A 144,179-nucleotide genomic window follows, 5' to 3' on the forward strand; every position below is an offset into this window, starting at 1 on the left:
AGAAGAAAAATCAGAGCTGCTGTAGCTGTCGCCTCCATCGCTGACAGAAAATGTTTCCAAAGACCCTCTGTGAGGCTTTTTATAACAGGGGTGAATTTTTATTTATTTATTTATTGTATACCTCATTTATTTGTGTGATGACTCAGGTGTTGTATCACACTCTGGACGTACTGTAATCTTCATTTCTATAATAATATTGCTTCACTAATGGGCTTCCTAGCATCACTTTACCAATGTAATCTTAATTACTTTAATTACTGAGTGATTCAGCCTGTGTGTTTTTGTCATAGGTGTGAAGAAACAAGTGTTGTCTAAGCTCAGCGGTGAAGAGGACAGTGACTAATGATGGCGACACCAGACAGAGCAGTCAGAAGGCACAGGACACTGAGGTCATGGAAATTACAGTGCTCCCATCCTAATCAACCAAAACACTGGAAATAAATACCAGTAAAATAAAATAAACAATATAAAACTATTTAAGGGATAATTTTCTCTGACTGGGTCATTATTGTGAAATAAACCCTGACAGGGTGTTGCAGGATTTGACTTGGACTCTTGAATCACTCTGAAAGGGATTATGTTGGAATAATGACCCACTCACTTTATGTTATCCTGCTTATAACACAGATTTAAAATATCATTAATTTGATTTAATATATTCATTTTAAAATATGTGATTATTTTAAAATGATTTTATTGTTCCTGAGAGTCTATGATCAAACTTTGTTCATAGAAACTGTCTGTACTTCAAAGCAACGATCTCATACTCAGAACATATCCACAAATGACTGAGTATTTAATAAAGCCACATAATAAATTCTTGTAATAAATTAAATTTTTGTTCTCCTTCTTGTTCCATAAATTATTTTTGTGTAACCTCTAGTACAGTTTTGAGGTATTTTCATTTTTTTTAGTGTAATTTTATGTTACTTTAACCTTCTAATACACTTCACTTCAGAAAGAAATATTTTTTTTTCTACAACCATAGCTACTAGTTTGCAGATAAAGGTTTTATATATCTTCACTACAGCTTTTGTATGGTCTTTCATACACTGATAACTGGGTAAAACTGGTCTCTGTCTCAGTGTTTGATATGTCACACCGTTTAATGAATGGGTTTTTCTTGCCCTTTAAATAACTGAACCCTCTTGTCTGCTGATCAGCCACGTATCGCCACGTCTGCGCGCATGCGCAGTGCCCTCACAGTTGTTCCGGGGTCGATCAGACAGTTGTACACAGTGTAAAAAAAATCATCATTGTGTATCTTTTTTCCTTTTCTGTTCACGGTGTTGTTGCACAGACCATTAAAGGGGGAGTCTGAGGGTTTTTCAGAAGGAGAGGCGTTTTGAATCTGGCACCGAGAGGACGTCCGTGAAGATGAACTTCTTCAGAGGAGTGATGGGTGGGCAGACAGCCGGGCCGCAGCCGTCTGGAGCGGAGACGGTAGGAGACCAGCCCGGCTAGCTGCGGCTAGCTGCGGTTAGCTTAGATTTACACCCCCGTCTACCTGTCAAACGGAGACCACACACACCTCATCGCCAAAAACTGTGATTTTACGCGGTGTGTTTTAATTTTATCTAAAAAAAACACCTAGAAGGATATGTTAAAAGACCGGGGCCTCCTTTAATTAGAACAACGAGCTAGTCATAAAGCTAATTAGCTAACGTAGCATACCTGTCAGTCAGCAGCAGGGCTGTCATGACACATATACCGTGTTACATACGTGTAGCTGTAATGAATGGGAAAATAAATGAAAGAAAACGGACAGCAACACATGTTATGAGAATCAGCTGTCAGCCCCTTAATCAACATATTTCCGCAATATGTTTATTTTAAAATAAAATTTAGTAATACATAGATTAAATGTATCAATGTCGTGAATAAAAGGTCGTCAAAGGAAAGGTGGTTCTAGTACCAGTTAAAACATAGGCCCTTTTGTTGCTGTGCACTGTCAGCTACTTTCATTATCGATTAGCCTGCTGCATTTTTTCAATTGATTGCTTAGTCCAATAAAATGTCACAAAATAGTAAAAAAAAATTCTTACGACTTGCCAGAGAACAAGGTGACTTCTTCAAGTTGCTTATGTTGTTCAGCACCTTAAAAGCAGAATATGCAGGATTGGTCAGTTGCTGTTTACTGTTACTGGAAACACACCAAAAAGGTAGACTGACTGTTGAGTCTTATTCCCAGAATGTCAAATGTGTGGACCCCAGAAGAGAAGTTGCTGTCTTGGGAGTGGCTAATGGGAATCCAAACAAACATCCTGGGTGCAACATAATAATGAGAAAATAAGAAAATACAGGCAGAGGGACAGAAGGTCTCTGCAGATACAGTCAACGCTGCACATTTATAGTGGGTCATAGGAGATGATTGAGAGGGATTATGTTTTTAATATGAGACTCTACATTGGTTTCAGTAAAATCCTACAAAGTATGCATTTAAGTTATACAATTTGTAGTGATTATTAAGTAAAAGTAGTAAATTGGCTCACTATGAGGTATAATCCTGGCTTTAAACAATCAGTATCTTAATGCATGCTTGAGATGTATGTTGAGTATTGTATGCAGAACTATTCCGCTTGGAAATTGCTCCTGCTGGCATTGCAGGGGCCACATAATCAGATCTTTGTCATTCCTGTTTTGGCTATTCAGTGATACTGCTTGTTCCTCCTGCAGAATGCACAAGACAGTATGTGAAATATTCATGTCAGTTCTGTCTTTACCACTACTGGTATTTAAAGAGTAACTACATTCACACAGTTTTTTGAGTTAGTCAGTAGTAATTATTTTCTGTATAATCAATTGATTATTGTCTCATTCTACAGTATAGTCTTCATTGCAGTGGTTGTTTCTTGCCCTTTTGCAGAGAAAATTTTAGTAATGTTGTTCTCTAGACCACTGGTTCCCAATCTTTTTTGGCTTTAGACTTCTTAAAATAAAGCTATTGTGTTCTTACTGAACCTTTCAGCAGTTTGTACATGTCTCTCCCTCTCAAAGATTGTTTAATTTGCATACTTTTAGAGGCCAGAGGAGGTACAATTATACAATAATTAATAAGGCAATTGATAGAGGAAATTCTCAAAAAATAAATAAATAAATAAACTCAATATTGCACAGCAGAAATTATTATTTGTGTTCTGCTTTACTATTTTTTTCCCCATCTTTTTCACCCCAAAGATGTAGGCCTGGAGGGTCCTGACTTCCCTCTTAATTTGAAGCAGTGTTGTCTATCTTATCTGTTGCATATCTCCACTGGTTGTGACTATGTATACTAAAGAATATCTGTTTTTCTCTTTGTTTTTTTATTTTTTATTTTATTTTATTTTTTTTTTCTGAATAAGTCAGTTCATCTAATAATTAACAAAGATTGAAGGGAAAGAATTAAAACATATGTATTTCTTTCTGTAACCCCTGTCAAGTCATATAAATACAGAAATCTTCTCTTGGCTGAATAATAATTAGGCAGAAGAACAAGCAAAATAAATGATGATTCTTCTATTGACAGATCCAGAAGTTGTGTGACCGGGTGGCCTCCTCGACGCTCCTAGAAGACCGCAGAGATGCTGTTCGTGCTCTTAAGTCCCTCTCTAAGGTAAATAATTAAGACTAAGTTATTGGAAACAGGTGCAGTAGTAATACTTCCAGTTGCCACCAGTTTAAGTACATCTAACTGAAACTAATGTAGTTTAATACAATAATAGATCCTCTCTCAATGAAGTTTGCAATGTTCAGTTTTTGCCTAAGTTTGTAGTTGTGCTCAATTGTGTTGGGTTTTACTGAGAGTGTTTCTGATAATTCCTTTCTAAAGGTTGGAATTTATTGCAGGGCTGTTGTATTGGATTACTTTTTTATCAAGATAGACACAATAAGTTGACAACTGAGTGAATGTATGATGGGGTTTGTGGGTAAAGGTTTGTTTTAATCAACATTAGTGATGCTTCCAGTACTTTGTTTTATCCAGCAGGGGTTTAGTGTATTAACCTTTTTAGTTTACAGCAGTACGTGACAAGTAGAATTAAATCCCTGTTCTCCTGCATTAATGTCATGTAAATGAATGGGAACATATAAATATTTTCTCCTCTGTCACACTCTCAAACTCTCCTTTGTCAAACGCTGTTGATTATAATGAACTAATCAGTGACACGAGCTTCTACAAAGCTAGTTGTGTTCGTGGACAGTTTTGTTACTGGCTGCTCCATCAACCGTGAGTAATGAGTTGATCAGGCATGAATAAGGGGTTTAGGAGGCGCAGGGTTACACATTAACACACAGTGGTGTCAGCGCTGGTCACAAACACAGACATGGATGTGCACACTTCCTGTATTTTATAAGAAATACAGTACAAAGAAAGATTGACATTCCTTTATTTTTACAGCCTCTGGGCATTTGGATTGAAATAGGAAAAATGCATATATGGTATCAAAGTTGTGGATCTCATTAAGCGTCCACAAAAATCTGAATGAAAATAAAAATGCATAACTATTAAAAAAAAAACTAATTCCAAAATTCAAAAAAATTAAGACCATTTCTCAAGACTGTGCAGATGAGGCGGATCATGTTTTTATTGACATCTCCCTCACAGTACTGGCACAGAAGCTAAGCAATAAAAAAAACTTCTGTGGACATGGTCAGCAGCAAAATATATTCTGCCGAAGTCACCATCTATTCTCTCTTCAAGGCCACCAGAGTCCTTTGACAAAAATAGTAATTTTACATCACAGAGCACAGAAGTTACTTGTCTACTGCTGCCTTGATCTTCTAGTTTGTTTTTGTTGTTTTTTGACTTTGTATTTTTAACACGTTAGCTCGGATCTGAACTAACATCACTTGCAGAAGATCAAGGCAGTGATAGACCAGCAGCTCCTTTGTTCTGTGAGTTAAAATCACTGTTTTTGTCAAAGGACTCTGAGGCAATGTAATTGCTTCAGCTCCCTGTTGTTGAGTTGTCTCAGACTCAACTAGGCAGATTAAACAGAGAGGTTTTATTGCATTTGCAGGGGAACTTGGCACATTTCACTTGGGTCCCACCTACATAATCAGCTTTGCTGCTCATCCCACAAATGCAGGATCTTTACAAATGGGACATCATTGTAAAGGGAAATGAACAGGCTTTCCAGTGATACAAGATACACTGGTAATAATACAGTGACAACAGAGATATGATCGACCAAACACAAATTTCCAAATATTTTCTGAAGAGTTTAGTCAGAGGGCTCTGGTGGATTTGGGTTTCCAGTGGCTTTAAATGTCTGTATAATTATATAGTATCGTATTATTATTATTATTATGATACTACTACATCTGAATGGTTTTGGGCAGAAAAACATGTCTGATGTGCATCTGCTGTGTAGAATAGCAAAAAAAAAAAAATCAAGACTTAAAAGTTTTGTCTTTACCAGTGTCTTGTAGTACCTTAAATTTGTATGTGTTATATATTGTTTAATATCTTTCACTACTCTATAACTTTTATTCTCATGTTTTATCAATTAAATGCTTATATGCAGCACCTTAATGACGTTGTTATTAAAAAAACTCTTGCCTTCCTTATTATTTTTTGTAGAAATATCGCATGGAAGTTGGCACACAGGCAATGGATCACTTGATTAACATACTGCAAACTGACAGGTATGTTGATGTAGTATTCGTGTTCTTGTTTGGTCTGGTGGTATCTTCCATGTTGTCCTGAAAAGTGTGTTGTGTTTCGTTTGTCTCAGGTTCTCTTAACAATGAAACCTGTGTTTTGTTAACACTTGGCTTTTTCCTGCCAACTGAACAGGTCTGACTCTGAAATCCTTGGCTACGCTTTGGACACACTGTACAACCTCATCTGCAACGATGAGGAGGAAGAGCAAGGTATTAATCCCCCCACAATTATTACAAATAATGAATTTCACCATTATATTAGTTATCATTCGAAGATAATTCCTTCTGATTGTGTGGCAACTGTTGACTGACTGAGCCATTGTTTTGTTTGCATGTGTAAATGAGTTCAATTCATGTCAACTGGACATCAGTCAATTTGCATTCCCCTCTTCTGTACACTGTTAATGACTGCTTTACATAAAAGATTGTCGTCTCTCTTCTCTTCCATGTTTTAACCCTACAGATGAATCAGAAGGTAAAACTCTTTGACTGTGCATGATGCCAAACCCCCCTAACCTCCAGCAGCACTTACAAATCATAGGTTTCTTTGGTTGGGTTGTGGAAAAAGAGCACATTAATAATCTTGTCGACGCCTCCTGCAGTGCACAGATTGTAAACAGCTGATTAAATTAGAGGCTGTGTTTTGGTTGCTGTTGTGGCATGTCTTCTCAAGAATCAGTCAGTGATTCTTCAGAGCGATTGATGAATGCTAGCTTTTTGGTGAGGCTTTAAACTTACTCTTGCCCCCCCCCCTACTCTCGCAGACGCAGTAACCCCTCTCCCTGTCTCAGGGAAGCATAAGAATGTTTCCATGCCTGGTCAGTACCGAAGCCAAGCACTCCGTGCAGTAGTTATAGTACTGCTAGTTAACTAACTTCACTAAACTCAGTTGGCGCTGAAAACGTGACTAGAAGGTGTTCGGGTGGTAACAAGACTGCTTCACTAATACCATCACATCCCTGATCACTTTTGTGTCTGTTAGTATATCTGTCATGTCTCGTTGCTCCTTTGTTTCCCTCACATTTTAATAGCTGGTTGTTTTTGTACTGTTGTGGTGACATTATTCTGTTTAATTTTGTTTGAAGTGTGTTTTTTTTCATCATCAGTTCACCCAGATTACACAAAAACACCCTAACCCTCCCCCTCCTCTCATGGCAGCTAGAGTTTTGTTATGAGCTATGTGGATTGTTGGTAACAGGGACGCAGTTTCATAAAAGACGGATTGCTTTTTCCAACCTATATTAATTGAGTTTGTTTTGGCCACATTATAGGGTCAGCATGACAAACAAAGAGTTTCCTATTTGCACATCTAACACACTCTAAATTTGAAGTTGTGTTTGTGGCCACCTGGCAGATGTAATGATTCGTGTCCACAGGATCTGTCATTACCACACTTCCCATTCATTGTCTACGTAAGCATGGTGCATTTCGAGAGATGGCGTGTCCGCCCCTCATTTGCATAAAGTTGAGGTCGAGGCTACTTTATGCAAACCAGTGGCATCCTGCACGGCTCACTGCCTCGAGAAAACATCCCAAAAAACTGTTATCAGTCTAAAATGGAGACAGATTCAGCAACTGAATGGTTTAATTTCTCACCTGAAATGTTTTCAGAAATACATTTCAGTGAATTATTTTCACTACATAATAGACTTTCCACATTAGCCGCCATGTTGGTCAGGTTTGAAATCTGGGAGCAGACAGCCAGTGAGCGTGAACCAAAATCATAAAGGTGCAGGTGGGAAAACCAAAACGAAGCTGAAAGAAATAAAACAGAGGGAAACTCTAGTCCGGTGAAACTTCTGTGTGTTTTCATTACTTCACATTACACACATATGTTGCAGCTTTTAATATAATTTTCCAATGCTATGACCATTATCTTCTTGTTTTGGGGAGAAAGCAGAAATCTTAGGGATGGATATATCAAAACATGAGAAAATGCATCTAAAACTATCAGCATTACAAGATACTAATTAAGTTTAAGTACCTTTCTAAATCAGATTACTAGGTGGGGTACACACCTGTTCTCAGTTCAGTGGTGTTGCTAACCAGCTTGTCACACTTGGCCTGTCATGATAACTACTTTTTGTTGGATGATATATCGTCCCAGAAATAACTGTGATGAACATATTATTTTTTTGAAAGACCATTTTGGACTTTTTCTCTTCCAGACTTTTTAAGCTAGGCAATGAGAGGACAGAATCAGCACAACAAGTAATGACAGCTGAATGTCTCAGCATAGTTTTTCTCTGTTAATTTGGGTTAAACGCTGTGCAGAAACGCTGTGCCCAAGTCTTGTAAGGGTGCTGTTTATTCCAGCATCGTATGGGCAAAAACACTGATGGCATTCTTACGCAAACAGACACACATGTCAACTGAATAAATAAAATCATACGATATATGTGAACATGAACACAATAATAATTTTTGCAGACCTTGATAAGTTAATAATGCAATTATCATGACAGGCCAAGTCACACTAAAGCTCCCAGCTCATCCCACATTAAATGTTTATTCACAGTAGAATCACTTTTACTGTAACCCCCCCTGAGCTCACCCTGTTCACCCTCCCATCCAACTGCCCCCCCTCATCTGTGTGTCACCCTTTGTTTCCAGAAGGTGTGTTCATAAGTATCACCCTGAGCATGTACACAGTTCTTTAATATGTTTATGAAATCTCTGTAACATGATTGTTCAGTAGCAGAAAACCACCTTTGATTAACATTCAGGGAAAGTTGTATTTTTTCCGGTAATTTTTGCTTTCTAACTCGGGCTGATTGCTATGAACAAACCAACTGGCTCCCTTACTGCTGAGGTTTCTGTTGTAGTTTTCATTGGAGCCTTTGCTAATTTCAGCCTTCAATCTCCTTCACAGATGAGAACGCTCAGAAACAGGCAGATGATCTGGGAGCTCAGTTCACAGACACGTTCATTCAGGACCCCGAACATGTGACCCTGCTTCTCACTCTGCTGGAGGTACTGAGCTGTTATTACTGTCTGTATTATTATATTTGTCTAAAAGCAACTGCCTAACTGATGTGTTCATGCTTTGATGTGATTTTTAGGAGTTTGACTTCCATGTGCGTTGGCCCGGAGTGAAGCTATTGACCGCTCTTCTGAAGAACCAGGGTCCGCAGGTCCAGGGTGTCATTCTGGTCAGCCCCATGGGTGAGTTTAATGCCACAATTTCATTCAGGATCTGCAATGTTACATCAGTATCTCTGTATCTCTTTACGGAGGCCACCTGTTAGCTCTAAAAAAAAAAAAAGACATTTCAATCAAAAATAGGAATGAATTTGTTAATATATTTTTAAAAGCAAAATGTCTTGTTGGTTTTTTTTCAGTAACTTCAACTAGTGTTTAATAGCCCTTTAATATCTTTATTTAATAGCTTTATCTTTATGTGTCTGTCCACAGGTGTCTCCAGGTTGATGGACCTGTTGGCAGACTCAAGAGAAGTAATTCGCAATGATGTGAGTACTTGTCCATGCTGCTTAAACTCACATTTTGTATCAGACCACCTGCAAATGCCTCTGAAACTAACGTCACATTCAGGCCGACTTTATCTCTGTGTGAAAAATCGCAGCCCTCTCATTTATTTTAATGAGTTCAGTCTGTCGATGCAGCAGCATTACCAGCACAGAGGGCTCAGACAAAATAAAACACAGTATGTGCAGCTAAATCTTTACCTAAAATTGAAGTGTAAAACTACATTTTTCTGAATCCTCTTTTAAATTGGTCTTACAAACATATTTTTATGAGTGTCACAAGGTTTATGGTCTGAATTCACTTTTTTCTAAAAACAAACTTTTATACAAAGGCATTCTCTCTTTTTTTATTAATCATAGATTATTTTATATTGTTTATTTTACTCTTTGTTTTAAGAGGTATCCCCTTTTGCTCAGTGTTTTTATTCTATTTTTAAATTGTTTTTTTTATCATTTTACCATTTTAAATTTGTTTTGTAAAATACTTTGTAACCTTGTTTTGTTATGTATAAATAAAGTTTATTATAAATAACATTTATTATGACATAATCTGTACAGATGATGGTGTTGCCGGTGGTTGGTGGATTATTTTGCAACGTTAAACCGTATTTATGTTGAATACCACACAATAGTTGTGCTAAATAAATAAAATAAAAATAAATGCAGCCGTGATAACTTTCCAGTGTTGTAAAATCTTCTGAGAACCCTTTAAAGTCACAGATCTGTTACTCAAACTGGACCTCTGGATTGTATTTCTGTCTCACTGGTACCTTTACCAACACATCCCCACCAGTACAACTCCTTGCAATGTTTTAATGCAAGAAGGGGGCTGATTTTGTTCTGAAAGTCTGTTTAGTGTTAAATACAGGTCTTTTTATTATGACAATTAACTATAAATGTAATACTACAACATTTAAATTTTCAGCAGATATATGACGACATGTTTTTCACTTCGATCAGGGCTTGCTGCTGCTTCAACAACTGACCAAAAGCAATGCTGCCATTCAGAAAATTGTGGCATTTGAAAATGCATTTGAGCGTCTTCTAGATATCATCACAGAAGAGGGCAGCAGTGATGGAGGTAAAAGAATTTTGAGATTTAATACAGAATTTTCTCCAAAGATTTATTTATTAATTATTGTTTTCTTGTGATATAACGTACTGTCCATCCTTTCTCCTCGCTGCAGGTATCGTGGTGGAGGACTGTTTGCTGCTGCTGCTCAACCTGCTGAAGAACAACAGCTCCAACCAGAACTTCTTTAAAGAGGGTTCCTACATTCAGAGGATGAAACCCTGGTTTGAGGTTGGTGATGATAACTCCGGCTGGTCTGCGCAGAAGGTCACCAATCTCCACCTCATGCTGCAGGTAACACTGGACAGTCATGTTTAATCAAATAAACAAGCGGAACAGTGGGATGCTGTTTTGTTGAAAGGTTGCACAATGTTCTGTTCTCAGTTGGTGCGAGTCATGGTGTCTCCTGTGAACTCTCCTGGAGCTACAGCCAGCTGTCAGAAGTCCATGTACCAGTGTGGTCTGCTGCAGCAGCTGTGTACCATCCTCATGGCCACTGGTGTGCCTGCTGACATCCTCACTGAGGTAACGACTGCAGCAGTCAGAAAGTATTAAACAATACAGAGAAGAATAGTTGATTGCACAGAAGGTTTGGCTCCTTTGAGACTTACTGCATTCGAGCTTGTGATCCGGCCTGTTTCTTTCAGACCATCAACACTGTATCAGAGGTCATCCGAGGCTCACAGGTCAACCAGGACTACTTTGCATCTGTAAACGCTCCTTCAAACCCACCAAGGTAAGATGCAACTAATGAACCTGCAGCTTGTTGCACCAGGTGTGTGTAGGTTCAAACTTCACCTAACTATAAGGCAAATTATTATTAAAGCCCCCTTTATACTGGACAAAACACTCACTAATATCTGGCCTTTGTTTTTAATGAGAAATTGATGAATTGGCGTTCATTGCCAGGTCAAATTACGCCGCAGTAGTTACGGGTACTTATTGGCTCCACCTCTGATCGGCTTGTTGGAGACCCGGTGGAGGCTATGGAGGCTTGTCACCTCCACCAGTAACTTCTGCAACTCTTTGTCATCACAGCCATAAAAACGATCCGTCTCCATTTAAGCAGTGCTCAAACATAATTTCAGATTAGTCAGTGTTGAGTTTAAGAGAAAGACTGAAGTAAAGGATAGAAAAAAGTCGTGCCATCGCAACATTGTCAGAGGCCTCCATGCTGCTTCCTCCTGTTTATTTTTACACTTTTTTTCCAACACGTTTGTGACACCGAAAGTGATACATCAGGAGAACAAACAAAAATGCAAACTCAGCTACTGGTAATTGGAAAGGAGTCAATCGCTTAGTTTTCACATTTAAAACATTTAAAAAATACAGCATGTAGGAGCTGATTTTGGTGTAAAGGTGGGATAAGTTGTGATTTATGTGTTACTAAACAAAAAGCGGTTGCGCCACATCGATAAATTACAACATAATTTTTACATAACTAATTAATTACACATGCATCTAGAGTAGGTGTGAATAAGAAAATGTCACAGATATATCCTCACTAATGGTTAAAGGGCAGTTTTTCTGCCAGACAACAGAATTTTTTCCAATAATTGCAGCCATTATATGATGGAGAAATCCAGTGGAGTTTGAAGTTATTGATTTACTTTAGTGTATATTTAGCCCACTACAATGTGCTACGATGCCAAGTAACTCATTGAAGTCATAAGTTAATGAGCACAGTAACTATGATGATTAATGACCAAACCAGTTAGGTTATGCCCTAAGTAATTGTGGTGCATCCAATTATAGTGGCTTATTTAGTTACAAACTAGCGGTTAGTAAGCCTCAAGTGTCGACTCTATACCCTAACTTACATATAGCTGGTGAAAACCACTGTTGATATTAAATCTCCCACATCTATCTGATAGTTAATTCTGTCCTGACTCTGAGTTTGCCTCTGATCTGTCTTCCTCATCTGTCCACAGACCAGCCATCGTGGTGCTGCTCATGTCCATGGTGAACGAGAGACAACCATTTGTGCTCCGCTGTGCAGTCCTTTACTGTTTCCAGTGTTTCCTCTACAAAAACCAGAAGGGTCAGGGCGAGATTGTGGCTACACTGCTGCCCTCCACGATTGATGGTCAGTTACATCAATTGGAGAACTTACTAGTGGCATCATCAGTTGTTGTGCTATGATTTGTAAGAGTTTGTAGACGTCACTAATCCAGTAGGTTTATATTTCAGTATGAATGCAGTGTCTCAAAACAGCTTTCTATACAGCATCTTTTCAGTGTGATTAGTGCTAAAGATGCTAAAGACCTACGTTAGTGCAAAACTTAAGTCATTTTTAAAGTAACTTGCCCCCACCTTCAACAAAAATTAGACGTACCACTTGGAGAATATTGGCATATCTACTTTACAACAGTTACAACTGAGAAAAAACAAACCTTTTTTGTAAGTATTCTTTGGATTCAACACATTTAAAACACTGTCTGGCTGATATATAGTTCAATGCGGGAAAAAACTAAACACTTTCTGGAAAATAACATCACTTGTGGGTGTAGGAGAAGCATCTGTCTCACACAGGGTGGCTAAAAATAAATTGTCAGGACACAAATCCAGGGAATCCATCAGTATCTTTTTTTTTTTTTTTTTATAATTTTCATTGGTGAAAAAATATTATAATGTTTTCTTCCTGTAAAACAAAGTATGCCCTGCCTGCTCATCCTGTTTCACTTGGAAATACGTCACAATATGGGACCTAGATCCAGATGAAAATGGTGTTTCATCTGTTCTTTAACTGTAATTCTAAAAAAACTTGTCTTTTGTCGAATGGGAGTAGTTTGAACCTCTTGTAAAAGATATGATAAAATGGGATTTTTGAGTTTTGACTGGAGTTGAATGGGGTTTAGGCTTTCATATTGTTCAATGCATGATGCAGATTACCACCCTTAGAGATGGATGGACTCTTGTTTATTCTGCCTGATAACCTTTAGCTTTATTTATACGTATTTATTCACTGACTCACTCGCTTTTTCCCCACAGCAAATTCGATCTCAGCAGGCCAGTTGCTGTGCGGAGGCCTGTTCTCAGTAGACTCACTGTCCAACTGGTGTGCCGCTGTGGCATTGGCTCACGCCCTGCAGGACAACCTCACCCAGAAGGAGCAGCTGCTGAGGGTTCAACTGGCCACCAGCCTGGGGAAGCCCCCCGTGTCCCTGCTGCAGCAGTGCACCAACATCCTCTCACAGGTAGGACGCTAACAGTTAGCAGATAGCACTTAGCTGTTGGAATGATTACAGGTCATGTGTGTCAGGTATAGACTGCATAAGAGAAGTGCACATAGCCTCCATGTTTGAAAAGAGAAGCCTGCATTCTTGTTAATGGCCAGCAGGTAACACCAATGGTTGCAAAAGCAGTCAGATTGTTTGAAAGTCTATGAGAAAATGACCCTATTTCTCACTTGATTTATTACATCAGTAAACAGTTTCCTAATGAGTTTATGGTCTCAGTCACTGGTTTCAGGTCTTCCTCAATGCAGCGTGATGTTCACTGATTAAACTGACCCTTCACTTAGTTCACCCTCCTTAGTTACTGTTGCTATGCCTATCAAGTTTTCCATTCTCACTCTGCTGTTTACAGTGGTATCAGTGGCAGATTTGCCATCAAAATAGACAGTAATTTTTGAAACACTAGGGCATCGATTACAAGCATTGGTCAGACGGTAAAATACCACATATCTATGTGTACGATAAATGACAGAAATACACTCATTAATGTGGGATAAGGAAGCGCAGGTACTTGATTAGTGCAGGGAACCTTGAGACAGTCACCAAGCTGCACTGCGATTGCCCCCAGAAATTGCGATTGCCCTGCAGAGATAAGAACTAAACTAACCCAGCTCAGACCTAAGAGAGTGTGCCAGACAAAGATGTGTGGGTGGTGGCCCACTTTCATTCTGCGCCAGCCCATATCCTCCACCTTCAACCTCCGTCAAATAACAAATCCCAGTTTGACCCCTGATGAGAATAAGCCACGAGTTTGGCAAAGGCAGTGGTATCTAACACAAGTTTCAAAGTACTGTAGGTAGGTATTTAGGGTAAAAAAGATGAAAAAGCAGGAGTATATTGTGATTGACAAGTAACTACCACACTGACCTCCCCAGCTCCACCCTTGCATCCAAATATGCCAAACCTGAGGCCACAAACCGATGAGTGACGCCACGGTGGCTACATCCACTTCTCTTATACAGTCTCTGTCGTTTGGGTAGGAAGGACTGTGTAACAACAGAGGCATATTTTTGGCAAATAAACAAAGGTTAATACTGAAGTGTCAACAATAGTGAATAGAACAATGTCACATTATTGTGGTTTTGCAGGGAGATAAGATCGTCCGGCGGGTGAGTAATGTGTGTGTACTGTGTCTCTGTGTGTGTTTTGAGTGTTTGGGTGGCACTTATGTTGGTTATTTGGCTTTGCATCTGTAGTAGGGGTCTTGTTGGCCCACGTGTTGGGGATCTTGCTGCCCTTTAACTCTTAACCACCACCTCTTGCCCGTAATGTAAAGCTACAACCCAGTTCTTCCTCATCAGGGTGGCACACAGCTGCACTCCTCCCTGCAGGTTTGGAAGCTCCTAGTGTCTCTCACTGTGTTCACCAGTGGAGTGTGGGGGAGTACACAAGTGTGCACTCGACAGAGGTTCAGAGAAAAGGGACACAGCAGATGTTTTTAGTTGTTTTATCTCAGATGACGTCCTCCTAACACCTACTCTGAGCTGTGACCTTGGACATTCACTGTGCTGCAAGGGCCCTTATCTGTGTGTTCAGGAAGTAAATGTGTGCTGCTGCAGCTTTTGGGCCTTTTCCTGTCAGAATGAGATCTAGTTTGTCCTGCTCTCTTATTTACATGTACCTGCTTACCGATGCACAGTGCAAATATGTATGAGGTGTATGAGGATTGTTCACTTTTCACTGGATTCATATGGTTCAGAAATAGGTTTAAGAGTTTTAGTTTTAGTGTTGAGATGAATGTTGCAATTATTCACCCATACTTAACCGGGTTTTCCAGGGTTTACATTACCCCTTGTAGATTCTGCATTGGGTGTCTGGCCTTGGCAGTCGGATAAAATGCATGAACTCTTGTGCACCTTCCTGGTGAAATGCCTTGCTATCGCCTGACAAACTCTTTACTTTCTGCTAGCTTGATCTCAAGTGAGGTGACCAAGTCAGGATCAGGGAAACTGGGTCCTTATCCTGTGCACCCGACCCTAATGAGGGGGCCAGCGCCAAGGCTTGATTCAGGGGTCTTGTGCATCGCCAGTTAAGATGAGGGAAAAGTAGAGGTCTTTGCAAACTCGCCCCTGGTGATGAAAACAGGCTTGTGGGGATGTGAAATGTCACTTTCTGGTAATGAAGGAGTCTGAGTAAGTGCAGGAGGTTGATTTGTACAAACTAGGTCAGGGGTCAGCGAAATGTGCTATCAGAAGAAACATTTTTGGCCTGAAAAGAAAAAAGCAGCCACAGCTATTAAATTCTGTATGGTGCGCTTCTTTTTTTGGGTATGTCCTCCAGGAAAGGAAGGAAGGAAAAGGTGCTGAGCTGTTAGACGCAGGCTATGAGGCACATTTTAATTGATAACTTTTTTTTTAATTCAGTACATGGACTGCACATTTCTACAATTGGATAATGCAAGAATCAACAATGAATGGTAAAGAACTATCCTTAATTTCCATATAATTTTTTGTCAAAGCCACAGGGAGCCACTAGAGAGGGGCAAAAGAGCTGCATGGGGCTCTGGGGCCGCAGTTTGCTGCCCCCTGAACTAGACAGCTCATCTCTATGCAAAGCATCATCTTTCAGGATAGAGGAATGAGTAGCATGATCAGATGTGCAGCTGTTTGTTTGGACACTCAGATGCAGAAAAGAACAGAGCTGCCAACTGATGAACACCTCATAGTGAGTTGATTTTGTAGTCGAGGAAGCTGCTGGACAGAACTGGTAAACTCAAATGTACAGTGAGGCTGGTAAAGAGCCTCTGGCTCCAATTAAAAAACAATTGTGTGTTCCAATTGTTGTGGACTGGGATGAGAGTCAGCACTCTAAGGCTGTGGTACTCTACCTTTTGTGAGGAGCAAGTCCCTGCCCCATGTGAGGGAATTTAAAGCATATTAGGGTCTTGTTAAAGTAAGATGGAGCGAGAAATTGACAGTAGGATTTTACAGCCTGCACTTCTCCGGATGCCACACCAGTGACCACCATCACTTAAGTGCAGGAGCACCGAGGCTGACATGAATGTGGTCAGTTATCTCTGAGAGTTAAAGTTAATGTGCTGATGTTCTGTCTAGATGGCTCGCTTAATTTTAATGGTGGTTTTCAGTTTTGAAGGAAAAGAAGTGCCTTTATTTTTTTACATGAAGTTAATTTGAAAGGTTTCAGTGATTAGATGGAGTCTTTGATTTTAACTGTGAGGTTGTAGTTTTAACCACAATCACCCACACAAACACAAACTCAGTGTATGATTTTTTTTTTTTTTTTTTTTTGCTGAGGCGATTGTGTGTTCAAATATTACTTGTGGTCATTTTTCCTGTCTTTTGTTTTCCTCCTCATTTTTGCATTTCGTCACATTTGGAGACTAAATCTGAAAAGGTGATTTCGTAAGTTTTTGTAGTCTGGAATGCTGATAAGTTCTTTACACACACCTTCATTGCTCAGATCTCCATGTTTATTCAACTTTGGCATCATTTATTTCACCAGATCAAAGAGGTTTGCTCTTCTTAAAGCATGACGTGCATTATTAAGTGTCAATGCACCTGCTTATTAGCAGCCGTGAGCTACGATGTAGAGTTCATATTTTCTATTTGCCTCTGCACCTTTTTTTAAATCGTTATTAATCATCTTCCAACTCCATGAAAATCATCCTGTCTTTTTCTGCAGCTGATTTAGATAGATAATTTGAAATTGCATAATTACTGAGACTAAGTTACTGGACGTTTCCTAGAAATGTGTGTCCATTGGAAGCAGACTGTAAAGAGCAAAGAAGATCCATCTGGACGTCTGTTGTAGATCTTAAATCTGTTACCTGCTTCTCAAAGCTGTTTTCATGGAAATGCATGATAATTTTTATATCATCTTTTTATTATTACAGTTCATTTTTCATCCTTCAAAAGCACTTTTAGCAGGTTTTGCTTTGCATGTGCTGCTGATAGCTGGAAATACACTAAATTTGATGGTACTTGAGTTGAAAATCAAACTAAATGAAAATTGTGAACTCATGGAATACCTGATTGCTGGAGGTAAAGACGGTGGTAAATGATTTTTTTAGGCTTTAAGCACATTTGATTTATTTGTACAGGTTAAAGCAGTTTGCTCTGGTCAACATAACCTCATTTAAATACTAAATATATTAATTCTGACTGTGTTCCAGCTTTTTTGTTTGTTTTAACCTTATTAACTACTAATAGTTGATGTTATCGAAGTGCTACCAATTAAGCACTGATGGATTTACTTAACCTTTTCCCTGTTTTGTTGATTAAAATGCAGTGTTTTACTTCCAACATGTCAGGATGGGATGAAAATTGTTAGAAATGTCACATGTCAACAAAATTAATGCTCATTTTAACTCCAACTCATATTCAAGCACTTCTGTTGCCATTTATTAGCCCTCTTTTCGCTTCCTTTTTCCTGTTTGAATTGAATACATTGGCAATAATTTTGTTGGATTTCTTAACTTTGTCTTTATGTCATACTCAGCAAATGCAAATTACAACTGGCTCTTTAAAGAGATTATCTTAAAATCAATGACCAGGATTAAGATTCTAATTAAATGTAATAATGGTTACCATTCTGATTCCGGTCATAATCACATGCCATGATGTAGATAACCTTTCGACCAGATGTTAAACACATCTGGTTCTCCATCAAAATCTTTTAATATCTCTTGAATATTACATATTAGGTCTACATTTGACATTTTTACTGTCATTCCAGAAGCATGTGTTGACATTTCTTGTGCTTTCTCTTGTGCTCTGCAGGGCAGTAAAGTGCAGACCAGGGTTGGCCTCCTCATGCTGTTGTGTACGTGGATCAGCAACTGTCCGATAGCTGTCACACACTTCCTACACAACCAGGAAAACGTTCCTTTTGTATCCTTGAAGCAGCTTGAAGCCAAACACCAGTTGCATTACAATAAACGTCTGTTTTAAGTCTTAGTTTTGTTAACAAACTCTCATCTTGCTTTACTTCTTTCAGACGGACCTCGTATTTTAATTTTGAAGTAATAATTCTTTAGGAATTCTGTCACTCAACGTAAAATGATTATGAATGAGATTGCGACCATCATATTCCACTCTGTAGTTAAAAATGGGTTTAGGAGTGTGAAACTGACTGGTGGTGAATGAATCCTTGACTCCGTGACTCCTGCAGCTGACAGCACAGATCTCAGAGAACCTGGGAGAGGATGAACGGCTGGTTCAGGGCCTGTGCGCGCTGCTTCTCGGCATCTGCATCTATTATAACGACAACTCGCTGGAAAACTACACCAAGTAAGACTCCGGTTACATACCTTGAAAATAACTAGTAATCTATTATCTAAAAATTATTAGAGAACAAATTAATCAAATTTTGTGGCACAAGAATGTACACAGAAAATCAGTAAAATACATTGTGGTGAAATTATGCTGCTATAAAGAATAAGAATTATTAATAAAGAAACATAATATGCTCTTTTTTTCCAAACTCTCAGCCCTGTCAACCAGTGATATGGCTCTGATTTGCCTGCTTTTGGAAACTCCACCCTCTTTATTTCCTTTATGATGCCACAAATGTCAGTATGTGGCTCTATCTAGCAAGTGAAGAGCAGGGAAGTCAGTCCTCCATTTTATCTGCTTACCAAAGCATCTCGTCAGGTCTGTGTTTGACCCAGATTTGCATGTGTGTCCATGTGAATCTGGCATCTTCTTGTTGAGGATCTGACAGTTAAAAGTCTCCGGAGACGTAGCAGCTGCACTTTTTTTTTGCCTTTTTTTTGTCTTACCATAAACTTTGTGGGCTTTTGAATTTTTGTATGTGTTGGAACTAAAGTGAACTGTTGGGAACACTTCCTTGTTTTGAGTTTTGTTGCGGAATTACTGGAAAATCCTGAAATGGAGTGCTTTTGTTGAAGGAACTGAACTGAATTGAACTGAGGGGAATCCCAAAGTGGAATATTTTTGTAACCTGAACTAAAACGTATGGAACTGGACTGGCCTCAAAAGAACAACGTTTCCTTCACCTTTTGCTGTAATATATCCCATAAACAAGTCTTCAGGGACTTTTAATGGTTGGATCATGGACAGCTTGACATATTTCCGGAAGGTTCACAAAGACAGACACACACATCTGGGTACAACATGGACTTAAAATGAGGCAAATGCCTTGGTAGACTGACGAAGTTGAGGGCTAATTTCTCTTCACCACTTACGTTATCCCAAGTTCTATAAATACAGTAACTTGATGAGGCAAATTAGGTTTCTTTGAAAATCCTGAAGAGATCTGATTATTAAAATATTGCCAACACAGTGACAGAGACCTTTAGAAGCAGATTACAGATTTATGGCACAACTTCTAAGATGCATGGAAAAGGGGACAAATTGAAGATGTTAAAACTCTAGAAACACTTAGACACAATATAAAGAACACCCCAGTTTGTTTCAGCTTGCGGCCATAATCAGGGTTATCCTGCAATTACCTACGATGTCCTCTCTGTCCTCAGAGAGAAGCTAAAGCAGCTCATTGAGAAGCGGATCGGCAAGGAAAACTTTGTAGAGAAACTGGGCTTCATCACCAAACATGAGCTGTACTCGCGGGCGGCTCAGAAACCGCAGCCGGTCTTCCCGTCTCCAGAGCAGATGCTGTTCGACCACGAGTTCACCAAGCTGGTGAAAGAGCTGGAGGGTCAGTCAGAGACGGTTCTTAACAACAAGTGATCATTAATTCATCATTACCAGCTGCGATGTTTCATCTGGGTTTAACTGATTCTTTCTTGACAGGTATGATCACTAAAGCAGTTCACAAATCCAGTGAGGAGGAGAAGAAGGAGGAGGAGGTGAAGAAGACGTTAGAGCAACATGACAACATTGTAACCCAGTATAAAGAGCTGATCAGAGAGCAGGTAAACGCAGCCGAGTGGTACTGTTTTGTGAGTATTTGATGTTATTCATATTTGACGTTCTCTCCTGTTGACTGTTTTATTTTGATTGTGCGACCTTCAGGATGCTCAGATCCAGGAGCTGAAGGAGCAGGTCTCGTCCATGTCATCACAGAACGAGCAGCTGCAGATGACAGTCACCCAGCAGCTGTCTCAGATCCAGCAGCACAAAGACCAGTACAACATCCTCAAGCTAAAACTGGGTGGGTTCACGTCACTGGTTTAACTGGTAACGCACCGTCCCTGTGGATTATTAATGTTTTACTGCTTCGTTGTTGAGATAAAGGAGAGACAGTGATATGCAGCGACATTGCAAGATACACTTTTACGACAGTGTGCTCAGGACAACTATGTGCATCATCAGAGAGATTTTAAAGGAGTAGTTCAACATTATTCACTTTCTTTTACAAACACAGTGTGAAAATGACAGTTTCTTGGCAAGCAACAGGAAGGTGTAGGGATCTCCAAGTTTGGTGCCATCATAGAAGAATGTACTTGTAAACATTCTTCGTTATGTTGATGATATTTTTTTGCTGTCAGAAAATGAGGAGGATTTACAAACAATACACACTTCTGTTGCTGACTATGCATTTTCAGAAACTAGGTAGAGAAAGTAATCCTTTTCAAAAAAATTTGGTGAGAATCAACTTCAGTTTACAGATAGATATAAGAATATTTTTTTCTTGATGAAAGTGTGCCTTTTTCTTGTGGTGTATCAGTTCTAATAGACCCAGTGAGTAGGAATTAGGAGGTGTTAAACTAAAATGTTGAGTTATGTGTTATTCCACGTATTCCAAACTGTATCTACCTGCTCTGAAACGTCTATGAAAACCTGTTCTCCCGGACCATATGTGGTGAGCCTTTCTAAGGCTTGAGACTCTACTGAAAATACTTGGCTCATCATGTAGCTCTCCCTAACAGCTCTCTAACAAATTATTTTTACATATTGTTTAATTACGGATTAAACAAACATCATACAACAGCCTTAATGGTGCTTTTAAGCATTTTTCAAAGTACTTATTCGGGCCTTAAAATTTACTTAAGTTTTGATACCTTAAACAATCTTAGTCCAAACTCCAGCACCGCACCTAATGCATAAAAGTGGTATCAGTTTCATCTAACTCTATGAAGACAGCTAACATTGTGTTAAATCTTTTATTTAAGAAGTAAAACTGAGAGTACACTAGAATTATCCATCAGACTACAGTAAAGACAACAGCTCAGACTTAAACCATGGAGGAGTGGTTTTGACAAGATGTTGAAAAAAGACAATTTGAGTTGTCGTTTTCCTGTGAATAAGTACTGAAGAGAATGTGGTTAAACTGGACGTGTCTGACAGCTTGTATGGTTTCCTTGTTTCTCTGTAGTAATGCTGAGTACAGCAGAGTCCACAAACCCTTATCTAAAGAATTTAGATAGTGATTAAAACTATATAAGTAAAACCCAGGTTGTAAAGACACTTGGCTCTATAGAGGCTCATAAACAGGCTAAATCTATTCTAAAGTCTTCCTTTAGTGTGGTTATTTACTATAGAGCAGAGCAGGGCTGCAACTAATGATTATTTTCAATAAATTAATCTGTTGAATATTTTCTCGATCAATAGTTTTTGTTTTAAAATGTCAGAAAATGCTCAAATGTCTTGTTTTGTGCGTAACCCAAAGACAGTCAGTTAACTGTCAGATAGGAGTCAAGAAACCAAAAAGTATTTCCATTTAAGAAGTTAAAAAATTACTCAAACCAAGTAATCGATCATCAAAATAGGTGACTAATTTAATTGTTACAGCTCTAGGTGAGAGCAGCACATCTGGGTACTTTGCCCTTGCATCATGCGCCGGCCCTTTTTTTGGGCGTAAGCAGCTCCTCCTATTAAACTGGCAGTAAATGGAAATTCTGAGGTCTTTGCTAATGTGTGAATGTGACATTTTTAATTGTCGTCATATCTTCAGGTAAGGAGAACCAGGGTCAGTCGAACAGCCAGGGAGACGCCTCACAGGTGAACGGGCTGCAGACGGAGGAGCTCACACAGCTCAGAGAGGAGGTGGAAGACCTCCGCAAGCAGCACACACTCCTCCAGACACAACTCGGTGACAAAGACGCACTCATCAACACCCTGGTTAGTAGATGTCCATGTACGCTGTCTACGTGTGTGTGCTCGGAGGTCATGTCTCATTGGGGGTTCCGTCAGATAAAACCAGCGAAGAATGAAGAACAGTGTTGTTTCAGGGCTGAGCTGTTGTCAGGGGGTGCAGACTTTATCACCACATCTGTGTGCGTTTGTGTTTGTTTGTGTAAGATTCAAGTGGAGGCAGAAGAGCTGTGCACGCAAAACACACTACTCCTCCAGACACAGCTCGGTGACACCCTGGGGAGTGTTTCCCAAATAGCAACAGTGGTCTCTGGTCAACCACCTGAACATGACTGATTATAGACAAACCAAGTCATCACTGTTGCCTAAAAACAGTTGAGATCATCACACAAACCGTGTTTAGTTTTCTCTGGTCAGACACAACATCTGAACATCAGGCAGACTTTGTATAATAAATGTCATGTCCTGAACTTCAAACCATACCTTCGCTGTTGTGGTAACAGTCAGACAACATTACAGTGACGGATGCCAACAACTTAAAACAACAAACACATTGTTACAACAGGACTTGATACCATATTTGTTCCCCAGGGAGGTGTTTCACACAAGAAACGTAATGGTTCTTGTGTGAAACACCTCCCTGGGGGGTAGAAGTTCGTGCATTTGTAAGTCAGAGAGAGAAAATGAACAGTCAATTATTTTCTTAGGAGTCCAAGCAGCATTGCTTGTTTTTGTTCTGTTTAATACTTCTTTCTTATTTTTCTCTGCTTAAAGTGTTTTTGCAGCAAAACCATAAGACAGACAGGCAGGTGGTTTGCACATTTCACCCACTACTCAAGCAAAAAGACGCTCATTAGCCTCAAGGTGTTGCTGCAACAAACAACTTTACATTTTTGTAATTTCCTTAAACATCTTGATGTAGACTCAAAATTATTTCACTATTTTAATTGTTTACTTTACCTGCATCTTCTGCTGTGAAAATGTCAACTTTTATGACTTTTTCCTCAGTATTATCAAAATCCTTTTTTCATGAACTTGTGTTAGACGTTTAGGCCAATCAATGGGAAGATGAGTCAGGACTTCACTGATCTAAACTTATCAAAGGAATTTTGATCTGTCAGTCTTTTTTGATTCAACAGTTTGTATCAAAATGTTTAATTTTCTAAAATTTGCAATAACTCATGAACACAGTGAAATCTCAGTGTGAAAACAGACAAACATGTTCAGGAGTGTTCGAATCCTCAGGTGGACAAGTCCTGCTTTCTTCACGTGTGTGTGTGTGTGTGTGTGTGTGTGTGTGTTGTGTATATCTTGTCAGTGCATCCAAAAGTCTGCAGTCTGCTTGCACCCTGTTAATTTCCACTCTGTGTTTTAATAGATTATATCTTAATATATATTTTATGTAGGGTTTCTTTCCTTTTTCCACAACACAGAGAACAAAAATGGACAAAAACACATGACAAAATAGAACAAAATAAAACGAACACACTGCCAGCTCATGAAAAGATGCTATTTCTTTTTTTAAACTTTATTGAAATTATTAAAAGTTCATCATTCCAGACAATTGTTTCTTTTGTGCACATTGTAATTTTTTGTATAAATTAAAGGACAAAAATTAAATGGCACAAACTCAACCCAACAACCACAAAAAGGTAACAATAATAGAAATATAAGAAAAGGTGCATATATGCTTGTCAGCATAACTGACTTAAATATGCACAAGTGGATTGAGGTTCAGAAATAGAGGGAGAGAGAGGCCCAAAATATTGATATTAAGATTTATTAAGATATTATTATTGATATTAAGAAACTCGGGGAAGGCGTTGGACAGAGTATACCGTTTTTCTCTAAGAAACAGATAATTCTTTACTTTTTAAGCAAAAACTCCAAACATTTACTAGTTCTGGCTTCTTCAGTGTGATGATTGCCTGCGTTTCTTTGCTTCTTATCATTGAAAACTGAATATATTTGCGTTTTGGACTGTCGAGCCCAAAGTAACATTTTCAAATGTTTTGTCTTGTCAGATCAAGGAAACTGGGACTGACTCTTTTCACATTTTTCTGACATTTTACAGACTAAATATGGGCCTTTTTCCTACCCTACCCTCGAGAGTGTAGTCTTTCAATTTGAGAGTATGACTCATTGATTTCATGTTCAGATTTTATAATGCTTTCCCTCAAAGCCCTGTCCTTGCACTCAAATAGCCTCTATTTGCACTTAGATATGCTCCACTTCTGCTCAAACTTGCACTCAGGTATGTTGTTGCTCGCCCAGATTTCCTGTGCTGCAGTTTCAGCCCATCTCCTCACACTCTTCTGAGCTCTAGCAAAATGTCTGGTGTCAGATTTTTGTGCAATAATGCTTTAAAATGTGATGTCGACCAATGAAATAATACCCGCCTTGTTGCGGGCAGCCTTGGAGGCCGAGAGTGAATGATCACAGACCGTAGACAGGGTTGTTGCAAGAGCAGATAAAGAGCCAGAGAGCAGAGCAGAAATGTGAGAGCAGAGATTTCACAAGCACACAGGAGCCACCGGAGTGCGAGGATAGGGTCCGAAGCTGGAGAAGGAAATCTGTGCAAGCAAGTCATCAGAGTGCAAGCACACAGTTTGAGCAGAAGCAGAGCAAATCGAAGCACAGAGAACATAATCAGCAGATAAACTGATAATGAAAACAGTTGTTAGTTGCAGCTCTATTCTGAATATGAATCTTACAGCTGTATGTGGAGTTTTGCTTTTATCCTGTCTCAGTGGTCATGACGTTATAGTGTATCACTAACGTATTTTGTTTTTTCACTGAATGTGACCGCAGAGGTTGGAGACGTCACAGACAGCAGAAGGTTCAGCAGGAGGATCAGACAACACAGAACTGCACAAGGTTTGTATTCATCACTTAACGCTTCATCTTTCTCTAAAGAATAAGGCTGGTATTGTTTCATAGTTTTGTTATTGCCAAATCCCAACAAATCCCATGAAAAGACAAAAGCAAACAAAATTAATCTGCAGCCTCGTACTTTTTGACCACATCTTTATCAGAGTAATAGCATGAGTCATATATGTGTTTTAATGGAAGAATGGCAGTCCATGGGACAAAGAATATGGCTCTACCCAAGGATGGGTATTGTTATGATTTTATTGATGCTGCTTATTGATACTGATATTTAACAAAACTCTTATTGATACTACTCACCATAACCCTGGTGGGAAAAATAAAGACATGACATGAAAAGATGTAAAAAGATTCAAAAGTTGTTTTTGTTTTTTTCAGAAATAATGTGTTAAATTGTTTCCTGTGTTGCATTTAGCTACATTTTTGTCAAATGAGGCCAAACATTCTTGAATGTTTTTTCCTCTCAGCTGTTTATTTAAAATTACATAAATATGGATAGGAGTGTTGTTTGTCCAGGAGCTCATCGATATTTTGGTACCAAACAGTCGGGAAGTGGAACCGCTTTCATACCAGATCACGATACTCATCCCTCGCTCTATCCAGACCAATTCAGGTGTTGCAGTGAAAACACCAGTGCTCTCATTCATGTGAATGGGTGGTGCATTTAGGCTGTGGTATTAGGAAATGTTGTGGATGCTGTGGAGGAAAAAAAAACACAGCAGCCCTGTGGCAAAAGGTTGAAACAAAAGTTAACTTTCTGAGAAACGCAAACTGATATCACACTGCAGTGGCCAATCAGCGATTAGACTGCTTCACAGCCAGTCTGAAATATAACTGAAATTGGACGCTATCGAAGTGGAGTTCATGGACCAAACGGTGATATATGGTTTATTTCGTGTACCCAGCTTTGATGTCTGCATCTGGCTTGTTGTTTATGCTTCAAAAGGGCGATGCCAGGAAGCCTCCTTCAGTTTGTGTTGATGTGTTTGAGAGCGAGAAAGCTCAGCACTGAGAGAGAGGTAGAGAGTTAATGAAGAGAGAGGGCAGTGGTAGCAAGAACACCAGTGAATCAGAGAAATAAAGCCTTATTTTCTGATTGTTTACAAGACTATATCTGTCCTTTGACTACACAGGCAATAGTTGACGATAACAGAAATATAGAATATTACCAGGCTTATCCTTAAAACTTCAATCCAGAGTATTTTTCTTGTTTCAGATTTATGTATTACATATATTTTTGCACTAAGTTTTGGCTGACTTTATTTGTTTTAGGAGCTGGAGGCTCTGAGGAGTCAGGTACAGTCCCAGGCGGCAGAAATCAACCAGATGAAGACAGAGAGACAAGAGCTGCTGAGAAGAGCTGAAGCTGGGGTAAATATCTTGCAAATATGACATTTTGTACCAAATCTGTCGCAGATGCTGAATTAATGAACCTTGCACTGGTTTCCCTCAGTCCTCAGACGCAGTCCCGAGCAGTGACGGCTCATTAGACGCTGCCAAGTTGTCAGAACTGGAAAGCAGACTCGCAGCACAGACGACTGAGTCAGAGAGACTCAAGGTGTGTTTAACAAAATGCCCGTATGATGACTGTGATCTGTGAAGCATCACAAATGTACTTTCAATCTCTGACCTCTTTGAAATTATTTATTTGTCTATACCCCCCACCTGTTACTGTCCCTTTCCCCACATCTTTCCTTTCCTTCTTCTTTGTTGGTTCAGGAGGAGGCAAAGAGCTTTTCGGATAGCCGGGCGGAGCTGGAGCAGCAGCTGGCTTCAGCCACCAGCACGGTGGCCATCCTGCAGACAGAAAAATCAAAGCTGCAGACGGAGGTGCAGGAGTCAAAGAAGGAGCAGGACGACCTGCTGATGCTGCTGGCAGACCAGGACCAGAAGATCCACAGCCTCAAACAAAGACTCAAAGACCTCGGAGAGACGGTAAAACAACTATCCGTGTTATGTTCTTTTTCTAAAGTAAAATACAAATGCAGAAAATATGAAATACCATTTGAGACAACCCAGTTTTCAGTTCAGATCTGTTTTTAATGTGTTGCAAGACATTTCAGGAGCTAAATAAGCAGTAAATATCAGGTCTGAGCATTTCTTGGTTTGAATGAGAAGGGGCTGTCTCCAAAAAAACAGTTTCAGTCAGGCTGGGTATATGACGTCATAAACCTAAGGAACCAATCCCGTTCATCGAGGGGGTAGCACTACACATGTCATTATCAGTGATGCCCAGCCCACAAGAGAAGCTGGATGCAGCTAGTTACTGCGATTCGTTGGCAAAAACAGAGGAGCAGTGGAGGGGTGGAGGTGGAGGTTAGGTGGTGTGGGTGTGTGTGGAGAGAGTGGGGGCTATTTGCATATACATGAATCCTTGAATACTAGATGAAGGCTAGTTGTAGAGCTGTATGTAAGCCATTTTAACAAGGTAATTGAATTTATCTTGTAAAAACAAAAACATCAGACACAGTTTATTACTTCTTGCATTGTTTAAAACATGACTGGAGGTGTGCTTCAAATTATTTCAATAGATTATGTGTGCAATCCAATCAATTCTGTTGACATTTAAAATATTAATAATTAATAAAAAAAAAATGTCAGAAATTGATTCAGCATCCTCAATAACCCCCAAAACCACTCTAATATTGTCCAAAGCGACTGAGCAGTTGATGAAATATTTCCCATATAGATGATTATGCTAATTGATGCTATGCTAATTGTGCAATTTGCAGCCCATTACCCTGTGAGGGGACTCACAATTGGGCATTATTGGAGATAACAAAGGCAAGTACCACAACAAAGTAGAATAATATGACTATGGCTAAATAATATTTTCAAAAAAGAGAGAAGGGAGTATAATACAAAGCTAATTATGCTAATTGTGCAACATTGCAGGTTAGCATGCAGCAGTTTCTAAATGCTGGCGACCCATTCTGTACATTTCTATCATAAAACTTTGGGGAATTCAACATTTCCAGGCTCATTATAAGGCTCTATAAGGCTGGCACATAGACTATTAGTCAGTCCCTAGTCTTCGCAGCTCCCAGTGTGACCAGTTAACTGTGATTTTAGTTTGTAGCAGCAGCGAAGTAGTGACTAGTGAGCTTTATGTCAGAGCAACAACCTCAAACACTCAGCTGTGTTTTGTGTGTTTGCTCTAGTTAGACTGTGACACTTTCCTTGCAGGTGGACGATGAAGACGACCTCGACGCCAGGGACCAAACAGACGATGATGACGAAGAAGAGGAGGAGGACGAAGATGAGGACTAGAGGGGAAAATAAAACACTGAAAGAATAAGAAAAAGGAGAGAGATGGGAGTTTTGTCTGCCAGCAGGCAAGAAAAGACTTGACAGAAACACACATGAGAAACTGAAGCACAGGACTAATATACTGACTCAGTTTCTCTCTCAGCTGCCATGCTACCTACACTTTCTTTACCCTCTGTGTCACATCACATGTTCATGTTAGTTATCTGGACATTTCTTTGTTCAACATGTGGTTCCTCAGTTTTCAGTGACAGCTGAAACATGTCAGTGCATTCATCTCGGCCACGTTCACCATCAGTTCATGATGGATTTCTACCAGTCTTGTGTTTATTGTAACGTGTTGTCGTCACATATTATTAGGTTACTTTAACACACACAAGTCATCTGGTTAATTTAGAGAGGAGGATTTAAAATGTAGCAAAGACGCAAACAGATTTGATATTATTATTCTCATTTTATCATAAACATGCTGTTGAAGCTCTCCAGGCTTTTTTCCCATCCTGCTCTGCTGCTCCCACCAGATGCACCTGCAGCATTATTCGCATCATCACCTGCAACGTGTCACTGTGCTGAATTCATCTTCACACCCCGATCAGTTCAGTTCAGCGTGTTACAGTATTTCAACACTTGTTCCATTTCACTTTGAGGACACAACCTAACCGCTCTACAATATGCTGCAAAACACTGACAGAAAAGATGTAAAGACAAAAAAGATATTTTTGCAACTTTTTGTCCAGTTCTGGCATCCAGCTTCTGTATGATATTGTGTAACTTATCAATTTATGAGCCACATTGAAATGAATAAAGAATCTATCAGTCTGTATGCTTGTATGGAGGAATAATTGTAGATAAAATAAATTTTACTAAATCCACAGTTGGACTTTTGTATTTGACTGTTCAGGATTATTTTTGTCTGAAAGTAAAGCTGGTTAACTTTTTCCCAACCTGGGGATTCGCCAAAACTTCACAGGGGTTGTAGATGCCCCGTTCTTGATTTTAATGAGTGTAGGAGAGCTCTAAAAATATATTAGTACGATAAGAAAATATAAACTTTATTGATCCCACAGCAGGGAAATTCACATTACAGCAGCTCAAAGAAGTACAGGTAGAAAAAGGAGTGAGTGACAGATAAATAAAGATAAAATAAAAATACAAAATTATTAAAAATATTGAATTTGACAAACTGTAAACTCAGACTATATACACCTTTCACTTATGCAGATACATGGAGACATGGAATAACATACACTACAAAATGTATTATTTTTAGTTTATTAAATAATTATCTAAAATGTCACAGGATAAGGGCACAGTGAAGACCAAATACTTTGACAGAACCTTCATTCGTCCTGCATAAGTAAAGTATGTATCTAAACAACCAAAGAGTTAGTGGAACAAGGGCTGATTTTCAAGAGACAAAACACTAGATTTTTCAAAAAAAAAAAAAAAAAAGCCTAGTAAGTATGTATGATTGTTTAAAATAAAAATAATGCATTCATTCACCATTCAGACAGTGTTTGCTAAAAAGTTCCTGTTCACAGGAAATTATCTGCTCAAAATTCATCCAAATCGCTCGTTTCTTGCAGTTATTACATTTACTGTTTGTGTCAACTGTACACTTTATCAGTTGTGTACTGGGTACTGTTACTGTGACTCATTCAATATAAGATTAAATTTCTATAAAATATGTTTCTTTATATTAGAAAGAATGTAGTTTGGTAGATTCTACTGCAGAAAGAAAATACTTCCTACACAAAACTGCTCACAACATTGTCTTTGGATTTTCGTGGAAAACCCACATCATGATTTTTGGAAAGAGACACTGGTTTTAAATTTTCAAAATGTATTTTTTTGGAACACTGAGCCCCACAGAACTTGTCCCATTTAGTCCAAACTTAGTGTTTAAAAGCTTGAAACAAAAAGGTTTTGCAAGATTGAAACTAAATCTTGAAGCCTTGTGTAATGTTTTGATAGGAAGAAAAAAAAATCAAATCTCTGCAAACATTTTGTGTTTGTGTTTCTGTTCTTCACAACCTCAGCACTGTTTTTACAGTGTTTCTCCAACAAGTTTTCAGAGTTTCAAATCTTCTCTGTGTGTTAGTTTGCTTTCCAAGTTTGAAACCTTGTTAATGGTGATCTGAAAACTGGTGCACATATGTTGGGGGAAAAAAAAAAGTTTTGAAATGTTGAAACTTGAGTTGCTAATGGGTGAATCTTTATTTTGAAACTTTTGCAGATGTACATTTGCACTCGCACTGCAGACTCTTCTTTCAGAGTTGAGTTTACAACACCCACGTTTTAGAGATCTGCCCACACAGTTGTGAGCTCGCTAGTCGTGATTTCTGGCAGCGTTGGCACACAGCTTACAAAACATTCTTCATCAGATTTCTTGACATTCATCCCAATGACATCTGGATAATATAGACGTCAACACTGTAAACCAGAAATACAGTAAACTCACATCTTCCCCAGTCTCTCATTTCCACACAAACATAAATATAAGAGGTGCAGACAAAAATAGAAAGTGGGTTTTGTAGAAATAAAGACATAAAAACAATTCGGAGAGAAGCTTCATCGCATTCTTCCACTTAAGGATTATACAAGAAACAAACAAGCCAACATTTGACGAAATATTAAACACTTAAAATATGACACTTTAATATGCAGCCATTTTCTCCAAACTCAGTCACTTGAAGTTAAAAAGGAGGCCTCCAGTTTCTGACAACAATTAGCCATCTAGTTGAGAAAAGACTTGTGACATCCACAATATAAGAATGAATCTTCTGCCAGAGTCATTGGATTTTGGTCACAGTGCACGTGTAAGTGTACCCTCCTCTCCCCCACAGCTCCAAACTTAACCTTAAAGGAAGGGACCAATTTAAAATTTTAGATTTTATCAGCCTTCCCTTGAATCTATCGACATTAATTAATGTTGCTGCAGATATCATCTCATCAAATGTTCATCAAATGAGATAAATTACCAAATGAAACTGACATGATGACTACAGGTTGACAAAATTACTCAAAGAGGCTTTTCACGAAACCGCTTTGCTGAACTGTGCTGTACTTTGTGCAAAATTATGAGCAGGTACTGATTGACTGTCATTTGCATGATTGCCGTTTCTAACTGAAGTTTCTTGCTCCTTCTCTCAATAAAATTCTCCTCTGAGAAAATTTCATGCACATGTGGAGGCTGCATGAACAAACACGACGACTGTTTTACACTCCAGGACGAATTCAAAAATCTAACAACTTGTCCGAGCAGTTCAACTATTCAACCGCCGAGCCTCTGGGGCACGAACAGACCACTGACATAGTTCACACTTGTTTTTTTTGTTATTGTTTTTTGTAGTTCAACCACGCCTAAAAGCACTGGAAGCAGTCTGAAGACTTAAAAAACATGTTGTTTGCCATGTTTCCACACAGCCCTGCCCAGATGACGAGCAGCACTCCTGGATCTGCTCTCCTTCAGCCTGCAGCAGTCTGAGTCTCGAGTCTGCTCAGGAGGAAATCTCACAGAAGCCCTGAGAGGCAAATGAGGGAAAAAAAACTGGTTAAATGCAGGGAAAAAAGGAAATTTTGTTTTAACCTGGATAACCTTTTGAAGTTCCACAAGTTAAAGAAAAAAAAAGTTTTTCTAAGTTACTTTTTTCATCAGTGAAAGCAGGTGAAAAACTGTATCTTGTACCAGACGTGTCCTGGCGGCTCAGTTGGTACAACATGCGCCTCATGTACCGAGGTTGAGTCCCCTGCAGCCCTTTGTTTGCTCACTCGTCTCTCAGGGCTCCTTCACTCTGGTTTTACACACTGTGTGAAAAAAAAACATGGATTTCAAGATTCATCAGTGTATTATTCACCCGATTTAAAATCTCAGGTCTCAGTCCAAATCAAGGGAGGAAGCTGACCAGTTGACCAGTGATGTGATCACAGACATGATGTGGAGGTTTTCTAGGAAGGAGGTGCAGAGTTTTTATGAAACCTGAAATGAAGGAAATTCAGTGACACTCTCATCTTATTTGACACAACTGGATCAATGCTGTTATTTTGTCATTTTACATTATTGTAATTATTCCTTGATAACAAGTAAAATAATTGACTTTAAGTGTTAGTGAGACTTGTAAAGGGCATGTGTGGTCGATCTTTGCATTAGTAATGCTTGCTACTTTTACTACTTTAAGTATGTTTTCCTGATATTCGAGGAACATTTTCACTGCAGGACTTTTACTTGAAACAGAGTATTTTTACAGTGTGGTATTAATACTTTCACTAAAGTACAGGATCCTTCCTCCATCACTGACAGGAGCTGTGTTTCATCTCAGGGTGGCCCCTGTTTTCATGGACCCTCTTGTTGTGATGGCTGCATTTCAACACTAGAGGGCGACAGACGCCCTCAAATAGAGATGTGCACCAGACGTCACTCACAAAATGACAAACTTTGTGTTCTTTCACACATTATCTGAGGACTGCATGAGGAATTAAGATGAGATTGAGTTATAATTGTTCAAAAGATACTTAAAACATAATTTGATGTGACTTTTTAAAAAAAAAACATCTGTCTCTGTTAGTGTTCAACTAGTCAGTATTTAACCCCCTACAGTACAGTGTTGTATTTTGGCCCTTTATGTTCACACAATACATCCTCAGTAATACTCAGTAAAGTGTCAGGGCCCTAAAGAATCTAAGAGCAGTGTTTTAATTTGTTTTTCATTTTCTTGTTTCATTACTTACCATTATTTTATGGTGTTGCTTTAAGTTAATGCATGCTACAGTTTACCCCCATTTTTTTATTTCTTCAAATTATGTTTACTTGGTATATTTTCTGACAAAAACCACAACTTATTTTGGCATCATAATGTGCACCACAGGTGGCTTTTCTCACCTGAGAGCTGAGGATCAACATTTGATTATCTAAACGTGATCCAAATCTTGTGTAGACTGAATGCTGTGTATATCTTCCATTTAGTTAAGGATCTCCTCAGTCAAAGCAGCTGCCCCCCCCCCCCCCCCCCCCACACACACACAGAATCAACACCGTAAGGAATCCATGCAAATACTGTATGTATTGTGCAGTGAGTGTGCGCTCGGTACTGACCACATTTCAGCAGTAACACCCGCCTCAGAGCCCCGAGGCCAAACTGATCTGCGAGCCTCTTCTTCTCTGTGTGTCTGTGCTGCTTTGTGTACGTTTTTCTCTTCCTGTACCCATCAAACACAGCTCACACACGAGGCGACACGTGACAGCTCCGGTGCTCCACAAAGGTTTGCTGTGTGTCAATTAGATCAAAACCTTTTCATGGATATAAACAAATTTTGCACCAGTGTCAACTGAAATTATGAAGATCCTGAGGAACTGTGAAATGTCTGGGAGACATACAAACATATCCCAAACATCTCACAGGAGCTACCTTTCTTTCAAATACGAAAATCTTTCTTATTTGGTTGAAAATAACACATTTCTTAAAGTCCTACAGAGCATATTGAAGAAACACTATAGTTTCTGCTGTTTTATGATATAAAATGTATTTTAATTCCATAACTTATACATTATATCTATAAAAGTATTAATTATTTAGTTAGAGGAAATCCATTAAGGCTTTTGGCCTTTTTAAAATTCTTCCTGCACACAGATTACGTTTGTTATTTTAATACCAGTTATTCGTTTTTATGTAGACAAGGAAATTCTATTTATAGGGATGTAACAGTGTATTAACTGCTGCAATAAAAATGTCTTGATACTGTACCGAACTGTGACAATATATCTGACAAGATATTACATGGTTGATTATTGTATTTTCTAAAAGCACTGCTGACTGCTGCATTGATTTTGTAGTTTTATTACAGAAGGAAAACAGATGCACTTTTTGAAACATTGTCATTGTCATGTCAGTTTTTTGTCACATTTAATTACAGTGAAGTCAATGTGATTTACATTAAAGTACAAACAGCAACAAGCTACATGAAATTATCACAAATAAGATACTAGAGCAAACAACACTGACAACTACCCACCCTCCAAAATACAAGCTGCAAAACAAAACAAACAATTTTAACATGTGAAAGTAAACAAAACCTGTATTAAAAATATATTTACAACGTACATAACTTACTTACAAAAAGGAGAAAAGGATTAAAAAGTAAAAATAAGGTAAAATGCAATAAAACAATAAACGTGTAAACAACATGAAACACAACAAATATGCAAACATGAGTCAAATTAACATTATTTTGCAGTGAACTCTGGTGAAGTCACTCCACCTGTGAACCTGAATGAGTTTATTTTTGCACTTCATCTATTTAAATAACAGTCACACTTGTAACTATCATTTTTGCTGTTTTGTACATTTTTTCATGTCTTATTGTGTTTTCTCTACTTTTCTATTCATGCTATTTTAACTGACAGTACTTGTCTTAATCTTAAGTTTATATTTCTAGTACTATGTTTGTTGTTATGCACCAACATGTCACAGCAAATTCCTCGTAAGTGAAAACCTACTTGGCAATAAAACAGTTTGTGATTCTGATTCTGATTTTGTTTGTTTACCTTGATAACAGATGTGAAAATACTGATTTGTGGTTCACAGGAAACTAGAGAGAACTTGTCTGACAGCTTGTTTGAAGGCTTCCACGCAGCTGACATGAGAAATACATGCAAATACAAGAAATAAATGGTGCTGGCACCTCTGTGCAAGCTTTGTTTAAAAAGGATGATTCACCCCAAAACTAAAAATATATATTTTTCCCTGGCCTGTAGTATCTAGATACTTTTTTTTTAGTTATTGCCTGTAGATATATCTGCCTTCTCTCCAACATAACGGGACTAAATGGCACTGGGGTTGTGGTGTCAAAGCACCAAAAAAATACATCTGAAAAACTCAAAACCAGCATCTCTTTCCAAGAATCACGACCTGGTTGCTCAAGATAATCCACAGACCTTGTTGTGAGCAGTTTCATGTGGGAGCTATTTTCTTTCTAGTAGAAAGGAAAGTAGATTCTATTGCAGAGACAAAGTATTTTCAAAATGAAACAGCTCGCAACAAAGTCTATGGATTATTCTGAGGAACGGGGTCATGATTTTTGGAGAGAGACGCTGCTGTTGAGTTTTGTAAGTGTGTTCTGTAAGTGAGTGTCATTTAGTCCTGTTATACTGCAGAGAGGGCAGACATCTCTGCAGCTGATATCTCCACAGCTCACACCCAAAAACTCTAGATAGATAAAATCAGAATTTGAAATCAGATGAATGAACCTGTTTACATTGTCACAGTCAAGGAGTCTACTTAAAAAAAAAAAAAGCAGAAGTGGATTTTTATTTAGATAATTTTGTTTATATTTTGTGATGATTATGGTGGAGACATTGCAAAAACTTTAATAAATCGATGAGTTTATGTAAGAAATTATCTACAGCTTAATTTCTGCAGGGGATAAGAATCGGGTCTCAAGTGGTTTAACTTTAATTGCATGTTGGGAAGTCAACTTTTAAAGGCACAGTTCACCACAAAATCAAGATTGCTGAGTTTTGGAGACGTCAGCTGTAGAGATGTCTGGACGGCACTCAGCTTGCTGTGCTCAAAACACCAAAAACTAATAAATACATTTTAAAAAGTAGTTATATAATAAGATAGATAATAATAGACTTTGTTGTGAGCAGTTTCATGTGGGAACTACTTTCTTTCTAGGTGTAGAAAGGGGAAGGGGAAAATATGTATTTTGGATTTAGGGGTGAACTGTCCCTTTAAAAACAAGCAATTAAGGGGAAATTTATGCAAGGAGGACAAGAGTTTATGTAAGATATTTTATTTGGCCTCATTTCTGCCGGGAATAAAGTCGGTTTTGAAGGGGTTTAACTATCATCTCATGTCAGGAAATCAGTTTTTACAGCCTCTAGTTGCACTTTAAAGACACAATATGTTTGACATCAACCTGCCTCGCCCCTCCCTTCCTCCACCCTCCTCCTCCTCTCTCGTCGCATCCTGTACTCGCATCTCTCCTCCTCCTCCTCCTCCTGCTGCTCCTCTGGGTCTTGTTTTCCTTTTTTTCCTCCTCCCCTCATGGTGTCCGCTGTGTGCACAGGAGGGACCTGCTCTGTCTGTGAGCTTTTCTTTCCTTCTTTTTCGGGGACTCTGAAGGTCGCGCCGGGCATCATGACTTCTAAATGACCACCATGCAACAACCACCGCTGTTATAACGCGACTCGTCTCCACCCGGCGGCTCCACCGGCTCCAGCTCCACCGACTCCTCTCTTCAGGGAAAACTACCACCACCTGCCGACGCATCTCCGCCATATGACCGTCTCAAAGGTGAGTTTCGTCCGGTCTGAAGTCCTGCAGCAGCGGCGCCGCTCTCTGCTCTTCGTGCTCGGTGCGTGTGGCTGCAGGATAAACGGATTTGTAGCGCTGACAGGTTTATTTTCGGCGGTGTGGCTCTCAGCAGCAGCAGCAGCAGCAGCAGCAGCAGCAGCGTGGTGCTCTGGTGCAGCTCTGCCATGAGGCTCCTCTCACTCCTCTGACCGGTGTGTCCAGGACAGGCAGGGAAACACAACTCAGCTCTGTGAGAGTGTGACAGTGAAGTTGATTCTTGAGCTGCAGCATGTAGATGTTTAACATGACAGACCCGTGAGCCTCTTTGACCCTGTTTTTTTTTTTTTTTTTAACAGATTCAGTTTGTTGTTTTATGATCTGCTACAGAGGTGCACAGCTGTTTCCACTCAAACTCCTCAAAATCACATTTCTAATGATGTTTTCCTCATTGACGTAACTTCAAAATGAGATGATCAACGAGAAATAAAACCAATGATGATCTGATTAAGTGTTTTGGCTGTAAACTGACCGCCATTATTCTTCATTATTCATTTGACAGTTGTTTTCTCAATGAATCGATTATTGTTGGTTCCATAAAAAGTCAGAAAATTATTACAAATGTTGATCACTGTTTCCCAAAGTCCAAGGTGATGTCCTCAAATGTCTTGTTTTGTCCACAATTCAAATGTCAGAGAGAGGTAAAAAAAAAACAAACAAAAAAAAAAACAGTCAGTGATTCATTTTATAGTCAGTCAATAATTGTTGAATTCATGAAGTTAGAGCCTAATCAATACAGGATTTTTGGTGCTGATACACAATATGTAGTGAAGAATTCCAATATCAATACATCAGCTGACATCCTTCATACAGAATATAAAATGTGTGCATAAACACACACTTTTTGAAATGGAGGCAGGATATTTTACAGTTTAACACTAAACTTTATGAAAAGTTTTTGCAACACTGTCTTAAATGACATCAGGGCACTGAAACAGTAAACTTTTACTGGTATATTTTATTGTAAATACCTATAAAGAATAGAAAGTTTACCAGCGCTTGAGCTGTGTTCCCACCTTTTTTTGAAAAACCAGGAAGTGAGACAGGGGTCCTTATGGTATAGCTAAACGTTTTTATGCCTGATTAAATCCTGTTTCTTTAAAAAGCTGATGGAGCTGACGGAAATCTGGAACTTCAAAGGGCCAACTTTTTCATAAAAAACAAACAAACAGACAAACAAAAAATATATATAATAGCACATTTTACACATGTTATCAGTAGGTATTGTTAGTTTTAGATTTCTAAGATTTTTGACACATTTTTAAATAGTTTGAAGTTGTGACTTCTTGTCAGGGACAAGGGTGTTTTCTGACACAGAGCAAGTTTAGAAATGAAATAAATTCAAGCTCCAGAACGTTTTGTATATTACATATATTTCATTTATATAAATCCTTAAAGAATACATTTTAACCAAAAGATTTGAATTAGCGTGTTAATAATTTGACTAATTTTTAAAGTCATTTATGAATAAAATACTATCTTTAAAACTGAAAATACAATCTGGGACAATAATATCAGTCAGTCCAAAAAGTCAAAAATATCTAGTTTACTATCATGTAAGATGAAGAAAAGCACCAAATCCCCAGCAAATTGGTATTTTTGTTGGTAAAAATGAGTGATACGATAAATGTTTCAACCTTAGATAAAACCATGACCTGTTCTTTATTTTGTGTGGAGGACGTCTGAAGCTTTTCCACATTTCATGTTAGAAACCACTGAAACTCAGATTATTTTTAGAGAAACGTCACACACAGTTGTAAAGTGTAAAATTTTAAAACTACATAAAGATTTGTACTGTATGTAGCATTGATACGATTCAGAGTTGATGAGTTCATAACTTGATTGAAAGAAAATAAATCTCTTTCTCTTTTTGGTTTGGACAAAACAAACTAGGGCTGCAGCTAATGATTATTTTTATTGATGAATCTCCCATTTATTTTCTGGATTAAACAGTTTAGATATCCAAGGTAGGAAATGTTAAATATAGCCAGTATTTAAAAAAATAACAAAATATTAAGTTTGCTGTACAGTACATGTCAAAGAATAGCATCAAATCTGTTTCATGTTTGCTGATTTTCAGTTGACTCATGAAGTAATTGGCAAAATTATTTCAACAGTTGTTTATTTTGTACCTGAGGCGTCCACACTTTCAATTTAGAAACCTCTGATCCTAATTATTTAAAACATTTTTTTTAATCATAAACTCTTTAAAAATGTAATTTTCTCAAAGCTACAAACACCCATATGTAGAGCTGAATCAATTTGCTAAATGATGAGTCATTAATACCAAAGAACACCTGCTAATTGATTTATTATTTTCCCTGTGTTTCCTTCCTGTAATGGTCATCTTTCATTGTGTTTTTTCCAGATCCTATGCAGGAAACAATCTAAAAAAATTAATGGTTATTTGTCGGGTGCAGCTCCTGATTCACACGTCCCCTCAGCCACAGTATCTCCACATACTGTGTTGTACCCGTTCAGTTAATGTCACCTTCATGTTGGCAAACACGTCCATTAGTTACAAGTGAAATCTATTATTTTGCCTCCGTGGGTGGCTGCGTTCAGTCCATCCACCAGTTCAGCAGATGGTTTGGATCCATTGTTTTTAGTCACTCTCGTCTGGAAGGACGTAAACAAACTTAAGACAAAAGAAAAGCAGTTTGAGAACTCTGTGTTTAATGACCCGAGTCTAATGTTCCCCACATGTGGAACAGTGGGAGAAATTTAGGACTTTGTGCCAACTGGCTCCTCCATTGTGGCACAGGGGGCAAGTCCCGGGCATGCAATCTGTTTGGACCGGAGTGCAGTTTAATGTCGATACGGCCGATAATTTAATATCACTTTTAATGTATATGACAATATTGGAAAATATTATTTTTTTCAATCATGTTCTCCAACTTCAGTTTTTAGCATTAGCTCAAACTGAGCCTACAGGCCTGGCAAACTGCAGTGACCACACCAAAATGAAGAATTATATGCTTGCCTATATATTAACTGTAATTTTAGAGATTTTTATGACAAGAGCATGTGTGCAAGCTTAAATTTTTTTTTTTTTTGTCAGAAATGTCCTCTTTCTGTAGGCCTAATCCAAAAATGCTTAACACAGATAATAGTAAGGTTAAATACCACAACTGGCATAAAGAAAGCTGTGTAGTTCTGTGGTAGTTCAGATAAGAGAGCTCAACATTTTGGGAAATACAGTTATTTGTTTTTTTATCCTTTTATGAAAGTTCAGTGAGAAGATTGATACCACTCTCATGTCTGTGCGTGACAGAGCTGAAGCCGGGAGACGATTAGCTTAGCTTAGCTTAGCTTAAAGACTGGAAACATGGGACATATAGCTAGCTTAGCTCAACTCCAGAGTAGATATGACTACACAAGCAGGGAGAAACAGTAAGTTTCCACAGGACATATTTCCACTTAAAATGACAAATTCTCCCTTTTACATTGCAGCATGTGTATGAATTAAACAAACATGAGACAACATGTTTTTTTTAGCTAACTTTAGAGGTGATTGAACTATGAACAGAGCCAGGCTAGCTGTTTTTCACTGCTCGCAAGCTAATGGCCTTCTGGCTCTAACTCAAAATTTAACACACAGACATGAGAATAGTATCGATCTGCTCATCTAACCCTCAGTAAGAAGGCAGATTATCACATTCCCGAAAAAGTTAAACTGTTCCCTGAGAGGTCAAAGGTCATGTCCAGGCTATATAATCCACATTAGGGATGATATCTGTGTTTCCAGGGTTCTATATGCTCCTAAGGTAATGTTCCCCAGCTCAGCATTAATATGACACATTTGGGACACCAATGAGTTTTATGTTCTCAGTAATGTTAATTCCCCAGGTCAAATGTTTAATGTATGTTTCTTTGGGTTGGTATGTTGAAATCTTTTGCAGGCAAGACATTTTTTTTTGGAGGAGAGATTTTGACATCTATCTCCACAGTGGCTGAACGGATTTTTACCGTTCAAACTGCATTTGAAACGTCCATCTCCCTTTGTTCTTCTTCATTTTGAACTGCAAAGATAGCTCTCACCAGTCTCTTACAATGTTAGTTTATATCAAGACACATTAGACTCTCTGTCCCAGCTCTGTCATCAGGGCAGAGCATTAACAGAAAGGTCGGTTGCTACACTTTTGTAGGACAGTGCAGACATATTTGATAAGGTTACATGGACTAAAACTTATCAAGTGTTGGTCTGTGGTGTCATGCAAATTCATATAGGCGTGTGTGGGTACAGCATGTTCACCAGCTTTTCATTCACAAGCCTGACCGGTGTTTCAGAACGCGACAGGCAGTAATGTGCTGAGTTCAGGTGTGACACAAGAGTCATGACTTGAGGTAGTTGTGTGGAAGTGTCATGCCAGCACTAGATCTGTCTAAGTAGGTCTGTCATCTGCCCAGTGGAAACCTCCTGCCAAAATGAACATTAGACTAATGAGTCTGCAACACACCTTTGCTTGTGGGAAACGGAAAACTCCCAGCACAAAATACACCTCACCCCTTTTTGTAGCTGTCTGTAAAACCGGGGTGAAACAACGCATCTTCACGCTTTAGACCAGTGACGATCAACTTGCTTTGCCTGGGAGCCACTTTTGCAAAATGACAGGAGCGCAGGGGCCAGTTAACATGAATACTATTTATAAGAATCCTTTGCTTCCAAATTCACTGACTTATTAGTTTAACTTTAACTAAATTAACTTGGTACAAGGATTGACACTAGGTCTATATGAATGACAGATATTTCAGATATTTTATTGCATTTGTTGGATTCAACTCAATTTTTGTTGTAAATGTTTAGGTGACATTTGAAAGAGTTGTATAACATTTAGAGCCCTGTGGATACTGGATTTTTGGGACTGATCCCAGTACACCTTGTGAAGGCGCTGGATTTGAATCCATCTTGTCAGGCTTCAAGTTATCAGTTTGCTTCCCCAAAAGTGATGCAGCCAGTCAGCATCCCAGGAGGGACTACTGACAGCTGCAGGCATGGTTTTAGGTGTGACGACAGCGAGAAGCGTCTAATGAAACGCTTCATCTCCAACAAGCAATGGCAGCTCCTGAAAAGGTCAGCGTAGATACTGTGATAGCCTCAGTTATGTCAGAACTGAAGAGTGTTTAAGTTGAGTAAAGGCTGACACTGAAGGCTTTTCTCCTTGGAAAAGATGTTTTCGCTTAAAGTTTAATCTGATTGGTGGAAGTTATCCCATGTTAGACATGATAGACAGATGGTTCATCCAATCACTGCTTTTCCAAATAATTTCTAAGGACGACCTCCCAGATGGTTGCGCATGACAAACCATCTGGCATGTCAGGTTAGCCAGTGTAAGGCTGGAAAAAATCTGATTTTTCTGATTGATATATTGGCTGATATTCTTTATTTATATTGCAGTATCTCACATTTAAGAATGTTTATTGCAACAGCAGAACATAGTCAGAGTTTGGCATCCATGCTGTGACCTCATCCCTCCTCACAGATTATGTTTACATAGAGATATTGAGGAGTGATGAACAAATATCTTGGACGCCCCGTCAGAGCCTGCAGGTGGACGCTGCGGCGGTGGTGAGGCTGAATGAACAGGAAGTGAGGCCGATGCAAGGCAGCGATGGCATTGACAGGCGGAGAGAGACAGATGGGAGGTTTAAGCAGTTCAAATAGACCTCCAGTTAGGAAGGGTGCGTTTGATATGTACTACAGAGAGTGAGGCGCGTCACGTGTGATTGTGGTGCAGCTCGAGTTGACTGCCTGAACTACCTCACAGGCGTTGGTACATAAGTGAAATCCAAAATGACTGAAACAGCAAACCTTCGCTGGTAGTTTTAATAATTTGTAAATGACTATAAATAAAAACATAAACATAACTTGAATAATGTAAAGGGATCAAACATGCTAAAAATGCTTCCTATAGCAATAAAAGGAATCTGCATTATTTTCTCTAAAACAAAACAAAACAAAACAAAAAGGACAATGTAAACACTGATATTGATATAAACCAGTATATCTGTAAGAAGCCAATGTCCGGCTGATAATGTTGTCCGACTAATATATCTGTCTGGCTCTGATAACATTAGACATAGCTTCAAACCTCTTCTATCATCCTTAAATATTAGATTAAAAAAATGCTCCTGCCAGGGACGAATAGCATATTTAAACTCTTTTAGTGTATGTAGGTTAATGTGCAACTACCCAGTATAAACAAACCAAATAAAAATTGGCATCACTGTTTATTATCATTGTGAATTAGAAAATGATCGAGAGCCACCCTGCGCCCTATCAGGGGCCAGATTTGGCCCACGTGCTGCAGGTTGAGTATCACAGTCTCTAGGTGTTCTTTAATGAGGAATTTATTGTGCTCGTTTCTGTTTATTTCTACTCTGTCACTAAGGAAATCTGTTGTGCACATTCATGTTATAAAAGCCTACCTGTTATCTCTGGCGTGTTATCACTCAGACTGTTAACACATACCTGAGATTCTCCCTCTGTGTCCAACCTGTGACTTGGACAGTTGGTATGTAGAAGCTCAGTTATTCAGATTCTCAGAAGCAGATTGTTTTTCTACTGATCTGCTTCCCGTGAAACAACAGAAAACAGTTATTTTTTTGTTTATCTGGTACTATATCTCGCTGTGCCGCCGACATCGAAACGATAGCCAGATCATGTTTCTGAGATGATACACAAACCTGCTGCTGCTGGTGGCAGGTATCAAAGTCCTACCTGCTGTAATAACTGCTGTGAATTGAAGGCGTGCGTTTGAGCAAACAGGCCCTTGAACCTGAGCGAGCGCCTTATTTTCCTCCAGGCAATATGTCACTGACATGCTGTTTATGAGCTATGAAGTAATTTTCCAAATATCGGGAGGTGTAACCTGTTTTCTAGACAAACAGTTTGTGCTGATTACCTCAGAAGCCTGTTGATATTTACTTTAAGACTACACTGTATGGACGACCGTAACTGGCAATATCAAAAAGAAATAACTTTGAATGACAGCCTCCTTATCAATATAATGAGGTAGAAATGCAGAGAGAAATGTAGAAATCAAAATACAGAAATATGAATTTATTTATTGAGTCATTTATTACTTCATTTCTTTGTTTATAAGTTTTTGCAGCTCTGTTCCTCCACAGCACCATGAGTGTAGCGTTTTTAATCTCATGAGAAAATGAGACAAAATGAGCCAGCCATGTTGGACTAGAGCAATTAATTGATCAGCCAAAAGATCGTAATCAAAAATACTGCAAATTAATTCATTTAACAGTGTCAATTTAACAGCTGATTATGGAGCTTTTAATCACATTACATGATCTCCATTACAAGATGGGGTTCAGGGGTTTGCAAAGGAGAAGATTTGATCACTGAGAATACTTGATCTGCTAATGAAGATCACGTAAAATAATAACAGAAAGCTACTAAACAGCTACTAAATGGACCTTGAGATGAGATTGTTTTGTCAAGGTCAAGAATTATGAGGAACTCAGGAGCATTTGGTCAGACAAAACAAAACACACAGACTATTTTCCGACAAACAATTCACTAAAAAGATATCCAGATGAAGTGAGAATGTACATAATTATTAGTTGCAGTCTTATATGGTTTAGACATGTTTTCACTTTAATGCAAATCATGAGTCAAAGGCGTTAGCTGATAAGAAAAGGCCCAACTGTTCTTGATGGTAAGATAGCATACATGCAGCTCTGTTAGACTGCAGAATGTGTCAGGTCGGTGGCATTTTGATGGATCATTAGCTGTTACTCCACACAGAGGTGAGGAAACCAATTAAAGGGGCTGTAAGTCATTATGTAACCACGTCAAACTGTTGAGGTGTGTCTGTGTGTGAAGGTGTGTCCAGAATGCTAAATACAACACTAGATGGCTGTTTCCTGTAGCTTTATGACCAATTTGGAGGTCTGTGACAAACCATTACTTTATTATTATCAGTTAGTCTTTAGATTTAAAGGTATAAAAATGTGAAAAAATAACCTGAGCTCCTGGATCATTTTTTTGTTGTCCATTACTTTGGTTTATGACCAAATAGCTGCAAAACTAATGATGTTTCCACCAGCCTATGTTGTGCTTGGTGCTGATTGAGCTCCCCTAACTTAAGTCCCACCACTTTTTTTGCTCTGTACTCCAATAACAGAACAAGCTTAGAACCCAGCGGAACCTCAGTAAACTTTCTCCTTTCCTGTATCCTGCACTTAGATATGCTATGTGCTAATCTTGACTATGTTGAAAAGAAAAGTTAAAGGTGTACTGAATGAAATATAGTCACATCTTTAGTCAGCTAATGTTAGCAAAATGTTAGCTAACTAGTAAGCTAATGACTGATGTAGATCAGCTAGCCAGTTAGCTGGTGTTTTGCTAACATTAGCTGTTAAATGTAGCTAGCTTGCAAATAATAAACATACAGTTGCACAGATAAAACCAACAAATTGATTGACTAAGCAAAATAAATGTGTACTCGTGTCCCCTAGCAGCAAACTCTGTGTTTATGTCGTACTGTTTGCCCTTATGCTGGATTATATCACTGATCTAGTAACAAGTTAAAACAGCCTGAAGATGAATGAGATCATCTCACATGTCCTCTGTTGCTTCACTCTCTGAGCCAAACAAGACATTGTGCCGTGAGGTGGTGGTGGAGATGTTACCACTAAATGATGCCTCATACATGACTATACCTCCAGAACAAAGCCTGCAGGGGCCTGAAGACATCATCATCATCACCACCACACCCTCCTGTGGTTCACTCAACACTAAACCTAATGAAGGCCTGCCTCCCTGCCCAGCAGGACCACGGTGACTTCATGGTGTTTGTGTCCTGTTTAACCCCACTGTTCCTTTAAACTGTCACTGAACCAGTTGATACTAACTTATACCGACTTGGATGTAGAAGACCTGACGCTTTTTGTTCTGTTCAAAGTTATGATTTTGTCTTAAAAAAATTGTTACCACAGGCCCTGTCCCCTCAATTTCTTATGAATTTAAAAATGCATTAGCTACATCCCGCAACTAGGTAGTGTGCACACCTAGCTAGGTGGCAAACGGCTGGTAAGAAATTAGCACCCTGAAACACACAGTGTATACATGGGCCGTCAAGATGCACAGCTAATATTTGCCAAATCTCTTTCGATGTGCAGTGAAAAGATTCCCAGAGAGCTTTGGTACAGAGGCCGATTGCTAACATTAGCCAGCTAGCATTTACAGTGCCATTTACACTTAGCTTCCTTTTCTAAGTGCAAACTGGTCGCAGGACCAAGACTGATCTTCATTACGACAACACTAGTGGACACTCATATGTAGTGTAACAGCTGCACAATTAGAAAAGAGTCATAAAGACATCAGATGGACTCAGTAATATCTATGCTAACATTAGCTTACATTAGCTAAAATAAGCTTACTGACAAGAGTCAGAAAAGCAGATTTTCTGATAAAGTTTTTTCTTGCCTGATACATAGTTTGATACCTGAACTTTGCATGTTGGCTGATACAGAGAACTGATTCCCTACCAGTGTTAAAAAAAAACTATACACATTACGCAGGGCTCAACAATAAGGCTCGCCCGCTTTGAGTAAAATGCAATGTTGGGCAAGTAAATCTGCCTGAATAGAAAAGTGGTAAAAAAGAGTGACACTATCAAATTGTCTTGATAAATCATTAATTGTTAGTAATTTTTCATGCATAAATGTCAGAAAATGCTGTTTTCAGCCTTTCAAATGTGGAGATTAAGCAATTTTCTGAATTTATGATGATAAATCAGTATATTTTTTTATTTTAAGCTGACAAACATTTAAAGACATCATGTTGGGCTCTGGATGGACATTGTTCAGTATTTCCTGACATTTTGTAGACCCTGCAGCCTTTGATTAAAGATGACAGTTAACTTCAGTCTGTTTTATTATTTGATAACAGCTAATAAATAAAACAATTTGTGCAGAGGCAAAGTAAAAATTGACTTTGGGCAGTAGATTTCTGACCCACTTGCCCTATCACGTGAAAAACAAAACAAAACATTGAATTGATTATTTAACGGCTAACCCTGTATAGATGTGATATGATTGCTGTAGTTGTATGTGGCCTGGCTCAGGACGCTACTGGAAAGCGGCAGGGTACCATTTTGGGGCTAGTAAACTACGTGATATTGGATAGGTCCATAGATTTGGTGATACCTGATCCAGCATTGTAGACTATATCAGAGACCTTTTTGACACTCAGTATCGAAACAGCCTCAAAATATATTCGGTGTTATAAAACTGATAAATCATCACATTTGAGAAGCTTTTGACACGTATGAAATCGACTCAGATGATTAATTAATGATGAAAATAGTCGCTGATTAACTTCCAGTTGATCTTTACAGCTGTTTTGCCCGACTCTTCACCTCTCGACTCGACTCTCGTCTGCGTTTTACTTTGTACAGCGTCGAAGCCTGAGCAGTGATTGACGTGATAATTACGCCTCATCATCAGCGCTCTTCATCAAGTAGGCAGATGTTTAAAATTGAAGTGGATTCATCATCTGAACACTAAAATTAAAGTGAGACGTTCAATGATGGATTTTTTTTTTTTTTAATTTGCCAGTCGCTCGGTGCTGGATGCACTCAAACTGATTCAACCAGTTCTGCCATATTTTAAGTGCTCAGGCTTTAGGAAACAATCTGCTGGTGGATGTTAGGGATGATTACTGTACTTGTCCTGACAATGGTTTGGAAATCCTAAAATGCTCTTATGTAACTGGAGAGTCTGCACGTGACCGCAGGACCTCGCACTGTTATTGTCACACACACACACACACACACACACACACAGACGGCCTAAAGACCACCAGCTTCCCCCAACAAACCAGCTCCTGCTGCTTCTTGTCACTGCGGGGCACGGCCATCCACACAACAGGGCGCCTAATGACTTTTTAAACAAAAGCTTAAAAGGACCTGTTTGTGTTTCCAGTCCTCTCTTTACTGTTACGTCACTGTCCGTCAGATCAGCCCTGGCAGGTTGTCCTGCACGTTTCTGACATGACAGCTGTCCGACTGTTTGAGGATTATCTGCTGCCGCTCCCACGTGGGGCAAACAGGGAGGGATTACTTAAAAAAAAAAAAATACACTGAGAGAGTCTCTGGATTTGTTCAATGTCGAGCTCACGGTGCTCTTGCGCGGTGTTTTCAGGCTGCAGGGAGGTGACACTGTGAAGGCCACAGGAGGGAGGAGACCTCAGCGCTCCAGTAGGACACTGAGAGACCAAACTGTCTGCTGGCTAACCTTTAATGTTCTGTAGCTTTCTGCCTCTCATGTGTTCATTTTACATTTCAGTTGGGGCCACACAAAATACTAATGTGTGCAATTTTCAGATAGTAGTAGCAGCAATTTATGTGTTAATATTTTGTAGTGCTGTCAAAATAATCACAAGATTTTTTTTTTCTTTTTTTATGTTGTCATACAGTCCTTATTCAGTCAAAGAAAAATATGAACCAGGGGATCATTTTAAAAAATCAGATCAGACTTTGTGTCAATCTGGACAAAAAAAACAAACATTTTACATTAATTGCACGTAAGAAATACTGATATGAGTGTATAAATATCATGATTATACATTAACATTGACATTGGGTGAACATGAGGGGTTTTTGTTTTTATAAGGGACTTGATTTCAACATATTCCATTAATTGTGACCAAGTTGCATTAAAATTTTAAAGACAGTTAGCTCAGCTGAATCTCAGTTTTTCTAATGGCAACACAGATAACAATCCAGTTTTTAAAAGAGGGATGCTCATCTGATTTGCATCGAAGAAGACTGAGTCTTCAGCCCATCAATAAAGCAAAAGCTGTTGCCTTTTCCTGAGATGCAGAAGCTGAAGAGGGAACTCCAAAGATGTCTGGTGGGCACTGTTGTTTTCCTGCACATATACTCTATAAAAAAAAGCCTCAAAAGCTTTTCTCCAGAAACTGTTTAAAGATTCACAGATAACCAAAACATGAAGCCTTCAATAGCTGGTCTGTGGTGGCAGTTTAAATTGCAGGATTATTTTTGTATGAAACTATAAAATAATACGAAGCAATACCAATAGATGGATAGATAACTCTTTAATTTTAGTTCACATTGTGCAAGTTGAGTAAATTCATTTGTCATTTACAGCTTACATATTTGTTTGTATCAGGATGTAGAATCCCAACGGGGGAAAACGCTTAAAAATGCAAATGAAGCAAATTAAATCATTTTAATTTTATCCAGATGCATTGTTAAAGAAAGATATCACCTGGGATTTATTTTTAGATTCCAATGTAATGACAATTCATGAGACTAAACTTTCCAGTTGTGTATTAATTGGGACAATTTTTAAAACTTTACTTTTATGAATTGACTTAAGTCCATGTCCTCTGTCATTTTCTCAGGAGTTCATATGTACAGGCTTGCAGTTGAAGCTTAACCAGAGAAGTGCATGGAACGTAACAAGGGTAAATATATTTATAATAAATGCATTTATCATTAAAATCTTAGGATATATTTGGGTAGTGAGTTTGTGGCCCCTTGTCAAAGATAACACTTGAAGAAAAGTGTTTTTTTTTTCCATCTTCTTAGATTATTTTCAGTAAGTCTTATAAGCCTAAATAAGCAAAACCATTCAGTATTTCATAAGAAAATAGCAAACAAAAGAGAAACCTCTGATTAAAAATAAACAGGTATGTTTTCCCTCTTTCCTAACTTGTTAATCATCTTGCGACCTTCAGATCAGGAACCTCTGTCTTAAGGCTTTTATTTCATCAATGTTCAAATGGATTTTTTTCTCGCTCGTGGTGAAGTTCATCAGCAGCTACAGGATGAGTGTTTATTTAAGGAGGACTGTTTCAGTGTGTCTGCTCCTGTTGTTTCTGGAATCAGGAGGTCTTAACAGTGAAGCAGATGGGTCAGCAGTCTGATTCATTATTCATGAAGAGAAGTAGATGGCCTCTAACACTGCTCTGTGTGTGTTCCTGTGCATGTGTGTGTGTGTGTGTGTGCGTGTGTGTGTGTGTGTGTTCACCATATTGATTCCAGAGCCCTAAAGTAGCCCTAATGGTTGTACCTCATGAAAAATGCTGTCAGAGCAAATGAACGCTGCTCCCTGACAAGTCAAGTGGCAACTGTGTACATTTGTTCATTAGACTCAACAAGAGTCGACTTTGAAATGCTGTTCAAACTTTGATCATGCAGGTTAGTATGTCTGTATTTTAAATGTATGTTAAATGCTTTAACTTACAGTTTGTGTACAGGACTTTTAGCAGCAGGCGTCTGGTCAAAGCTCCTCATGTTATGTTGTAAAAAAGGGACGGTAATTTTGGTCCACTGGTACAGACTGAAACATCTCAACAAAGAGGAAAAAAAAATCAAAACTGAACAACCCAGGTATTAAAAACAGGACACACAAGGAGTTCAAATAATAAAATTATATTTAATTCATATGATTCTAGCAATAAAAACAAGTAAATTATGATAAACAACAAATTTCTAAGCTAAAACCATGAAACAAGAAAAAAAGGTAAAATTCATAAAAGTAGATTTTTGAGCGGTTTCCTAAAACAGAAGTTGCTTATCTTTTACATGGTGGGAGTTTGTTCCTGCTGTGGAAAAATCCCTAATTGTAATTTCATAAAATGTTTTTGAATGTAAAATCTGCATTTGCAAAGTAACTAATAATTACAGCTATCAAGTAAATGTAGAGGAAAAACAAGAGCAATATTTCCCTCTGAATTGTAGTAGGATATACGTATTAAGTAGCACAGAATGGAAATACTTAAGTAAAGTACAAGTACCTCAAAGGTGTACTAAAATACAGTATGTGAGTAAAAGTACTTAGTTACTTTCCACTGCTTGCAGCTGATGATATTGTCATAAGCCTTACCTAGTATTTAGTGCTAATTAGCAAATGTTAGCATGCTAATATGCTAAACTGGTGAACATGGTAAACGATTGACCTTTCTAAACACAGAGGCCAAACGGCATGTTGCCATTGTGACGTTAGCATTTAGCTCAAAGCACCACTGTTCCTCATAACAGCCTGACTGAGCCGCCAACATGGCACAATCAAAATGTCCTGCATGTTGAATAAAAACTGTAGCAGAAATACTAGCTGTAGCCAGGTTTTGTATGTTGTGTGGTAATAGTACGCTCCTTAGCTGGTATTAGTTCTCCTTGGTGTGAGACAGATAAAAGACTTTAGCATTAGCCTGTCAGTGAGCTGCACGTTCTGTATGTCGAGTATCACAACACGCTAATGCAGTTAGCTAATGGGGGTGATCTCATTAGCGGTTGGGTCCCTCAGCCTGATAACAGGGCGTGCTCTGCAGCAGTATGGCGTCTGTGTATTGTTTACTGAGAGGCTGAGCCTATATAAAGGCAAGCTAATCCCCATGAGTCACAGAAAGTGAAACTCACCTTGACTACAGTTACTATGGTTAGGATGGATGGATGGGTGGCCTTGGCTGCTGAGGCTCACTGACACTGTATTAATTTAAGTGATAAGGATCCCTGCGATTTGTTTGGTCTGCTCTGAGGAACAAGATCACAGCCTTTGCTGAATGACTGATCATCCTTCAGCCAATTTGTTATTACAGTTTATCACATATATTTATCAAATAGTAAATTCTGCCATAAACAGCATCTCTTTACCATATTAATTCCCAGGGACGTGCTGCTTGAACTAAATTTAGAACACAGAGCCTCGCTCATTTCATGCCGTTGTACACATTTTCCCTCTTCCTTCTTCTCTTTGATGCTGAATATTTCTAATTGTGTCAGGAGCTCGTGGTGCAGAGGCTGTCTGCAGAGCAGCTTCACTTAGCTGTAATTAATACCAGATAACAGAAACCCTCTGGAGGCTATGACCTGAGACACACATTTTGCCTCTGTGTTACGATGTGACATGAGCCATAATTATAACCTCACCTCTTTTAAGTTTGTTTTCCTCAATTTTAAGAGTCCTGGAATTTCTTACAGGGACAGCTCCACATACTTAGTATGCTTGTGCTTCTTCTTTTTTTTTTTTTCCCAGGAAAAAGAAATCTGATATCTGTTCAGTGGAATAGAGATATTTCATATGCTCCAGTTGCACAGAAAAACCTTTACACATTTACAAAAAGTGCTGTTCCTTCCCTAAACAAGTCACCATATCAACAAAAAATTAAGGTGCTTCATCCTTGGTTGATTTGCTGATTATTACATACAGCTGAAGTAACTCCTTAGTAGGAGCAATACAGTGTCTAAAGAGTCTGAAGACAAACTGAAAACACAAGAGCAAAAATGATGGCAATGATTAAACTGTGTGTTATCTGCTCTAACATAACTTGTATGCTTTCACACACCCAGTTAACGTTTCAACTTAATACCTATGGTATTGCTAATGTAGGGCTAGAGGGCAGCAGCATTGCGCTGTGTTAAGTTCACACTTAAAAAGAGCTCAAAGCTCATTTCACGGAGATTAAAATACAATAATTCATGTTCATAGATCATAATCTAGAAATTTGATCTAAGTTCACAGTCCCAAAAATGAACTAGGTCACATTTATTTCTTAAGAAAACTAAGAAATTAATGTGACCTAGTCCATTATTATTATTATTATTATTGTTATTATTTTATTTTGGATAGAACCTGCTCCTACTCAGGACATTGGAGTCTACTATATAATCATACACAGTATAATTCAGTATTAGTTTTTGTATTAAATCATGAGTATTGAATAGCCAGGATTACTTATATCTTTAGTTGGTAACAACAATTTTCAACAGTTTGAGAATATTTTACAGTACAGCAGCATGAACAGCAGGAACACAAACATACTGTCAGTTTTCAACTGACAAGTCGAAATTCCAACTTTACAGTTGAGGTTGAACGCACCATAATGCATGACAAACGCAAGGAGATGAAGAGGGAGACGAGACAGAGGGGACGAGCAAATATCATGTGGATACTAAATCGTTATTTTGTTATACTAAGTCACTATTTTGAGATGTTAAGTCATTACTTTCAGATACTAAGTCATTATTTTGAGAAAGGTTCTCATTATAATGACTCACAGGAAGTTTTTCTCTTTCATCACAGTGGCAGAAGTGGGATTCACACATGTCAGTTACCCTTTCTAGGAAATTATCAGAAAACTTCAGAACAAATAAAGTGTTATATTAGTTCTACATTTAGCAAACAAATCAACAAAAGAAAGTTGAAATACTAATATGAGGTTTAACTGTATGTGGAGTTGTCTGTCTGTCTGTCTGTCTGTCTGTCTCTCTCTTACTTTCTGCGACATGTTATCATGATGTGTTGTGTGTAATACAACCTTCGTCCAGCACGTCTCGAGGCTGGACGCTCTTACCGTAAGCCAATAAAGGAACTGATTTGTTTTCCAGCTCGTCAAACCCAGCCGATGTTTGCCGTTAGTGCTCCTTGTTTGTGCGTGAGTTTGTCTGAGAGATTACATTCTTTGGGTCTATAATCATCATGGTTGTATGTGTGAAAACAGAGAGGTACACATACAGCAAATCATTAAATATATAACAGATTATAACTTACATGTGATTGTTGGTCTTTAAAGAGTAAAACACATTTTTCTTGAGTGTTTCTTTGATGTGAATTCAGGGATTACTGGCTGTACAAACCGCCTCTCGCTGCCAAAGTTGATGTAAGCAGGTGAGTGAGGCTGTGGTATCACTGAATGGGAACAGCTGTGTTAATGCAGATATTGGAGTGAATCAGACATGAAGGAATGAGGTGCACTGCACAGGCATGCTAACACGTGAGATCACCATCACACTATGTACTTTACACGGTCGTCCATATGATGAAATGCGGCAGACATCAGCAGCATAGTTTCAAAATGACGATTGATCGTCTTATCAAATACTTTGTTCCTCACATCACATCCTGCCGGCTGATTGTGATCACCTGTCTGTCTTTGATCAGCGCGAATACATCACAATAGTCATCAGAGGTAAACACAGTACAAATACTTTGTTACTGCACTCAAGTAGAGCTTTCAGGTATCTGTACGTTGAGTATAATTTTTCTTAACTTTTACTCCCTACATTTTAACAATTATCTGTAGTTTCTGCTCCTTACGTCTTCAGAATAGGCTTATTACTTTAGTTTAAATGTATTTTAAACCATGTGTTGAGGCTGTCGGTCCTCTGCGGCGGCTGTCGGTTCGACTCCCGCCTGCGGCCCATTTGTTGCGTGTCATCCCCTCTCTTTCCCCCCTTTCCTGTCATATCTTCAGCTGTCCTATCATAATAAAGACAAAAAACCCCAAAAATAATCTTAAAAAAAAGTAAAATATGTAACAAGACAACAACATTGTAAAAGATGTAACAAAACCAAATTTGTGTAAAGTTGTAACAAGAAGAAAGACGTAACAAGACAAAAAATAAATCAAAACATAACGACGTAAAAGATGGAACGAGACAAAAAAGACCTAACAAAACAAAACCAATGTAAAAGATGCACCAAGACTAAAGAAAACATAAAAGACATGAGGAAACAAACAACATAAAGGATTTTATGAGACAAAAAGTTGTCCAAGACATAATGACATATGAAAATGACGTAATAAAAACGGCTTAAAAGACACAAGGAGACAAAAACAGTAAAAGATGTAACGGCAAAAAAACACAGAGTGAGATTTGACCATAGAGAAAAGCTGAGGTTCATTAGATTTACAGAGAAACAGCTGATTTAAATGTCCTTCAGAGGACGACTTTTTACTTAAATACTCCAAATACATTTCAGAGCCTGAACTTTTTTTTATATTTACTGCAATAAAGAAGCTGAATCAGTACTTCTACTTTTACTAAAATCATTTTTTTGTTTTACAGAAGTATCTGTACTTCTACTCGAGTACAGACTGTGTGTACTGTTGTTCACCTCTGACTGAAATTGAAAGAAGCGTATTTGCGAGTAGAAGCGTTTCAAATACAATAAACACATCAGTTTGATAGAAACTTGGGCTGAGATGTGTTAGTCAGGTTTAGACAGGCAGAGATGTAACCCAGTGATTGGATCAGTACAGTTAGTCACACCTCAACCTGTTGAGACACATGAGTAGATTAAGATCTGATCTGAAACTTGATTATTCAGGTGCCATATTCATTTTGTGTTTGTGTTCCTGTGACTCTTTGTATAAGCTGCTCTCGCAGTTTGTACTTTCTTTTTGCATATTTCAGTCTTTTTGCAGTTGTGTGGTTAGAGCATGGTATGGTACAGATTATAGCTCAATCTTTGGTAACTTTCTATGTAATTTAGAGGTTTTATAGATCAAATGGAACATGGGAATGTCTATTTTTGGCTAATCCACTGAATTTAATGCCTAAAAAAAATCAAGGGAATTCATTTCGTGATGCACAAAATTCTGCATATCCACTATGTCCAGTGCTTTTTTTTTTTTCCCTGTCATCTCTTTCCTTCTTTATTGAGCTGAATTTTGAAGAACATGAACTTCTTCTTTCATGTGTGTTTCTTATTCGATTCTTTCTCACAAACTACAAGACGCAGAGCTCTGCAGCTACACTGACAATGAACTCAAGATGTTCTCTCGTCGAGCTTCACCTGTTTTTCTTTTCTCCCCTGACAAAAGACCATCCATCTTCTTCTTAACATGTTGTTTTACTGTCTGAATGAATTTTGATAACTTGAATCTTTATAGTCTGACCAGAATCTGAGCTGTACTGATTTATTTTTTGTTCCCAAAAGTATCAGATTCATCAAACTTTATTGTCGCTTCAGAGTTTTCTTTAATCATGTGCTCTGTGATACTTTCAATGCTTCTGAATGAGTACTTTTAAGTAAATTTTTACTTTTTTTTTTACTTAAGCAAGGTACCACAGCGTTTCTAGTTTTTACAGGTGAGTTATGATATTCAAGTGAGGAAAAAATATTACAAATTAGGTGTATAATATTGGAATATAAACAATGTGAAAATGTACATGGAAAGATTTAGCACATTGTTAGTGAAGTGATCAATAAAAGTTTTCCTAATGCAGCAGAGTTTAGAAACTTCACACCCTCTTGTTGAGATTTTTTTTCTAGCTGCAGGTGCTGCGTAACATTTTTAATAGAAGCAGAGTGGATTGAAACCTGTGGTCGATTTGAGTTTAATAAAATCAGTCTGACGTGTCGCTAGAGGAGTTACAAATGTTATCGTGTTATATTGAGGGCTGGTCGGTCAGATCCTTTGACCCTAAAGACTGGCTGTCAGTGGATTAGGATCAGCAGGTCTTTCCATGATGTCTCAAAGTGATTGAAAAATGTTTTGCTGATATGGTCAGAGCGTATGAGCAAGTGAAGCTGCTGACAGTCCACGTGGGTCACATGCTGGATTTATATTTGCATTCGTTTTCCAAAGCTTTGTGTAATCGGTGTAATACTTTAAACTGTAAAAGCCATAGTTCTTTTGTCATAGCTACTCCTCATTAAAAACATAATTCATTGGATGAACAGTTATACTGTGGGCAGGATTTCCATCCAATAAATATATGTAGACCGAACTCAAATTAAATACATTAATTATTTTATCAAATACAGCCATAATAAATTACGCCTGTCCCATTCAAACTAATTCAGTGAAATTAAAAATGAAAGAAGCTTTGTGTAACTTATTACAAATAAGTGTGAATATGTAGTAGAAGTGCATCATTTAATCAAAGGATTTAAAAAAGCTAAATCTATATTTATGACAGTCAAAAAAGTAAATAAATATAAATATTAGCTTCTGTTTGATGCTGCCATGTCGGAGTGTCTAAATCAATCAGTTTTCCCATTCAGTCAGCTACATTATTGTAAAATTGAGTGACGTTTAATATAAATTGCTCATGAAGTGAAAACGATTAAAATAGTGCTGCAATTAATGATTATTTTCACTGTGGATTAATCTGTAGATTATTTTCTCAATTAACTGATCGATTTTTTTTGCCCATTAAGTGTCAGAAAGTGGTGAAAAATGTCGATCAGTGTTTCCCAAAGTCCTAGACTACGTCCTAAAATGTCTTGTTCTGTGCTCAACCTGAAGTTATTCAGTTTACTGTTACAGAGGACTGTCAGAATCAGAAATAATGTATTGGGTAAATTGTTGAAGAAAGATGAGAAAATGAGCAGGAGCAACTACAACAGGCTGCATGCACAGCTGGATTCGCGAGATCATTCAAGAATCCATCGTGCCAGGCTTTAATTTATCCATTTGTGTCTGCACCAAATGTGGAGCAGCCAATCAACGTCCTAGGAGGGACTGCGGGCAGCTTCAGGCGTGGTTTTAGGTATGACATCAGCCAGAAGTGTCCATGGAGGCGACTCATCTTGAACAAACAATGGTGGCTCATGAAGAGGTTAGCATAGACGCTGCGATAGCATCAGAACTGGAGAGAATTTCTTGATTGAAAGAAGAGCAAAGAACATCACTGAAGGCTTTCCTCCGTGGAAAAGATTGGTTGAAGTTAGACATGATAGACAGACGGTTCATCCAATGACATGCCAGGTGTTTTTTTGAAAGTGCCTGCCCTTTTCCAAAGAGTTTCTAAGGACGACTTCTCAGATGGTTCTGTGTAACAGAGTATCTTGTGTGTCCGGTAAAGAGGACTAAAGAAACCAGAAAATATTCATATTTAAGAAGCTAAAACCAGAGAATTTGTTTATTTTAAATTACTCAACTGATAATTGATTATCAAAATAGTTGGTGATTAACTTCATAGCTAACGAGTAATCGATTAATTGTTTTTAAATGTTTGCGCTGACCTCTTGTACAGTCAGTATCTCTCCTGTGTGCTGTGTGTCTGTGCAGGCGTGTCTCCTCATTTGCACAGTAAAGCAACAGAATCAGAGGGTATAACAACATGCAAATTATAACAAATTGAAAAAGCTTGACCTTGCTTTCAGCGGTGCTGCTCACTACTGATATTTAGTGCCATAACAAGTAGTGCACAAGTTTCTTTTTTTGTATTTCTGCAGTAGGAAGGTGTTGCCCTGAGCAGTCATTTAGACATTTATTTGCTCTCTGACTGACCGGTGTAAATTAATCTGTCTTTAATGGAGGTTTCTGTGTACACTGGAGTTCAATAGCTCCAGATGACTTATTCAGTCGCTGACTGCACCTGTTCAGTTAAGTGTATACTTGAACGGGGCTGCACTGTTTGCTCAGTTGTTGAGCACTTGACCAGTTAAAGCCCACAGTGAAAAGCCGAACCCTCACCACAGCGGGTTAGGCCCCAAACTGAAACACAACAGGATCGCGCTCGGCTCTGAAACCAGGTGTTTTACAGTCAAAACACAGTCAGACGGCTAATCAGCAATGACAAAGTGAGGAAGGGAAGGTCACTGTGTGTCTGTGGTGTCAAAGGCTCTGGCCTGTTTTCTCACAGCAGCCAGCTATTAGTCTGCGACTGTGTGAGCTGTGATTAGAGAGCGAGCCTTGTGGTTGGAGCCTCTTTGGAAAGAGTCACAAGCTTTTAGGACTCGTGCCCTGTCCTTATTGATAATTACTACAACTCACACACTGGAAACGCCAAGGTTTAATCCAGAGCCAAGAGCTGAATGAAAGGCAACGAGTGGAGCCTCTGCTGCCAGCAGAGTGTTCATAAATCAAAGCTGTCTGTCTGCTTTGATAAGAGGAGCAGATACGTGGTGACTTTGGCCTGTCTCTCCACTGTCTGTCTGGTAGATTTCTCTGACACGCCTTTGGCTCGTCATACAGGCTATTGAACATTAAATTAGAAAGCTTCTTGTATGTGTGTGTGTGTGATGTTTGGTCAGACTATACCAAACTCAAGAATTTTAGGATCTATGTAATCAGTCTGTTCTATTATGCTTTATAATGTTACATACGAACTGTCAGTGTGTATTGATTTTAAAGGGCCGATTCGGACTGTTTGACATGGGGCTGTATGAGGTACTTATCAACAGTTAGTGTGTTAGCTACAGTTGATGCCTGTTGGCAAGACCCTAGTTTGGGGAGGCAGCAGGAGTATCATGTAGGAAGCTAAGCGATGAATAAATTTAGTCGCTCTCTCCAAACCAGCAAGAGTCCATGAGCAAAATCAGTAATTTTCCCTTGCCGAACCTGAGAGTTGCTGGTCTGCCGCTACCTCAATCGGTCCTTGCATGTTCTGCAAGGTAAAAAAGACTGATTTTTCCTGTGGAGTCTGGTTGGTTCGGAGAGAGCAATATTTGGCTCATATAACAGCGGTTTCCCATTGGAAAAGGCTGCCTGACAGCAAGGTAAAGCTGTGAAAATATTATAAATATAGCAGAGGTGTCACAGTTTCAATTCTAAATCGATCAAAATGAGCTTTCAGTTTTAGTAATTGAAATCAAAAGCAGGATCGGTGAGTCTTTCAGTACTTTTTGCATGCCAACCCTGTGACAGGCGTTAAGAATAAGCGTATAGAAACAACCAGTCTTCTCTCTGATGGTCTTGTTTGCTTATGTAGGTCATACAGAGGCATCAGTGTTGAACTGAGAATGTTTCATAATCAATTAAAAACTCCTTTTAGCACACACATTTATGTAACTGCAACAAAGTGCAGGCACCAAGTGTTGAATATTGAATTTGAAGATGACACCCCTAATATATAGCATACACTGATATTGATTTTTTAAGGTGGCTAAAATACCTTTTGATACTGACCCTGTCTACAGCAGTCTACAACTATGCCTTCTACTCTGGGCTTTCAGCTGTCTCTACAAATATGGGGCATGTTGACCTCCATCTACTGTAGGTAACACATGTAACATGTATTGAATGTTCTCGCTGGTCCTGAACGATTGTTTCTTTGAGTAAAAGTTCTGCCTCTGATGAGCCAACCACTCCCCACATTTGTACCAGTTTGTGTGTCCTGTGTGTCTTATCTCGGAGACAGTGTGTGACCGTTGGACTTTGTTGTGTATTTGGGGGAGATGTGTTTGTAGCCGCCTTTATCAGTGGTGTATACGTGTGTGGGTGTGTGTGGTTTTTCCCATGCACTCAGGCACATTTTTTGAGCCAGAGCCACTTGGACATGCGTACAAAACATCATCTTGCAGAATATGATGCAACCAAACAATTAATATAGTTGGTAAAAATTAAAATTAGCTCCACTTCAACCAGATACGGCATTTAATTGCTGTTTACACATTAATTCATAAGCAGTAATAATTCAGTAATATATGCAACACTCTAAAGAGGCCATTCAGCTTGATGGTACAGATGTTCTGTATTTAAATACCCTCACAGTCCTGATGAAGCAGATTTTATTCATTTATAGCCTTGTACTAATTGAGAAATATGTTTTTTTCCCCTAACTTTGTCTTTGAATACATTGTAATATTGTTATCATTAGATAGATCATGCATTCAACATTTATTTAAACAGGGCAGTTCACTCTCTTCGCTTGGTTACCTTGTGTATACAGCACAAGACAAAAATCCAGTAGTTAAATAAACATAAAAGTTGCAAGCCTGCAAATTAAGAGGGAGGAAGAAATTGTAAAAGGTAAAAATGCAGCGTTGAATAAAATCTGAAAAACAACAATATGGTATAAATGCACCTGACAACCATCTAACCATTGTAGTTACAGGAATCATAATGATGATCTGAATAGTTTACAGCTGGCGTGCAGGCCTGCACGTTTGTGCAATAACAGCGATTGATCTGCCCCTCGGCTACACCCCCGTTTGACCGTGTGAAGGCCAGTTGTCAGTAGGCAGCTTTTTTCACCCCGTCCCCTTATCGACCTGTTAGCCTCTCCTAGCCTCCAGCCTCCTAATGTGGTGTTACATAATGCCTCAGTTTTAGTTGGAGCGATATCCACCACCGCTGCTGTCCAGCTGAAGCTGTGTGAACGGCTGAATGGATTTCGGGCTTTCTGCCAGAAACAATCCAGCCAATCTAATTTTGAGTGCAGGTCTCATCTCTGTGCTTTTACTTGAATTGAAGGTTCCTCGTCTGGGAAGTGTCAGGTTGAACTTCACAGAGGACAGACGGTTTGAGACTGGCTGCTGGAGATTATAACATTAAGTGGAAATATTAGTATGGTGTGCGTGTGTGTAGTGGAGAACATCTGGACTTGAAAATGTGTCGTTTTATCTTCTTTATTTATTAAAGCTCATTTATGCAAAACATTAGATACAGTTACAGATGGAGCCTTCTGTTCACATTCTGCATTCATTGTAGTCATTGCGGATAAGCATGAAACAGAGCAGCACCACTGGAAGATGTGAGGCGCAGTGCAGCCAATAGTTCATGCGCTGAAGAAGTTTTCAAAATCCAGAAGTATTGGAAGTCAATTAGTTAGTTAAAATAATTCTCTGTCCATATGATGCAACATATTTAATAGCCGTAGAGACCACATGTGGGTATAAATGAGCCCTTAGCCTTTTTATTATGTTACAGACACAGGCGGCAAACTGGCGTCGCCTCACAGCAAGAAGGTTCTGGGTTCAAATCCACCGATCAGCTGGGGCCTTTCTGTTGTTGGGTCCGAGGCCTTTCTTGCGTGTTCTTCTCATGTCTGTCTGGGTTTTCTCTGGGTGCTCCGGCTTCCTTCGACACTCCAAACACATACGTTTTAGTTGGTGACTCTAAGTTGACCGTATGCTTGAATATGAGCATCACTGCTTTGCCTCGATGTGTCAGCCCCGCGATGAGCAGCGACCTGTCTTGGGTTTACCCCACGCCTCGTCCAATGTCAGCTGGGATCAGCTCCAGTCCACCGCGACTCCTCTGACGATAAGCGGTTATAGACAATGGATGGATAATTGGATGTATAGATTGGAGACGGTAGAGGTGACAGGAGGGAGAGAGAAGGGGATGATCTGCAACAAAGGTCCTTGATGAGACTCGAACCTGGGATGTTGGGACTACGTCGTTTGTGTCTTTCTTATTTTACAAATGAAGGTCAGTTTACTCATTTGTGAAAATGAGTGGTTTGGACTTGTACGTGTCTACAAGCCTCCATTACAAACCGGGATGTGGAGTTATGGACTTATTACAGCACAGAACTATAACTAAAACCACCACTTCAACCCTCACCTCACAAATATTAATGTCCGTTGGAGACATTATTATTTGTCTCCATATCTGTTCAACCAAAACAGTTCTGGCTCTGTATCTATATTTGGATAGAAGACTAGAAGTAGGCATAGTTTAGACCAGAAGTCACATTAAATCAGGAAAATGATTTATTTTCTAACCTACTGGCAGTTTGTTGTGCTGACAAAACATCAAAATGATCTAATATTGGAATAGAATAAATATGACATATATTTCTATATCTTCTTACAGTACTTTTTGTCTCACTCTCTCTCACTCTTGTTTTTTAGTTAAACTTAGTTTTGCGGCCTGTCTGAAGTCCCCCCCCCCATCACCCCCCCTTTAACTGAGGCATATTGAAAAAGCAGAAACTGAAAAAAAATGTTGAAGGGAATAATCTTTGTGCATTAAATCAGTGATTGATTAAGATGGATGCAACCTTTTTTTTTTTAAGTCTGCTGAGGTAATCATGAATTATAAAAATAATAATGAGCAACTTAAGATAAAAGACAGGAAATATCTGTTCCATTTAGATTATTTTTACTTTCCTGAATAATGTATTTGGATTTGGTTCATTCTGAATGACAGTGATAATAATTATAAGATGAAGAGGAGAAAATAGGTTGGATAAATTTAGTTGAAATACTCAATGTTCTAAACAAGATGTTACTAGTCAAATCACCACGTACAAATGAACTATTACACAAGTCACATTACACATTATGGTGTCATACAGTTTGTCAATTGGAGATGATGCATATGACCTGTATGACATAAGTAAAGTAGTCTACACAAATACAGAGCATCCAATTAAATCAAGTTAACTTGAAACTTTCTTGGAAATACTTTATCATTCTTTGTAATTATAGACATTCTTAACTAAAGGGAGAGATATAAAGGCTATAAATGTTTTTAATGTCTTTTTCTTAGCTACAAATTTAGTGAAAAGACACATCTGACAAGTAGGTCATTTATTATTGAGCAACAGGGGTGAAGAAGAGGAGCGTCTCCTGCTCCTCTGTAAAGATCGAGCGAGGAATCCTGATTGAGCAAACAGTGTGGAGGAGTGACGAGAGGGAGCGGCGCTCACAGATTACCTGCTGCTGCACTCTCCCTCTCTCTCTCTCTCTCTCTCTCTCTCTCTCTCTCTCTCTCTCCCTCTCTCTCTGTCTCTCTCTGTCTCTCTCTCTCTCTCTCTCTCTCTCTCTCTGTGTCTCTCTCTCTCTCTGCTCTCCTTGTAGTCACCTCCCTCTCAGGGAGTGTACACACACATACACACACACACACTCACACTCACACACACTCCTGTGCTCTCCTCCTGCTTGTTCACACACGCACTCGGCTTCATGCTGTACACACACACACCCACCGTCTCCTCTGACTGACTGTGTGGACTGTGCACATCAAAGAAGAAGAAGAAGAAGAAGAAGCTCGGACAGGACAGTCTGGTTCCGGACAGGCTGCTTGTGTGTGTGTTGGTGTGTGGGCGTGTGCATGTGTGTGTGTAGGCAGTGTTGACCCATGTGCTTGAGATAAAGCAAGACAAGTGATTTTAGGGGGGAGTTTTTACATTTTTTTTTACTTTCTCAGGCGTAGAGACTTTTTTTCACTCAAGGACCCACTGCTGCTCCTTCTTCTTCTTGTGCCAGTGACGACTCACTCGACAGGGTGAGTGCTCCTGAATTCCCAGTTAGATTCTCTCTCTCTCACACACGCTCTCTCTTGCTCAACTACACGCCGTTTTTTTCTCTTCCGTGTTGTCTGTCTCCTGATTTCTTTCATGTCCTGCTCCCTCGGACCTCTCTCTGCAATCTGACGTTCTGTCATTGATCTTTTACTCTTTAGACCTCTGTCCACAAATGTCTGTGTGTGTTAGTGTGAGAGTGTGTGTGTGTGTGTGTGTGTGTGTGTGTGTGTGTGTGTGTGTGTGTGAGCTCACTTTTTCCCCTGGGGATTCAAAGTCAGTGTGCATGTGCATGAGACAGGCTTGAACAAGATGAAACCAAAATCTTGCCTGCATCTGTGCATATTTCAGAAACTATGTTTAAAGAACTTTCCCTGCACAGCTCAGCTGTATCTGACAGAAAACCTCTACCTCTTTTTACGCAATTATCCTATTTGCTCAAACTTGGACCAGTGTAGCCGCTCATTCGCTGCCATAAGCGTGGAAGTATTTTCTATTTTTTGCTGACGACAAGAAAAAAGTAAATGTCAATATGAAACTGAGGTCGTTCCACAACAGTGAAAATGACATCATTATGCACCGTCCCAGTCAAGTCATCCCTAGCCACAGATGGCTATTTATGGCGGCGTCCACCCTTCAAAACACTACCATTCACTGAAATATGTGCCTTGTGGTTTGAATTGCAGTCTGTTCGAGGTCTTTTCATTAAGCCTGGTATCCTGTTTCTCACGTCAAGGTTTATGAAGCGATGAGCATGCTGTGGTTTTTCGTTCCAGCTGTTGAAGTGAAGGTTAGAGCTCAATGCTTACTGAGTACTGAGCAATTTGTGTCTGTAGCAGCAAAGTAGTAGTGCTGAAAAGTTGCTGTTGAATGCTTGGTCAGATTATAAGGTTTGTTTACTTCTCCTTTGATCAGATTCATCCTCATTTAAAGCGGCAATCTCCAAGATTTCAGTCGTGGTTAATTTGGCCACTCTGATAGTCGCTTGTGATTATAACCAAATTATTTTTGTTTTAATAAAGAAGTCAGGCTATAATTAGCCTTTTTCCATCATTCTGCGATACTCTGGGATCTGATTTTCTGCTGCACACAGCATGAGTCTGTGAACAGCTGGGAACAGTTACAGGAGTTGGTTACCAGGCTGAGAAAGGTGTGCAGCTTGTCGCCTGCAGCTCTTCATCTAACAGCTCACTGTGGCTGCACCTGACTGTTCAATTACCCTCTGCAGTATTTCAAACTCATCCACTGTCAGTGCCGCTGCGACATGCATGTGCATCCTGCGCTGTGCATTAGGCACAAAGTGTCAGAGCTCTACCTGCTGCATTAATACACTCCATGGGGAGGCCCTTGTCCTTGGCCGACATTACTGTCTTTCAGAGGCTCTGACTGTAGTGGAGTGTAGATACTGGTTTCATATGAAACTAGACGACCTAATGAACCCACTGATATCAACCATGTTATATCAACATACATGCATATAAACTTTCAGACTGTGAACAGACAATTTTTATTAAAGATTTATGACTAGAGGCACCCAGATGACCCTGTCAGCTGTCAAAAAGAGCTGAAAATAATCATTGTCTTGTTTTGAAGACACATTTTTGATGAATGATAATGTTATGTGCTTGTGGAAACACATTGCATTTCCTGTTACTACTTCATAATAAAAGTCAACTTGTGTTTTGCCAGTTAAATGCTTTTAATGTGAAGCTGCAGCAGCAGGAACGAGTCTCTGAGCCCATCAGCTGTTGTCTGACGACGATTTAGCGTTCTGTATTTACATGCAAATATCTGTGTACAGAGATTACATTACCAGTAAACTGATACGTTGGCACTTTAATTTGGAAAACTTTTCAAACTTTAGCAAAGTTACATATTTAATGCTGTCACATTGAACAGGTTCAATGGAAAAAAAGTTAAATTGATAAGGTCTTGAAACTCTTGTATCATATTTCTCCTGGTATCAGATATGTACAAACTGAAAACAGCCTTCCTGTTGTTGTTCCCGCTGTACAGTATGAGTGTATTAGTACCTGTTTACAGTAAGACTATCTGTGTGTATATGAATCCATGACGTGATAAATGATACATGGATGTTCTTTAAAAGCTAATGGAGATGGGGATTGTGTGCTGTTATCAGTGGGGAGATAATCGAAAACTCTCATGCTAAACCACAGATTTAATGTGATACCTGCCCCTCATGAAGGTTCAATAAAGAGAGTTCTGATTTCTGATTCATCTTTGCACCTGCAGCAGACCAACCTGAAAAGGATATTTCCATTTTATTGCAACTTTGGTTTTATTTTCAGTGTGTTGTGGCTTATTTCTATTGATAATAATTACAGCACACTCACTCAAGACAATTGCTGAGATTTGGGGATACAGCGGTGTTGCTTAAAACAGCTGTGCAAGAAACATTCACTTGAATGATTATACAGACGAATCCAGAGGTTCGCCCAACTAATTTGAAAGAGAAGATAAAGCCAGTGGTAAAATTATTATCCAAACTGTGGGGTGTAAATATCCATCACAGTTGACAGACCCACTCTCACCAAAATTTCATGTACACCAACTGTTGGCTTGTTTACAGCCTCAAGAAATCAGCTAGTGTGTTTTCTTGTGTTTCTTCTTTCTTCAAAGTGGTCCAAACAACGATCAAGTGAACATGAGATTGGTTCAGTTTTTCTCAGTGAAGATGTCCTAATCTGCTCTGTGTGTCAGCAAACAGACTAAGCGACGTGACGACCTGCTCTAGTTGTATTCTTGCAAATTTTCCCCACTTTTGCTTCACTTCCAGCATATTTCTTTTGGTCAAAATCAACACTGACATCCTTGACATCTCTGTTTCCCCATCAGTCAGCATTCAACTTGGACATTGAGAGTTTAGCTGAATCCATGAGTTTAAGAACTGGCACATCTTATGTGATCCGAGGTATCCATTATTATAGGGATATGCTTCAAAATGTTGAGCTTTGGAAGGAAAATGGGGAGGTGTTTTGAGTACAGTTAAGGAAAAGTGTCCTGTGACTATACAGAAACAAGGCCAATTTAAGAAAATTGTGTTAGATAAGAATAAATAACTTGCACTCTTATTACAGAGGAAGAAATAACAGATGGTGCCGCGCTCATCTTCACTTCTTCTTGGTGTCAGACTTCATAGTAGTAACATCATTGTGCTCTCAGATCATAGCATTTACTTTTGTGATGACAATCTTTAAAATGATGGCCAAAACCCCCAATAAAGATTACCAAAGTTGTAATAAAGCAGAAGAATCCTTTAATTATTGCTTCATATCAAATTCGACCAAACATAGACTATAGTAGTGTATGTATAAATGATTCATGTTGGCATTTTCAGTCTTATTTTGTCCTTAAAATAGGCTGAAATGACAAAAAATGCATTAATAAATTATCATGTTGACCATGGCATTCAAAATTCACAGATGCTGCTCTGGAACGGAGACATTCAACCTGACTAAGAACTCACTGATTCTCCAAAACAACCCAATTTTTGTCAGTATTTATATCTATAATTTTTGTAAAATACATACTCCAAAGTTTTCTCCATCCACAAATTGATTGGTTAGATTCATACGAGCCACACCCTGCCCACCACACTCCTGCTTACGTTAATCATTAATTTACTTTGTCTGTTCATGAATTCATACAGCAGTAAAACAGTCTCCTGCAATAAAAGACTATTGTGAGCTAATCTGCACATCTGACAGTACAGATGTGGATGACTGGGTTTCACAAAGCACTTTAAACTGACATAAATATTATTAAACTAAAACTAAATGTATAGAACAGAAACTAAGATCTTTCTTTTATTTTTTTTTTGTTTGCACGGATTTTCAGAGTCAGACATTTTCATTTCAGTGCAGCAGAAAATCTGCATCCATCATTTGTTTTTCTGAACTCTTTTACAGCTTATTTATAATCTGCATGCAGGCACAAAGCTAAAAGACTCTCCAGGTTAACGCTCCCAGACTGACACTCAGCCTCACAGCCCGTCTTATCCTTTCATACTCATTCACATGTGCGCTGTAAAGCAATGAAGCAGCTATTGGATTACCAGACTGGCTGTTATCCTATTACAAGACAGAGGTTGTAAGCTGTCATCTGTGTGTGATAGCAGACAGTCTGAACCAAGAGGAGTGTGTCTCCTTCACTCTGACGGACACACACACACACACACACACACACATGCAATGAATACGTCCACACACATGTACTGTTATTCATGTGCTGTCATGACATGTGTTCACACCTGTACATTCCTCGTGTTGGATTTCACTCGCACCGTTTACAAAACATTACTTTTACAGATTGAGAGGGCGGGGCCGGTGCGTGCTCGGTTTTATAAGTGGCGAGTTTTTGGATTCGGTTTGAGGTCGGGAGGTCGTCATTGTTAGTACAGGAGAGGGCCAGAGGTCCTTGCAGACAATTGGTTGGAAGTTTGGATAGCAGACAGCGTGAGGATTAGCAGATTTTCAGTTCAAACTGTCCTTTTGCTCATAGCTGTAGGCCCAACGCTGCTTAAGTAACCGATATCTTGACACTTGTAGGTAAACTTTGAACTCCCCCTCCTCCAGCACCAGGCCTTGGCACGTCAGCGAGAGGAGTGGCTGCTACACTCTGAGAAACTCTCCTGTGGAAAGGTTCAATCAGGAACCCCAGGGTTATAGCCCTTGAATCAAGTCATATTTTACCCAAAACAGGTCTTTTTCTTGTTTAAACAGGTCTCTTGCTAATTAGATGTTTTTTTTTAGCGTGAGCATTTCCACATAAGATATGAACATGAATTGCATTATGTGTGGGACGTTTCTCAAAGCTTTTAAAATAAGATGTATTTGTATCAGCTTACAACCAACATGCAACTTAACCAGCAGCCAACAACTTGTGTAATTATAGCAAACATTGTGTAATCAAAGATCTGGATAAATAGCTGTTAGTGATTGAGAAACAATGGAGAAGCAAAGTGAATGTTCGGCCTTTCAGTCTGAAAAATTACTGTCAACAATGAGTAATAAAAGTTTTAGTAGTTTGTTTGCATGTTAAATAAATGTTTGCATTTATTTAAATAATTTTTTCTGTAAAAAGGTTGTATTGTGAACTGTTAAAGGGTACCACGTGTGTACAAGACAAAGTACCTGAAAAGGTTCAATGTAGGACTTTTTTTTAAAGTGTGTGTTCTCAGTGTGTAGCGTAGGTGTTTATGAGTTATGAGGTGCTTAAAAGATATAGCCTGTAGGTGAGGAATAGGTGAATTCATATGCTTTGCACATCTATACAAGTACAGACCCACACAAGAGCTCCGGCTGAGCAAACCAGATGTAGGCTACAATATATCTTTTTTTTTTTTTTTAAAGTCATATCTGTGTTTTCAGTTTAGTTTTATGGCTGTTTTTACAGCCCCCTTATTGCGGTTGCTGCTGTGACTCACTGGTCACGGACTAAAATAAATTTCCCTCTGACAAAAAATGACTGCATCTCCTTTTCCTTTATTTTGCCAGACATAAAGGCTGTCAGAAGAAGCCACGTGAATAAAACTGTTTTTCTGCTGTCAGTGAACGTGCCTGGCTCTGCCTTTTGATCAGCAAGAAGCCGGTGTAAAAATAGCCGGAATAGTGTTTTCGTCATCAGTTCTGTGAGGAGCCGAGACAGGCCGCCCACCACGCGGCCCGCTGCGTACCTGCTGCAAGACACAGCTGAAGGGAAGCTGCCACTGGCCTGATTACAACCTGCTTTAGATGTGACAAGATGTCTTAGCTCTCTGCCCTGGAAGGCTCTCCCTCTGGTCTTGTAAGCCTCAGCAACACATGAATGCTGATTATATCAATCCACATGTGCTCCAGTTTATAAGTGCTTGTAGCTTACTGGGCTTTGCATTCAGTCCCGTAGCAGAAATGTGCACCAACTGGTTGATGCATTCAAAATATAGGTCAAAAGTAGAAGTGTAAAGCAGGTAACAGTTAATTCCTCTCTACCAGGTCAGCGGTTTATTGCTTTCATGTCTTTATGGGTGTCAACCTCATTATCTGTTTGGCATATCCAAGTTCCTATGAGGAAGTTATCTTTAAATATTGGTTTTGTTACAGAGCACAGCAGGTGGCATTTCTTTTACAAGTATAAAGGCATGATAATGATCAAGAATGTATTTTTGGCGGCTGTGCGCTGCAACACATCTGTTAGCAGGGACGTCTGAAATCTGAGAATGTGAATAACTGACTTAACAACTACAGAAAACTACTGAGGAGTGCATGTCAGTAACGAGGCTTTATGTTAAGATGTTCCTGTGCGGACTGGAAACAATTAATTGATTAATTGATCTTTTGATGAGGGAGAGGGAGGCAGTGGCCACTCCTGAAATCTGATTGGCCACCCCAGGTGCCACCTCATTGTCCTCAAATATGATTGGTTATCTGTGCACTAAGAGGCTGGACCTTAGTTTGAAACCAACTCTTTGATGAGTATTTTTTAAATTTGCAGTGTTTTCTTTGGTATGTAGCCTTTAAAAATCAAGTCTGTATCCAGAGCCAGTGTTTAGCTTGTCAGTTCTGGGATAATGTAGAAAACATGGTGGTACAACATGATGGACTCTGTGGAAGAGGACCTGCACCCTCTGTAGATATAAGCACCTCATTCTAAGGGAACAAAAACACAATAATTCTTATTTTCAGGTGATTATACATGAATGAAAGCATACTTATGAATATTATATCCCATACCTGTCATATTCTGCCAATAAATCCCTGTAAATCTCATGCACTGGACCTTTAAAGCTCCACTTTATCTAAGTGCAGCCTTGCAGAGCTGCAGGCATGGTTGTAGACAAACAGTTTCACTGCTTTTTTTTTTGTCTATTTTGACAGTAAACTAAGCATATTTGGGTTTTGGAGTGTTGGTCAAACAAAAGCTGCAAACTGAAGATGAGATCCATGCTTGTACAGCCCCTAACTTTTACAGTTACATGTATTTGTTGTATACGTTTTTATTATTTTAGCAAGTTACACTACTTTGGAATGATAAGACTATTATATGCAGCCCTGTTTCTTTATGGAGAAGTTTTTTATCAAAGGAGAAGGTAGCATGGTTTGTGCTGCTTTTTCTCATTTGAGGCAATGCCAAATGTGTTGTTTTCCTAGCAACAAATGTTGACAGATCAACTGTGCTGAGTGCTGCAGGTTCAGGATGGTCATATGGATGTGACTGATAGTGTCTTAGAGGCAGCGAGACTCTTAAACACCTGAGAAGTTTAATGAAGCTTTTCATCAGGTAGGAAACATTCCAGTGTGACAGCATGAGGCTCTTTGTGATGGCCTCGGGGCAGAAGGTGAGAGGTAGAAGAGTAAACTGAGACCTGGAGAGTCGCGATCCCCGCCCGTGCATTTATGTTACTCTGAGATTCTCCTTCTGAATTTATTTTCTTTAACCAGATTCTCTCCTGCTGTCAGTTTCACTCCCTGCTCAGTTTCTTTTCCAGACGGCAGTGCTGCAGCCACACCTGCATCATGTTAACCAAATGCTGTTATTTTTATTTCACTCACCCTGATGTCACTCTGTTTGCATCTCGGTTGTATTTATTTAGCCATCATCTGGAAGGCCAGCGGGCAGTGCACATAAATCAGGAGAGTGATGTCACTATTTTTAAAGGCAGAAATCTCACGTCACTTAAAAACAATTCCTGGTATTGTGATGGTTTGTGCCTCCTCTTGTTTTGTTGTCTTGCTTTGCTCTCATTGGCCCTTTACTTCTTTCTGTCTCTCTCTCTCCCTCTCTCTCTCTCTCTCTGTCTGTCTACTGGAAGTCGTTGTTTGGGTCCATTTTTCGTGTTAACATCTTGTCCATCAACCTCCTCCACCCCTAATTCATAAGTAATGACCATGCAGCAGGCAGGCAGGCATGGAGCCAGGCGGAGTAGCCGAGCAGACATGCAGGCTGGCCAGGCCTCGTCCCAGTGGACCAGAGCCACTTATCGCTCACAATAATGACATATGCATCGACTGGCTTAAGGAAAGTGGCTAAAAAGAGACTCTGGATTTGGGAAGTCTTGCAGGTTTTTTTCCTCTGTATTTATTTACTGTTCTATAATTGACTGTATGATTGATTTTATTTGCAGAGTCTTAAGAACAATATAAACACCAAAAAATCAATTTGCTGGCCAATAAATATTAGCCAAGGTTAACACAGAAGAGTCATAGTAATAGTAACATGATTAAACAAACCATCTGTTTGCAACTCAAACACTCAGACACTCAAACACATAAACAAAAGAACACACAGTAACTCTATAAACCAGACACAAAGTTTTCACATGACTGTTTTGATGCCAGCTTAAAATCTATTCCACTTTACAGCATCAATATTTCTGAGCTTCTTTTTCCAAACAAAGATTCTTTGTGTAAAAACTGCCCTAAATGCAATCTAAGAAACTATTTTCTCCATCTTCATACAATTCATAGGTTCAATACAACTTCACTCAGTGTGGATTTCAGGATGCAACATAAGAGGATGTCGAGTGAATTTATTTTTAGATATGTAAATCCTCTCTCCAGGCTTTGAAGTTCCAACATAGTGTAAAGAGAAAGTCATTGTCATAATGATACTAGATAATGATGTGCATTTTTAATTTGCACACTACATGCTCACCAGACACATGTTGACCTAAAATACAACCCGTATAATTAACAGTTGTCCGTACTTGAATGCTAATTTTTTAACATCTTACATTTTAACACACTGCACTGACTTGACCCAAACAACATAATGAAGTGATAAATAGAGTGCTGCTGGAACGAGTCCTGAAACCCGGAAATGAGTTAGAAGTTTTGCATCTCTGGTTCCCTTGTCTCAGAGTTTTGTTTTTTTTAAGAGCTTTTGGTTAGATGCCTGAAATAAGATCGGTGGTTGCAACAAAAGTCGGCTGCTAACAAGCGGATGAATGAGACTGCAGAGGAACATTAAACTTCGTCACACTGAACACAAGTCACTTAGTGGTGGTGATGTTGAAGTTATGAAACCGTGGTGTCGGTCATTTATAACCTAAAGTTTGCTTTTTACAGCTGGCAATTGCATTTATGCATCAAAAATAATAAAAGCGTCCTTTGTATGTTCATGAGGATTATCTTGCTTAAATGTGTGACTATCATGACCTTTTGTGGCAACAGAACTTAGTTTTTGCACAAATCAAATAAAAAAAAACCAAAAAAAAAAAAACCATTGGCTTTTGTCAAGGGAACCAGAGTGATGCAAACTTCCAGGTTTGTCTGTAAATAGACGGCATCCCTGCAGGACTCTATTATTTACCAGCAACTTTTTTTCAGAGGTTTTTGCTCAGTGATTATTTTACCATATTCTTATTACTTTGGAACACAACAAGAGGAGATTTGAAAATGAGGGGAAAGGAAACAAGCAAAAAACTCACATCATTAACATATAATGGGAACAAAAGTGGGACTAAAATAATACCCTGTGGGACACCACAAGATATTGTCTTGGCTTGAGAAAAAGCTTCACAAATATCTATAACCTGAGACTTCAATGATTAATTAAGGTGCAGTCACAGGTGGTACCTCATCATTTGTTGTTATTATCACTAGGATATAGTAATTCTGTTGATATTTATGAAGATAATTTGCAAAAACCTATAAACACCATTCTTATGACCAGTTTGATTGATATTCCCTGCAGTGCACAAAAAACACCAATTAAAATATAAGCAGGAAAATAAAATGTAATATATAAAATAAAATGAAAGCAGAGATATCTGCTTTTGCACAATCTGAACACTGAAAGTTCCATATCAGGGAGTTTCCTCAGTCGTACCACTCAGAGATGGCCTGGCATAGACAGACACATTTGCAAAGGTGAAACTGTACCTGCCAGACCAAAGGAAACATGAGCTCGGCTGATTCATCTGGCTCCCAGGCTAACTCAGAAACCTAGCTTGGTCAAAATCAACTAACACAAAATTCGTTTGCTTGTTTGATTCTCCTGCAGAGAACTTAATCAGCTCAAACAGAACAGTTTAAGATTTCTTTTGTCATATAACACTGATCCATTAATGCTCATCTCACCTAAAATGTACATTATTCTTGGTTTTGACAGCTTGTTTTTGTTTTGATTTTATAAATACTGTATCTGTGCTAGTATCAAACTACAAATATGTTTCAGTAAATACTATGAAATAAGGGAGGAAGTGCTACTTTGATCTTAAAGCAAAGTAACACAAAGCAGGCAGGAGTACACAATAATAAATCTCTTTAACTCTGTGCTTAAACAAAGCAGTGCGACTTGATTTTTTGGGGTTGGGGGGGAGACGAGTTTCCTGTCCTGTTATAAGTAGGTTCCAGTGTTTCAGCTGTTTGTGTTTTGCAGAATCAATAACGTCACTCTGCTCCTTTGCTTGTGAGAAAGGAGCTGTAGTCTAAAAAGCTTCATCACCATAACTGTGAAAAATGATTCTCCTTGACTGACCTCCCCTCTCCTCCCCTCCCCTCTCTCCCTCCCTCCTCTCTCAGATGACATGGCGTCCTCAGTACCGCAGCTCCAAGTTCCGCCACGTGTTCGGTAAGGCCGCCACCAAGGAGAGCTGCTATGATGGCGTGCCAATCACACGCAGCGTCCAGGACAACCACTTCTGTGCTGTCAACCCACGATTCCTGGCAGTCATCACAGAGTGTGCCGGGGGAGGGGCCTTCCTGGTCCTGTCCGTCCATCATGTGAGTATCTCAACCTCATGGCAGCCTTTTAGACACTGATGTCAGCTTTTTAAGGCGGCAGACCCACTATTTCAAGATACTGTGATATGTTTCATTTATTAAAAACTCAAGGGCAAAACATGAGAGAATCACCTGATTCCAAGCCTCTGAATCTCCACTTCTAGAAAATAAATTTGGTCAGGTGTTGTGCACACAGATGGATATTTCTCCAGGCTGGAAAATATCTGAGCCAATCAGTTCTACACTCACTCACTACTATATAAGATACATCTGCGCTATGTAATGTAATCCAGCACCACAGCTCGGACACTGCAAAGCTTAGAAATGTGCAATTTTGGCTGACAGTCAGAAAGGTGGTCATTTTTCATGTTTAATATTTAAGTTGTAGCGAGCGGTTTTGTTGCACTGGACTGAATTATATTGACAAGTGCAGTGGTGAAACATTTGTCAGGAAAAAACTTAACTGCTTTCCTATGAAATGACGTTGCACACAAATAACTTTGCGTCATGTCTGTCATGATAGTTAAGTTTATATCAGTAGATATGGATAATTATTGATCATCCAGGTTGTGACTGACAACGAAGGGCGATAAAAGTTAAGGTGATAACAAAGTTTGTTGTATTACTGGTCTTAGTCTGAAGCTTATTCCTGCAGATAGTCCAGTCATCCATATCTGCCGTCAGGTCGTGGTGGCAGCTGGTCGAGCATGATGGGACGCTTTGCAGCTCCTCCACCTCTGCCGCCTCCTTTCGGCGTGTAGCGGGAGCGTTTCCACTCCAAGCTTCCTCCGTACTGTATGTCAAAGGCCTCTCGTTCCCTCATAGTTGTTGTCCGACTTAAAACATCCATAAAACTGCCACACCAAACCGTCAAACAATGCACCTGAAATGATTGGCTGTTTGTGTGTCATTCATAAGTCACTCCATTATCAGGAGATATGACGGGCTGTTTTTATCAAACTACTATCTTATTGCTATTGATGACTCATCTATCACCAGTAGATACTGCTATCATTTTATTAGTTGCGTGAGACTTGAGATAATTGTTTTGCAGCGCGCAAGTGTTAGAAAACACATCGACAATGATAAGCTTGGAGGCATATGATTTAAATGGATCGGACCATTTGGGGCCAGTTTGCAGCTGGAATGATTCATGAGTTGTAGTTAGTTATATTTATTTGTGATGCTGAGAGACAGTTTAGGGTAAATAAGATGGTTCATATCGTAGCTTGTAAATTCTTCTGTCCAGCTAGCTACCTAGCAGGCGTGCAACAGGACAATTAGGAAAATTGACATGAAAAATTTGTCTCATAACTGAAATTAGCTTTGACCAAAAAGTTAGGAAAAAGATGCAACAAGTTGTCTGTCTTTACTGTGGCATCTCATGTCGGAAGTAATTAGGAGGAGCAGAAAGTTCAAATATTAAGAGTTATTTTTTATTTACATTGGACAATTTCCTCTGCTGGCTATTGAACATGTTTCATGGTTTGTCTTTGCTCGTGCACACACACACACACACACACACACACACACACACAACACACCTGGAAAAGACAGCTCTGCTCTCAGATTATAAATAGGACCGCAGCAGTGGAGCCAAAAGAATCTCTCAACACCAGGAAACCCCCGGCAGCTCCGTCTCTGCAGCCTAAACATCACATGTGGCCTTTTTTTTTTCCTCCTCATTACTCTGTCTTATCTGCCTCACCAGCCTCAGCTTAAACATGATCAATCAACACTTGTCTAGACGTTATTTATGCATATTATCACATCCATGGTGTTATCAGAAACAATAGTGATCTCTCAAATAAACTGAGCCAGACCTCCTCACTTGTGTGCAGGTTAAATTTACAGTCCTGCTGTAAATCTCCGGTCCGGAGCGATTCATCAGGCTGAACACCTCTCCCCTTCTCTCCCTCCTCTCCCTCCTCTCGCCGTCTGTCTCCATCTTTTAAATCGTCTCAGTGAGTTATCACCACCCTCCTCCTGGCATGGACGGGAATTGCATGCGAGCTCAGGAATGACATAACTCATCTTTTGACCCCCCCGTACCCCTTCTTTCAAATTCTTAAGGAGGTGAAACTCCAGCAACCCCCCCCTGTCTGCCGCCGTCACCTCCCGTCTATATGTGTGTGTGTGTGTGTGGACGTACGGATAAGCTATTGTTCTGTAGCTAAAACACATAAAAGAGCAGCAGTCTGTGTTCTACTTACCTGTGTGTGTGTGTTAGGTTAATGGTTACATCATTCCTGTGTTCCAAACACACCTTACCTGCACAGTAATCCCGCCTGCAGCTGTGTGTGTCAGCTGAAGGAAGGTTCTGTTCGTACAAACAGCGTAATTAGCAGTCCTGTTGAGGCAGAAAGTCTGCAGTGAGTTTTACCTTTTAAGACGATCATTGAATACCGGGGCGTGTGTCGCAAACATTTTGTCTAATTCCATCTTCACTTTAAGAAGAAGACTGGTGACTGCTCACAAGCTGGAACACTTGTCCAAACCTGCACAGATCGACATGTCCTGCGTAGATAGTTAGGATTTCACCTCGGCATCTGGCTGCCTGCACTAATCAGTATTTTTACAGTTTTGTACGATTCTGAAAATGTATCTAATTGTGATTATTTTGTCATATATTGGAAGTGTGATATGATTTGTGTTATTAGAGGGAATGGTCATTTTTACATCATCTCATTCTCATTGAAAAACATTAACATGATTATAGTGTGATTTTTGCAGGTATGTGTGTCAAACAAAGTTGTTTTCTTTTTTTTTTTTAATATGTTATTTCGGGCTTTGCATGCCTTTAATTGATAGGACAGTTGAAGATATGACAGAAACTGGGGAGAGAGAGTGGGGGAATGATCGCAGGTGGGAGTCAAACCCACGGCTGCTGCAGAGGACTCACAGCCTCCGTACGCGGGGCGCACGCTCAACCAGCTGAGCCACCCAGGGACCCCATGTTTTCTTAAGTCTGTCAAATATGATGTGTAGACCAGGACATCTCTGCAGCCTGACAGTATTTAATTTAAAATGGTATTTTGAGACACATTTTGCCTCCTGTAATTTGACAATTGCAGCAGGCCATATTGTGATTTCAATAAAATTTAAATGAGTTGTTCAGCCCTAGTTTTATTGTCATTTTGCATGTAAAATGAGATTCAGTGTGCCGTACCAAGCTAAATGGAATGTATGAATATAAATGTGAAATACAAACATGAAATATGAAAAAAAATATTGATTATAAATAGAAGGTAGGAGGGATAAAGTGCATAGTAAAAAAAAAAGTATGCATTGTTGGTACTCTGTGTGCATCGGTCTTATTCAGTCTTTGTCTCTGGATGACTGAGCATACTCTATGTACAGTATAGGTATAAAGTTGTGACTTTAAAAAATGTCAGTTGCGGTCAGTAAGTAGTTTGTGTGAAACATTAGCAACAGTGCAGTCAGTGCAAACATCAGTACAGCAGTGTGGTTAAGCTGTCTGTGATTATTGACAGTACTCAGCAGTATAAACAAAAACCTCAACCTGTGGTGTCTAGACAGTTTGATTCAGAAGATTTATTGCTCAGGAGTATAAACTGTTGTTCAGTCTGTCAGTACAGGCCCTGCTTCACACACGCTGTTGTCCAGAGGGCAGGAGAATCAAAATGTGGTGGCGCTGCCTCGCGTGGCGGTTACACTTCGCAGGTCTGGAGCAGCACTGCTGCGTGTGTGGAAAAAATAAAAGTTGTATAAAACCTTCCATGGCTTCGGAGGGAGCTGCGGGAAGTCTGATAAAGTGCCTCAAGTGATGTCACTGGAGTCAGCATCGGCTTGGTTTGAAAATGAACAAAAATCAGGGAGTGTGCAGAGTTAGAAAGAAGTGAGCTCACCTGACCTCTGTAGCTGCTCCTTATCTGTGCTTGAAGCTACAATAGAAAAAAATAAATCCCTGGTTTTGCTGCATTGATTTTAATACGTTTTTCTTTTAAAGTTTAGATGAAATGAAAAATACTGTTTAAACTCTTTTAACAACATATAAAAAGTAAAAAGTACTATCCATCCATATTCTCATGTCAAAATCCAATCATGTTTTATTCCTGTAAAACAAAATACGACGTGTTTTCTCAAACCAGCGAATTCAAGCAATAATATAATGACATCCACTCAACTTATAGCAGCACAGAGCCAAGATTTGTTAGTTAGATAGCGAGCATCAGCATGGTTATGACATGCACACTTTCCAACATTCAAAATAAGTTCTTCCCAGTGTTATCTCCCACCTGCCCATCCTGTTTCACTCAGAAATGCAATAAAATCACAATACAGCAGCTAGATATACTTGAAAAGTGATTTAATCTGGACGTAACTGTCCATTTTTAGACTGTCAGTGTGTGCAATGCTAAATCAATACTCTTTTAACAATCACTTAAACTACCACATGTCATGTGAAAGTGTTATTTGAAGTGATGAACCACAGACAATTATCTTCTGACTCTGCAGCTTATTGTTTTGTGATCATTATTGGATAGAGACAGCTGAAGAGGAGACAGGAAAAGGGGGTAGAGAGAGGGGGTGACACACAGCAAACGGCCGCAGTCGAACTGGCGACCAGCTTAGTTACAGCGGTGCCCCACATTGTTTTGGTTAAATGGTCACATCGTCGCTGTTTTGCTTCATTCTCACGGCGCTCATCGTTTCCAGCCACAGCAGCCAGACCAACACAGTTAGTGACTGACTGGTGAACATGGTGAAGCGTTGAGATGTGACCCTCAGGAGTTGGTGAGGAGGTTTATAAGGTCAAACTACATCCTGCACTCTCAGGATTCCCTGCTCTTTTTCTTGACCAAGGCCAGACCTCTGTAACAGACCTTTAATTGTGGTCAGCTCCATCGGTTTGAGCTGAACTATAAAGGAAAAAAAAAACAAACAAAAAAACCCTCTAAATTACAGACACTAGTCGCCTAAATGATTTTAAGGATGTGACCTTAAAAGTGATTCAGAGGACTGCAACATGCAAATACTGTTTGTTTACTGTGTAGCTTTAAACATTGATTTTAATCTTCAAGTACCGTTTCTTTGTTTCCCCCCTTCTATTTTTGTACTATATGTCCTTGTATGTTTATGTTTAATCTATTTCCATAGACATTCTGGTTAGATAAATGTTGGTAATATGTTTGAATCCACTGAAAGGAAATGAAAGTCTTGTACTAAATTAAGGATTGTCCCCCTCCTCTTGGAACCTCTTCTCTACCTTGAAGTATCTTTTTGATATTTTCATATAAATTTCTATCGCCCCAGTTTTGTTGTGTTTTATGTTTTAACTCCTCTTTAAGCATTTTTTCCACGAAAAGACGTAGCTTTAAACGAGAGCGTTTTTTTTCACTGACTATTGAAAGACATTGATTTTGGCCTTCACAGTTAGACCAAGTTTCACCAGGATGTGCAACATCTTTCATCAGTAACTTGTCGTCACTTTTGATCCTCACTAAGAAATCACATCCAAATTTCTCAATTGAAAGCCAGAAACACAACCAGTGCATCTGTCTCGAAGTAGTCAAAGCAGTAACCAATTGGCCGAGGTACTTTCACATTTTGCTTTTTCTTATTTTACATTTAGAGCATTTCCCATTAAGGGAAACTTCTTGTCGGCAGCACACAGCCTGTTTAGTTTGTATTCATCATATCTTATTAAATGCATCAAAATTGCATCATTGTATAAATCAGATTTCACCTACCAGTGAAATATGACAAATATCCTCACACTAATCAGTATCGTCTCTCTTTCAGCATGCAACTGAACAAATTACCAAGTTTATCAAACAAATTTGTTTTTTTGTGACACGTTGATGTTGTAGCTGCATTTTAGCTGGGAGAAAATAGGTTTTAGACGTTCAGAACGAGCATCACCCAACAAGAAATTAATAGTGAAATACTGGTAGGTACTATGGCTGCACAGGTTATCAAAATATTATTGAAAATTGCAATATGGCTAAGTGCAGTATCCAAATTGCAAAAGCTGCCACTTTTTCTTCATGTTCTCCAGATGTAAGGAAAAAAGAAACATACTTACTTTCTAATTATGAATCATCTCATAATCACAATATCTGGCAAAATTATCACTGGGTATATGGTTTAGTAGTTTCAGAAAAGGAAACCCTGGTGAGGAAAAAAACTCAAATATACAAGCTGATTGAGCTAAACTCCTGAAAGATTCACGATTGTAAAACAGCAGCCAAGTCACATAAACAATGAAGAAAGTGGAGTGTCACTCCACGAGGTAATTGACAGTAACTCAAATAAATAATAACCTGAGTTAGTATGTTATTGTTCTGTGTTTTAAATCTCTTTATGTGTGTGTGTTTGTCTCTCAGACAGGTAAAGTGGACCCTCACCACCCCAGAGTATCGGGCCACAGAGGCAACGTGTTGGACGTCAAGTGGAATCCCTTCAACGACTACTGCATCGCCTCCTGCTCCGAGGACGGCACGGTTTGTACATTTTCAGAACGGTTCACTGACTTGTTATTATTTTCTCTGGAATATGAGCATGTAGCAGCAGGGAGATAATTTTATTGCCTCGCCGTTTAGCCTTCAAGAAGGACGAGAAGTCATTCCACGCATTCCTCAGCTTTGACCTGCCTGAGAGGCTCAGAACAAAACCTCTGTACACAGAAAGAGAAAGGAAAGAGTCGACAGGTTTTACCTCCTCTGTTTTTACAAACTGTGCCCCGAGGCTGTGTGGCATCTATTTTCCATTCACAGTTGACCCTGGATTATTTTCTGCATTGAATATTTTTCATTGACTGTGGCTGTTATACTATAATTTATTAGTGCCTGCTAATCTATAATAGCATAACAAGCAAGAGTTTATTTATATAAGACATTTTATTCTAGATAGAAGCACGCTGGCTGCAGAGACTATGAGCTACCACGGAAGTTGCAGCCACAAAACTATGTGGATAATGTGAAGATAAAACATTAGACAGAATTAAACACAATTAAAACAGACACATAATATATGTGAATTAAAAAGCATCAAGAAAATAAGAAGACGAGAATTAAAACGATTAAAAACAGTGATAATAAAATAATGATTAATAGCAACAGTTGATCAATATAAATAAGATGTGTATTAGATTATTAATATTAAATTATCATTACTCCTGCATTAATGTAAAAGCTGATTGTTTTCTGAAAATAGTGCACAGCTCAAAGCGAGGCCTTAACAGTGTTTGTTTTGTCCAACAAATTGCCCAAAACTCAAAATTATTAGAAATAAATGGAGACAATTTGAATATTTCTGAAGATAAAACAATGACGTTTTTTTTCATGAAAAATGAATTGTTATGATTATCATAATAGTTGCCAAGTCATTTTCTGCCAATTCATTAATTAAGTAATTGTTTTAGTGCACTTGACATTTTTCTTATAATTTTCTAGTTTTTATTTTGAGTATTTCAAATCATTCTTTTTTTTTTTTTTTACACCATAAGCCTTTCTCATCATAATATTTTGAAAATATATTTGCTCAAACTGTAAAAAAAAAAAGGAAAGCACAAAGCAAAATAAAAACAACAAAACATACAAACAAATAAAAGACAAACAATACAATTTAAAAAAAAAAAAAACAGGTAAGGTGATGTTGGGGACTAAAATAAAGCCAACTTGTTTACAGCACAACAAACATCACATTCATTGATTTCCTATAGATGACAGTGGTAGGAAAATTATTTAATCTATTATGTTTTGTATGGAAAAATCTTAACTAATGATTATTGTTGTTGTTGATTAATCTGTCGATTCTTTTCTCAATTAATCAATTAGTTGTTTGGTCTGTAAAAGGTCAAAGGTCAGTTTACTGTCACAGAGGAGTAAAGGAACAGGAAAATATTCACATTTAAGAATCTCGAATCAGAATTTCCACTTTTTTTTTTTTTTATTACTTAAAACAATCAAATGAATATCAAAACAGTGATTGATTTAATTGTTGAAGACTAATCAATTAATTGTTGCAGCTTCAACTGTAAAGAAACTAAAACTGTTGAATAATTGTTGAAGAATAAAAAGTACTTTTTCCTCTGAACTGCAGTGGAAGAGAAGTAAAAAGGCATGAGGGAAAAAATACCAAACTACAAGTACCTCAAACTTGTAAGTGCAGTACTTGAGTAAATGTACTTAGTTACATTCCTTCACCGTGTGTATGTGTGTGTGTGCGTAGGTGAAAGTGTGGGAAATCCCTCCTCATGGCGTGTTTAAGAACCTGACAGTCCCGTGGAAGGAGCTGCAGGGTCACAGCCGCAGGGTGGGCCTCATCGAGTGGCACCCGACTGCTAACAACATCCTCTTCAGTACGGCCTATGACTACCAGGTAACACACACGCACACTCACACACACACACACACTCACACAGAGGAACTACAAGCTCAGGACTGAGGGCCCACTGTGCCAGATTCTCCAAGCAGTTATGTATAACAGTTACAATGCAGCTAAACAGGTCACAGCTGTTTGTTGCAGCCCAGTTATTAACAAATCACGATAAAGGTCATTCACTGCTGCGCTGCGATCCACAGATCGTTGGTGCTCTGGCCTGAAAAGATTTTATGTTGGAGTATTATACACAGCATCACAATCACCTGCTTAGCTTCGAACACCTTTACTCCTGCTGCCTCTACAGACTGGGGGCGTGTCGACCTCCATCTGCTGTAGGTAAAACACCGACTATAGATAAGTACCTCACACAACCTGGTTTAAAATAATTTAAAGTATCCCTTTAATGTCCAGTCTCAAGTCTCACGGCAGCTGCATCTGAAAATTGGGTGGAGGTGGAGTAAGCAGGGTTTGGTGTTCTCTCTTAACCACAATCTTTTGTGTGCAACTCCACAAACGAGGAAATATTGTTCAGAGGTGTCGTCTGTTATCTCTTAACATGTTTCCGTCAGACTTGTTCACTCATCACTTCATATGAAGCCTACCCTGCTTTTAATAAAAGGAACTGAGTGAAGTCAGAACAGACGAGAGACTTCAACCACTTTTGTATGTAAAAAAAAAAAAAAATCACACTTTTAGTGGAATTAATGTTATTTATTTATTTAGTGAGATTACACCTGCTTTTAGTCCGAAACTTCAATATGAGAATTTTGTACAAATAATAAATCGTGCATCGACATATATTGGTAGTTTCAAATGCGTGCATTGCTTTCATTGATATCAGTAGAAAATATTAAAACTGTGACTTGAGTTTTTTTCTTATCTGCTGGCTGATTTGCTGAATTTCTGCAGGTGATGATCTGGAACTTGGACTGTCCCGAGCAGGTGATAAAGAACCCTGTGAGGACAATCAGCCACCACACAGACGTCGTCCTCTCCATGTCTTTCAACACAGACGGCAGCCTGTTAGCCACAACCTGCAAGGACAGGAAGGTCCGACTCATGGAGCCGCGCTCAGGAAACCTGCTGCAGGTAATGTGTGTGTGTGTGTGTGTGTGTGTGTGTGTGTGTGTGTGTGTATTTCCCCGTGTTCGTTATGTATCCACATCTGAACAATCAAATTTGGGTCAAAGTTCATTTGTTTTAGTGTTAAAATGCTATTTTCCTAAGCTCTGCAAAAAAGATTTTCCCACGTGACCTGACATAGGTTACATGATGATGAAATTACTGCATATAAACCACCGAGGTTGAGGATGAGGAGGGGAGATCATCAGTGCTGTAACCTATGTCACTGCTTTTTGCCAACGGCTGCATGGGGGTTTCCATGTGAAAAAAACAGGAAAATACTGCAGAAGTAATCAACCTTTATATTTAAGAATTTCAGTGCTCTTACTTTGAAAGGCAGTTACTACACTATGTGACAGTTAATCTGATGTAAATGAAGCATAAATGAAATTTTGAAAAAAGGGAGAAAAATCAGATTTTAAAAATGTCTTTTGTATCACAAACTCTCTGTAGCTGAACCATTAATAGTTTATTTTTTAAACTAGTTTTAGGGAGTGTGTTGCATAATCAGAAGCTCATTTGCATTGTCTCACAAATTGTCTCATCACATCCTCTCAAGGGCAGCATTTTTATTTATACTCTGATGCACGGTGTCTATTTGGACTTGTTAAAGTAATTTTTTTGTATTAATTATAAATTATTCTCATAATTTACAAGGCAAGGCGTGTTCATTTATATGGCACAATGCAGACTCAAGGCAATTCAAGGTGCCTTACAGGACCATAGGAAACATTGAGAGAACATTGAAATTGCATTAAAAAACATAAAAACCAATGGCAAGTCAGTAAATAGTTAAAACATTACAGAAATTGCATTTAAAAGACATGAAAATGAAAGTGAAAGCAAACAAATATAAAAACAATAGCCACAGATTACTTTAACAAGAACTAACTGAGGTGATGTAAATATTATCCATTAGGAATTTATTAAAAACGTAATATTAAGTACTTATTTTTGGATCTGTTATTAATCACATGATGATCAGCTGTGATAGATCAAAGGGGTGGTCTCTTCAGCAAACATTGTGGAAATGCGTGTTGAATGAGGCATGGATACGATCCATACCTCATGTTAGCCTCAGAAATATTTTGTTTTTGTTGTTTTAAGTGAGAATAAATCAGCCAAATGAAGGGAACAGCAGCTGCAGCTGTTGTGATTTGGATTGTTAAATGTGTGAGTGAAGAGGTGGAGCCCTGTTGAGGTGACATAATTTAAAAGGATTTCAAAGAACTGAAAATACAACTCCTTGACACAGAATTTTGGTGAAAGTGAAGTTAAACCAATATGTGTCTTTTTAATATCCAAATATTGGTCAGTGGAAATCGATAGAAGACAAAAACTATGGGTCTTAGAGGACCAAAGTGTCCCAGCTAATATTGCATCAGTGGGAGTTCCCTGCTCCTTCCCCTGTTTAAGCCCAGGCACTCATCCAGAACCACACAGCCAAAAGTGACACCTCTGTCCTGAACAGACCCACAGAATAACTCCTCAGACCTCTGGGTCAGCAGACACTGACTCACACACTTTACATCACTCTGCTCTCATTACCTTCACCTGCCAAACAGGCTCACACGAATATTAAGGAACATTACATCACAATGATGTAATGTACTGATATTACCAAAAGTCTTACGCCAAATGTTTATTGTGCCTGATGCTGTGTTGAATGCATGTTGTGTTGTGTGTTTGCAGGAAGCAAATTGCAAGACTCACAAAGCCAGCAAGGTGCTGATCCTGGGCAACATGAAGATGCTCCTCACAACAGGCACTTCACGCTGGAACGATCGACAGTTCGCTCTGTGGGATCAGGTGAGAGAACAGCTGACAGCACGAGAAGAAGCTTTCTGTGATAAAATAATGACAAAGGTCCAATTATTAGCCTTTTCTGTGCTTTCGTCCACATTTCATCTTAATCTGTGACTGCCGTTGGATCAGGTGTCGGTACAACTGAGCTCTCACATGTGATGACACACAGTCATGAGGTGACTGAAGTGTCACATGTTTAGGTCATGTATTGACACCTGAACCAGCTCTATTCACCGATGAAGACCGTGAGATCACTCTGAAAGAGCCAGAAAGTGCACCTTTGAGTGAGATCATTTTGTCACATGTGTTGGTCCCATGATCAACAGGTATTTTGTTGTGTTTACTGAATGTTACTTTGTTTTCTTGTGAGAGAAAATGTCTCACAAAGTAAAGCCAACATTTATTTATCTACATCATTATCTTCTTTCCACGTCCCAGAAGTAGGGCTGCAACTAAATTCTTTTCATCATCTACCACTTCTTTTCTCAATGAATCAGTTTATTATTCTGTCTGACAGTTATTTGTCAGGTAATAATGAAATATGTCCGTATATGATTTACCACAGCAGGAGGTGATCAAGAAATCCAAAACCCGAAGTGTTCAGTTTGCTGTCAGATATCACAACAAAGAGCTGCAAATCCTCAAACTGAATGATCTGTATTTTTACTTGAGTGATCAATTGATCAGTGAATGAATCCACAGGGTTAAAGAGTTGGGACAGAAACAAAGAAAGATATTAAGAAATATCTGTTTTCTAAATTAGTTTGAGGAATATGTCTTAACTGGAAATACAACTAGAGAATGTTGTTGTGATCAACTTTTTATTAAGTTTAACAAGTGATTGATTTTTATGTATGGATCATCAGACACAGAAACAAGAAATCCAAACGATAATGTGTAAATGAAAACACAAAGCACAAAACATTCAACATAAAAACTCAACGCTGCCATTGTGAAATACAAAGACGCGTCCCCACAATTATAGAAATAAAAAATAACTCCCACGTCAAAGAAAGACAAGGTTGTTGAAAAATCCATTATGAATCAGTTGCCAGTTCCATAAAATAGTCCTAGCTGGACTTCTGGTTCTTGATGTGTGGCAGAAGACGGTTCCACACCATGTTACCTGCACAAAAAAGGAACTTCTGGCTACATTATTCACAGCAGCAACAAATAGTGATACAGAAATTTGCTACAGAGGCCTGTGTTTGTAATCCATGCAAGAAGCAAAGTAAACCAAAAAGTAAGCGTCAAGAGCAAAGAAACAAGCACAATGCCAATAATGAAGAATTAATAATAATATTCTGTATATATAAATGAAGTAGTGGGCAGCATATTACATCACCAGCAGAGAGGTCACGAGCTGTGATGACCCTGTTTCCTGGCTTACATCATTAAAGCCTCTGAGCATTACAGAGTCAGGATAAAAGAAAAAAAAGACACTCAGAAAGGAAAAAAAAAGTGAATATTGAATATAGAAAGGAAATATTAAGACAATAATTGAGACAAAGTGATGTTTTTGACATAATAAAGTCTTGGAAATGGTGCTGAACAACCCATTGGTTCGTCTGTTTTTGCTCCAAATGGTTTCATGGACTGTAGAAAAACAAAATAAAAGCCTGTAAAACCTCTTCTCATTCCGATGTGTGATCTCATGGCTCCACTCACACACAACTCTGCCATCTAGTGGACAGATTGGTAGACAAGTCAAACCACCTGACAGTGTTCCTGAAGACTTCACTGTGTTAAAATAGAGCCAGAGCCAGCCTCTTATTGATTATCTCATTGCTGAGTCCTCCGATCAATCAAACCTGTTAATAACAGTCGGTGTGTCAGGCTGGAGTGTTTGGACGTGTGAGAGTGTATCGTGAGTGAGAGATTATGTCCGCAGCATGGATTAGGGACTGAGCGCTGAATGTTTTTTAGTTCAGCTCTTATGCAGAGCTTCTTATGCAGAAGTGGATTTACATTTTTTTTTTTTATATCAGGGATTTTTATTTTTACATGTTACTGATGCTTATGTGTTGTTTTTGCTCTGTGTGTGTGTGTGTGTTTGCAGGACGATCTGTCTGTGCCTTTGTTACAAGAGAACCTGGACGGTTCTTCAGGGCACCTTTTTCCTTTCTACGACCCCGACACACACATGCTCTACCTTGGTGGAAAGGTGGGTCCCTAAAAACAACAAAAAAGTGACTGCACAGTCACACACAATACTCGCTTGCATATTGTTGTTACACAGACGTCTCTTGTCTCTGTCAGGGTGACGGAAACATAAGGTACTACGAGATCAGCTCAGAAAAACCATATATCCACTACCTGACAGAGTACCGCTCACACCTACCTCAGAAAGGAATGGGTAAGAAACACACACACACACACACACACACACACTGCTACTATATGCTTCTCTTAAATCAAACTCCAGTATGCTGGACGTAACCATTTCTTTACTTGAATGTGCCTAAAATGAGTTGGTTGATCACTCTGTAGAAACTCTTTCTGCCTCCTGGCCATGTTGACTCTCCTGCACCTGTAAGCAAAGCTGCTGTGCAAATAAGGCTGCAGTATTTGAATAGTAAAACCAGCTGATGAAAACAAAGTCATAGATCATGTGAGAAGTGACATGCAGCAGGAGCTGAAGTCTCCAGACTTTCACTGATTCACAGGAAAAAGTTATTTTACAAAGCTCAAAGCTTTACATACACTGGTTAGATAAAGAGGGGAAAAAACCAAACAGACCTTGTTTTGAGCACTTTCATGTAGGAACTTCTTTCTTTCTTCTTTAGAATCTACTAGAACTGCTTTCTTTATACTAGAGAGAAAGTAATTCCTGCATGAAACTGCTCACAACAAGGGCTGTTGATTATCTTGAGTAACTGGGTCATGATTTTTGGAAAATGTCTTTTTTTTTGGCGCTTTAAGCATCACAAACCAAGTGCCATCTAGTCCCATGATATTGGAGAAAAGGCAGACATCTCAGTGGCGCGTATCTCCAAGACTCTGCAGCTTCCACCAGAACTATGCAGATGGATACATAGCACTGCAGGCCAGGGGGTGTATATATGTATTTTTGATTTTTGGGTGAACTGTCCCTTTAAGAAAGTTTGCTGCTGTATATTCTTGTCCTGGAATGAAAGCTTGATCTCGAGTTACCAACACATAGTGTAGTAGTGGCACATGGTTATACACATGCAGCATACAAGTATAATGTACACATACATATTTATATCCATAATGTGTGTATATATGCATACACTCGCCCAAACACATACGCATTCATATGCATGTATACATTATGCATACATACACATACACTATAAGTATATTAACACATGCTGACATACATCCTTTTTTATGAGAAGAGACAAAACACTTGCATAAACTATTAAATTTTAATGACCACTGCTCTTTCGATATCCCACTGTGGCTTAATATGACTTCTGTGTTGAAAGGCCAATCATCAGGGAAGGAAGAAAGGGAAAGAAATGGAATTTCTTTTTGATATAACTCTTTTTTTCTTTATTTTAATTGATATATCAGTCCAACATTTTTCAGTCCAGACATTTCTTATGACATTTTCATATTATTAATACCCCCCACCCATCTACCCCTCCTCATATCTCCATAACTAAATAAAGATACTGAGAATATCAATATACCACAGTACAGAACCAAAACCAGATAAATCAGCATACATCAAAAAGTGTGATACCTGAAAAAGTAAATAAATAAATGAACATGAAAAAAGAAACAAGAAAAAACAGTGAAAAACAGACCAGAAGTTAGTCTGTGCTGTTTCTCTTCAGAGAAGGTATTGAGATGTCTTTTGGACAATTAAAAAACAAATTTGATTTGACAAGATCTACAGATCACAGATCAGGTCACAATTTGCTAAATTTCTGGGAGAACATATGAAGTGTAAAGAACATATAAAGAACATATAAAGAACATATAAAGAACATAAATTAATACAGTAATGAAAAAGAAAATGCAGATCAACAGTAAAATTTACAAGATTATATATGTTTTGACAAACACAGTCAGCACCTCTCTAGAAAAAATCTGGGGGGAAGAGAGGAAATCTATGATCAGCTTTATTTGTTTTTATTTTCTGTTTTGTTTGTTTTACTCTAATTGATGTAGTTCTTAGTCTTAGTTTTTGTTTAACTATTATACGTCTTATTTCTTGTTTTTACTCTGTTTGAAAAAGAGCGTATAGTTGATATTTCACTCTATCACAGTCTTTCACGTGTTCGGCCTTATGGTCAGTTTGTCAGTCATCTGTTAAAGGGATAGTTCACAGAAAAATGAAAATTCAGTCATTATCTACTCAATCTCATGCCAAATGAAGGTTAGGGTCAGTTTTTTAGTCCACAAAACACTGCTGGAGTTTCACAGAAATCTCCCAAAACAATGGATGAATTGTGACGTGTTTTCAAACGTAAAAAAACTTGTCTGGTGTAATCCAAATCTCCTAAAGCCCCAACATGCCAAGCTGACCAAAATAAATGTTGTCACACCACGTGTTTAGCCTGAATCTTCACTGTAGATCCTCCGCTTGGAGCCACGTTCACATGCACACTGTCTTTTTGCAGTAGTTGTTTATGTTTGGTCACCATTGACTTACATTATTTTGAAGATTCTGCTATGCTGTTTTTCTGTGAAACTCCAACAGTGTTTTGAGGACTAACAAAATAAACCCAACTATCAATCGGTATGAGGTTGAGTAGATAATGACTAAATTTTCATTTTTGGGTGAACTATCCCTTTAAGCACTTTGACTTAAACTGTATGAAAGATGCTATACAATAAAGTCTGATTGACTTTGATTGATTGATTGGTAGATCCTGATATTTCAATTTGGAAGAAAATATACAGAGTATCAAACTGCATGAAACAAACAAATGAAATACATTTTATAGTTCATATTACAGCCCGAGAAAACTCAAGAACTCAAACAAATTAAAATGTTTTGGAAGTGAAATAAGGAGAAAGGCCTATTTTTATGTGGTATGGACTGATTATTAACTATTTAAATGAGAAACAATGGCTGCACACCTTTGAAACATTAATAAGTTTAACAACATAATCAGCCCAGATAATTAAGAACATAAGCAGCACAGCGGGTCTGTTTTCTGAAGCAGGTTACTGCACACATCAACAGACACAATCTTCAGTGCATGTTAATGTGTGTCATGTTTTAGATTTTAAACTCAAGACAAAGAAACTTTTGGATGGAAGATGTTTAGAAACAGGTCAATGATTTTGCCTATTTATTATTTATGGAAGTGAACAGCCGCAGCTCTCAACTATTGAGTTACACAGTGGTGGAGGACGTATTGAGAGCCTTTACTGAAGTAAAAGTACAGTATTCATACCACATGGTTTAAAATACTCTGTTACAAAATGTTGCTAAATGAAAGTATGTATATAGAATCAGGAAAATGTACCCAAAGTATTACAAGTAAAAGTGCTCAATGGAGAAAAATGTCCTCTGTGTCATTTAAACCATTAAATATTATATCATTATGTTATTATTACTCACCCACACGCCTGCAGCTAATTAACTTTATTATGGATTAACCTGTTGATTATTTTCTCCAATAATTGATTGATTCTTTGGTTTGTAAAAAGTTCTGAAAATTCTTAAAAATGGCATCTTAAATTACCCAAAGTAGAAAGTGACACCTTTGCAATATTTGTTTTGTCCAACCAGCTGTCCAAACCTCAAAATTATTACAAATACATTAAGATTATTCAAATAATTAAAAGGGAAATCAGAAAACCTTCATATTTGTGAGGCTGGCTTTTTACATGCCAGTTACAACACCTTGGTTATACTGTTGAATGGTTAGGTTTACTAGAAAACATGATATTTCATAAACTATTCATATTTTTTGTGTGTAAAAATCTGCTAGTACATAATATAAGTATTTATAGAATAGACGTATAGGGGGCATTTTCAAAAAAAAACATCCTGTTGTAAGAATAATACTTTTTTACTCGTACTGAGTGTACGAGTAATTTTTAAAAATATGTTGTGTCCCATCCTTAAAGCAGCCTGGCAGTCCAAAAATGGAATAAATCCTTGACAAATCCATGTTCAGATTCATTGATGATCAAAAACAACCCATTTAAGTGAATTTGGGCTGGTGTTAAAAGGGTTAAAAAGACTAAAAATAATTTCTTTAGTGCACATTATCCTCAACCTGTGTTCAGCGTGAGTCCTGCACTGTAATTACCCTGCACTGGAACATTTGATTTCACCATAGCAATATGAACATACGTATACAGCACACGTGTCTGTTTTCTTTTGCATGTTGCAAAAGTTAAATGCATGATACTCTTTCTTGTCAAGCCATAAACTAACACAATATATCTCGTCTGCAGTGAAGTTTTGTCTTGGTTTTCTGTAACACATTTCCATCAGTCAGTCCACCTTGAGTACGTAATAACTGTACTTAACTCTCTGTGAAATATAAAAAAAAGAGTATCGAAGTATAGTGTAGCACAGTAGTACAGCAGAAAAGTAGTGTTTCATGTATAACAGAGTAAAACTGTCTCTGTCTGTGTGTCGTCCTGCAGGTGTGATGCCAAAGAGAGGTCTGGATGTGAGCTCCTGCGAGGTGTTCAGGTTCTACAAACTGGTGACAATCAAGAGTCTCGTTGAGCCTCTTTCTATGATCGTACCCCGCAGGGTGAGAGAACAGCGACTCACGTGATGCATTATGTTTTAGGTTGATTTCAGAGACCTAATATGGTGTGTGTACATCTGTCTGAATGTACTGTGTGTGTGTGTGTGTGTGTGTGTGTGTGTGTGTGTGTGTGTGTGTGTTTGCAGTCGGAGTCGTACCAAGAAGACATCTATCCAATGACGGCTGGTAACAAGCCTGCTTTGACTGCAGAGGAGTGGCTCAGTGGCATCGATAAAGGTCAGAATTAATGTGTGTGTGTGTGTGTGTGTGTGTGTGTGTGTGTGTGTGTGACATTTGTATATGTTGGTGAGGCGCTCTTCTCTTATTGCTCGTTGTGAACGACTGGTGGTGAACTGCTTAAAAAGAAATCACAATCAGGGTTCAAATAGACCTAAAAGAACAAAATTTACACACAGTGCTGGTGATCTGGGTGAAATCAATATCATTATATTGAAGGATATTGTTTTGGTATTGAAATGGTAAATGTATGCAAATTAAATGTAAAATATGTCATACAAAATAAACAAATCAATATTAAATACATTTAATTTTTCCACTGTTATGTCTAACATTAAACAACTGTTAAACAAAAACTATTGCTCTTATATTAATGGAGGAGCAATAAAATCATTTTTAAATTAATAATTTGTGCCATTTTCTTCCAACTAACTGTGTAATAAGCAGGATAATGCACAGTGAGTGGATCATTTTGGCAAAATAAAACCATCAGGGTGTCTCCAGACTCCCCCTGCATCACACTGTCTGGGTTTATTTTGCCATAATGATCTGCTCACAGTGCATTATCCCTTACAAACTTTTAAAAACACACATAAAGAACTGCTCTAACGAATGATAACTGTAGCATGACTTAATGAGCTGTGAGTAGACTGTATAAGGTTATGAACATCTTTGTTCAAACACTGTTGTCACTTTGGCCTGGAGGTATAAAGTGTTATGAACGCTGGACTTATAATACATTATGTCCACCACTTAGTACCTTAAGACTTGTTAGTCGTCATCATGCCAATTATGTACTTTTCAGTGAATTTTATTAAGACTTAAAAATGCATTAGAATGTTTTATGAATGTGCTTATAATGCATTATAGACATGACCTTCATGCAAAGTGTTACCTCTGCAGTCACTGGTTTGGACAACATAATTTTTTAATGTTATAATCATATCATCACTATACAAATGTCAGTATGTGTCAATGTCAAAGGATTACCCAGTCCTAGTTACATATATTCTGAGTTCCTACTTTAATTTCAAATTAACATGTTTTTGTTTTTTGTTTTTTGTTTTTTACCACACAGTAGTACAGTAATTCCCAATCTGGGGGGCGCCACTGCAGGGAGACATAGCGCCACTGTAGGGGGGGGCATGGATGACCAGGGGCGAAACTAGAGGGAAACAATTATTGCTAATAATTGATAACAGTTGTGGGGTGGGGGGGGCATGGACTTTTTTATTGGCTTCTGAAGAGGGGGGTGGTGTGCCAGAAAAAGTATGGGAACCACTGCTATAGTGCATTTTGCTTTACTGTTTTTTTGCTGTTTAAGTTTTGTAGCATCTATTTGTAATGCCTTACCAGTGGAAGAAGATAATATTTTACTCTGTAGAAGTGAAATTTCTGCATTTAAACTAAAAGTACATCAGCAACCTAAATGTCGTAACTGGTCATAGTAGGACTGTTTTGAATTACTTTATAAACTGTCAGGTAGTTCACTGTCTACCCGTTGTCTTCTAGGCCCAGTGCTGATGTCTCTGAAGCCGGGGAGTCAGGTAGCAGAGTCGTACTTGGAGATGAGTAAGGGGCTGGGAAACTCGGTGGACACTTGCAGGTCTCAGAGCAGACCGGGCATGCTACAGCTGGCGTACATTCAGGACCAACGGGGAGCCAAAGACGGCAAGGAGGACAGCAGCCATACAGGAGACGACAGGAGTCGGACACCTGTCAGCAACGGAGAAGACCTCACACTTTGTTCTCCACCCAGAACAGAGAACGAGGTACTGAATGTTATTACATCACCATGTGTAGAGTCAGTCCTCACCTTTATATCCTGCTTTTTGTTTAATGATTTGTTTTGGCATTTTCAGAATCAGAATTTTCCCACACAAGGACATTGTTTAAAAACAGTTTCAGTGCTATTTATTCACAACTTACATAATAATTACGCTTTATTATGACATTGATCTTTGTGCTTTAAGTGCAATAACCATGAAATTTATATTCAATTCTGTTAAAAAATAACTTTGATTAGATCAAACTTTTTTCCTTTGTCTGACCACAAAATTAAAATAAGACTTTGAAGGCAAACTTTGCAGGGTTTTCCCCTGAAACAATACATTGACTCATATAAAAATAATCACTCCCAAGCATCACCCACGTCCTACCAGAAGATAGTCGCAGCACCTGCGTCTGCAGAGACCTCAGCCCTCCGCTTCCTTTCTTCCTCATTATTTTGCTGTGCTACCTTCAAGCTAAGTGAAAATCAAATTGAGTCATGACTTAATAATGTTCAATTGCCATTTTGTGTCAGCGGTAAACAAAAATAAGTTTTATGATTTTTTTGGTAACACTTTGTATCATGCCCGTGTCTATAATGCATTACAATCCATTATAAACTTAAATGCAATAACAGTAATAATAAACTTCATAATAATAAGCACTTTAGAAAACAGAAATAATCGAGATAATGATCAAAAACAATTGAAAGCAAGATAATACAGCATTAAGCAAAAGTCGCAAAATAATGCCATACTGTGCTTATAGCAACATATAATTATAGTTGTGAGCGCTCATAAATTATTCATAATGCGTTATAACAGTAATTCGAACATCAAAGCATTTTATAATGACTTATAAGCTTAAGTTTCATAATTCTTCATAGTTGCTGGTCACTCAGTGGCATTATTTTGGCAGGGTCACAGTGTAAAACATGTAGAGGAGGGCAGAGGTGAGTAGTTTTTTGGAGTCCTACCGTCCTGTCAGGCTGTGCAGCCTCTGTCTCCACTGATCAGAAGTCTAAGACAGCGTCTCTGTGGCCTGAGAGGCAAAATGTAGGGCAAAAAAGTGCAATACTTATGCACTGCTACTCAGAAGCCTTATTATGATATTCTATATTTTTGTTATTGTCAAGAAAGTCTCCTCCATCTCTTGTTGAAATCACACTAGGAATCTTGGCATTCGTTTTGGCCGATTGCCAATACTGATATTGATATAGGCACATATTTTTTTTTCTCAGAGGAATTAAGATATTATTATGCAAACTCTCATCGTGATCGACCACTGGCAGATGCAGACATAAAATACAATGATTTTCAAAATTAGAAAACTACTGCTGACCAGTTTTTTTTTCTCACTGGTGCCTGTTTCTCTTTGTTCTTCATAAATTTGTAATTATGATGCTAGCTCTTAAGATGGCCATGCTGAGCAATCATTGCATGTAGCACCTTTGCTGTCTGTTTCAGTGGCTCAAAAACCTCCATGCTGCAGACATACTCATGTCATGCGCGCATGATTAAAGCATCATCTTATCGGCCGGCAGAAATGCTCATTTTGGGCCAATATGATATTTAGTTTTAAAGCCCTTGTCCGCCGATAGTATCCGTGAGTTACACCCTTTATAATGTATGTTACAGTATATCGTGTGTTGTGTGTTTTGTCCACAGCTGCGTCTGAAGTTCCACAAGCAGCAGGAGGAGATCCGACGGTTGAGGGAGCTCCTGAACCAGAGGGACGTGCGCGTCAAACAGCTGGAGCTGGAGATTAAGAACCTGAAAAACTCCCAGTCTCAGAGCTCACTTTAAGACTTACCTGACCTGGAGTCACCTTCACCTCCTCCTGGGAGCACATGCATTACTGTACAAACCCCACAGTCTTCTTAGGGTCCTGACTCACCTCTTATCCTTTAATGAGCCCCGAACCATTACTCACTGCACAGGGGTGATTTAAACCTCAACTTTATGTTTTTATTTTAGTCTGTTGTTCTGTCAGTTCCTCACGAGGTGCACATATTCTTTGTTCCTGTACATACACTCTCACACTGACCCGGCTGTAACATGTTTAAAACTCTTTGCACCTGTTGAACTTTACCATGTTTCTTTTGTACGCTTCACAGCTATGCAACTTTTATTGTAATTTTTAGCTTTTTTTTATTCTCTTTGTAGCGGAGAGATGAAAGGATGTTTGTGCCTATCGTGACTGAATGATGTGGCCGCCTGCGTGTTGTCTGAAAGTTGTTGCAGGGTAGGCGCAGACATCCTGTGTGATTGTGAGATAACGCTGAATTTATTTTCTATGCTCGGTGATTGTTTTTTTTTTTTCCCTGCAATATTTAAACTACTGTAAGTGGAGATGCCTGTGGTGTTTTAATGTCTGCGTGCTTGAATGAGAATGAGCTTAATGAATGGAAAATATCACGATCCCCGCTGTGTTGTTGCGTTCCTTTGAGCTGCATTTGTTTTTATTTTGGAGTGACTGGAAAATTGGTGAAAAAATCGATCCGATTTCACAGCAGCTGATGTTTAAGCCAATTCTGTAACTGATGCCATGTAGCAATTTTGATCTTAATTTTTATATTTATTTTGAAAAATACAGTCAAAGAAAATAACGTTTAATCAAGTACTTGAATTAGCGATTGTAACTTTGTTGGGAAATACAGCACACAAACTGTTTGAAAAAGACAAAATAAGACTGTTTGCTTTTTACTTGTACTTTTACTGTGGAGTCACTGTGAACTGTGGAGTCATAGTAGTGCCATAAAAAAGATTAAATCTTAAAAAAAACAACAACAAGAAAATAAATCTGGAAATATAAAGAGGAATAAATAAAAGAATAAGTAAGTAAATAAAAAATGTGGAACTATAAAGAAAAATAAATGAAATAATAAACAAATAAGTAAAGTAAAAATTGTAATCATTTTCATATATTTCTTTACATATTTACCATATAATTTATGCATTTTTCTAAATATATATGTATATTTTTTGCATATAAGTTAATCTATTTTTTTCTGGATCCTGGTAGGATTTTTGTGTTCATTCAGACAAAAGCAATAAGAAAAAGCAAAAGCGATAAATAAAAAACATTATATAAAAATAAATATATATGCAAAAAATGTTTTTTTGTATATAGATATATGCAGAAAATAAATGAAAATTGTTAGATATTTTCCTTTCATTTTGTTACTATATTTCCACATTTTTTATTTGCATATTATATATACTCTTCTGTCACATTCATTTTCTTATTCTTAAACAGATTTATTCTTTTTTTTTTTTTTTACGACACTCCTATGACTCCATATGAAATAATTTAAAGCCATTGTAGGGCCGGAGTCCTGCTCCACCTCTGAGTTAGCTTGTGATCCACTAGCTTTCAGTTCTGAATGTATTTTCATTAGCAAGATGTCTTTTATTGCTCTGAATGTTGGTCTGAAACACGACGCTGAGGTTTCCGTTTGTACTTTAAGCTGAAAGGGAATCTGCTTCTTTAGCGGAGAGTAAAACTTGAGCACCTCGTAGCCCTGATGAGTGATGGGTTAGGATCGGAGACATGATGATATATGTATTGGGAGATTTTTCTGCTGTCAGAGATTTTGCCACATCTTTTACGCCATGGTAGTTATCCCTTTAGTACAGAGGTTCCCTGAGATGCTTTGTCTCCCCTGGACTCAAACTTTCCACATTAGGGACAAGCCTGCATGCTGGGGTTTGGAATATCAGAGTGTCAATCTTGGCTAGCAAGATAACGTCAGCAGTAGAGACAGATTGGATTTAAGACCGGCAGTGGAAAACAGTCCATGGCTCTTGCATGGGGGTACCTCTTGTCACTTTCTATCTGCCAGCAAACGACAAAAAAATGTCTGAAAGCTGCGGTATACTGAGACGCACTACCAACAGGGTAAACAAACCAAAATTAAGATTTTATGAGCTGCCTGAGTATTAAGGTGGATACAGACACATGGCATCAGCAGGATGAATGTGAGAAGTGTGGGATCCTGACACCCAGTAACTTTATGTCTGGATTACAGTCTCTAATTTGTCTATGCAAACTGTAGGTGTTGACTCAGTTATGAAAGAGCTGGTTTTGATCTTTGTTCAGTTAAATGATGATCCTACCTGGTGATTCAATCAAATATCAAAGTATTTTACTTCTGGCCATTCAGTTGGATCATTTCTCAAAGAAAAGCAGAGTAAGGAGAAAGGACATTGAGATATACAGGTGATAGTGAGTTTGTCAACATAATCGTTCCTCTCTAATAGACACAGGGTGCTACAATCCTTTAACATGCTGAAATCCAGTGTTTTTAGCTAGCTACACTCACTTTGTTAGCAATTCAGCAGTTGGTTGCATATTGTGGTGCCAGCAAGTAGGGCTGCACAATAAATCGCAATTGCAATACAATCGCAATATGGCCAAGAGTAATCTCCAAATCACAGAACCAGAAGCAATGCAATTTTTTGAAAAAGGGAAAATGTGAACAGAAAAAGAAAACAGCATTAAAATGAGGTAATGTAGAGCTGCATAGATGACCTGACCTTAAAATCAGCATGTTTGTTTGGTACAGACTGCAATAAATCACGATAATTTTATTTATTTATTTTTTTTCAGTTAACACGAAAGTTGTTCATGCAAAACTGAATCATTTCCAGTAATCTTATCACATGTCACAGTCACAATTTAGGTCAAAATAATCGTAATATGACTTTTTTACCAAATCGAGCAGCAAGTAATGTTACCTAGTTAGGAAAACACTAACCATTAACTGGAAACAAAACACAAAAGGAAAAGTTCTTTTGACTTGCCTTAATGCTGAGAATGATTTAGTTGTAGATGTCTGTTCAGTTCTTTTTTTTTTTTAAGCTCTCATTACTGCAGCACTTCCCACATAAAACACAATGATGCCCCGCCTCTGCATTTTGAATGGCTTTGGTGAAGCCATTTTTAAAATGCTCCTTGTATTCTCGTTTCGATCGTGCACGCGATCGAGAGAGAGGGGACACATTTTCGGGGCATCTGAGCTGAACAGACCAGCGTAGCAACAAAGAACGCTCCACCTCTATTTTAATAGAAAAAATAAGTCACATATCATAGTATTTTTATGCATTTTACTCTGACAGTAATGGAGACCCAATAAGAGCAGGTCCATGACCCATTTTTGAGTCACATGTATATGTGTATGTCGACTTTATTAGGGCGACATAGTATGTTTCTTGATATGTCAGTACTGGATTAAACACTAACAGACTCTCCCATCTAATTGTTGATGTATTATACATGCTCTCAGTAAAGGTATATAGATTTCCCAGAAAATGTAATATATTATGGTATATATTGATATTACAATCTAAAATTAGAAAAAAAAACCTTGCTGAATGCTTACAAAATAATTATTAAGCTTGACAGCTCCACTTGCATGTTCTGGAGATTTCAAGAGTTCTCATTTGCAGATGAACTTTTTAAATAAGTGGACATTGAGAAGAGATTATCAACTTCTATTTCCATGGTCAGGAAATGATTGTTAGGCTAATTTTAAGCCAAAAGGGATGAGAAGTTCCTGTAAAGATAAATAGATATTTGGGTTTTTTTTTTTTAGAGGATGGACAGAGATTTCCAGTCAGCTTCTGTGTGAAATGATACAGTCTGGATGAGGCTAGTGGAACAGAAGTTAACTCAACAGGAGGACTTTATTAAATGGGACAGATAGCTCATCAGTGTTTGGTTAAGTTTCAGATACTTTGCTGTCAGGATCAACCTCAAAGACTTAAACAGCATTTACAACATTTTGGTACAGTCCATCTTGAAAGAAATGTGTTTTCCCTCAGGGAACCTCAGAATGCTGCCCATAGTTTACTCCACAGTGCAGTCGGACCAATTTCTTATATGTGTTGCTGTCAGAATTGCAACAGTCATCTTTGACTTGTTTTTTTTAAATGAACTAAACCAGAAAACATTCCTGTGTCTCTAATCTCTGCGTTGAGAGGAACAATTCTCTGATTGGCATGTAAATATGCACAGATGTCACAAACCTGCTTGCTGATATTAGGTAACACAAACAGTAGTTGTTGAACCCAAGATATCCAGTCAGATACAGTACAGAATACCGTGCATGCCTGTATTCACAGCGTGCAGTCAGAGGCACAAGCAACATAATGATTTTCTAGATTTGGCTTACTTTTCACAGCCACTTGCCAAAGATGAAACACATGGAAACTGCCACACTAACCCACACACATACAGACACACTGGCCTCAAAACAATTGCGAACCCTTTGACCTCTGGCAGGACTGTTCTAGTATAGCTAGACCTCTAACCACCACTGCTGTTGGTGGACGAGTCTCAACACATTCCCACACTATGCTCTCTCAAGGGCTGATTTGGCTGTTTGTTCACATTGCAACAGTTTAAGGTGACAGGTTGTGCTTCAGTTTAGCTTCGTCTCTGTCACAGATCCATTCCAACCAGCTTAATCATCTCCGTGTTTCCCATAGAATGTATTCAAATAGATGTTTTTCTTGTCCAGAAAAAGATTTAATTTGTATTTATACCATTTCTGCCTCTTAGACGTCGATGCAAATGAAAAAGGATTGTTTAAGTGTCTGGCAAATATGTGCATTGAAAGAACAATAATTGGTTGGCTTGGGAATTTAATGCTTGCTGCAGTTTATGCCACAAATAAATACTGCACGTCTAGCTAAATAACAATAGCAGCTGCCATTTTTGAGTTTATAGTGACTGAAGTGACCACAGCAGAATGTGTTCTGCTCTTACTCTCTTTACTGCAGCCCCATTTCACCACCTTTGTGCCCACATATTATAGAACCCTAAAATACTCAATATTAAATAAATAGACATTATTAAATGCATTATATGAATAAAATGTGAAAAATTTATGTAATTCACTAAAACTCAATTAATTATTATGAAATGTTATTCCATCATTGCCGTTTAATTTAATTTCTATTCACAATAACTGAATTTCATTAGTTATAATTTTTATTTAATTATAGGACAATTTATGACACTTTTTATTTCATAATGTCACTTATCATGACCTAATGATTACGCAGACTGGCCTCTCGCAAGCTAGCAAGCTGAACTGTCACCAGATTTAGCCTGTTAGTTACATCCTGTTAGCTACAGCAACAATGCTAACATTACATTATTCTAACCAATTATTCAACAGACTATTGGCTGCTGCTGTAAGTAACAGTACACACAGACACAATAACTAAACATTTGTAGCTTTTAGGTATTTAGCTTAACAAGACGACTCAAACTCAAACTGCTTAGCTAGCTTGGCTGGCATCTCACATTCAAAGTTAAGAGCCAGTGTTAGCATTGTTGGCTAGCTCCTGTTGGTTTGAGAAATTAGAAAAAGTCGGCCTGTTTTTCCCTTAACCTCACAGAGTGTGTCTTTTTCTGAGGAAGTCCAAATTAAGTAGCTAGCTGCTGCCGTTACCTACTTGTCTTGTCACAACCCAGCCTAGCCAGTTAGCCAGCTCAGCTAAATAGGCTGCAATTACAGCCATGTTATGCTAAACAAATGAAAATTTTTTGTGACTGTGTACCGTTGATTTACAGCAGCCGCTAGATAGTTGATCCAGAATAACTTTGACATTGTTGTTGCTCTAGCCAGCAGGAACTACATGGCTGTTTTTTGTAGCATTTGGTTGTTGAGCTTGCTAGCTTAAGAAGCAGGGGATATGTGAAAGGGATATTATGAAATAGAAAAGTGCTATGAAATACACATTGATGGGAAAAATAAAATACCAGAGAATATGGAAAGTCCAGTGAGACCTTAAATTGTCTTGTTTTGTGTGACAGACAGTTAAAATCAGTAGAAATTCAGCTTACTAAAGTAGAAGAATAAGAAAAACAAAGTAACAGCACAATTTACAAGCTTGAACCAGAGATTTTTGCCTAAAAATGACTCAGTCGACTTTCACAATAGTTGGTTCATTTTCTGACTACTTATTGACTTCTTGTTTCAGCTGTAACATTGCTATTTCATTGTAGTTTTATCCTCTGAGATTAATATATTTCCATATTTCTGTTAAAGGCCCTGCACACCCACACGGTGTTTCCACTTAACTCTGGCTGACAATCAAACTCATGTCTTCCCCACACGGTCAGTAGGCATTTAATCAGGAAACAAGTGTAAACACCTGTGTGGGTGAACTAAGGTTGCGTGGGGCCTTTAAAGCACTTTGGTAAAGTTAGTATTCATTCCAACAATTTTTAAAATGCGACTATCTAACTTTTGCGAAATAGCAGCACAAGCAGAGAAGCCAGTGCTGGGGCCAGTTTCACAACAATATTTTAGACTAGTTCTGTAGTGTACAATATAATTTTTTGCCTAAACATTAGACTGACTTATTTTATTTTAAGGCTAAATAGATAGCCACCCTTCTCCAAAGGCTAACTCAGAACTGATACCTATGTTTCCATGGTAACAATCAGTGGCACAAATCAGGTGTACAATGTAAAGGTCTTACATTAAGCTTTCATGCTGTGCACCTATTACAGATTTTTTTTTCTTATGAATATTTCTTTCTATGCATCTTGAACCATGTGTCTGACCTACATCTAGACACCTTTGTGCAATGGAAGAATTTAGACGTCAATATGAAATCCAGTTACTTAGATCTATCTTAATCTGTGAGAGGCAGAATGGTCAAAAGTTTCATAGTGCCACTTTCAGACTGGTTTTATCTGTCATGAGGTGGAGCACTTCTTCAGCCCGTGATAAAAGTTGAATAATATGCTCTGTGGGGCTCTGATAATGTCGTAAGCCTGTGTAACAAACTGGATATGTGTGGAATTCGAAAGACATGGGCGTTTACTAGTTAGGGAGGGTCTAAGAAAAAAAATGCTTTTAGTTGCATTATGGGAAATGTAGGCATGCAGCATGTTAGAGCTGTGTAGCATTGATTCTGATGATTCTCTTTGAGAGTTCACTAGTTTCATGTAAGTTAATTATTAAATTGCTAGAATACACCTTTAAAATGATTGACTTCGATTCAAAATTTGTAGTTTTGGTGAAATTACATTATTTCAAGCTATGACAACAGAATCTTGACTTTTACTGCAGTTAGATCAAGAAATACCCAGTCATATTTTATTTTTGTATCAATCAGTGGCTCCTGTGTGTAAATAGAGTATAATTTCAATATACTATTCTCATACATTAGTATGAATTATTAACAATAAGCAGTGTGAAGAGAAAGAGGAAAGTCATTTCTTCATAAATCTTTTTCTTGCAGTTTCTCCAAGATATCTTTTGAATGAATCATCACAGTGTTGTGGCATAGTGATGATTGCCTTGCTGTACTAAAACCTGTAATAGATGATTATTATGAATGTGGCCAATACCAAGTCCTCAGAAAAGACTCCTCAACAAGCCAGATGAGAACAACAATATCGATCCATTCCCGAGACCTCTCGGTATTAAAGCATGCACTTCTCTTACGTTATACTGGAGCAATAATGTAGCTGCAGAGTCAACTGTGGCATTCACTGTCTGAGCATGTCTGATTTAATAAACCATTTCATTAAAGGGTTGTTGCTGGGTTCATATGAGCCTCACTGTGCCTGCATTTAATGTAATTAATTTGATGTATTTAAACTCTATGTTAAATGTTTCCACAAAAAACTGAAAACGATTTTTTTCCCCCCACATACATATTATTTCTGTTATGTATTTGGAGTCTCTGAGGCTGCAACATGTGGACGGCCAACATTTTTCATCTGTACACGATTGCCTGGCTTGTGCTTAATATTCAAACATGTGCTCTAAAAAAAAACAAAAAAAAAAAACAGTAGCAGCAGCCTGGAGAAGATCAACAGCCACAAGCTCTTTTAAAAACAAATTATTGTTCCTCAAAAGCACAGTAATGCAGTTTGGATTGCTATTGCTTGGCTAGATGCTAAAAATAAAGTTACAGACCAGTGCTCTCTATCTCAGGGTAACATTACTGTTTCTGTACAATGAAAAATGACTCTTTTCCTACAGAATGCATATTACACTATGGGGGTTGTATTACAGAAACATCCTATTTTAAGTTTTAAGATAGGAAGGATCTAAGATATTTTTCCCAATTAGGCATTACAGAAGCAAATCCTAACTAACTTTAGGAACCCTATTTTATATTTCTTCATCCTATCTTATCTACGGTTAAAAACTCCTAAACATTCAATTCAAACTTGCTTGTAGTCTTTTATGTCTGCTGCTAAGCAACTGACACTACTTTGCCCATCTCGGAGAGCTGAACAATTTTGTTTTTCTTTTTAATCATCACATGCACTGAAAATTTAAAATAATGCTAACTTTAGAGAGATAAAAGAAACAGAGTGAGCTAAAATGGCAGACACAGTATCTGCTGTATCTGGCATCCATTGTGAAAAAGCAATAAAGAAGCAGTCATATGGATTAAGCAAGTTAGCTCACGTTACCCCTAACTAGTGGTAGCTACTATCATTAGCTAGTTGGTAAATTAGCTACTACTACAGGTGGAAGAATTAGTTTATTTGATATTTTGGTTAGTTAGGAGCTTGTGTAATACACATCTCCTATTTTAAAGGTAGAGTAAATAAAGTTGTCATCAAACTAATAAGTGGCTAGGCACTACTTCTATGCTAATTTTTCCAGTCCATTACGGCCGTTAAGTGATCCTCCCCTACTTCAAGTCCAATTTAAGCGTCAGGGGACAAAGTCCGCAGCTCTCTGTGCAAAGTTGCAGCTAGTCAAAGGAAATGTGAGAATTTGTTTTTTTTGAGTTGGCTAATTTAAGTGGGAATTTTCCGAAATTACTCTATTTTTTAAAAACAAATCTTGTTATTAATAGAGGGAATTTCATCCAATTTCATGTCTAACTTTGGAGATACTGACTTGACTTAATCTTAGAAGAGCCTCATACAGTATTAGCTACAGGCAAACTTTTATCGTTTGCAAACAGTAGCTAATGGTAGTGTTAGCTAAAGTAGCTAACACTACCATTAGCTAGTTAGTAAGTTAGCTACTACTACAGGAGGAAAAGTTAAATTTAGGCCAGCTTAATGGTTACCCTAAAGTTAGGAGAATTAATTTGAGATGTGGGAATGTTAAGATGCTTGTGTAATACTTATATGTCTTATCTTAATGGCTGAATAACTAGGATTAGTCAGTTGCAGTTTGTAAAAGCACCAGACAGATAGTGGACTGTTGTGTTTCATTCTCAAGACATCAAATGCCAACATTTTGGGTTGGTAATCCGTCCTGAGAACAGCAAAAAGAGAAAATAAGGACAGAGGACAGGGTCTTTGTGGATGCAGGCCCTACTACACACACTCTCTCTCTCTCTCTCTCTCTCTCTCACACACACACACACACACACACACACACACACACACTAACTTCTGGTGGGTTGTGGATGGTGATGGAGAGGGATTATTTTTGTATGAGTCTATGAGAATTGTTTTTTTTTTTTTCAGGAAACTCCTGCATTGTTTGCTTATAAGTAAGGATAGGAGCAGTAATGGCTTTTTCCATAAATAAGGTTCTAACCCTAATTACCATGGTTAACAAACAGTTGAGATAGGATCTGCAAGTTAGGAAGTTTCTGTAATACAGCCCCAGCCTACATTAACCTTACATGGGAACACACTTAAAAGGACAGGTTCACATTTTATATGTTTTAAAACATTACTTACCTGCTCATGTGTGCATTCAAAATTACTGTTTGCTGTTAAGTGCTTTTTCTCAAACTGGGGGTTGGGAACCTCCAAGAAGTCAAAAGATTAAAGGGTCATTGATTCATTAACAAGATGGGAAAGAAAGAAAACACATACCATATTTTTCTATATACAAAATTTATTTTTTCTCTCATCTTTTATTCTTGTAAAATCCTCAACACTGTTTCCTCTTCAACCCTATAAAAGTTATTCAAATGAAACAACCAGGAAAGATTTGACTGCCCACAGCTCATACAAATATGCAACCTGTTATTGGGGTTCCTAAATAAACACTACTTTGTCATGGTCTCATCGAGGCAAAAAAGTGGCTGGGAACCACTGCTGTGCTCAATTTTTAATTTCCATAAAGTCTGTGAAGTGACCTCTTCCTCTTCCAATGTAAGAGATGGGGGACAAAGTCTGCAGTTCTGAGCATAAATGCATTTAGCCAAAGCTAACATGAGACGTTGGTAGTTTGAGTTGGACAAATCGAATGGAAATCTTCCAAAGTCAGCCCTTTCAGAAAAAAAAACCCAAAACCAGTTCACTTTATGTTACTAATGGAGGCAATTTCGTACTAAAAAGACTCAACTTTGGAAGATATACACGGGTTAAACTATCTCAGACTGGCCTCATACTGCTGAACTTTTATCAGGGTTTCTGCAGGTTTCAACAAGTGAAACTGAAGTCCATTTTAAGAATATTATGAATGCAACTAAAACCTACTTCGTATCAATTCTGGCAACAAAAAAATATGTTCTAGCCAATGCCAGAAACAGGAACATGGTTCGAAACACCTCACCTAGCTCTTCTTTGTATAGAAGCAGCAGGAGTTAACCTTGCTTGTGCAGAGAGGGTCCATGTTGGTTTCATTTTGTAGTTGTTTCGATGTGATCAACAACTCCCCCCCTCCCTCCAAACACATGAAAAAGCGGGACAAATGTAACATTACCTTCACAACCCAATCAATTTTTAAGACACGTCAAAATCGTGTTGACATTTCAGGACTTAAACCTTAGATGTTTTTACTTCAAACTTTTTACAAAACCACAGAAACCGCTTTACACACAATGAAGACTGTGGATTCTCTCCCTCCTCTCTTACATTGTTTTGAATAAAAAAAAAAGTCTCATGGCAAATTTAGAGAGGAGTAATGATTACAGCAATTAATAGCTCTTTCCAAATACAAATTGGCATGTGAGTCTTGCATCAACATAGATAAGTTAAAAAAAAATCTAAACCTCTTTTAAAGCCTTTAGTGTGAACTGTTAACAGTCTCCGTCACTACAGAGTATGGCTGCAAGTAACAATTATTTTTGTTGTTGATTACTTTCTCTTTTAATTGTTTTGTCTGTAGTGTCACAGAATTGCGAAAAATATCTATCACAGCTTCCCAAAGCTCAAGATGACATCTTTGAGGATCTTGTTTTGCCCACAATTCAAACATACTCAGCTGACTGTCATAGAAGAGTCAAAAAACTAGAAAATAATCACATTTAAGAAGCTGGAAGCAGGGAATTTTGACCTTTTTTTCCTTAAAAAGTTGCTCAACCGATTATCAAAACAAGTGGAAAAAAATATCTGACAATTGATTAATCCCTGCAGCTCTAGAGAGAACATGATGTAAGCATAAGAGCAGGGGCAGATGAAAGAAAGGGACCTTATGACCATCATTTCATGCCTTTACGTAATTTTTGGGACACCAGAAAAGCAAGGCAGGACGAGAGAAAAGCACAAAATGTTAACATTTTATTTACAAAGTTGTTTTTTTTTTTGTCATACAGAAAGTAAAAATGTAGCTACAACCTTGATTTGTGCAACAGGCGGCCACACTAAAAATTATGGCTCGCTGGTTGCACAGCTGCTATAGCAATAATTTTATTGGGAAAAATAAGGAACAGAAAAAAAAAATAAAAGACAAAAAATGAGAAATAATAAACCCAACAACAAAAAATAATTCATCCAACAAAATATTAAAAGCACAGACCCAAAACTAGATACCAGTCCCAAAGTCCTCACACGGGAATACATAAAGAGGGGTCGACAGTGAAATTGTGGAATGCTGAGTGCTGGGCTGCCTGAGAACCTCGGGGCCGTGGGGTGGGTGAGGTGGAGGGTGTTGGGTGGCTCTCAGTTCCGTGGGGAGAGGTGGGGGGAGAAAAAAAGGGGGAGGGCAGCTCCACATGGCCCACCCATCCGGTACAGTCTTGCCCCTTAAAAAGAGCTCAGAGCTGGGGGGGTAGACGTGGATTACAAAGGCGGTGCGAGTCGTAGGAGGGCGGACGTTCGGGTTTGTGGGGGGAGGAAGGGTAACTCGGTAGGCTCTCGTTTTCAGTCTTGCTCTTAATCGTCGTCTTCATCGTCGTCGTCGTCGTCGTCGTCCTCATCCTCTGGGTCTCGCTTTCTCTTCTCGCCTTTGCCAGTTTCTGCTTCTGGGGGCAAAGAGAAAATCTGTGTCATGTGGTGTGTCAGCGGTGCCAAGATCATGAAACCGTGAATATAGAAGGAATATTTTAAAACAACAACAACAACAACAACAACAACAGGACTCAGTCAAGTCCTTTAGTCCTTCGGGAATCACACTACACAGCATTAACAGATCTACAAAATATCAAGGCTTATTTACATTTATTTAGTGCTAAATATTTCAGCATTATCAAACATTTAGTCATTCCCAAAGACTGGGTCATGACCTACAGGTGGGTCACAGGAGATTTTATTTGGGTCACCAAATAAATAAATAAAAGACTATGGAAGAAAGTCTGCAACATTTAAAATCTGTCTATCTGCAGTACACCTATTATAAAGCATTTAAAATGTGTGTATTGTTTTACTGATGAGAGGAAAAATGAGAACCTGTTAATTCTGCCTAAATGTACTTTTTTGTCTCATTTATGAAGTTGGCCAACATGTCCTATGATGTAAAAACAACATTTCATCTTCAGATTAACTTAAATCTTGGAGTTCATGTATTTCAAGAATTATTGAGTCACCTCGTTGAAGTGAAAGTAAATGGTTAATATTTCAGTATTTTCAGTTGAAACCATTTAATTTTCAAACACCCAAATAATGACAAATCAGGTTCACAGCTCACTGTGAATAATTTTTGAATTACATTTTCTTTGAGTTTCTGAACTCAAAAGATTCTCAAGTTTATCTAAAGAAGAAAAGTTAATTATCTCAACTACATCAGCAAAACGTTTTACAATTTTCTTTTTTTTTTTTTTCAAAACTTAAGCATTTGATTGAAAAATCTGTTACAGTAAGCTGCCTTGAAATTTTGAGTTATCTCAACTTCAAGATGGCCTGTTAACTCAGCCTAAAAACACTTATTTCTCATTTATAAAGTATTTAACATCTATATATACACGTTTAGATAATATAAGGTGGTGTGGAAATGGCAGTAAAAATGGTCAGGAATGTTCAGTAATGCACAAATTAACTCCCAAGATTAATTAATAAATTAATTGTTTAGGCCCGTTGTGAATTGGGCAGCAATGGTTTGTTATTTTTAAAAAGTGGGTCCCCAGAAAAAAAAGTTTGAGAAACAAGTCTGCTCTGGTGTGATGACAGGGAATGTGGGCAGCGTTTAAGAATGGTCCCTATCGTGTTTTGCTGTCTCTACATGTTATAATGTTACACCAATTAGCAGCTCAAAATAACCAGTGTAAGATATGTATCTTCAGTAATGACATTTTTCAGGATTTAACCTGAAGTTTCAAGTTTCACTCAGTTTCTGTTTAAATCTTTCAATTAACATTCTACCATTTTTTACATGTAACTAATCAAGTATAATGTCTTACTTTAGATAGGCTTGTTTATACGGATATAGATAAAATACATAAATATATAATTCAATAAATTAAATCAAATAAATAAGAATGACATTCGCAAAGAGGGGAGGCGTTTGTAGCAGAGCGGCTTCAGTTCCAGAGGAATACAACAATAGTATTAGTGCTATTCTGTTACAGTCTATTACAACAGCCCATCACCTTCGTATAAAATGTCCATTTTCAGTTATACACTTGCTGTCATATGTTCTAATAAACCCTTTCGAGTCTCTGCATCCACTGGGTTATATTTGGTGGTTTTTACATGCTTCCAGTTTACCATTTCTAGTTCATTTTCTTGGCAATAAATAAAAGAATCCTCAGTATGTACCTCTGATCTGTGTGCTATATCTCTTTAAGTACAACTGACAAAAATATCGAGTTCTAGATAGGCCTGTGTTAGGAGGGGTCGGTTATCAGTAATCACTCAAGCAGAGGCTCCGTGAACTTTCAGAACTCCTCTGCACAAATCTGCCACTGTCAACAGAACCACCAGCAGGTGTCATATTATTCCTGATATTAGGTTTTTATTAGTCATTATCAAGTTCACCTTTGTACCCCTAAATGTTCATGTAATCAACATTCTATACGCACATTTCCTTAAATAACAATCTGCAGCTTATGTACAAATAACATGTAAAATCTGAGGGTCATTGTCCCTACTGGACCGTCCTGCGTCCTCCTTAATAGCAAAACAGCCTTTTCCATCCGCAGTTTAAATAAGTTTGACTACTGACCTTTGCCCACAAACATCACCACACTTAAAAAACACAAAAGGCAATATGATAATATGAACTCTTGGTGTCTACACGTATCACCAAGTTCAGTGCAACACTTTCTAATGCCACAGTTTGATTCACTTAAGCCAAATTTACATTAAATGTGAAAATAAAGGTGTTAAAAGATATATTATCAGTTCAAATTTAATAAATAAGGAAAAATGACAAGAACTGGTTGAGTTAAAGAATATTTGCCAAATACATTTATTAGTGCCCAAAAAATATATTTGTCCCTAAAAATATTAATTACTACAATTGTCCGACAGCTAGTGTCTGAAATGAGGTTATATTGAGGTAGAATTACCAATTTCTATGTCTGTGTGTAAGTCGTGGTTTACTTTATAGTCAATACACGGCTTTACAGTCTATTGTAAAATTAATCTAGTCAGCTTCTTCAACTGTTGTTGATTTTTGATTAAATATTACAAGGCATGTTGCACTACTAAATAAATATTTAATACCTTTTAAAACAAAATCTATGACTATTTAATACTTAAAGGCATTCTATTATGAAATTTAGGACATTTTAAGACTTTTTAAGAACCTGTAGCCTGTGTAGAATGATTTTGCACTTTGGCTTTTAATAATCACGAGTAACCACAAACAGGAAGAATAGGACTATAATTAAGTAACATGTTGAATTCAAACAAAGATTTTGGCCCAAATCATGAAGGGTAACTTAGAAGTAAATGTATGTTTTTGAGGTAGCTAATTGTATATAGACTGACTTTGTTGTGCCTATCAATGCTTCAAAATCAGTGAGATTTCTTCATATAGGCAACGTTTTCAACTTATTTTCGCACAGTACAAAAACAAGATATTTAACTTTCAAACTGATTAACTTTGTTTTTTTGTAAATAAACACTCATTTTTGGATTTGATGCCAGCAACACCTTCCAAAAAAAAAGTTGAGACAGAGGTTTGTCAAACACTGTGATACACCACATTTTCTTTTTAAAACACTCAGTAAGCATTTAAGAACAGAGGACTCTAACTCTGTTGAAGTGTGGAAAGTGAAATTCTTTCCCATTCTTGGTTGATATATGACTTTAGTTGCTCAACAGTCTGGGGACTCTGTTGTTGATTTCTTTTTTCCCCCCCCCAATAATTCACCACACATTTTCAGCTGGAGACAGGTCTCAACTGCAGGCTGGTCAGTCTAGTGCCTGAACTCTTTTACTATGAAGCTACGCTGTTGTAACATGTATAGAACGTGTCTTGGCTTTGTTTAACTCAAATAAGCAGGAGTGTTCCTGAAGAAAGGCGTTGACTGAATGGCATCACATGTTGCTCCAAAATCTCTACATGCCTTTCAGCATTAATACCATGGGCACTGACACACCACCATATCAACACAGATGCCGGCTTTTGAAGTTAGCCCTGAAAACAATCTGCATGGTCCTTTTTACTCTTTAGTCTGGTGGGCACAGTGTCCATGATTTCCAAAAACAGGCTTTTTTTGAGCAATCCTCAACTTTCCCAGTCTTTTGTTGCCCCTGTCCCAACTTTTTTTTTTTTAATGTGTTGCAGGCATATAATTCAAAATGAGTGCATATTTACAATTAAATTCAATGATCTGAACATTAAATAACTGGTCTTTGTACAGCATTCAACTGAATTTAGATGAAAAGGGATTTTTATTTGATTTACAGAGTACCAACTTTTTTGGAATTGAGGTTTTATGAAAAGAGATCAAGGGAGTGTTGTATAATAAGTTTACTGTGCTGTTGTAAGTTGTTGAGGTGCCCCGGGTTTATTGCGTTTTTACTATGTTTAAGGGAGTGTTCAAACAAAGGAGACAGTGCATACCCTCATCATCTTCATCCTCATCTTCATCTTCTTCATCCACTTCCCCATCCTGACCGAAATCTTCCTCCTTGGTAAACAAAATTCAGTGAGTTAAAAAACAGAAAAAAAAAATGCATCTGAAGTCCTTGCAGGAAAACGGTCAGCCCAATAATTCCCATCAAGCTTTTTTGTTTTTTTGTTACCTCATCTTCGCCGCTGACTTCATCATCATCCTCTTCTCCCTCTACCTCCTCTTCATCTTCCTCATCATCATCCTCCTCATCAAAGTCCTCCTCCTCTCCGTCCTCGTCTTCCTCCTCCTCTCCCTCTGCCATACAAAAGTAACAACAATCAGTCAATGACAAAGAAAGTGAAATCACACTGTAAACAAAGTCCGTTATAAACAGTTATAAATGTTCAAGGTGAGAAACACAGTAACTGTCCCGCCCCTTTTGGAACCTCGTTCAACTTTATCCTTTCTTGTTTCTTTGTACTAAGACATGCTATAAGCTAGGCTTGTCTGTGCTGAAAAGAACTAACTAGTTAGCTAATCTACATCAATCGTTCGCTAGCTTGTTAGCAAGTGTTTTGTTCTGTAGGAAAAAGCTAGATAACTATCTTGCTAATCTGTATCAGTCATTAGTTGGCTAGTTAGCAGGCGTTTAGCTAAGCTTAGGTGTGACTATGCTGCTTTCTGTGCGGGTCCCCAAGCATCATCTTTCAACCATTCTTAAAATTTGTTTTTCTTTTTAACATAGACAAGCCAAGCACATAGTATATCTAAATACAAGAAAGAAGAAAGCTGACTGAGACTCCACTGGGTACTCTGCTGTTATTGGAGGACAGAACAAAAAGGGGCAGGACTTAGGATGGGTCAATTGTGCTGTGTTGAAAATCAAAGTAAAGTTCCAGGCAGGCAGCTATCATGACATTAAACTGTGTTCTCATATTATTTAGCAGTATATTACTCACATATTCAATTTAACAGCTGTTACTGTGGACTAAATTGTATCATTACAGCAAGAAGCCGAGGATGTCTTACCTTCATCTTCATCGTCATCTACGCCGTCTCCGTCCACCTCTCCGTCAGAGTCAGAAGCTTCCCTGTCCTCCATGTCATATCCATCCAGGTAGGTGAGCTGAGGCAGCAGCTTGAACACGCTCTCTCTGTAGTCGTTCAGGTTTGTCACTTCACAGTTGAACAGGTCCAGACTCTTCAGGTTATCCAGCTTTTTCTGTTGATCAAATGCAGTGAAGAGCTGCGATGAGAAACTGCCACTGAACTGCTGTCATGGTCATGTCTCGAGTTTACGATACTACATGCCAATGTGTGTATACAGAGATGGCCGGTATTCCAATTAAATGGATCTAAAACACATATTTAATTACTTCAGAGTATTTTGTAGTTTTTATTTTGTTGGGCAGAAAAAATTAATCTCAAATAAGAAAAATTTTTATCTGCAGGTTAAAAAAAAAAAACTGTGCAACAATTAGCCGAATCACAGCCTCTGCTCTTGTCCTTGAAGTTTCTCCCTACTGCAAACTCTTTAACATTAAAACACACAGGTTATACTGACATTAAACTGTCCTGATAACTGATATGGAGTGTAAATAAAAAAATAACCTCTATGTTGCGTTATAATTCCTATTGCTGCTCCCAAGTTTCTCTTTTGCAACAGAAATACTATTTTCATTCAGTCTCAATGACACCAGTTAAACAGTTTAATACACTATTGTACTGACTGTATATGTTGTGAATGTACATTACAGTGCATTAACCATGTTAGCCACGATAGTTCAGGTAATTCCATCACTGTATTTTTAACTTGCAACTGCAACTAACGATTATTTTCATTAGCGATTAATATAATAAATTTTACGATTAACTGTCAGCCTAAAAAATCTGGGAAATTGTTCTTTGTTTTTTTATAGAGCCTAAAGTGACAAAATTAAACAAGTAATGGATTTTTGAAATAGTTTACAATTTTCTTTTGATCGATTAATCAACTTAGCTCTCGTGTGCATAATATCTCTGGTTGTATTAGGACATTGTAAGAATAACTACTTTGCGGCAATGCTGGATTTAGATACGCAATTCTCTGGATTTTTTATGTGATTATTTTCTCTATAAAGTTTAATTTTCTTACCTGAATTAGAGAAGAAGTAGTAAGTAGAACATCTACTAGATGACAGAATAAATTTCTATTTCTAGAACTTTACTAGAAGAATTTGCTCAAAGGTCTAAAGTCAAATAATTACTGGAAATTCATATACATGGATATTAAGTACATGAGCTTTCAATGAGGAGGAACTCTCAAGGAAATTTTCAGGGTCAGTTCAAGCGAAACAAGAGCTTTTTAGAATATTAATATCCAAATATACAGAATATTTAAAAAAAAATATATGTATGTATATGATTTACTGTAATCACGTTTACAATGACAAAGCTGTGTGAATAATATTTTGTATGATTTTTCATAGTGCTTTTTCTAATTATAATATATTTTGCGTTAACATGATTTAAGACAACAAAAACACAATGTTGCATGCAGATGGATGTATGTGGCGAGTGCATACCAACGGTTCCAATGTGCTGATGTCTTTCAATTTGTTGCCACTCAGGTTTAGATGTGTGAGGTTGGGTAGTTTCTCTGCTAAAACATCAAGGCCGCCGCTGATTCTGTTGTCACTCAACTCCAGCTGAAAGATAGTAAAAGGAAATATTACTCTCGCTGACACGTGTCACAATTCAGCTTTTACATGGAGCTATGAAAGTGAGACTTGTTTACCTTTTTGAGTTTTCCTAGTTTAGGCAGGTTGGAGACTGTTAGTAAGTTAACATTTATCAAACTGAGGAACTCCAGGTTGACGAAATCAGCTGTGAGGCCTTCGAATTTTCCTTCAAATGATCGACAATTGTCAAGAACAAGTTCTCGTACCTGAAATACAGAAAAGTGTAACATCGCATTAAAAAGCATCAATTTACACTTGGGCTGAAAGACATGCAAAAAAATGAATAAAAAAATTTAAAAGTCATATGTAAGATCACAATTTTAGTGGTAATTTTTGCTTTTCATTTTCACTCATAAATAAATATGTCGATGTCATGTTTGCTGGGGTCTGCACTGGGGATAAATGATTATGAAAACATATCTAATTGCAACTATTTTGACCGATATTGTAATTGCAATATGATTTGTGATATCAGACTGAATGAGAATTTTTAAATATCTATATCATTATTCTCATTTTCACTGAAAAGCATTCAAATGATTATGGTGCGATTTCAATGGGGATCTGTACCAAAGATGTTTTCTTCAGTCTGTAGAACATGATGTGTATGCCACGACATCTCAACAGCGCATTAATATTTAATTTAAAATGGTATTCCAACACCATTGGTCTCTGGTGATTTGAAAATCGCAATAGGCCACACTGCAATTTCAACAAAATTTTGATTAATTGTTCATCCCTAGTCTGCAACAAACCAGCGTGTTCCCATAAGTCTAGAGAATATGATTTGCAGGCCTGGGCATCTCTGTAAGACCACAGGTCTTCATTTATTATGGTATGTCAGGCCAGATTTTACCTTTATCAAACAATTACACTTATTACATTTAGATTTAGGCTGCATGATATAGTAAAAAAAAAATCATGTTGCGATTATTTTCACTGAAGCTGTGATTGCAGTATACGATATAATTAGTAGAAATGACCAATTTTGCATCACAATTTTATTTTTTACTGGGGTCTGTACCAAACAGACATTTTTTCTTAAATCAGGGGAACAAGACTTTTAGGCCAGGGCATCTATGCAACTCTACAGTACTTCATTAAAACAATATTTTCTCACACATTTTTCCTTTTTTAAGAAAGTGAAATTTGGTTCTGCAATTTGGATGGTGCACTTAGCCATATTGTGATTTCGATGATATTGTGATTAATTGTGCAGCCCTAATTTGGATATTTCTATTTAAATATTTTGCTCAGCCCTAATCTCTGCTGTTTTATGCATTCAGTGAAGCTATACTCATTATTAAATCATGATTAATCTAAAATAAACCAAATCTACAACATTTCAAAAATATTTTTACAAACGGTCTTTTCTAAAACAAAACAAAGTGATTTTGCAAACTAAATCATCGATAAAATAAGCTAGAAAGCAACATAACCATAATGCTTTTAATAGGTGATGTTGTTGTTAAACAAAGGGCCCTTCACGTTGTGCAAAATAATCAAAAGGCATTTTGTATTTGCTGTAAAATATAAGAAAAACAAGTCTGAAGGCGGAGTTACTTTGAGTCAGTTAAAGCTAACACTGGTTGCGCAATTCAGCGTTGGACAAAAACGTTGCAAAAAAAGTTGTTGTCAACCGTCAAAGATCACGATTTCTCGTGTAAAACACCGAAATGGACACTGTGTCTCCGTCTAAAACCACCCCGAATCACTGTGTGCTTAATATATCCGGGCTCGACAGTTAATGAGTTGGTTTCTTCGAAACGAGGAAGAGCAAAGCAGTAGCTTCCCATGGCCTGCTGATGCAGTCACTAATGACAAATGCAATGATTTTTGTGAGCTAGCTTGCTACAGGCTAGCCATTGCCCCTTTTAAACGCTGCCGTGCAGTAGAGGAGCAGCTAGAGAGCTCTGTCTGTCTGCCCGCCATTAGCCAACCCAACAGCAACGGAAAGGATTGCGAATACACCCTTAGTAAAGATTTTCTTTTTTTCTCGTTAAACCAGCTTTCATTGGGGAAGTGGAATATTCTTTGTCGTCGAGCGAACGACCGTTATTGGCAGTTTGTTACAGGGTACTGCATCGCTTTCAGGTCGAAGTGGCGAAGGAAATATATTGAGAACGGAAATTTAGTAAAAACAAAGATGGAGACAGTTCCTTTCTCCCAGAGCTTCAAAGACGACAGAATGACAACATGGCGATTCCTGAGATACAGTATGCAGTTCTCTGAACACTTCAATGGCAAAAAAAGGCTGTTTAGAAAGAGTAATTATCGTTACTTACACATTGCCTAAGATATTTTTCGATGTTAAATGAGTTTTATTTCATGCATGAATCGAGATGAAACGCCGGCCGTCGAGTTTTTGGCTGCCCACGCATGAAGCGCGGTGCGCCGGATCTCCCTGTCATTCAGGCAGGCTGGCTCGGTTAATGAAGCCGACAAATCGAGCCGTTTAGTTGCAAACAACGTCAAGTTAAGCTTAATTGACGATAACTTTAAGGGAGAATCGCTGTTTATCATGTTTTTGAGTTCACGTGTGGATATATTTTGTTGTCTTTGATCGGTGTAGCGAATGGGGGTAATATGGCGGGAACAAAAATACTAAGTTAGGTGGCCGCTGCTGCTGTCTGAATGAGTCTGATCGCCAGACTTCATTTAATGAGTGTGCACTGTTTAGACTGGTACATGCAATGTTAGACGGAAGGGCAGCGTAGCCGCTACACAAAGTGTGCAAGCTATTTTAGGGAATTAACTGCTGCACACTCCCTTCAAAAAACTTACAAATCGCAACAGCTTAAACGTGACTTTAACAGATCAGGATTGCAGGACCAGTTGGCTATCTGATATAGTTTGTGTAAAAACGAGCTTGCTAAGGTTAGAGTAACGCTGGCTGAACGCTTAATGGTCAAGGTATGGATGACTCGTGAATCAAGTGACTGTTTTTTGTTGTCGCTGCTGAATCTGGCCATTTGATATTAACGTTAACGTACTCTACGGAAATTTCAGGGCATAACTCGTGATCGTTTGACTACACGTTACCGAAATTCAATTTTTGCACGAACGCCTTGGAGTTGTAAAGAGCATTTGTGATAAAAAAAAAAAAAAAAAAGCGCCCCATTTTAGCAGTTATGCTAGCAGCAAACATGGCTTCCAAGGTCTGTATAAAATATACCACTCTATGAATGCCAAACGCGGCGCAGGAGGAAAATTTCCTCACATATCAGCGTAAAAAGAAGTTTACTAATTGTGCTACAACGGTGGAGTCGAGCCGAATCGTGTGTGCACCACTGACCAAGGAGGCTGCGAAACGGTTAAAGCACTGCAATAATGCCAGCAAGCTGAGGAATCGCCGTTTCAAAGTAACGATTGAATATAGCTTTTCTCGTCTCGTTGCCCTTATACGCCCAATCCAGAACAGTATAGCGGATTAAGCTTGTTGTGCGAGTGTTTTCCGCCCTATTATAAACGAGAAACATAATCTAAAGCCCATGTGGTCACCATTACGTTAGCCACACAGGTCACTCGCAAAGCAAAAAAAGTAGCAAGCTGGGCTAGCAAGGGCTAGCCAGAAAACTAAGGGTTGGTTTTAAAAAGCACGACTCACATCAGACGGTGACCTGTTTCTTAGCTCCAAGTGGATCCTCTTTCTCATGTCCATCTTGCCCTATGAAAGTTAAACTTTTCTCTCTTGGGTTTTGGTGGGATCTTCAGTCCAAAGGCAGAGATGCCCTAATGGAGGGAGAATATAGGACTGTATAATGAACTGAGCCAAACGCTAAGTTAGTCGGAGAGAGGAGAAACCATGGAGGGAAACGGGACTGAAACAAAATATATGCTCAACAGCGCCATCTGCGTCCAGAACCGCCCATCGCCTCCACAAAGGCATTGCAGTCACAAAACATGACGCTGCCCCGAAACAGTGCCATGGTGCAATTTATTTCTGCAAGGAAACTACTGTGTTATGTTTAGAGAATACTTTCGTCAAGCTTTTTGTCAGTAAAGTCACTGTTATTAAATGAAGAGAGGGCAGAATACATGTTTGCAGTTTACACAACACAACATTCAACCAATTAGACGTCGATAAAGTAGGTCAAATTGTGAACTTTGTTTATCTTCTTAACTTAATAAAGTGTAATAGCTTTAAAACATGACCGCGTTTTATGTTTTTATATTGTTACTGTTTCATATCCAGTTTCTGTGTAAAGCAAATGCCTAACATCATAAAGAAATCCTGTTTTGAATGTTACTCAAACCTGTTGCCCCCCCCAAAGCTAAAAACCATCTCCTTTGTTAGATTTAATTGTAGCCCAGTCAGTGGTGATTTCTGTAATGCTTAATTGTCATAATTTTGATCAATAAAACTGCATAATGGATAAATTGTGTTGTACTTTTGGCTCACAAAGATTCAGATTCTTTTAACCGTTTGGACACATTGCAAGAAAGGAGGAGGGGTGTGTTTGGTTTGCAGTAAAGAGAGCATTGTATATGCATATGGAGAGCAGGGCACCCCCTCTCTAACCCCACCCCCCTGTACTTCCTGAGACGCCAGAGCCCTCGCATAGAAGTCTACTGAGTATGAATTGTTGATTCTTATAAATTCAAATATATATTAGCAATTACATTCTAAATTTTTGTTTGGATTATTGATTTATTTTAAGGTAATTTAGTATTATAGTGAAGTGTTAACACAAGTGAACATAAAATCCAGGCTATCATGCTGTATATTAACTATTCAGGGCACAATATCCAAATAGTCCATCTTTGGCCTTATGCCATTACATGTATAGAATATACTGTATATGCATATAAAGTGCTAGTAATTCAGTGTTTAGTAGTTGAAAATGTGCACCAGAAGATGGCACTGTAATATCTGCTTTGACATTGCTCAAACTTGGTTATCATTGTGCAACAGTGAGTGTGAGTGACAGCCTTTTCTGCTTTTGGCTGTAACACTATTGCTGATAATAATCTGACTATTTTGGTGTCTGACTTATACCGGCTGAAGAGTTAACTGTATGCAGCTGTTAGTCTTTTAAGATGTTCAAGCTAGTTTGAATGTGTGACAGTGTGTGCAGGAATAAACACTAATATTTACAAGCAGTAGCCCCATGAGCCACCAAGACTCTACGCTTTGATCACCAAAAGTACATTTTTGGTGGCCCAAATTTAAGAATGATACATAAAAGGGACTTTTTTGTTGCCAGATGTATGATAATTCTTATATTTGTATTGTATTTAATCAACTGTGCGATATATGATAAATAATTCCAAAAAAGGCTTAATGTACTTTAATTTTGAAATCTCCATAAACCCACAATGACACCTTGTATAGGAGCGACCAATCACATTAGCACCGCACAGATCAAACAGCTGGTAGAGCAGTGACACAGTCTGGGGCTTTTATTGTGAAGGGTAATAACAAAAGGAGTAATTGTGTGATGGGCTGCAATTGTTTCTGTGTAAAGTTGCTTGTTTTATTGAGATGATGGAGCCTGTGTGCACTATGGTGCACATGGCAGTTTTGCCATTCAGTGTTATATCCTGCCTCCTTCCCAGGTTGTTTATGTATACAATAATTTTTTGTTAGAATATGATCATTTTAAAATGGCACTATGATATTGCAGGATTTTGCATCTGGCAACACTGTCAAATGAGAAATAAGCTAATCTTCTAGAAACTGGTGGCACACACCTAGGGTTGGGTATCATCTGGATTTTAAGGATTCTGATTGGTCTTAACAATTTTGGTCCCTAATGATTCTTCAACAATAACATTGTGCAGAAATGCTAATTACCACGGATAAATGTTGCCAATAGAAACACTGAGCTAAGCTAACATTAGATAGCAGTGATGACAGTGATCCCTTATGTGGTTTCTTTAATATTTTGAGGTTCACTTACACCAGTTTACTGTAGAGTGTCCCGTCTTTTTCAAGGATTTTGTAGCATAGCATTTGCTAAATTGAGGTGATTGTCACAAGAATTTGTGCTAGTCATGCAAGCAACTAAGCAACGGTTGAGTAGGCTAACTGTGAAGATGCTTAATTCACAATTTAAAAAGACAAATGTATTAGGAGACAAGAAGATATGCATGCATCAGCTTGCCTGTAGGCACAGACAGATAGCCAGATCAATATACGGTACATGTTTGTAGTTCACAGTTAAATTTGAAACAAGCATGAGGGAAATTTATGTACGAATCAATAAGCAGGATTGTAAGTAAAACTTCTCAACAATTCCTTGGGAATTGTAATCAATTTTTATTCAGTGTTGGCTCTCAATGCCTGACCCTACACACACTGCTGTATGTTATATCCTTAGATGTGTGATATTCTAGACACTTACACTCCTGCTTCCAATCACTCCAAAACTTTTGTTACCATGTTGTTTCTGTCATAGTCTCCCTTTTGATTTTCTGGTTCCTCTGTAAGGATCATGTTAGAAAAAGCTTAGTAAACTCAGACTTAAATTGCCCGAACATATTGGTAACTAGCCAGTGACGAGTACAGTTCACTGTTTTCACAGAATGTTGAACTAAAAGCCACAAAGTATTCAGGATGTTTGTGGAACTGATGTGTTGGTGAAGGGTCACAGTGTGGGGATAAAACTTGGTGGCCGGGGCGTTTGGATAGCTCAGTTGGTGGGGCAGGCGCCCCGTGTGCGGAGGCTGTGGGTCCTCTGCGCCGGCCATAGGTTCGACTCCCACCCGTGGCCCTTTGCTGTGTGTCATTCCCCCACTCTCTTTCCCCATTTCCTGTCACATCTTCAGCTGTCCTGTCATTAAAGGCATAAAATGCCCCAATATATATATATATATAAAAAAACTTTGTGTCCACACAGGACCACCTAGATGAAATAACTGAAGGCCACAGTGTAACTTTTTGTGGCCACAGGCTGTTACACCTCAGTGTCAGTTTTTGTGTAAATCCGGCAATAGGACAGTTCAGCTGCATTTCCACCCAAAGTAGCTGGACTTTTAGTTCTACTATTTTTCTACTACTACTACATTGTTGTCTGGATTTCCACCGGGGTATAAAGATCTACAAACAGGCCAGTTAGTCCACTGATATATAAAAAGTACGGTGACCAGATCCCAACAAATCAGATTTGGGACACAGAGTATGTTTATGTGGGACAAGGTTAGATATGTTACCAATGGTGAGAAGTCTAAAATGTTTATATGTCTATCTAACATAAAAAGTAAATATTTCTATCCCATGTTTTGCCCTCGGGGTAGCACACAATAGACAACTACTTTCCCAGCCGAGGTAGATATGAATATGTTGGTAGATTCCAACATATTCCATCTAAATCTGCATAGTTTATGACTTTGGAGGGACCCCCAACTTTCCAAGTTCCACATTTCCCTGCCTGTCTTAGGGGTTTGACTTTTGAAAACTAGAGCCAAAGAAAATGTGGGACTTCTCCTGAATATATGGGGCAGTGGGACAAGGGATAAAAATGCTGTGCAGTCCCACATAAAGTGGAACACCTGGTAACCTGATGAAAAAGCCACATTTGTAGTTACATGTCATTTTTGCACCAGAATATATAACAAGAGTCATCTTAGATAGCTTTCTTTTGTAATCCTATGTTGATGTGTTGAAGGATTGCAGCTGCAGCTTTTTAAAAAATGCTCCAAGTACTCGACCAATCAGAAGCGTTTAGCACTGCAGCCCCCAGCCCCATAGTTCCTGTGTTTTTGGAGAGTACTACTCCCCGAGCAGGGACTTTTTGCAGAGTAAACTATGTCCTCAGAACTTATTTTAGACCCTGGTCTCTGCGATGGAAACACACTGAGTTCCTCCAGAGGTTCCTAGTCCCTGGGGGAAAGTTTCTGTGGTAGAAACACAACTTTTGTTCTCAGTTAGTGTATCACAGAGAAGCATGTTAAAATGCTTGGCATTGTATAGCTTTGCAAGATGAAGGTTTTGAATTGACAAACCAGATGAAATAGCGTATTTTCCCACAGCAACTTGCTTGCACCCATAAGTTTACCCATGAAGGCTGTACTACATGAACTGGACAGTAATTTAGATTGACATAAACCTCACCTACTATAAATGTAGAAAGTGTGTGTGAATTGCAACAAGCTCTTTCAGTGCAGACGTGAGTGAATTTAACCAAGAGACCCTCAGCATTTCCCCTACAGTGCTGGAGGCAATTGGCGGTTGAGTGTTATTTACTCTGCTGGACAGCTTCTTTCTCTGAGTGGCTCAAACACACACATCAGGGCTCAATGTGCTGTGAGAAGATTGAGAACACACCCCAACTGAGCAGCTCTCCATCTGTAAGATAAGATGGGTATGCCCCGGCCTACTCCAGTCGAAGACAGGATTTTTTTGCTTCATCGAATGGCTTTTCAACAGTGTAGCTGCCTGGAGTACTTTATAATATGTTGCTCTATTAGAAAAAGACAGAATCAGCATGGATACAAGTGGATTTATTGATGATTATTGTTATTTTTTGTACAGAAAGCAACATGTAGGGCTCATAATCAGAACTTCATTGATTTTCTTTTACCTGTTTTGTGATCTCCAACAATATCAGCCATTTCAGATATTGAATATTTGTCTAAATTTTGTCCAAGTATTTTTTTTGCCATTGCTAAGCAACAGCAACATTTTAACTTTACTATCAGCTGCTTGCATAAACATGCATGCAAAACAGAAAAATCAGTTTTATTTTCCAGTTTATTTAAACCAGCATTTCACACAAATGATTGTTGCTTTATTTTTGAGTCTAATAACCCTGCTTCTGTATGTATTTCCGCCATTTACCACATATACCCATTTTCTCCCTATCACACACTGCCCACACACAACTTGCTCCAGTCTTTTTTTTTTTCTCTCTGTCTGTCAGTGCTGTGCCAACTCCTACAGCTTTACAAATATGATAAGACCAAAGCTGCAAGAACTCTTCCAGCACTACGGTAATGGTTAACCAGATAATTCATTTAGGGGTGGGAATAGAAAACAGTCAGAAGTTATTCTGCCTTCGCCTCTGTGCTCTCCCGCCGTCAATGAGTTGAATCCATTCATAGCAGGACTCAGAATGGAGGAGACGTCGCAACAAGAGAGACAAGAGTTGGAATATAAAGATCCGAATGAGGACCAAGGTTAGTTTTTTTTTTTTTTTTAAAGTCTTTTCTTCTTTTGAAAACATGTACTTCTTTCCAGACTAGAAAGTTCAGTGAGATTGTTATTCATTTGCATACAGTGTGGTGTCTTAAGGTCAACTCAGACTCAAATATTTTAATCAAAGCTGTGCTGCTACAAATAAAAGACAAGTTTAGTCTTTTTATGTAATTGTGTGTTAAACTTTAAAGGCAGAATGTGCAGGATTTGTGTAGTACTGTTTGCAAAGGCACTAGAAATATAGTTGATTGTTGAGCCTCATTCCCAGGTCACCAAAGACAGACACTTTGGGTTGGTGAAAGGTCCTGCACATATCAAAAATAATGAGAAAATAAGAAAATATAGGCAGAGGGCTGTGCTCTGCACCATACACGTACAGTGGGTCATAGGTGATGATTGAGAGGGATTATTTTTATATGAGTCTATATTGTTTTTAAGTAAAATTCTGCACATCATGCCTTTAAAGTGGAATTGTTTCTGTCAGAGACTTGCCAGGGCGTAGCTAAAAGAACCATGTCATAAACCACATCTCTACATGCCATCAGTCACTCATATTTACCAGGCATGCGTAAAAAAAATACTGCTCTGCTGCATACCTTTGATTTTATACCGCCCTTTGAACGGGTTTCTGTTTTATAGGTGGGATCCGTCGCCGATTGCGGGACAGGGATCTTCTCAGGAAGAGAAAGGCCGAAGCAGAAGAGAAGGAAACTAACCAGTGGGTTTTTGGGTAAATTTATAGAGAAGTGCAGTCAATGTTAGTACAGTGACCTACATCTACAGCTGTGTTCACTTGGAGTTATCATGATGGGTTTGGCAATGTAGACAAATCCTTTACACTATAAAAAAAGTTGTGAAAGCTCACTAGATTTTGGAGTTTAAAGTCAAACTCAAAAACTTAAAGTTTTGCTGATCTATAATCTTTTGTTTACCCCCCCCCCCCCAAAAAAAAATCGCTATTAAAAAAAATATTTGCTTTCACTTCAATGGCTTTACTCAATAATTTGAATTGAAATACTTTTTCTGATGGTTTCTATAACTCAAAGATTTGGGTTTTTTAAAGAAGGAACATAAATGATCTAACTAACAGATTAGTAGTTGGTAAAACTTTCTCAAAACTGAAAAATTTTGAATTGAAACCAAAACTAAAAAAAATTACTGCAGTAAGTTGCCTTGAAATTTTGAATTGTCTCAACTTCTTACAGTGTAATTTCAAGGCAACTGGCTTCTCAAGATTTTTGAATTTTGATTCAAACTCAAGTTCTGTAATAAGCTAAACAAAGTTTTGTCTACCTGTACACTTTTGTTGATATTATTTATTTATTTGGATAAAGTTGAATCTTTGGAAATTAAATGGTTGCAACTGAAAATATTGAATTAACTATTATTCACTTTCACTTCAATGAATTTACTTATTTTTTGAACAAAAAAGTTTTTGATTCAAATTTATCTAAAGAACAAAATCAAATCTTCTTAACAAAACATTATTAGTTGGTAAAACATTATCAAAACGGAGTCTGACTTCAAACTCAAAAATCTATTTTAAGTATGTAAGCTGCTCTGACATTTTGTGTTTTCTCAACCTTTTTGTTTTTTCAATGTACAAATTCAAGTACTTATATAATGACAACACAGTCAGTTACTGTTTTAAAGCAATGGAGAGTACAAATAGAACTTTAAGCATCAGTTTGGAAGGTTTAGTCAGGCTTAACTTGCATTATAAAACACTGTACTCAACAATGTGAAAGCATTATCAGCTGCTTATCACTCCTCTGCTTTATATTGAATGTGGAGCAAGAGGAAACCAAAGGTTGCTCTGGTGTTTCTATTGACGCCCCAGATTCAGGTCAAGGACTTTGTACTATTAGCTTTGCAGAAGTATCACAAAGAGCTAATATCAATGTCCACTGTAGTTGAGGTTGATTTCAATGGTTGTACTCTTTCAGGGTGGAGAGCCAGAGGAAACGACCGAGGGCTGCAGGGGACAGGAGCGGCACGAAGAAGAGAGGGAGGCCCAGGAAGACTGGAGTCACACCGGAGATATCTGTCATTCAGGAGGAGGCAGCAGAGCCTCAGGAAGCAGGTCCTGCTGTCGTGGTGGAGCCTGAACCCTCTGCAGAGTTCATCCCAGATCAGATATCAGCTTCATCTCTAACCCCCTTACTCGACGTGGAATCACAACTAGCACCTGCTGCCCCAACTCCTGCCCCTGCTCCTGCCCCTGCTCCTGCTCCCCTGCCACTGTTTGGATCCATCCAGAGCCCCCTCTTTGGTCCCATTCTGACTCCTCCAGCTCCACCAGTCAACCCGACTCCAGTCCTTTTCTCACCCTCCGTTCCCGCTCCAGCTCCCACCAAAGATCTAGACGCAGCTCCAATCCCTGTCCAAGATTTGGATCCGGCGGCAGATGCAGCTGCAGATGCAGCTCCAGATGCTGTTCCGGTCCCCGCCCTGGGCCAAGACCCTGATCCAGTTGTAGCTCCTGCTCCTCGCGCAGCTCCTCCCCAGGTGGAGGCCCTTTATGTGGAGTCACAAGACAGGGAGGATCTTAACCAGGTCCTGATTGAGGACTTGGGCCCAGATGAGGAGGAAGACATTCCTGTATCTCAAGACAAAAGAGCTGATGAAGGTAATAAAGAGGATGTTTACACACATGAAACATGAAACACTGGTGTTTGAAGGTCTTAAAACTAACTGCATCCTCTTTGCCTGTCTTTTTCAGATTTGAATGGGACACCGTCCATCAGTGTACCTGAACAAAACAAAATGTTCTCAGTTCCCACCTTGTCCTCGCCGCCTCCTCCACAAGAATATCTCCCAGGAAATTCATTTTAATTTACCAAAACACACATTTCAGATACTGCCTGGAAAGCAGACTGCATCCATTGTCAGAGTTTGTACCTGAGCATTATTCTGGTTAGTGTGCAGCCTGCTGCCGGCTGAGCAGAACTAACATGTTGAGCACGTGCATCACTTATTTGACAAATGTATGAATTCAAACCAAACCTGTACGCTTATTTATTCTGGTTTGTGCTTCACGGCGAAGCTCAGGAAGTCTGTTTTGTATTTTGCATAAAGTAAACAGCAAATTTTGCCTGCTTTTATTTAAAAGTAAATGGTATTAATCAATGGTAATTATGTATTTGTAATTATGGATTTCTTTGATTGAATTTTATAAAAGTTGTTTTTCACTGAATAAAATAAACTGCTTACAATCATCCGACTGTGGTCTTTATTATTACAGACATACAGAGTGTAACTGTGACAAATCAAATCCAGCCAAAGTGTTTATTGTCATGTGCACAGTTGAAACAAGTCGCCCTGTACAATGAAATGCTTTCTTTGCCTTTCACTCTGAATGCCATTTAACAATGAAACATTCATAAAACAGAAAAGACTTTGCAAAATGTATAGCTGCAAAAACATAAGTCTATCAAGAACCTACAAAAAAATAGATATAAGAGGAGAATGTGGGGAGTGTAAGTGTGCAGAGTACAGTGGGTATTACATATATACTGTATATATATCTATATCTATATATATAGATATATATATATACACACACACACACACACACACACACACACACACACACACACACACACACACACACACACACACACACACACACACGTGTATATGTATAATCTATAATTAAACACAAGAGATTTCCTCTAAATTAAATTAGTTAAGACTGTTATTATTCTATTTTTAAATTGTGTTAAATATCCAGACTTTGTTATGCTTTTGTCAAAATATGTTTTATTGAAAGAATATGTAAATATTTCCAATTGTGTATGAAAAGACATAAAAAAAGGAAAATTTGCAGTTTTTTCACTTAGCTAGAGACATCAGTGTTGAAAATTAATTCTATCTAATAAATTTGAATCAGAATGTCTTATGCTTCTGTTTAATCTGGTAATCTATATATAAGATATTATATAATGTATATATAATATACATTATTTTATATATATGTATGTATATAGAGGTGGAGGAAGTATTTGGATCCTTGTCTTCAGATAACAAAGTAACAATACCACAAAGTAAAAGTACTCTATTACAACTAAAAGCCCAGCATTAAAAATGAGTACCATTAGCATAATTTATTTGATGTATCAAAAATGAAGGTGCTCATTATGCAGCAGAATGGTCCCTGTTAGTGTAATTTAATTATACATGATATGTATTATATTGTTACTGATGCATCAATGGATGATAGTGATGGAAAATATTCAGATCTTTTACTTAAGTATAAATATCACCAAAAGTAAGTCCTTCCTTCAAAGTCTTATTTAACCTTATTTAACCTTTTTTGCTCCACCCCTGCCTACACTTATTTTTGTCATTTTTAAGGGGGGGTGGGTCTTTAGGGTGAGATAGCAGCTTGACAGTATATCCCACATACAAGTGGTATTTGAAAGGTGCGAACCTGAAGATTATTTTGAGGTCTGATGGAGCTCTGCACTCTGTGTCAAGTTTTTCTAGTGTTAAATCTGCAATTAACATTGTGCTTTCTTCAGGCACCTCTTCACATTTTGAAAGTTTAGAGTATAAGAGCTTAGAACATTATGATTAAAATATATAAACGCCATTCCCACGATGTTCTATCGTGTCTCATAAGTTGTTGCTGCGGTTTTTGGGTTGATACCATTTATTATACAGATTTGGTGCACCATTCAATTTTTTTTTTTGTTTGTTTGTTTTTGTTTACCACTCGAGAATCAAATCAGTCAAAAAAACCCAAAAAACTATTCCAACACTTTTTAGGGACATCAGTGCAGAAATATTGAAATATAAAATGCAAAAATAAAACATTTACATTGCATGCAGAGAACAGTGTGGTTGCCCCAAAGTGCAGGGTTTAGCACAAAGTAGGCATGTCTGTAAAGGAGAGACTCTTGGGTATCAACGGAAACCATTTTCATTAAGGTGTCAAGAGACTCTTTTGAAAATGGCTATGCTAGTTTTTCACTGGCAAAAGTCTAACTTTAGCCTAACGTTAGAACAGGGATGTTGTAGTTGTTACCACAGGATTCCTGAGGTCTTCTAGTTTCGTGTGATACCAGCATCTTCACTGCTGAAGACACTGAGACTGTTACAGTCTCTGGAAGACAGTAACAGTGGCCGGACACAGTGAAAGTGCATTATCAGCAAAAAATACTTAAAACTATCAAAAGTAAAAGTACTCATTCTGCAGTAAAACGGTCACTGTCAGTGTTTCACCATTATGTATGATGTTTTTGGGTTAATATTACTATTGCATTAATGTGTATGTTGCATTTTGCTGCTGTATATGTTTAAGGCTGAGATCATTTTAACTGTTTTATATTATGTAGCATCACTGTCCTGTGAGAACCATGTATCTCTAAAAAGTTTTCACAGTGTCAGAAAAAACAGCCCCATTTTCATGTTTGTGACAATACATTTTCCAGATAATACAAGGGTTTATGTGTCAACCCATAAAGGAGCACTTCATCTTTCAGTTTATCACAGTCACTCAAATTCAAAAACACCAAATTTAGAGAAACATGGTTTTCACTATATGGGAAGGGTATGAAAAATTATACATTAAAAGTAACTAGTAACTAAATCTTTCAGACAAATATAATGGAGTAGAAGTACAAAGTAGCATAAAATAGAAATACTCAACTAAAGAAAAAGTAGCTCAAATTTGTACATAAGTACAGCACTTGAGTAAAAGTACTCAGTCACACCTGCTACACCGGTGGGTAAGCAGCATTTTAATATTATAGTTTACATTTTGTTCTACTTCATACTTTCACTCCACTACATTTCAAAGGGAAGTATTGCACTTTTTACTCCTCTACATTTATCTGACAAATTCCATCACTTGTTACTTTGCACACTGTTTTATAAGTTCATTATTTGTAAGTAAAATATTGTAAACTACCCAACATCACATACAATAGCTCAAGATAGCTCCCCCTCAGCCAGCTACAGTAGTAATGTACACATGAATGCATCAATAATAACAATATCCCTATATATAAATCTAAAATACTCACAGGAGTTATTTTTTTAACAATAAAAGTGTGAGTCATGTCACTCATAACTTTTGCTTTTGATACTGAATATGATTAACATTTTCGATGCAGATGTATTTTCCCAGTCCAGTATTGCTACTTTTATGTAAGTAAAAGTCTGAATACTTCTACCACTACTTTGTATGAAAAGCTATAATATGTGGAGTAACTCTGAAATGTGGAGTGCAAGTAAATGCAAAAACTCCAGTTGACTTTTGCCTTTATTTTTATATTTACTTTCCTGATTGCCAGTATGACTCTTCTATTGTATCTGGTTTATATTTGGTTGCTGCAGTATCATGTCCACCACTGATGTTTGATTTCTTTCCCCACTTTTTGTTATTGTGTCTTAATTCCACCACAGACTGTGGAGTGGAGTGCAGTAAAATTATATAGCTGCATAAAATAGAAATAAGAGTTACAATAATATTAAGGTACAATATGAATAATAAGAATTAAAAATAAGAAAGGCATAATAAGAATGAATGTCGAGTAAGCTGCATTTTAATGTTATACCTGGTGAGGTGGGGGAAACTGTAACTACTTTATACTGTTTTTTGTATAATTATCCTTTTGTTTTTGTCCTATATACCTTTATATGATCTTATTATTTTCTATGAAATTTGTATCAGCAGAGTAACAAGTTACTAAAGAACAATATTTCCCTCTGAAATGCAGTGAATATAGAGTTAAAGTACTCAAGCACAGTATTTACTGACTGACCATTCAGTATATTATTGTTCTGTACTTACCAATAAAGCTTTGTTTTAAAAAAAACAGTGAACGAGTGATGTGATGCGACTCTCGGCTGCCCTCTGCTGGCCTGAAATATTAATACACATTTATGAATGAGTTCTGCAAAATTCGTGCGTAATTTATGTTTATTGGCTGCAACCAGTGTTTTCTACCCGCATTTACGTGAAAGTACACAATATACAGGATGTGACAAATGCACAGAAAGCTGCACGGGTCTGACGCTCATGTTGTCACGTGACACAACAACAGGAAGTCCCGCAAGTTCCTCTTCCGCATTGAGAAACTCCCACATGTTTCACCAGCGTGCGGTTTGTTTCTGTTTTAGCAGCGGCGAGTTAAAAGTTGACTTATTGAGACTTGTCTGTTCTGTATTTCAGTAAGATGAGTCCTCTGTGTGACTGCTGCTGTGAACACATTAATAAATTAAATCAGCAGGTTTCTGTGATGCGGAAAGAAATCAAAAACCTGAGGTATGTTAACAAACATTAAGCTTTGGAACGGCTGTATATTTTTACTTTTAGACAAATGTTATCTTTAGACATGTTATAATATACAGCGCCTCTTTTGCTTCACTACATTGAATTTACCCTGTGTTTGTTTACATAAGCAATTCTTATTTGTATTTCATGGTATTTACGTCTGTCCAAAAAAAAAGAAGAAAAAGGTAGAGACACACCTTAGCGGTCATCTGACAGGTCACGTGATTATAAAATGGAAACTCGAAGAAATGCATAAAATAGTTCACACTGTAAATATAATAGATGTAATGGACACTGTAAGTATTATTCATATGTACTTTATATTCTAAATCACCTAAACATGACGTAGCAGAGTCATAAGGTAAAAATCTGTTATGCCTTTATAGATTATTGAGAGGAAAAAAACCTCAGTACATTAGAAAAACATATAATGCTCAGAAAGGATACACAAAAGAGCTTGATCAATATATTTGTCAGTCGATATTATCACCCTGGTATTGACCGTTTATTGGCATCTGTTGTCTGATATGAGCCTATATGAAAACTTTTTTTTTTAACCGAACATAATGCAGGCTGTTTTTATTTATTAGCTTTATGGGCAAAATTTAATGTACATTTGATTATTTTTTAATTCAGGTCTAATATACATATTTTTAAATATAAAATATTATCTATAATTATTACAAATTCTGGTTAAAGTTTATTGTTCCAGTGCCCTTATGTCATCTTGGACGGTAACATGTATTGTTAGAATGTAAAATATCCTGCCTCCATTACATATATTTGTCACAAGTGTTTCTTAACCTCATTTGAGGGATTATTGTGAAAAATGTGTGTTTAGGCATATATTCTATATACCGTTTAAAGAATATTGGCTGATATAGCCAATAGAGTTTTCTTTATTCCCTAACATTGGACCCAAAAATCCAGTATCCTTTGTGCTCTAATACTCAATAAAAACCCCCGAAATATCACTTAATTACATGGTTATGTATACAGAAATCCATAGTGTACTTAAGAAGAAAGACTTATCTTTTTTAATATAAACTTCTGTCCAACATCTAATATTTATCGCTTTTAGATGCGTGTGTTTTTGTAAACTTTTTGTTTATTTGTATCTGTTGTTCTTTTACAGACAGATGTTGGACAGTGCCGTCAGAGCTCAACGCAAACATCTGACGTCCGTTCAGTCTGCGGTTTCAAAGATTGGACTCTGTGAGCCTGATAGAGAGCAGACACCACGACCACCACCTTCACCAGCATCACCACAGGCTGCATTAGAGAAAGGTAATTACTATTAGTACAGTTACGAGGTCACCCACAATAGTAATGAAAATAAAGACAAAAAAGAAGATTTTATTTCAGAATTTCCTCAGAAAAAAATTATAGAACCACTCTGATTAAAAAAGTCACTGAGTAAAAACTAACAGAATGCAAATTTGCAAATCTTTTCTGACCCATATTCAGTTGAACACAGTGCAACAGTACAAAGTCAAGATATTTAATATTCAAAATTTATCAGTTTTGTTTTTTTGGAAATGAACACTCGTTCTGAGAGAAGTTGTTTTACAGTTTGAGAATAAAGTCAGAACATAGAGAAAAAGGTTGAAATACCATTTTACCTTTATTCTCTTATATTTATCTTTATTAATGCCTAAACTTTGATAGTTTGATTTTATTGTCATCATTCTCGAAATGCAAAGTTATAAAAATCTTCCTCTTGTCCTTCTTTTCCTTAATGTGGTCTAATACTCTGTCACACTAAAATAAATGCATGCGCAGTTCAGCATTGTTTGTCAGCATCCACTGTAACATCAATATTTATATGTCAGTAATGCAGCAAATAGTAAAAATGTATTTATTTTATTGTGCACACTTTGCTTTTCACTGTGCCCATTTTTTCTATGTTAAAAAGTGTTGACGGCAACCAAAACCAGTACCACTGAGCCCTGATGAGATAAGATGAAACATCATCATCTTATCATCTTAAAGGAACTTTTTCTGCTCAGTATTAATAGTAAAAAATGTGCTGTTTCATTGTCTATTAATGCGTCAGTTATTTATTAATTATTTGATTAGTAATTGAGTTATTGAAATGTCACTTAAGTAGTAAAACGTGACCAAGGCAACATATTGAAATGAAAGGATAGTATGTGTTAACGTTCTTACAAATGTTATAAATGAAAACAATGACTGTGTAACGTTCCAGGAAACATCCAGACAGTACCGATTGGTTACATCAGTTCCTGTTTCTCTGTGAAGAATGGGACGCCCAGACAGCCCACCATCTGTGGCCCCTCCAGGGCAGAGCTGCGCATCCTGCAGAGTGTCTTTAATAACCCTGAACACGCTCTGGTGGGCCTGGAGCACTACTCCCACGTCTGGTAGGTCACATGCATCACGTTTATACTTCATCTCTGTATATCCTTCACTGTCCAGTCCAGGGTTTGAGGTTGTATTATCCAAACTATAAGCAAAAAAAGTGTTATTTCTGGTTTCTGAGCAGTGTTTTTCATCCACTGACTGAAGAATGTGACTCAGAAGGGACAATATTGTGATTATCACCTTATTGAAGTGTTGTGGATTTTTTTTAAATCAACAATCAAGTCAACTTACAGGACTTAAAGGATCTGCTGCTCACATCTTATTGCCAGATACCACAGCACACCTTCAGGGGTCTAGTGGAGTCCATGCCTCGACAGGTCAGGGCTGTTTTGGCAGCAAAAGAGGGACCAACACAATATTAGGCAGGTGGTCATAATGTTATGCCTGATCGGTGTATTACACGGCTTTGTTAAATACTTGATTCTGATTGGTCAGTTGCATTATTCTAAGGTGTGTTATTTCTTTGTAGCAGACCGCTGCTATGAAGAACAGACCGTTGCTATGGAGTTCTGATCATAGATTCTGGAGGAACAATAAAATAATTTTTAAATCAACAAAAATCATTTTTTAAAATTAATATTTTGTGTCAATTTATTCATTTATTTTGATAAGTAACTGTGTAATAAGCAGGATAATGTGCAGTGAGCAGGTCATTATGGTGAAATAAACCCCTTCAGGGTAATTCAAGACCTGCATCACGCTGTCTGGGTTTATTTCACTATAATGTCCTGCTCTACTTTGGATATATCTTTATTGGTAATTCTATACTTGCAGCTTTTATTGACATTTCATATCTGCACCCTTCCTTCTTTGTATTGCTACAGCTATACAGCAATTTCCCTCAAAATAAATAAAGTTCATATCATATCTTATCTTTCACCTGTCTAATATGGGCTTATGAAGCCATGTCAGACTGGTATTGTGATTGAATAAATAAACTTTATAGGACACTTTTAAAGTAGTTTTTTGAGCTTTCTCTTTCATCTGACAGAAGCAGTACATGGTTTTGGTGTTTAAGTCCATGTCATCTGTGTCTTTTCTGTCTCTACAGGATCATATTTCTCTTTCACAAAAATGGGCACCTGAGTTACAAAGCCAAAGTGAAACCTCCCAGACTCAACGGTCAGAGAGTTGGCGTGTACTCGACACGCAGTCCGCACCGACCAAATGCCCTGGGCCTGACTCTAGCTAAACTTGATAAAATTGCAGGTGAGTGTTTTTAACAAAATTTGTCCCATGGCTTTGTTAAGTATCGATTCTGATTGGTCAATTACAGCATTCTGAGGTCTGTTGTATCTGAATAGCAGACTATTGTTGACTGTGTTAATTATAGTCCATTGCTATGGATGCTGTTCCAACCATAAATAAGCAACAAACAAAAAATCATTTCTTAATTAGTATTTTGTGTCAAATTATCTGTGTTGTCTTTTAATATAATAAGCAGGATAATGTACAGTTAGCGGTTCAGGGGTTTGTTTTGTAATAATGCGATTATCCCTTAAGTCTCTTTAATTGCTAATTGTTTCTTTGTGAGGACACATACAGATTTTGCAGACTCTAACTGATACATCAGGGGTCTTTTGTCCCTCTCCAGAGGCTGCATGTGGCTTTCACAAAAAATGATCTGGAATTGAATAATGGTCATTTCTTTCACATTTTAATTTTCATTCATCATTGTTGTAGGCATAAAGTGATTCTTCAGTTCTCCATTTGTAAATAAATCTTAAGTCTCCATAGCCAAGCTGTGGAAGCCAAATCCAAAATAAAGCCTTAGAGGAAAATAGAGAATTTAATAGTTGCTGCTCCAGACAGATTTTTTCCCTTTTTTTTTTGGCTCTTTTGAGAGTAAAGGTTTCAGACCCCTGGTCTACACTAATGTATAGAAAATTATTTTCTTCCGTTTTCAGTTAAATGAAGTGAACTGGAAGTCTCTGTGCAGCTATCAAATTTACCCTTAACCACAGAAACAAGTAAATGACTGGCATCCCTGCCTTTATTTTCCAGGTGACACCATACATCTGTCAGACATCGACATGATCGCTGGGACCCCCGTCCTGGACATCAAACCCTACATCCCAGAGTACGACTCCCCCAACACCAGGATGAACATGAGCTCAGAGCTGCATGATTCAAGCACAGAGCGACCGCAGACAGCTACTGAGACACTAAACGAGACACCGGATAAATTAAATGTCCATAAAGACTCAGAAACAGATGATCAGTCACATTTAAAAAGTGGGAGAACTGATGATGATGACTGTGGGAGTGTCCTCTCGAGGGACTTGTCTGAAGTTGATTCCTCCGGAGTCACTGCTCAGTTTTCTCTCCCCAAACATCTCTGTGATGTGTTGGAGGACGTCAAGACCTACGTGACTCAAAGTGACCTTTGTCAGGTGAGGAGTGAAAGTGAGGATCAAGTTTCACACTTTCTTAAAACCAAACCGGCAGAGTCGATGGTGGAGCACCCTCACTACGGAGAGGAGGCGTACAGCGCCATCGCTGGATGGATCAGAGAGCCTCCAGTTGGCAGTCTGGAGGTGCGCTTCACTCCTCACGCTCAGAGGGAGTTGGCAGAGTTCCTTCCCACACACCTGTCAGGTGAGACAGACTTACAGTGTACATTAAAGTATGATTAAGCCTGTTGTCAGACACAGGGTGTAATATGGGTGTAATTTGAAATTAGACTTAGGTAAAGTACTTCGGTAAATGTACTTAGTTACATTCCCCCACCGGAGATGTAAGAAGCTGAATATGTGGTTTTGGTCTTTTACAGACTTTTAAATAGTTGCTGTTTTGTGAAGAAAAAGGGGTGACACACCTTAAAGCAGGTGCTTTATATAAACCTGTCGAAGACAATTAACCACAGAGTCTCTCAGAAATTTAAATCTCTCAGGGAGAATTTACATGTATGTAAAAGTATGTTTTAAGCCACAAGATGGCAACCTTTAATTAATTAATTTATTTATTCTTAAATCTTGTTATTTTCTAATAGGTTTTAGTGTGTTCATAATTTTCTTCTATTGTCTGAAGGTTTGTGGTATCAGATTTCTTTCATACTTGTTGAGGTGTTTTGCTTGCTTTAGTCTTTCAGCATAAATTGTATAATAAAATATAATTGTTATAAATGAATATGGAGGAAAAGAGGAAGCTGATTAGACATCTACATTACAGATAAAGCCCCCCCCCTTTTAAGATTATTTTTTGGGCTTTTTTTTTTGCCTTTATTGAGATAAGACAGCTGAAGATATGACAGGAAAGGGGGTAGAGAGAGAGGAGATGACACGCAGCAAATGGACTGCAGGTGGGAATCAAACCGGCAGCCGCTGCAGAGGACAGACAGCCTCAATACATGGTGCACACGCTCTACCAACTGAGCTATAGGCGCGCAACATTTCCTTTTTTAATATATTCATTGAATAGGTCTGATCCTGATTTAAAGGAATACATGTCAAAATTGACGTATCCTCACTGGAATGCTGTTGACGACGCCTGTATGTAGACTACAGGTCGAAAAAACTTTCACTATATGAGCAAATTCAGTTGGGTTTTGATGTCTTTTGACCTCCAAATCACCAAATGAATGTTTCCTGCCATTTCTTTCATATGAATGCGTTGAACTATCACTGTTGGGGATTGATTTTCTGCAGTCCAATTCTAAAAAAACAGTCCTTTACAACCACATAACATCCATCAAGAGTCAACAGAACACAAGGCATCACACAACTACTGCTAGCAAATAAATAAATATATATATTGATACATGAATAGCTAATAGATAAATAATAATAATAAATTAATGCAAAGTGTAATGTCTCCTATGGAAAAGATGCTACATTGGCTTTTAATGGAGTGGTTGTTTGAGAAACCACATCCTGGATATTTCTGTCAATTAGTCAGATTAATTAGCATTTTATATTATTGCAATGGCTGTTTTTGCTTTGATTAGGTGTTAAAGTTTGGTGTGGCGAGGGTTTTACACTTCACGGTGATAGAGGAGGAGGATAAAGTGACTTGAGTCCAGCTTTCACCAAGCTGGTTATCGCATTATTGTTATCATTTTTAGTCTTGCAAATTTTTTTATTGTGTTGTCTTTATTGTTTTAATTTTGCTATGAGTAGCTGTTTGGGCTGCATGTGTGCATGAAAGGTGCTATAAAGCTGTTAAAAGCAGATCTAACCAGCCTCCTAGAGAAAAGGGTGATGTTGTGTTTTTCTCCACAAGAGGGAGCTGTTTTGAAGAAGATGGATATGAGCGCAGTCATTCATACAATAACAGAGTCCTGCCATATGTCACACAGGACCCTCTGGGAGCGACAGGCCCCGTTTCAAGTTTCTGCGCAGTCCAGAGGAAGCTGCTGCCGCCATCAGAGGAGTGCTGTCAGCAGACCCACGGTCCGTCTACAGGAGGACACGCTGCACAGACAGACTCTTCTTCTTCACCCTGGACACAGCTGACATCACCTGCTGGTTTGGACGAGGCTTTGCTGAAGTGCTGCAGGTCCGACCTGTTGAGCAACACGTTGCCTCGGTGTGAGAAACCCTCTCAGTGAACGGTTGAGAGCTGGAATCACTCAGTTTGAGTAAATAAAAGATTTTTGAAACAAATACTCTTTAGCATTCTGTCCTTGTTTATGTGCTGTATCACAGAAAGCTATAATGGGGCAGAAATGGTAGAAAATGAACATTTAATTTATTTCTATCACCTGCTACAGTGGAAGTTATCTAAAAATAAGAGTGATTGTAAAAATTGAGTACATTATCAAGTTCTTCTCATGAAGTATTGAAGTATTGTCCTCTTCCCCCATACATCTTCAAGATTTAGGATTGTCCAAGTTTATCTTTTGTCGAATGTTTAAGGTAACTTTCCATACAGTGGCATATCAGTTGATCACTCTCCATCTGAGAGAGCTGTGAGTTTTAGAGAAAGAGTGAGAAGGTGTGGCTAAAGGACAGAGGACACATTTGAATTGAGCTGTTGTTGGATGCATGGATTTACATCTCCAACTGATGCACAACCAGTCTTAGAAAAAAAATGCTCTTAAAGAAATTAATTTGCATAACTTCAACAAGGTTTTTTACCTTCAGCTGAAGTAGCTTTACTGTACTGTTTACTGTACTGATGAAAATAAGGGTAAAAATGATAGAAATATTTGTTTGTAACACATAAAAACTGAAAGAGAAGGGTTCAATTGTGAAACATGGGAGTTTAGAAATAATGAAACAGTCCATTGCTACTTTAATGACAGGAGAGGTAAAAGAGTGTGTTTTGACTTGCAGAAAAGGAAGGCTGTGACTTACCAGATTAAATGTCAAAAAGTCTTTTGCTATGACAGTCACTTATGTAAGATGCATGAATTGGAAGTACAAATCAGGAAGGGGATGGAAACATACTTGGCAACTCTCCCAGTTTTCCCAGGAGAGTCACAGTTCTCATCACCCTCTCCGTATTTCCTCCCAGGATCACAATTTTCCTGTATTTCTCCAGATTTATGACAAATTTTCACACATTTTTTTTCTTTTCACTATCACAAGCTGATGTTTCCATTTGGACAACACAGCTGCACCAAACCAGACTAAGAATTCCCATTTCCCAAGGAAAGTTTTAAAGAAAAGGTTGCATGCATTTAGTAAACTCTGCCATGTCTGTTTTGAACAATAAACAGAGATTTGTGCCAGAGATTTATGCAAGTTATTCTTTCCTGTCACTAGTCCCTATTTTTGAGATCCCATGTTTGACACATTTGGATGGAAAGAGAGGTTATATCTTTATCTTCAGGCATAAAATTATTAAGAAAAAATTCAGAAAGCATTCTGTATCTATGGTATCACGATGTACATTTTAAAGGAAACAAAGGAAAGAGTTGTTTTTTGTAAATACTCTATTTTGTGCAAAAGCACAGTACAAACAATCGAGTGACATCATTCATTCATAATAAAGTGAACAAGTCATACATAAAAAATCAAAATACCAGCAGACAGTATATGGTTATACCAAGCCAGAGGATACTATTCATGCGTATCAATACGTTAAAAGAGGTTCACAATATGTTGTCTTGATAGCTTTCTCATTATTGGAGAAGAAAACAGTTTTATGTATTGTTTCATTTTCAAATATAATAAATAAGGTTTTAGAGTAAATATATATGGATTTATTCAGTTTTGCCAAGAGAATGATTAGGCTACTAATATAATGTTTTTTTGATTTTATTAAGATTACATTTATTGAAATCATTCCAAACATTCTTCAAACAGAAAAATCAGAGTCAATATTATGAATACTAAAGCTGCTTCTGTCATGGCTCAAGTTCTCTCTGGGGTATATTGGTACGGTTGAAGTGCCAAAACATATGAAGGAGTATTTCTGTGAGTACTTACATTAATGTTCTTTTTTGATCTTGACAAGATAATGTTTAGCTGGGTTGAATCGTAGACTTCAAAGTTTTACTTATGTAGATTTTAAAGCAGGCTTATTATACTAGACAATACTTTTCTATAGGGTAAATCACATTCCTAATATTTTTATATTTTATTTTTCTTGATTTCTTTTTTAAAGGCTGTTACAGTGAATAACAACATATAAAACAAAAACAGCATCATCCTGAAATAAACTACCTATACCTAAAATTGCATTTTTATTTACCAGAAACAAAGTTGCCGGTCAAGTCTAGAATGTAACCGCGGACCCGCGAAATATCTCGCGAGAGTGATTATTCAAACCAAACTATGATCTATCACTAACTCCAACAAAATGTTTGTTTTTGTCCCTAAACCTACTAATATTTCTTCGTTGTCACATTTTAAAACATAATTACCTCATATAAAGAGCACAACGAAGGAAAAAAGCGCACAGTAATACGCCTGGAGTATTGTCATTAATCACCTGTTGGGGGTAGCAGTGTGCGCTAGAGCGTCATACATCCGCCCAAGTGTGCCACACAACAACCGAAGAAGAGAAACGGACCAATAGAAGAGCCGACATTTGTGTTTTGAACGAAAAGCGGTTGATGGCAGTTCCACACTACGTTTGTTTACTCTGTTATCCTCACTTTTATAACGTTGGTTAAAGTTTGCCGGGAAATTTAAAAGGTAAATGTGTTTATTTATTTGTTTTGCCTAATTTAATTAACATTTTCTTTAGTTTAAAATCTTAGTTAGTTGACGACGTGGAATGTGTAAAAAAACGAATGTGAATTAACGTAACGTAGCCTTTTCTAGCCTTTTTCCTCGCTAATACCAACTGTAGAAACGCTTTGTGTTATAATTGAGAATTACTTAATACACTCAAATTAGTTTGGGGTAGTTATTAACGCCTATGAATGCACTTATAAGCTTATCTTAGCTTAGTTAATTCTGGTCACCTGCCACCTGTACTCCACAGTTGTCTGTAACGTTAGCTTTTTTTGCTAGCTAACTAGTTTACATGATGATTTCCCTCTAGAAACTTTCTTAATGTTAGTATCCATCAAACACTTAAATTAACTATTGTTTTGGACACGTTTAATATGAAGTTCATTGTATTAACTTTGCAGTTGTACAGGCAGTTCTCCAGCACTAAAGAGTAATGTCCTCCAGGAAGTCAAGTTCCAGTGGGGAAGGCTTGGTAAGACTTTTGTGCCATGTTATGTACAATATATGTTGTTAAATTCAATCAGTGAATATCGCTTGAGAGAACCAGCAAGAAGCAGAAAAGCAATATATTGAACCCATTGCTGCCTGAAAAGGCTAATTCCTGTGTTTTATACATTTATTTATGATTTTAGAGATTTTACGTACTGTTTTTGACTGTCTTGCATCGTAGTGAACACAATTATTTGCAAACAGTATTGGCTTTTTTGAGGTGTCAGTATTGCAGATGGAAAATGCATTCATTTATTTTTCTTAATTTCTTGACTTCTGTTGATGTCAGCCTTCAAGCAGATGTGGAGAGCGCACCCCTCTGAGAAGACTGGACAATGAAATGCTGCATCTGTCAGCTCCATCAGCGAGATTCAAATCAAAGTCACTGCTCAGTGCTGATGCTGTGAAAATGACGAAGGTAGGATGCGAGATGAAACAGTATAAAAATATAATATAATCATTAAATATTAATTAAAATTTTAAAAATTATATCAAAAATCATGGTTATCAATATTTTAATGGTATTGTTCAAATGTGCTGAAAATGTTCAAAAAGCACTTTTCACAAAGTTTTATATTTAACCCTCTCAGTGATTTGAAATGGCACCATGTCCTTTGATGTCAGCGTTCTGCTGGATAGTATTTATCATGAATTTTTCAAAGCATGGTAATCAATCAATCAATCAATCAATCAATCAATAATTACAATTTTAAGTGGTAATGCTAATCGTAGGGCTGGGCAATAAGGGCAAAATCAAATATCACAATATTTTTGATAAAATACCTCTTATTAACCAAATTATTAACACGATGAGATTTTTGATAGATGATCATCAGAAATGTGGCTGTAATGACTAAGTGGGTAAAGGCAAATAATAGCACAGTCTAACTTCAGAAAATCAGACAATATCTAGTCTCATATTACTATGTGTGTGTGTGTGTGTGTGTGTGTGTGTGTGTGTGTGTGTTTATGTTGCCCAGCCCTAACTGATTACAAATAATTTTACTGTGGTTTACCATGAAACAGATAATCCTTTCAGCCCTAGGTGGGTTTATATTAATATTTGGAAATGCTTCAATTGTTTGTAATGTCTGTAATTTTTCTTACCCTCCACTCATTCTGATCAACAGGCTGATTTCCCTGTCTGTGACCCAGAGCCCCAATCACAGTATCTTCCATCAGCAAAAGTGATACAAGCCAATGCTTCCACTATTGATCTGACAACTGCTGAAACAGATTGTGGACTTGGAGATGTAACATTTAAATCCTTCATCTGTCCTGGTGGGGAGGTTGAGATTACAGGCTCTGTAGTGTGTCAAGAAGAGAGTATAATTTTGCCTAAGGATCAGACAATGAAAAACACTTGTGAAACAGAAGATACAGTGATCTCTGACACTGTAATAATTCAGTCATGCAGTGAACATGTAGAACACCCGTATCACAATCCTGAGATTAAAGATGCTTCCTCAGTTGACAGTGTAGCAGGTCTACATGAAATTTCAAACACCGCACTGGCCTCTGGAGACTTGGATGATAAGCATGCCACACAAGATGTCAGAGATTTTCAGCATGACTTTAATGGTGAGAAGGATGTCGCTTGGAAATCATTTGTCTGTGATGGTGGTGAGGTGGAAGTTTCTGATGTCACCAGACTACAAGATGAAACCATTCCTCTGCCCAAGGGACAGCTTGGTGAACCTTTACAAGACGACAGTGTGAATTCATCAAATCTCTCTGCCTGTTACCAACTCTGTGAGGCAGAACATGCAGATCATCCCTACTTTAGCAGTGAAAATGGTGTTCGTGTCATTGCCACCTTCTCGGAAACCACAAATGTTTCTGAAGTGCCTACCAGTGGACTGAGCGATGTCACTTTCAAAACATTTAACTGTAGTGGAGGTGAGATTCAAATTTCAGATGGCACCAAACTTGTGGATGAGACTGTTCCTCTATCAGCCGATCAAACTGCAGTCTGCAGTGAGTCATACAATTATGGTACAGATCCAAGCATGTTAACTAGCAACCAGGATGTGGCATACAGTGATGATCATTTAGATCATCCGTACTGTAATATGGAAAATTACCCATCAGCCCCAACTGGAAACCTTTCCATTACCCAGGAACCATTACCATCTAGCCTGGATTCTGTGGATGAAGTTGAACAGATTAGATTAGTGGTATCTGATAGCCAGATTAACAGACAAGAGAGTATGACATCTGGCTCTGTCATCAGTGCCAAAAGTGAGGTTGAAGAATCAGATGGCACTGAATTGGCTCAGAAGACTTCCCTTCTGCCTGATGACCAGGCTATGACCTCTCTGCCCGTGGGTGACAACAGCATACCTACTGATCTTAAACAGGATCACATTCAAGACAACTATGAACAGCATAGCAGCCACCTAGAAAACAATGAAGTTGTGGGAGACACTGAACCACCAGCTATCAGAACATCATCACTGACTAACACATCATTAAAGGCATTGGATGATAAATCTGATAACTCTCAAACGCAAGAAACATCAGAAAAGGACTCAATACATCCTGAAGACGTTGCATTGCCTTCAGCGCCTCATAAAACAGAGTCTTCTG

The 144,179-nt window shown here is 38.1% G+C and overlaps 6 protein-coding genes and 1 long non-coding RNA gene across 16 annotated transcripts in view; 5 read left to right on the forward strand and 2 right to left on the reverse strand.

Moving 5' to 3' along the window:
* Window positions 1–1,181: 1,181 nt before the first annotated feature.
* uso1 (USO1 vesicle transport factor) lies at window positions 1,182–29,442 on the forward strand. Of its 5 annotated transcripts, none has more exons than XM_084715190.1 (26): window positions 1,182–1,443; window positions 3,506–3,592; window positions 5,561–5,625; window positions 5,777–5,853; window positions 6,107–6,118; window positions 8,516–8,616; window positions 8,706–8,808; window positions 9,058–9,113; window positions 10,089–10,209; window positions 10,316–10,494; window positions 10,585–10,725; window positions 10,848–10,936; window positions 12,132–12,286; window positions 13,192–13,397; window positions 14,525–14,545; window positions 18,176–18,286; window positions 18,567–18,685; window positions 19,894–20,075; window positions 20,171–20,292; window positions 20,393–20,531; window positions 22,275–22,441; window positions 25,226–25,291; window positions 26,576–26,674; window positions 26,757–26,861; window positions 27,023–27,238; window positions 28,490–29,442. In XM_084715190.1, exons 1-26 carry the CDS (start codon window positions 1,378–1,380, stop codon window positions 28,571–28,573), a joined length of 2,889 nt encoding a protein of 962 aa, XP_084571316.1. In that variant the 5' UTR covers window positions 1,182–1,377; the 3' UTR covers window positions 28,574–29,442. The 5 variants fall into 5 exon arrangements, with proteins under 5 accessions (XP_084571316.1, XP_084571314.1, XP_084571317.1 ...); XM_084715188.1 differs by lacking the exon at window positions 6,107–6,118 and adding an exon at window positions 6,408–6,461; XM_084715191.1 differs by lacking the exon at window positions 6,107–6,118.
* A 2,452-nt stretch (window positions 29,443–31,894) lies between these two features.
* On the reverse strand, window positions 31,895–33,787 carry LOC146329824 (uncharacterized). Its single transcript, XR_014769117.1, has 2 exons — window positions 33,663–33,787; window positions 31,895–32,094 (listed from the first exon to the last, which is right to left on the reverse strand). It is a non-coding gene; the product is annotated as an uncharacterized LOC146329824 (long non-coding RNA).
* A 2,802-nt stretch (window positions 33,788–36,589) lies between these two features.
* Window positions 36,590–97,015, forward strand: coro2aa (coronin 2Aa). 2 transcript variants are annotated; one of them, XM_084715193.1, is made up of 12 exons: window positions 36,590–36,864; window positions 74,147–74,347; window positions 80,698–80,814; window positions 82,544–82,693; window positions 83,606–83,785; window positions 85,511–85,627; window positions 87,684–87,788; window positions 87,884–87,980; window positions 92,210–92,322; window positions 92,466–92,556; window positions 94,069–94,328; window positions 95,994–97,015. In XM_084715193.1, exons 1-12 carry the CDS (start codon window positions 36,850–36,852, stop codon window positions 96,129–96,131), a joined length of 1,584 nt encoding a protein of 527 aa, XP_084571319.1. In that variant the 5' UTR covers window positions 36,590–36,849; the 3' UTR covers window positions 96,132–97,015. The 2 variants fall into 2 exon arrangements, with proteins under 2 accessions (XP_084571319.1, XP_084571320.1); XM_084715194.1 differs by lacking the exon at window positions 36,590–36,864 and adding an exon at window positions 63,232–63,607.
* Window positions 97,016–107,774: 10,759 nt separating this feature from the next.
* anp32b (acidic (leucine-rich) nuclear phosphoprotein 32 family, member B) lies at window positions 107,775–119,440 on the reverse strand. 2 transcript variants are annotated; one of them, XM_084715199.1, is made up of 7 exons: window positions 118,776–119,440; window positions 115,225–115,374; window positions 115,013–115,135; window positions 113,478–113,670; window positions 112,639–112,763; window positions 112,457–112,523; window positions 107,775–108,467 (listed from the first exon to the last, which is right to left on the reverse strand). In XM_084715199.1, the coding sequence occupies exons 1-7, from the start codon at window positions 118,827–118,829 to the stop codon at window positions 108,382–108,384; spliced, it is 798 nt and encodes a 265-aa protein (XP_084571325.1). In that variant the 5' UTR covers window positions 118,830–119,440; the 3' UTR covers window positions 107,775–108,381. The 2 variants fall into 2 exon arrangements, with proteins under 2 accessions (XP_084571325.1, XP_084571324.1); XM_084715198.1 differs by having other exon boundaries at window positions 107,775–108,470; window positions 118,776–119,429.
* Window positions 119,441–124,093: 4,653 nt separating this feature from the next.
* hemgn (hemogen) lies at window positions 124,094–127,525 on the forward strand. 2 transcript variants are annotated; one of them, XM_084715195.1, is made up of 4 exons: window positions 124,094–124,288; window positions 124,947–125,037; window positions 126,254–126,936; window positions 127,030–127,525. In XM_084715195.1, the coding sequence occupies exons 1-4, from the start codon at window positions 124,225–124,227 to the stop codon at window positions 127,140–127,142; spliced, it is 951 nt and encodes a 316-aa protein (XP_084571321.1). In that variant the 5' UTR covers window positions 124,094–124,224; the 3' UTR covers window positions 127,143–127,525. The 2 variants fall into 2 exon arrangements, with proteins under 2 accessions (XP_084571321.1, XP_084571322.1); XM_084715196.1 differs by having other exon boundaries at window positions 124,947–125,025.
* A 3,851-nt stretch (window positions 127,526–131,376) lies between these two features.
* trmo (tRNA methyltransferase O) lies at window positions 131,377–138,578 on the forward strand. Its single transcript, XM_084715200.1, has 6 exons — window positions 131,377–131,580; window positions 132,725–132,876; window positions 133,799–133,973; window positions 135,026–135,183; window positions 135,979–136,572; window positions 138,272–138,578. Exons 1-6 carry the CDS (start codon window positions 131,492–131,494, stop codon window positions 138,505–138,507), a joined length of 1,404 nt encoding a protein of 467 aa, XP_084571326.1. The 5' UTR covers window positions 131,377–131,491; the 3' UTR covers window positions 138,508–138,578.
* A 2,862-nt stretch (window positions 138,579–141,440) lies between these two features.
* The window catches only part of spag5 (sperm associated antigen 5), a 14,979-nt gene continuing 12,240 nt past the window's right edge, over window positions 141,441–144,179 (forward strand). For all 3 annotated transcript variants that reach the window (XM_084715201.1, XM_084715203.1, XM_084715202.1), the window contains exons 1-3: window positions 141,441–141,573; window positions 141,880–142,008; window positions 142,721–144,179. The exon at window positions 142,721–144,179 is cut by the window's right edge and continues 838 nt beyond it. In XM_084715201.1, the coding sequence (XP_084571327.1) occupies window positions 141,535–141,573; window positions 141,880–142,008; window positions 142,721–144,179 (1,627 nt within the window). In that variant the 5' untranslated portion in view covers window positions 141,441–141,534. The remainder of the gene's footprint in view (window positions 141,574–141,879; window positions 142,009–142,720) is intronic.

Source organism: Lutjanus erythropterus, chromosome 3, assembly GCF_056507025.1.
Source record: "Lutjanus erythropterus isolate fLutEry1 chromosome 3, fLutEry1.hap2, whole genome shotgun sequence".
In the NCBI taxonomy this organism is placed as follows: domain Eukaryota; kingdom Metazoa; phylum Chordata; class Actinopteri; order Lutjaniformes; family Lutjanidae; genus Lutjanus; species Lutjanus erythropterus.

Coding starts and splice junctions, on each gene's coding strand:
- uso1 (XM_084715188.1), top strand. CDS start 1,378: ATGAACTTCTTCAGAGGAGTGATGGGTGGGCAGACAGCCGGGCCGCAG. Junction 10,726..10,847: donor CTGCTGACATCCTCACTGAG/GTAACGACTGCA, acceptor TGTTTCTTTCAG/ACCATCAACACTGTATCAGA. Junction 10,937..12,131: donor GCTCCTTCAAACCCACCAAG/GTAAGATGCAAC, acceptor ATCTGTCCACAG/ACCAGCCATCGTGGTGCTGC.
- coro2aa (XM_084715193.1), top strand. Junction 87,789..87,883: donor TGCTCTACCTTGGTGGAAAG/GTGGGTCCCTAA, acceptor TGTCTCTGTCAG/GGTGACGGAAACATAAGGTA. Junction 94,329..95,993: donor CACCCAGAACAGAGAACGAG/GTACTGAATGTT, acceptor TTTTGTCCACAG/CTGCGTCTGAAGTTCCACAA.
- anp32b (XM_084715198.1), bottom strand. CDS start 118,829: ATGGACATGAGAAAGAGGATCCACTTGGAGCTAAGAAACAGGTCACCG. Junction 115,136..115,224: donor AACTAGGAAAACTCAAAAAG/GTAAACAAGTCT, acceptor ACTATCTTTCAG/CTGGAGTTGAGTGACAACAG. Junction 108,471..112,456: donor TGAGGATGAAGATGATGAGG/GTATGCACTGTC, acceptor CTTTGCCCCCAG/AAGCAGAAACTGGCAAAGGC.
- hemgn (XM_084715195.1), top strand. CDS start 124,225: ATGGAGGAGACGTCGCAACAAGAGAGACAAGAGTTGGAATATAAAGAT. Junction 125,038..126,253: donor ACTAACCAGTGGGTTTTTGG/GTAAATTTATAG, acceptor GTACTCTTTCAG/GGTGGAGAGCCAGAGGAAAC. Junction 126,937..127,029: donor AGACAAAAGAGCTGATGAAG/GTAATAAAGAGG, acceptor TGTCTTTTTCAG/ATTTGAATGGGACACCGTCC.
- trmo (XM_084715200.1), top strand. CDS start 131,492: ATGAGTCCTCTGTGTGACTGCTGCTGTGAACACATTAATAAATTAAAT. Junction 131,581..132,724: donor AAAGAAATCAAAAACCTGAG/GTATGTTAACAA, acceptor GTTCTTTTACAG/ACAGATGTTGGACAGTGCCG. Junction 133,974..135,025: donor GAGCACTACTCCCACGTCTG/GTAGGTCACATG, acceptor CTGTCTCTACAG/GATCATATTTCTCTTTCACA.